This window comes from Hyla sarda, chromosome 9 (assembly GCF_029499605.1).
Source record: "Hyla sarda isolate aHylSar1 chromosome 9, aHylSar1.hap1, whole genome shotgun sequence".
Taxonomy (NCBI): Eukaryota; Metazoa; Chordata; class Amphibia; order Anura; family Hylidae; genus Hyla; species Hyla sarda.
The window spans coordinates 164230606-164373588 of NC_079197.1; the positions used below are offsets into that span (position 1 = coordinate 164230606).

Genomic DNA, 142983 nt, shown 5'->3' on the forward strand with positions numbered 1-142983 from the left:
ACTAATTCACTTGTTTGTGTGACTGTTCCAACTTTAGAACCTTGTGTGAAACTGCTAGAAGAGTCCATTGTGCTTTGAGTAGGTCTCATACTTGGTGCTGCTGTAACAAAGGTTGATTCCAGTTGGGAAGTGTTTGACATCGGTGGGACATTGGTTGATATCAGAGGAACACTGGGTGCCGTAGTCTGGGCACTGGTGGTAGTTTCTGAATTATTTACTTTGTTACTAAGGGCTGATGTAGTTCGGTCACTGCTTGATGATAATTGACTAGTTGATGTTGGTTTTACATTTGTAACACCATTGGAAGAGTTGTTCAGGATACTGCTAGTCAAAGCTGATATGCTTAAATATACACCAGTACTGTTCATAGGAGGGCTCCTGGTAACTGTACTAATATTTGTGTTGGTGTCTGATTCTGCTTGAGTACTGGTTGTTCCTACTTGAGTGGAAGTCTTTATCCCAGTAGATGATGTTGTTGTACTTGGATCTGTGTCAATGCCATTAGTTGATATTGGGGAAGGTGGTAATGTAGCAGAAGACATAGTTGTAGTATTATTTACTAATGGTTGAATTGTTGATGGTGGAAGTACACTAATGCCATTGCGGATCACTGATGTAGTTGAGATTTCATTTGTTACTGACATAAAAGCAGTTGATGTAGACTGGCTATTGGTATTTAGTGTTGGTGGTATACCCGAAGAAATAGTGGTTACCATATCTGATGTTGGTTCATTTTTGGTTACAGTTGTTTGGATACTTGTATGGTAGGATGCATTTATCACGTTACTCTGGGTTGATGACAAGGCATTGTAAGGTGTGCTGTTATATGATGTAGACTTGGTGCTCAAATCACCATTTGTGGACATTGTACTTGTAAGCATCGCAGAGAAGGTTCTGGAAGATGTGCTAGCACTTGTGGTGGGATTTACAGCTGCAGTTTTGGGTTCTTGAGATGATCTGGTGCTGGGTGATAGGTTAAGAGTTGGTGTTATAGAAGGTGCTCCTGTATACAGTGTCCCATCTGGTTGACTATTACTTTCTGTTGATAATGGTGTAGAGCTGTTCTCTTCTGGTCCTATGGTGGGGAGAGTCCTTAAATATGTGGAATCCTCTGCTTGACTACTGGTTTTATTAGTGGAGAGAATACTTATATACGTGGTCTCTTTTGGCTGACCACTGGTTTCATCACTGGGAAGTGTACTTATGAATGGGGTCTCTTCTGGAATATTACTGGTTTCAAAATAGGTAACAAGAGTTGTATACAGGGTATCTTCTGTGTGGGAATAGTCTGTTGTTGCATCTTGTGGTTGACCGCTGGTTGGGAGAAGATCTGGAGATTCTGTTGTACTGGAAAATATGTTTATTATTGGGTTGAGAACAGGATCAAGCAATCCGGCTTCAGTATTCTGTCCTGTGGAAAGGGACATAGTGTAAGAACCCTCCGTGTGAAGATAATACAGGTCTTATCCATTTATACAAACCATGAAACGCATATGAAAAACTGTTGTAAAAGGCAATAAATGAAATAAATAAATAAAGAAAGACAGGTTTTCCTCTATTTCTAGTAACACATTTTGTCTATTGCCTGTGTCTGGTAGTGTAGTCAGTCCCATTTAAGTTACTTTAGGAGGACTGACTTTATCACAGCCATTGGCAAGATTGGCGCCTATTTCTTGGAAATAGAATTGGACAATCCTTTGTTTGTTATAAGAGATCACTAAAAATAAGACAATGAAAGGGCACCTTGCTGATAGGAACCCTAGTGATCAGTGATCTGTGGTGGAACCAGGTAAGTCATCAATCCCCCTACAGCCCCACCACAGGGGAAATGAAGCATTACAAGGCAGCCATTGAATTCATTCAACTGCCCGGTAAAACACTCACATACGATCCATTCCAGGTAAGAGATGTGTCTGTAGATGTTTTCAAGTCTGGTTAATAGCTGAGGATTCTGAACATGGATTGTCTCAATAATGTAGAATTCGAGTTGAAAAAATTGGCTTTCTAGACCTGACAAAAGTTTATTTAGCCCCTATCCACAGGATAGAGGATACGTAACTGATCGTGGAGGGTCCGACCGCTGGACCTCCCGCGATCTCCAGGATGGGACCTTGGCTCTCCCAGTGAGGAGCGCGTGTCCTCTACCGGTAGATGCCACGAGCTCCATTCATTTCTATGGGAGCTCCAATGATGCCTGAGAGCTGTGCTCGGTTCTTTTTGGCGCTCCCATAGAAATGAATGGTGTGTGTGCCGGCTGCAGCACCTACTCCTCACTGAGGTCCCATCCCGGTAATTGCTGGGGGTCCGGGCGCTGGATCCTGTGGATAGGGGATAAGTTAATTTTGGCGAAGTTCTCCTTTAAAGGGTAGCTCCCACCATCACTTTTTTTTTCTGTCTCTGCCTATTACCCATCTATCCCTAACCCCCTCCCTGCCTTTAATTTTTCTTTTTACATATTAAAAATGCTTTTTTGTCTGCCTAGTAGCGTGCTCACTACCAGGCAGACTTCCCCAGCAGGCACCACGTCACTGATGCCTGCTGGGGCCGACACTTCCGCCCGTAGTTCACCTATACAGGGAGTCTCCAGCTGTTTCCCCACTGCAACTCCCAGCTTGCCATGACATCTATTGGCTGTCCGGGCATGCTGGGAGTTGTAGTGGGGAAACAACTGGAGGCACCCTGTATAGGTGAACACCGGAGCACATACCGCTCCCCGCCGCGCAGCCCGCAACAGTTTCCATGCAACACTAATGTGGCACAACAGTTGCGCAGGCTCTTGAACTGTGTCATACACCGACATACAGCTAAAACCATGCGGTAAGAGCTTGAATTTCAATGAACTCTGAACTCTGACCTTGTCAATGAACTCTGACCTTGTCCATGAAGATAAATAAAAAAATAAAAATAGAATAAAAATGGCAGAATAGTTATTTAATGTTCTTCTATCTTCGCAAAGATTGGAAACAAAAAGTTGGCTATTACCTAAGGCAGTGGTCTCAAACTGTGGCCCTCCAGATGTTGCAAAACTTCAACTCCCAGCATGCTGGGAGTTGAAGTTTTGTAACATCTGGAGGGCCACAGTTTGAGACCACTGACCTAAGGTGATACCAGTAAAAACTACAAGCCATCCCATGACACCCTGACCTCATGCAGCTATGTCAGCAGGAAAATCCAAATGTTACAGGTCTAAGACATAATAAAAATAATACTAATAATAATAAAATAATATAAAAATAAAATTAAAAAAAGGTTTTCAAAAAAGAGCAACGCTTCAACACTCATGTACTCTTTCCGCTTAAACCATTGGCTTAGTATCCTAATGCTATACCACAATTATGAATGTTAGGCTGAGCTGAATGTTCATGTTCATCGGGAGAGAGATAGCACCTATAGATGACAACCATACATGATGTATGGGCACCTTTAATTCTGTAAGCAAAAGAATCTCATGTCACACCTATCGCATACGCAGAGTATTTTACTCTGCAATAAATCTGCCTGGCAGCGGGAAATATGCGCCACGTTTAGAATAGGCACACAGGACATCCCTCCAAACCTTACTGCACACACAGGGCAGCAGTGGGATGTCCTGTGTGCCTATTCATAGCAAAATGTGCTGCGTACTTCCCGCTGCCCAGCAGATTTATTGCAGAGTAAAATACTCTGCGTATGCGCTATGTGTGACCCTACCCTGAGTCAACATAGCCACATGAAAAGTCTGTCCAGTCAGCAGGTCAGTGGTACATGCTTCTCCTCACAAACAGGCCTTATTCAAACCCTTATCCAAGATCAATAACACATTCTAGACATTCTAACATGAGGTCAATGCCTTAAGGTATTGTCAATAACTGTTGGCTGTATGTTCATTTGGCAAACAGTTACCTCTCCCGATCTCTACATAAATGTTCGACAGGACTGAACATTGAAATTTTTCTATGGGGAGGGGTGAACCACAGCCCGACTACTCTGTTACTTGCTTGTCCCTCATAGAACATTAGGATTTAGCAGAAAAAACTCCAACATCATCTGTGGGTGGAAAGCTGGGAGTTCGGATGGCTGTGGAATAAGGTGAATGGGCTACTATAGTCTTACCCTCACATAGGTTTAATGTTGGCTTCTCACACTCACAGAAGATCAATACTTCATTCTCAACCTCACATAGGATCAGTGCTCTATTCTGACACTACCATAAGGTCAATGCTGGCTTCTCACCCTCACATAGGGTCAGTGCTGACTTCTCACCCTCTTATAAGGTCAGTGCTGGCTTCTCATCCTCATATAAGGTCAATGCTTGCTTCCCACCCTGACATAGGGTCAATGCTGGCTTCCCACCCTGACATAGGGTCAATGTTGGCTTCCCACCCTGACATAGGGTCAATGTTGGCTTCCCACCCTGACATAGGGTCAATGCTGGCTTCCCACCCTGACATAGGGTCAATGTTGGCTTCCCACCCTGACATAGGGTCAATGCTGGCTTCCCACCCTGACATAGGGTCAATGCTGGCTTTTCACCCTCACATAAAGTCAATCTTGGCTTCTTGTCCACAAATAAGGTTAATGCTGGCTTCCCACCCTGACATAGGGTCAATGTTGGCTTCCCACCCTGACATAGGGTCAATGCTGGCTTCCCACCCTGACATAGGGTCAATGCTGGCTTCCCACCCTGACATAGGGTCAATGCTGGCTTCCCACCCTGACATAGGGTCAATGCTGGCTTTTCACCCTCACATAAAGTCAATCTTGGCTTCTTGTCCACAAATAAGGTTAATGCTGGCTATGAGATAGTGAGAATATCACAGTGGTCTCCAAACTGTGGACCTCCAGATGTCACAAAACTACAACTTGCAGCTGCACGGACACCGACCGTCCATTCATCGGTGTTAATGTTGGATGTCATTGCCGGTAGCTCTGTATTCATCCCAATGATATGCCGGGTGGGGACTTACCAGCTATGAGAATGGTGACCAGCAGTGCCAGGGGGGCAGCGTGTAGTCCCGGGTACTCCATGGCAGATCCTGCACTTATTCTATTCTTAATAAAATGATTCTAGATCCCCAGAATACAGTTTTATATGCCGGGATTTATTCGGTGGGTGGGGAAATGATTACATTTTGATGTCATTAGTGACCTCAGGATGAGACATGTCTAATGTAAACTGTACAGATATCTCCCTCACATACAATAGGTAGAAGAGCGAAAACAGGGAGTGCCACTACTGAAGTGCCATGAATAGTAGAGCTTATCTATTGGGAGGGGTGTAACTGTTTATATACACAAAGAGCTCTACAAAACGTTATACACCGTATACAGAACATGAGAGGCTGTGACACGGAAAGATGGAGAGAAGAAGGCAAGATGAGAGATAAATATTGATATGATAGATAGATAGATATGAGATAGATATGAGATAGATATATATGAGATACATAGATAGATATGAGATAGATAGATAGATAGATAGATATGAGATAGATAGATAGATAGATAGATATGAGATAGATATATAGATATGAGATAAGATAGGTAGATAGATATGAGATAGATAGATATGAGATAGATAGATAGATAGATATGAGATAGATAGATAGATATGAGATAGATAGATAGATAGATAGATATGAGATAGATATGAGATAGATAGATATGAGATAGATAGATATGAGATAGATAGATATGAGATAGATAGATATGAGATAGATAGATAGATATGAGAGAGATAGATATGAGATAGATAGATATGAGATAGATAGATATGAGATAGATAGATATGAGATAGATAGATATGAGATAGATAGATATGAGATAGATAGATAGATAGATATGAGATAGATATGAGATAGATATGAGATAGATAGATATGAGATAGATAGATAGATAGATAGATAGATAGATAGATATGAGATAGATAGATATGAGATAGATAGATAGATATGAGATAGAAAGATATGAGATAGATAGATATGAGATAGATAGATAGATAGATATGAGATTGATAGATATGAGATAGATAGATATGAGATAGATATAGATAGATATGAGATAGATATGAGATAGATAGATAGATAGATATGAGATACATAGATAGATATGAGATAGATAGATAGATAGATATGAGATAGATAGATAGATAGATAGATAGGAGATGGATAGATATGAAATATATATATAGATAGATAGATATGAGATAGATAGATAGATATGAGATAGATAGATATGAGATAGATATAGATAGATAGATATGAGATGGATAGATATGATATAGATAGATAGATATGAGATAGATAGATAGATATGAGATAGATAGATATGAGATAGATAGATAGATAGATAGGAGATAGATATGAGATAGATAGATAGATAGATAGATATGAGATAGATAGATATGAGATAGATAGATAGATAGATATGAGATGGATAGATATGAAATATATAGATAGATAGATAAATAGACATGAGATGTATACATATTAGATAGATAGATGTGAGTTATATAGATAGATATGAGATGGATAGATAGATATTAGACAGATAGATACAGTCATGGCCGTAAATGTTGGCACCCCTGAAAACTTTCAAGAAAATGAAGTATTTCTCACAGAAAAGGATTGCAGTAACACATGTTTTGCTTTACACAGGTTTATTCCCTTTGGGGGAGATTTATCAAAACCTGTCCAGAGGAAAAGCTGCCCAGTTGCCCATAGCAACCAATCAGATTGCTTCTTTCATTTTTAACAAGGCCTCTGCAAAATGAGAGAAGCAATCTGATTGGTTGCTATGGGCAACTGTGCAACTTTTCCTTTCCACAGGTTTTGATAAATTTCCCCCTTTGTGTGTATTGGAATTAAACCAAAAAAGGGAGAAAAAAAGCAAATTGGACATAATGTCAAATAAACTCCAAAAATGGGCTGGACAAAATTATTGGCACCCTTTCAAAATTGTGGATAAATAAGATTGTTTCAAGCATGTGATGCTCCTTTAAACTCATCTGGGGCAAGTAACAGGTGGGGGCAATATAAAAATCACACCTGAAAGCAGATAAAAAGGAGAGACGTTCACTTAGTCTTTGCATTGTGTGTCTGTGTGTGCCACACTAAGCATGGACAACAGAAAGAGGAGAAGAGAACTGTCTGAGGACTTGAGAACCAAAATGGGGAAAAATATCAACAATCTCCAGGTTACAAGTCCATCTCCAGAGATCTAGATTTGCCTTTGTCCACAGTGCGCAACATTATCAAGAAGTTTGCAACCCATGACACTGTAGCTAATCTCCCTGGGCGTAGACGGAAGAGAAAAATTGATGAAAGGTGTCAACACAGGATAGTCCGGATGGTGGATAAGCAGCCCCAAACAAGTTCCAAAGATTTCAAGCTGTCCTGCAGGCTCAGGGAGCATCAATGAACTTGAGTAAGCCAAAATCCTTCTGGGAAAACGTCTTGTGGACAGATGAGACCAAGATAGAGCTTTTTGGTAAAGCCCATCATTCTACTGCTTACCGAAAATGGAATGAGGCCTACAAAGAAAAGAGCGCAGTACCTACAGTGAAATATGGTGGAGGTCAATGATGTTTTGGGGTTGTTTTGCTGCCTCTGGGGGCCTTGAATGTGTACAAGGCATCATGAAATCTGAGGATTACCAATGGATTTTGTGTCGGACTTTACAGCCGAGTGTCAGAAAGCTGGGTTTGCGTCCGAGATCTTGGGTCTTCCAGCAGGACAATGACCCCAAACATACGTCACAAAGCACCAGAAATGGATGGCAACAAAGCGCTGGAGAGTTCTGAAGTGGCAGCAATGAGTCCAGATCTAAATCCCATTGATCACCTGTGGAGAGACCTTAAAATTGCTGTTGGGAAAAGGCGCCTTCCAATAAGGGACCGGGAGCAGTTTGCAAAGGAAGAGTAGTCCAACATTCCGGCTGAGAGGTGTAAGGAGCTTATTGATGGTTATAGGAAGCTACTGATTTCAGTTATTTTTTTCCAAAGGGTGTGCAACCAAATATTAAGTTAAGGGTGCCAATAATTTTGTCCAGCCCATTTTTGGAGTTTGGTCCAATTTGCTTTTTTTCCTCCCTTTTTTGGTTTAGTTCCAATACAAAGGGAATAAACATGTGTATAGCAAAACATGTGTTACTGCAATCCTTTTCTGTGAGAAATACTTCATTTTCTAGAAAAAATTCAGGGGTGCCAACAATTACGGCCATGACTGTATATAGATAGATATGAGATAGATACAGTGGGGGAGATTTATCAAACCTGTCCAGAGGAAAAGTGTCCCAGTTGCCCATAGCAACCAATCAGCTCACTTCTTTCATTTTTAACAAGGCCTCTGAAAGAAGCGATCTGATTGGTTGCTATGGGCAACTGGGAAACTTTTGCTTTGCACAGGTTTTGATAAATCTCCCCCAGTGTGTAGAAGATAAACTGCAGCTCTCCAAAAGGATTAAATGGGGATCAAAATGTGTATTTATTGCATCCAATGTGAAGTAACGTTTCGGTCGCCCAGTGCGGCCATTTTCAAGCATGCAAACAAGTACAAGTGCAGCATATAAATGACAATGATAACAGTGATTACATATCATTATGATAAAGTGCATAAATATAAATACATTATTATCTCAGTGTACATAAAAAAATAGATAGATATGAGATAGATAGATATGAGATAGATATAAGATAGATAGATACAGTAGATAGATATATATGAGATAGATACAGTAGATAGATATGATATAGATATGTGGTAGGCCTCTGGGGTAGTGGTAGTGTAGTCAGGGTTTTGCTTTAGTATATCAGGGGTTAAGGTTAACCCTATAGTTCGTGACGCCAGGCTGAGGGCTAATATGCTGAGGTAATTCTCCGGCCTATCGCCGCCCTTCCCAGTAACGATAGGTGCATGCATAAAATGACTGAAGGTCCACAAGGTAGCTGAACATGAACTTGGTTAAACTTTACTTAAAGGCTTGTGGTACATCCAATGAACAGTAACAGTCTCATCAATACAGTCTCTATACACTTCAGTGACTGACAGTTGTTGCGGACCTTGACTTTTGCTATAAGTCTCTGAATTTAGGGTAATTAGTGAAGATCCGTTTGGATTTAGGGGATAGATAAGGTCCGGTGATCCTGCAGAGTGCTTAGGGATTGATACACTCACGGTTTGGTAACAATCAGCCGTTGCCGCAAGGCTCAGGCCTAAACTCACTGATGACAGCAGCGCAGATCCTTCTCTCACAAGAGCCCACGAGGAAAAGAGAGTGAGCAATGGCTGCCGCTCCCTTATATGGGCAGGGCAGGGCCGTTTTAATTGGTCCGAATATCTGTCACTCACCTTTACAAGGAATGATGGGTGCAATACGTCATAGGGACCTTCAAAGGTCCTTAAGCAAAAAACCATAGAGTTTACCTGATCACGTGAACCGCAGGTCCTGCTACGCTCCGTACAGGTAATTAACCAATTATATACATTTGTACAATTATACTTATATAAATCCTGAATAAACTGTTAGATTTACTAATTTCTAGATGAGAGGTGACAAGGGGTGGACTAGATAAGAAGGACCCCGACGTCCTAGGGACTCTGGCTATGGGGACCTATATATAGGTACCGTATAGGATGCGGTACCGGGACACCACAGATAGATATGGGATATTTAGATATGGGATATATAGATAGATAGATAGATGCAAAGAAGCGGCGGCACACCAATTTCCAAGTGAAAAAAATGGATGGCTTTTATTTCAACCAAACATCTATAGGAGCGACGTTTCGCCTTACTCACACAGGCATTGTCAAGCAGTGACTGATATACAATGTGAGGTTTAAATAGTGTACAAGTGACAGCTAGTGAATCACGTGATTGTTTACAAAATAGAAGGAAAACGGTATAATGTGAGGATGATCATACTATACAGGGCAAAATACACACCATATCTTAACATAAGGCGCCTGGTAGTAAACCTCACATTGTATATCAGTCACTGCTTGACAATGCCTGTGTGAGACAGGCGAAACGTCGCTCCTATAGATGTTTGGTTGAAATAAAAGCCATCCATTTTTTTCACTTGGAAATTGGTGTGCCGCCGCTTCTTTGCATAATTACTTTGGACCTGGGACCGGGTTATCCAGCGTGCACCCCTCTCTTCTACGTGTGCTGCCAAAAATTTCTTCTTAATTCTAGATAGATAGATGGATAGATAGATATGGGATAGATAGATAGATAGATCGATGGATAGATAGATGGATAGATAGATATGGGATAGATAGATATATCGATAGATATGGTATAAATAGATAGATTAGAGATAGATAGATATGAGATAGATAGATTGCTAGATATGAGATAGATAGATATGAGATAGATAGATATGAGATAGATTGATATGAGATAGATAGATATGGGATAGATGGATGGATAGATAGATATGAGATAGATAGATATGCATTGGGTACACATACAGACCTCATTCCGGTATGACATAGATAGAAAAAGAGAAAGTATGAGAGGCAATATATAGATAGATGGATAGATAGAGAAATAGATATAATATAGATAGACAGTCCAGCAAAGAAGGCAGTAGCACTCCAATATAGTGAAGAAAAAGTCTACCAACAGTCTTGAAGGAGTTCCCAGAGATGCTTAGCACTTGTTGGCCCTTTTGCCTTCATTGGGTTCAGGTTCGGTGACTGTGGAGGCCAGGTCATCTGGCACAGCACCCCATCACTCTCCTTCTTGGTCTAATAGCCCTTACACAGCCTGGAGGTGTGTTTGGGGTCATTGTCCTGTTGAAAAATAAATGATGGTCCAACTAAACGCAAACCGGATGGAATAGCATGCCGCTGCTAGATGCTGTGGTAGCCATGCTGGTTCAGTATGCCTTCAATTTTGAATAAATCCCCAACAGTGTCACCAGCAAAGCCCCCCCCCCTCCCCCCCCCCCCACACACCATCACACCTCCTCCTCCACACCATCACACCTCCTCCCCCACACCATCACACCTCCTCCTCCATGCTTCACGGTGGGAACCAGGCATGTAGAGTCCATCTGTTCACCTTTTCTGCGTCGCACAAATACACGGTGGTTGGAACCAAAGATCTCATCAGACCAAAGCACAGATTTCCACTGCTCTAATGTCCATTCCTTGTGTTCTTTAGCCCAAACAAGTCTCTTCTGCTTGTTGCCTGTCCTTAGCAGGGGTTTCCGAGCTTATATTCTACCATGAAGGCCTCACACAGTCTCCTCTCAACAGTGGTTCTAGAGATGTGTCTGCTGCTAGAACTCTATGTGGCATTGACCTGGTCTCTAATCTGAGCTGCTGTTAACCTGCGATTTCTGAGGCTGGTGACTCGGATGAACTTATCCTCCGCAGCAGAGGTGACTCTTGGTCTTCCTTTCCTGGGGCACTCCGCATGTCAGCCAGTTTCTTTTGTAGCTCTTGATGGTTTTTGTGACTGAACTTGGGGACACTTTCCACCTAGAATATGACATATTTTCAGTTGTTTCACACTTTTTTGTTATGTCTATAATTCCCCATGTGTTAATTCATAGTTTTGATGCCTTCAGTGTGATTCTACAATATTCATAGTCATGAAAATAAAGAAAACTCTTTGAATGAGAAGGTGTGTCCAAACTTTTGGTCTGTTCTATATATATATACATGTGCTGGCATTACACTGATAATATAAGGAGTGTGTGATAATATATATCATGTAGTGAGTGTGTGTTAATATAGGTGCAGTCATAGATTTATAGGGGGGGGAGAGATAGAAAGTACCCAGGAGGTCTCTTCCACAGTCTGGGTGTGCTCCTCTTTATACATGGAGAGAACAATGTGATGATCCATTAGTGACATCTATTATGAAACAAGATGGTGGAGAGGAGCCAAGGCTGTGGTAATACAGGCGTCTGCAAAGGATTTACTGTTGTACAGAAAAAATGCTTTTAACTATGTGTCATGTATGAGGAAGAGGTCAAATATGCTTCATACAGTGTAAGGGAGAAAGTATAAAATATAACCACTGAGGATTAGGCTGGGTGAGAAGAGTGATCACCAGATTACACAATGGAAAGTAAGTACACCCGTAGTGTTATGAGTCAGGAAAGATGGAGAGGTGTGGGTGGCACGAACATGGAGATAATGGTGAAACAGAGATATCAAGGAGCTGATAAAATGATCGGAACAAGTAGCAGGTGTCTGAGTCACTATATGAGGAGAAACTCCAGCCATAGTACTATTCAGTGCAATCCAATGACCCTTCAGCCATAGTACAACTCAGTGCAATCCAATGACCCTTCAGCCATAGTACAACTCAGTGCAATCCAATGAGCCTCCAGTCATAGTACTACTCAGTGCAATCCAATGACCCTTCAGCCATAGTACTACTCAGTGCAATCCAATGACCCTTCAGCCATATTACTACTCAGTGCAATCCAATGACCCTCCAGCCATAGTACTACTCAATGCAATCCAATGACCCTTCAGCCATAGTACTACTCAGTGCAATCCAATGACCCTCCAGCCATAGTACTAATCAGTGCAATCCAATGACCCTCCAGCCATAGTACTACTCAGTGTAATCCAATGACCCTTCAGCCATAGTACTGCTCAGTGCAATCCAATTACCCTTCAGCCATAGTACTTCTCAGTGCAATCCAATGACCCTCCAGCCATAGTACTACTCAGTGCAATCCAATTACCCTTCAGCCATAGTACTTCTCAGTGCAATCCAATGACCCTCCAGCCATAGTACTACTCAGTGCAATCCAATGACCCTTCAGCCATAGTACTACTCAGTGCAATCCAATGACCCTCCAGCCATAGTACTACTCAGAGTAATCCAATGACCCTCCAGCCATAGTACTACTAAGTGCAATCCAATGACCCTCCAGCCATAGTACTACTCAGTGTAATCCCATGACCCTTCAGCCATAGTACTACTCAGTGCAATCCAATGACCCTTCAGCCATAGTACTACTCAGTGCAATCCAATGACCCTCCAGCCATAGTACTACTCAGTGCAATCCAATGACCCTCCAGCCATAGTACTACTCAGTGCAATCCAATGACCCTCCAGCCATAGTACTACTCAGTGCAATCCAATGACCCTCCAGCCATTGTACTACTCAGTGCAGTCCCATGACCCTCCAGCCATAGTACTACTCAGTGTAATCCAATGACCCTCAAGCCATAGTACTACTCAGTGCAATCCAATGACCCTCCAGCCATAGTACTACTCAGTGCAATCCAATGACCCTCCAGCCATAGTATTACTCAGTGTAATCCCATGACCCTTCAGCCATAGTACTACTCAGTGCAATCCAATGACCCTTCAGCCATAGTACTACTCAGTGCAATCCAATGACCCTCCAGCCATAGTACTACTCAGTGCAATCCAATGACCCTCCAGCCATAGTACTACTCAGTGCAATCCAATGACCCTCCTGCCATAGTACTACTCAGTGTAATCCCATGACCCTTCAGCCATAGTACTACTCAGTGTAATCCCATGACCCTTCAGCCATAGTACTACTCTGTGCAATCCAATGACCCTCCAGCCATAGTACTACTCAGTGCAATCCAATGACCCTTCAGCCATAGTACTACTCAGTGCAATCCAATGACCCTCCAGCCATAGTACTACTCAGTGTAATCCCATGACCCTTCAGCCATAGTACTACTCAGTGCAATCCAATGACCCTTCAGCCATAGTACTTCTCAGTGCAATCCAATGACCCTCCAGCCATAGTACTACTCAATGCAATCCAATGACCCTTCAGCCATAGTACAACTCAGTGCAATCCAATGAGCCTCCAGTCATAGTACTACTCAGTGCAATCCAATGACCCTTCAGCCATAGTACTACTCAGTGCAATCCAATGACCCTTCAGCCATATTACTACTCAGTGCAATCCAATGACCCTCCAGCCATAGTACTACTCAATGCAATCCAATGACCCTTCAGCCATAGTACTACTCAGTGCAATCCAATGACCCTCCAGCCATAGTACTAATCAGTGCAATCCAATGACCCTCCAGCCATAGTACTACTCAGTGTAATCCAATGACCCTTCAGCCATAGTACTGCTCAGTGCAATCCAATTACCCTTCAGCCATAGTACTTCTCAGTGCAATCCAATGACCCTCCAGCCATAGTACTACTCAGTGCAATCCAATTACCCTTCAGCCATAGTACTTCTCAGTGCAATCCAATGACCCTCCAGCCATAGTACTACTCAGTGCAATCCAATGACCCTTCAGCCATAGTACTACTCAGTGCAATCCAATGACCCTCCAGCCATAGTACTACTCAGAGTAATCCAATGACCCTCCAGCCATAGTACTACTCAGTGCAATCCAATGACCCTCCAGCCATAGTACTACTCAGTGTAATCCCATGACCCTTCAGCCATAGTACTACTCAGTGCAATCCAATGACCCTTCAGCCATAGTACTACTCAGTGCAATCCAATGACCCTCCAGCCATAGTACTACTCAGTGCAATCCAATGACCCTCCAGCCATAGTACTACTCAGTGCAATCCAATGACCCTCCAGCCATAGTACTACTCAGTGCAATCCAAAGACCCTCCAGCCATTGTTCTACTCAGTGCAGTCCCATGACCCTCCAGCCATAGTACTACTCAGTGTAATCCAATGACCCTCCAGCCATAGTACTACTCAGTGCAATCCAATGACCCTTCAGCCATAGTACTACTCAGTGCAATCCAATGACCCTCCAGCCATAGTACTACTCAGTGTAATCCCATGACCCTTCAGCCATAGTACTACTCAGTGCAATCCAATGACCCTTCAGCCATAGTACTTCTCAGTGCAATCCAATGACCCTCCAGCCATAGTACTACTCAATGCAATCCAATGACCCTTCAGCCATAGTACTACTCAGTGCAATCCAATGACCCTCCAGCCATAGTACTACTCAGTGCAATCCAATGACCCTCCAGCCATAGTACTACTCAGTCTAATCCAATGACCCTTCAGCCATAGTACTGCTCAGTGCAATCCAATTACCCTTCAGCCATAGTACTTCTCAGTGCAATCCAATGACCCTCCAGCCATAGTACTACTCAGTGCAATCCAATTACCCTTCAGCCATAGTACTTCTCAGTGCAATCCAATGACCCTCCAGCCATAGTACTACTCAGTGCAATCCAATGACCCTTCAGCCATAGTACTACTCAGTGCAATCCAATGACCCTCCAGCCATAGTACTACTCAGAGTAATCCAATGACCCTCCAGCCATAGTACTACTCAGTGCAATCCAATGACCCTCCAGCCATAGTACTACTCAGTGTAATCCCATGACCCTTCAGCCATAGTACTACTCAGTGCAATCCAATGACCCTTCAGCCATAGTACTACTCAGTGCAATCCAATGACCCTCCAGCCATAGTACTACTCAGTGCAATCCAATGACCCTCCAGCCATAGTACTACTCAGTGCAATCCAATGACCCTCCAGCCATAGTACTACTCAGTGCAATCCAATGACCCTCCAGCCATTGTACTACTCAGTGCAGTCCCATGACCCTCCAGCCATAGTACTACTCAGTGTAATCCAATGACCCTCAAGCCATAGTACTACTCAGTGCAATCCAATGACCCTCCAGCCATAGTACTACTCAGTGCAATCCAATGACCCTCCAGCCATAGTATTACTCAGTGTAATCCCATGACCCTTCAGCCATAGTACTACTCAGTGCAATCCAATGACCCTTCAGCCATAGTACTACTCAGTGCAATCCAATGACCCTCCAGCCATAGTACTACTCAGTGCAATCCAATGACCCTCCAGCCATAGTACTACTCAGTGCAATCCAATGACCCTCCTGCCATAGTACTACTCAGTGTAATCCCATGACCCTTCAGCCATAGTACTACTCAGTGTAATCCCATGACCCTTCAGCCATAGTACTACTCTGTGCAATCCAATGACCCTCCAGCCATAGTACTACTCAGTGCAATCCAATGACCCTTCAGCCATAGTACTACTCAGTGCAATCCAATGACCCTCCAGCCATAGTACTACTCAGTGTAATCCCATGACCCTTCAGCCATAGTACTACTCAGTGCAATCCAATGACCCTTCAGCCATAGTACTTCTCAGTGCAATCCAATGACCCTCCAGCCATAGTACTACTCAATGCAATCCAATGACCCTTCAGCCATAGTACTACTCAGTGCAATCCAATGACCCTCCAGCCATAGTACTACTCTGTGCAATCCAATGACCCTCCAGCCATAGTACTACTCAGTGCAATCCAATGACCCTTCAGCCATAGTACTACTCAGTGCAATCCAATGACCCTCCAGCCATAGTACTACTCAGTGTAATCCCATGACCCTTCAACCATAGTACTACTCAGTGCAATCCAATGACCCTTCAGCCATAGTACTTCTCAGTGCAATCCAATGACCCTCCAGCCATAGTACTACTCAATGCAATCCAATGACCCTTCAGCCATAGTACTACTCAGTGCAATCCAATGACCCTCCAGCCATAGTACTACTCAGTGCAATCCAATGACCCTCCAGCCATAGTACTACTCAGTGTAATCCAATGACCCTTCAGCCATAGTACTGCTCAGTGCAATCCAATTACCCTTCAGCCATAGTACTTCTCAGTGCAATCCAATGACCCTCCAGCCATAGTACTACTCAGTGCAATCCAATTACCCTTCAGCCATAGTACTTCTCAGTGCAATCCAATGACCCTCCAGCCATAGTACTACTCAGTGCAATCCAATGACCCTTCAGCCATAGTACTACTCAGTGCAATCCAATGACCCTCCAGCCATAGTACTACTCAGTGTAATCCAATGACCCTCCAGCCATAGTACTACTCAGTGCAATCCAATGACCCTCCAGCCATAGTACTACTCAGTGTAATCCAATGACCCTCCAGCCATAGTACTACTCAGTGCAATCCAATGACCCTTCAGCCATAGTACTACTCAGTGCAATCCAATTACCCTTCAGCCATAGTACTTCTCAGTGCAATCCAATCACCCTCCAGCCATAGTACTACTCAGTGTAATCCAATGACCCTCCAGCCATAGTACTACTCAGTGCAATCCAATGACCCTTCAGCCATAGTACTACTCAGTGCAATCCAATGACCCTCCAGCCATAGTGCTACTCAGTGCAATCCAATGACCCTCCAGCCATAGTTCTATTCAGTGCACAATTCAATGACCCTTCAGCCATAGTTCTATTCAGTGCAATCTAATGATCCTTCAGCCATAGTACTACTCAGTGCAATCCAATGACCCTTCAGCCATAGTACTACTCAGTGCAATGCAATGACCCTCCAGCCATAGTGCTACTCAGTGCAATCCAATTACCCTCCAGCCATAGTTCTATTCAGTGCAATCCAATGACCCTTCAGCCATAGTACTACTCAGTGCAATCCAATGACCCTTCAGCCATAGTACCATTCAGTGCAATCCAATGACCCTCCAGCCATAGTACTACTCAGTGCAATCCAATGACCCTTCAGCCATAGTACTACTCAGTGCAATGCAATGACCCTTCAGCCATAGTACTACTCAGTGCAATCCAATGACCCTTCAGCCATAGAAATACTCAGTGCAGTCCGATGACCCTTCAGCCATAGTACTATTCAGTGCAGTCTAATGACCCTTCAGCCATAGTACTATTGTCACGATTTGGCTGGCTGGAGGTGGATCCTCTGTGCCAGAGAGGGATTGGCGTGGACCGTGTCGGTGGACCGGTTCTATGTTGCTACTGGTATTCACCAGAGCCCGCCGCAAAGCGGGATGGTCTTGCAGCGGCGGTAGCAACCAGTTCGTATCCACCAGCAATGGCTCAACCTCTCTGACTGCTGAGATAAGCGCGGTACAAGGGAGTAGACAAGAGCAAGGTCGGACGTAGCAGAAGGTCAGGGCAGGCAGCAAGGATCGTAGTCAGGGGCAACGGCAGGAGGTCTGGAACACAGGCTAGGAACACACAAGGAAACGCTTTCACTGGCACAATGGCAACAAGATCCGGCAAGGGAGTGCAGGGGAAGTGAGGTATAAGTAGGGAAGTGCACAGGTGAAGGTACTGATTAAAACCTCATGCGCCAATCAGTGGCGCACCGGCCCTTTAAATCGCAAAGACCCGGCGTGCCGGGACAGCACAGACGGGGAACGGGTCTGTTAAGCGAGTCGGGATGCGCATCGCGAGCGGGCGCGTCCCGCATCGCGAATCGCATCCCGGCTGGGAACATTATCGCAGCGCACCCGGTCGGCAGGTCTGACCGGGGCGCTGCGAATAGGAGAACGCTGTGAGCACTCCGGGGAGGATCGGGGACCCGGAGCGCTCGGCGTAACAGTACCCCCCCCTTTGGGTCTCCCCCTCTTTTTGGAACCTGAGAATTTGAGGATAAGATTCTTGTCCAGGATGTTGTCCTCAGGTTCCCATGACCTCTCCTCTGGGCCGCAATTCTCCCAATCAACCCAAAAATTATTTTTTACCTCTGACCGTCTTGGATGCCAGAATTTCTTTCACCGAAAAAATGTCAGAGGACCCGGAAACTGGAGTGGTAGAAACAACTTTGGGAGAGAAGCGGTTAAGGATGAGTGGTTTAAGGAGAGAGACATGGAAAGCATTGGGAATACGGAGAGAAGGAGGAAGAAGGAGTTTGTAAGAGACAGGGTTGATTTGGCACTTGATTTTGAAAGGACCAAGATAACCTGGTCCCAGTTTATAACTGGGGACACGAAAGCGGACATACTTGGCGGAGAGCCATACTTTGTCTCCGGGAGAAAAAATGGGGGGAATTCTTCTTTTCCTATCGGCATGTTTTTTCATCCGGGATGAGGCCTGTAAGAGAGAATTTTGAGTCTCTTTTCATATGGTGGAGAAGTCCCGAGTCACCTCATCAACAGCGGGCAAACCAGAGGGTATGGGAGTGGGAAGGGGGGGAAGAGGGTGACGGCCGTACACCACGAAGAATGGGGATTTAGCGGAAGGTTCAGAGACTCTGAAATTGTATGAGAATTGGGCCCATGGTATTCTGGCGGGAGGAAACAAAATGTCGCAAATAGTCACCCAGAACCTGATTAATTCTTTCTACTTGCCAATTGGATTGGGGATGATAAGAAGACGAGAAGTTTAATTTGATTTTGAGTTGATTACAGAGGGCCCTCCAGAATTTAGACACAAATTGAACGCCTCTATCCGAGACAATATGCGTAGGCAGCCCGTGAAGGCGAAAAATGTGTATAAAAAATTGTTTCGCCAACTGAGGCGCAGAAGGAAGACCTGCAAGAGGGATAAAATGTGCCATCTTGGAGAATCCATCAACGACCACCCAAATAACTGTGTTGCCATGGGATAAAGGTAAGTCAGTAATAAATCTGAGACCAATCTGAGACCATGGTCGTTCAGGAACAGGCAGAGGATGGAGGAGCCCAGCAGGCTTCTGGCGCGGGGTCTTGTCCCGGGCACAGACTGTACAAGCCCGCACGAAATCAACAACATCAGCTTCCAGGGTAGGCCACCAATAAAATCGAGAGATGAGCTGGATGGATTTTTTGATGCCAGATTGGCCTGCGAGGTGTGAGGAGTGTCCCCACTTGAGAATCCTGAGGCGCTGGCGTGAAGAGACGAAGGTCTTCCCTGGAGGAGTTTGTCTAATGGAAGCTGGAGAAGTGGAGATCAGACAGTCCGGAGGAATAATGTGTTGAGGGGAAGCTTCCACTTCAGAGGCATCCGATGAACGAGAGAGGGCATCAGCCCTAATGTTCTTGTCAGCAGGGCGAAAATGAATTTCAAAGTTAAAACGGGCAAAGAACAACGACCACCTAGCCTGGCGAGGGTTCAGCCGTTGGGCAGACTGAAGATAAGAGAGATTCTTGTGATCATTGTATATAATAACTGGATATTTGGATCCCTCCAGCAGGTGCCTCCATTCCTCAAGTGACAATTTTATGGCCAGTAGTTCTCGATCACCAATGGAGTAGTTTTTCTCCGCCGGAGAGAAGGTCCTAGAAAAGAAACCACAAGTAACAGCATGTCCGGAAGAATTTTTTTGTAGGAGTACTGCTCCAGCTCCCACCGAGGAGGCGTCTACCTCCAGTCAGAAGGGTTTAGATGGATCAGGTCTGGAGAGTACGGGAGCAGAAGAAAAGGCAGTCTTGAGATGATTGATTGCGTCTTCCGCTTAAGGAGGCCGGGACTTAGGGTTGGCATTTTTCTTGGTTAGGGCCACGATAAGAGCCACAATAGTGGAAAAGTGCGGAATAAATTGTCTGTAATAATTGGCAAACCCCAAAAAACGTTGGATAGCACGGAGTCCGGAGGGGCGTGGCCAATCCAATACGGCTGATAGTTTATCTGGGTCCATTTGTAGTCCCTGGCCAGAGACTAAGTATCCTAGGAAGGGAAGAGATTGACATTCAAAGAGACATTTTTCAATTTTGGCATATAATTAATTGTCCCGAAGTCTCTGAAGAACCATGCGGACATGCTGGCGGTGTTCTTATAGGTAGCAGAAAAAATCTAAATATCGTCTAGGTAAACCACAACACAGGTATATAGAAGATCACGAAAAATTTCATTTACAAAGTCTTGGAAGACGGCAGGGGCGTTGCAAAGCCCAAAGGGCATAACCAGATATTCAAAGTGTCCATCTCTGGTGTTAAATGCGGTCTTCCACTCGTCCCCCTCCCTGATGCAGATGAGATTATATGCACCTCTTAAGTCCAGCTTGGTAAAGATGTGGGCGCCTCGTAGGCGATCAAAGAGTTCCGAGATAAGAGGTAGGGGATAGCGTTTTTTTACAGTGATTTTATTAAGTCTGCGGTAATCAATGCAAGGTCGTAAGGAGCCGTCTTTTTTGGAAACAAAAAAAATCCAGCTCCGGCAGGGGAGGAAGACTTGCGGATAAACCCCTTTTTTAAATTCTCTTGGATGTACTCCGACATGGCTTGTGTTTCCGGAGCAGACAGAGGATAGATTCTGCCCCGGGGTGGAGTAGTACCAGGGAGGAGGTCAATAGGACAGTCATAAGGCCTGTGAGGAGGCAAAGTCTCTGCTTGTTTTTTGCAAAAAACATCAGCATAATCCAGATAGGCCTTGGGGAGACCAGATATCGGAGGAACCACAGGGTCTTGACTGACAGTACAGGGAGCAGGCTTAAGACAGTCCTTGTGGCAAGAAGTACCCCAGTTCTTGATTTCCCCGGTGGTCCAATCGAGGGTTGGGGAATGGCGTTGAAGCCACGGTAGTCCAAGAAGAATTTCCGAAGTGCAGTTAGAGAGGACCAAAAATTAATTTTTTTCGTGATGGGGTCCGATGCACATTAAAAGGGGTTCCGTGGGGTAACGCACAGTACAGTCCAATCTTTCATTATTAACAGAGGCGATGTAGAGGGGTCTGGCGAGACTGGTCACCGGGATGTTGAACCTGTTGATGAAAGAGGCCAAAATAAAATTTCCTGCAGATCCGGAATCCAAGAAGGCCATAGCTGAGAAGGAGAAGGTAGAAGAAGAAATCCGCACAGGCACAGTAAGACGTGGAGAAGCAGAGTTCACATCAAGAGCTATCTCACCTTTGTGCGGAGTCAGCGTGCGTCTTTCCTGACGTGGAGGTCGGATAGGACAATCCTTCAAGAAATGTTCGGTACTGGCACAGTACAGGCAAAGGTTCTCCATGCGGCCTCGTGTCCTCTCTTGAGATTTCAAGCGAGACCGGTCAACTTGCATAGCCTCCACGGCGAAAGGCACAGGAACGGATTGCAGTGGACCAGAGATGAGAGGAGCCGTGGAGAGAAACCGCCTCGTGCGAACAAAGTCCATATCCTGGCGGAGCTCCTGACGCCTTTCGGAAAAATGCATGTCAATGCGGGTGGAAAGATGAATAAGTTCATGCAGGTTAGCAGCGATTTCTCGTGCGGCCAGCACATCTTTGATGTTACTGGATTGGCCTTTTTTAAAGGTCGCACAGAGGGCCTCGTTATTCCAGGACAATTCGGAGGCGAGAGTATGGAATTGGATTGCGTACTCGCCAACAGAAGAATTACCCTGGACCAGGTTCAGCAGGGCAGTCTCGGCAGAAGAGGCTCGGGCAGGTTCCTCGAAGACACTTCGAATCTCCGTGAAGAAAGAGTGTACAGAGGCAGTGACAGGATCATTGCGGTCCCAGAGCGGTGTGGCCCATGACAGGGCTTTCCCAGACAGAAGGCTGACTACGAAAGCCACCTTTGACCTTTCAGTGGGAAACTGGTCCGACATCATCTCCAAATGCAGGGAACATTGTGCAAGAAAACCACGGCAAAATTTAGAGTCCCCATCAAATTTGTCCGGCAAAGATAAAGGGAGGCTGGATGCGGCCACTCACTGCGGAGGAGGTGCAGGAGCTGGCGGAGGAGATGATTGTTGAAGCTGTGGTAGTAGCTGCTGTAGCATCACGGTCAGTTGAGACAGCTGGTGGCCTTGTTGCGCTATCTGTTGCGACTGCTGGGCGACCACCATGGTGAGGTCAGCGACAACTGGCAGCGGGACCTCAGCGGGATCATTGGCCGGATCTACTGTCACGATTCGGCTGGCTGGAGGTGGATCCTCTGTGCCAGAGAGGGATTGGCGTGGACCGTGTCGGTGGACCGGTTCTAAGTTGCTACTGATATTCACCAGAGCCCGCTGCAAAGCGGGATGGTCTTGCAGCGGCGGTAGCAATCAGGTCGTATCCACCGGCAACGGCTCAACCTCTCTGTCTGCTGAGATAAGCGCGGTACAAGGGAGAAGACAAGAGCAAGGTCGGACGTAGCAGAAGGTCAGGGCAGGCAGCAAGGATCGTAGTCAGGGGCAATGGCAGGAGGTCTGGAACACAGGCTAGGAACACACAAGGAAACGCTTTCACTGGCACAATGGCAACAAGATCCGGCAAGGGAGTGCAGGGGAAGTGAGGTATAAGTAGGGAAGTGCACAGGTGAAGGTACTGATTAAAACCTCATGCGCCAATCAGTGGCGCACCGGCCCTTTAAATCGCAAAGACCCGGCGCGCGCGCGCCCTAAGGAGCGGGGCCGCGCGCGCCGGGACAGCACAGACGGGGAAAGGTCTTGTAAGCGAGTCGGGATGCGCATCGCGAGCGGGCGCGTCCCGCATCGCGAATCGCATCCCGGCTGGGAACATTATCGCAGCGCACCTGGTCGGCAGGTCTGACCGGGGCGCTGCGAATAGGAGAACGCTGTGAGCGCTCCGAGGAGGAGCGGGGACCCGGAGCGCTCGGCGTAACAACTAATCAGTGCCTCCAGCCATAGTTCTATTCAGTGCAATCCAATGACCCTTCAGCCATAGTTCTATTCAGTGCAATCCAATGACCCTTCAGCCATAGTACTACTCAGTGCAATCCAATGACCCTCCAGCCGTAGTACTACTCATTTCAATCCAATGACCCTCCAGCCATAGTTCTATTCAGTGCAATCCAACGACCCTTCAGCCATAGTACTACTCAGTGCAATCCAATGACCCTCCAGCCATAGTACTACTCAGTGCAATCCAATGACCCTCCAGCCATAGTTCTATTCAGTGGAATCCAATGACCCTTCAGCCATAGTTCTATTCAGTGCAATCCAATGACCCTTCAGCCATAGTACTATTCAGTGCAATCCAATGACCCTTCAGCCATAGTACTACTCAGTGCAATCCAATGACCCTCCAGCCATAGTACTACTCACTGCAATCCAATGACCCTCCAGCCATAGTACTACTCAGTGCAATCCAATGACCCTTCAGCCATAGTACTACTCAGTGCAATCCAACGACCCTTCAGCCATTGTACTACTCAGTGCAGTCTAATGACCCTTCAGCCATAGTACTACTCAGTGCAATCCAATGACCCTTCAGACATAGTTCTATTCAGTGCAATCCAATGACCCTTCAGCCATAGTACTATTCAGTGCAATCCAATGACCCTCCAGCCATAGTACTACTCAGTGCAATCCAATAACCCTTCAGCCATAGTACTACTCAGTGCAATACAATGACCCTTCAGCCATAGTACTACTCAGTGCAATACAACGACCCTTCAGCCATAGTACTACTCAGTGCAATCCAATGACCCTTCAGCCATAGTACTACTCAGTGCAATCCAATGACCCTCCAGCCATAGTACTATTCTGTGCAATCCAATGACCCTCCAGCCATAGTACTACTCAGTGCAATCCAATGACCCTTCAGCCATAGTACTACTCAGTGCAATCCAATGACCCTCCAGCCATAGTACTACTCAGTGCAGTCCAATGACCCTCCAGCCATAGTTCTACTCAGTGCAGTCCAATTACCCTTCAGCCATAGTACTATTCAGTGCAATCCAATGACCCTCCAGCCATAGTTCTATTCTGTGCAATCCAATGACCCTTCAGCCATAGTACTATTCTGTGCAATCCAATGACCCTCCAGCCATAGTACTACTCAGTGCAATCCAATGACCCTCCAGCCATAGTTCCATTCAGTGCAATCCAATGACCCTTCAGCCATAGTACTATTCTGTGCAATCCAATGACCCTCCAGCCATAGTACTACTCAGTGCAATCCAATGACCCTCCAGCCATAGTTCCATTCAGTGCAATCCAATGACCCTTCAGCCATAGTACTATTCAGTGCAGTCCAATGACCCTCCAGCCATAGTACTACTCAGTGCAATCCAATGACCCTCCAGCCATAGTACTACTCAGTGCAATCCAATGACCCTTCAGCCATAGTACTACTCAGTGCAATCCAATGACCCTTCAGCCATAGTACTACTCAGTGCAGTCTAATGACCCTTCAGCCATAGTACTACTCAGGGCAATCCAATGACCCTTCAGCCATAGAACTACTCAGTGCAGTCCAATGACCCTTCAGCCATAGTACTATTCAGTGCAATCCAATGACCCTTCAGCCATAGTACTACTCAGTGCAATCCAATAACCCTTCAGCCATAGTACTACTCAGTGCAATCCAATGACCCTTCAGCCATAGAACTACTCAGTGCAGTCCAATGACCCTTCAGCCATAGTACTACTCAGTGCAATCCAATAACCCTTCAGCCATAGTTCTACTCAGTGCAGTCCAATGACCCTTCAGCCATAGTTCTATTCAGTGCAATCCAATGACCCTTCAGCCATAGTACTACTCAGTGCAATCCAATGACCCTCCAGCCATTGTACTACTCAGTGCAATCCAATGACCCTTCAGCCATAGTACTACTCAGTGCAGTCTAATGACCCTTCAGCCATAGTACTACTCAGGGCAATCCAATGACCCTTCAGCCATAGAACTACTCAGTGCAGTCCAATGACCCTTCAGCCATAGTACTATTCAGTGCAATCCAATGACCCTTCAGCCATAGTACTACTCAGTGCAATCCAATAACCCTTCAGCCATAGTACTACTCAGTGCAATCCAATGACCCTTCAGCCATAGAACTACTCAGTGCAGTCCAATGACCCTTCAGCCATAGTACTACTCAGTGCAATCCAATGACCCTTCAGCCATAGTACTACTCAGTGCAATCTAATAACCCTTCAGCCATAGTTCTACTCAGTGCAGTCATATGACCCTTCAGCCATAGTACTATTCGGTGCAATCCAATGACCCTCCAGCCATAGTACTACTCAGTGCAATCCAATGACCCTCCAGCCATAGTACTACTGAGTGCAATCCAATGACCCTTCTGCCATAGTACTACTCAGGGCAATCCAATGACCCTTCAGCCATAGTACTATTCAGTGCAGTCCAATGACCCTTCAGCCATAGTACTATTCAGTGCAGTCCAATGACCCTTCAGCCATAGTACTATTCAAAGCAGTCCAATGACCCTTCAGCCATAGTACTATTCAGTGCTGTCCAATGACCCTTCAGCCATAGTACTACTCAGTGCAATCCAATGACCCTCCAGCCATAGTACTACTCAGTGCAATCCAATGACCCTTCAGCCATAGTACTACTCAGTGCAATCCAATGACCCTTCAGTCATAGTACTATTCGGTGCAATCCACAGTCCTCCTGGTCTTCACCTATTACTCCTCACAATGGACTTTCTCAAATAGATCTTCAGGATAGAGTCTCAAAGTAGTCCTCAATTTCTCCTATTAGTGATGTCAGGCAAGGACGCAGTTATAATGTAGAGGTGTAGGCTAGGGAAGGTAAGGGTGAATACCTGGAAAGTGGGGAGAAATATGGAAAAAAAAAACCAGGGGATATCTCAAAGTCAGAAGAAGCAGCCTAGCTTAATGTGAGGGAGTCCAGCAAGGAATCTCTCAGGTGTATGAAGACGTGAGGCACAAGTAAGGTTACTCTGGTTTTAGAGGGCAAATTTTTTGTACCATGTGCTCTGTACCATGATAGAGTCCTGATGTGTTCTGTACCATGATAGAGTCCTGATGTGTTCTGTACCATGATAGAGTCCTGATGTGTTCTGTACCATGATAGAGTCCTGATGTGTTCTGTACATGATAGAGTCCTGATGTGTTCTGTACCATGATAGAGTCCTGATGTGTTCTGCACCATGATAGAGTCCTGATGTGTTCTGTACCATGATAGAGTCCTGATGTGTTCTGTACATGATAGAGTCCTGATGTGTTCTGTACCATGATAGAGTCCTGATGTGTTCTGTACCATGATAGAGTCCTGATGTGTTCTGTACCATGATAGAGTCCTGATGTGTTCTGTATATGATAGAGTCCTGATGTACACTGTACCATGATAGAGTCCTGATGTGTTCTGTACATGATAGAGTCCTGATGTGTTCTGTACCATGATAGAGTCCTGATGTACGCTGTACCATGATAGAGTCCTGATGTGTTCTGTATATGATAGAGTCCTGATGTACGCTGTACCATGATAGAGTCCTGATGTGTTCTGTACATGATAGAGTCCTGATGTATGCTGTACCATGATAGAGTCCTGATGTACGCTGTACCATGATAGAGTCCTGATGTGTTCTGTACATGATAGAGTCCTGATGTGTTCTGTACATGATAGAGTCCTGATGTACGCTGTACCATGATATAGTCCTGATGTACACTGTACCATGATAGAGTCCTGATGTACACTGTACCATGATAGAGTCCTGATGTGTTCTGTACATGATAGAGTCCTGATGTATGCTGTACCATGATAGAGTCCTGATGTGTTCTGTACATGATAGAGTCCTGATGTATGCTGTACCATGATAGAGTCCTGATGTGTTCTGTATATGATAGAGTCCTGATGTACGCTGTACCATGATAGAGTCCTGATGTGTTCTGTACATGATAGAGTCCTGATGTATGCTGTACCATGATAGAGTCCTGATGTGTTCTGTACATGATAGAGTCCTGATGTATGCTGTACCATGATAGAGTCCTGATGTGTTCTGTATATGATAGAGTCCTGATGTATGCTGTACCATGATAGAGTCCTGATGTACACTGTACCATGATAGAGTCCTAATGTGTTCTGTACATGATAGAGTCCTGATGTATGCTGTACCATGATAGAGTCCTGATGTGTTCTGTACATGATAGAGTCCTGATGTGTTCTGTACATGATAGAGTCCTGATGTACGCTGTACCATGATATAGTCCTGATGTACGCTGTACCATGATAGAGTCCTGATGTACACTGTACCATGATAGAGTCCTGATGTACGCTGTACCATGATATAGTCCTGATGTACACTGTACCATGATAGAGTCCTGATGTATGCTGTACCATGATAGTGTCCTGATGTATGCTGTACCATGATAGAGTCCTGATGTACGCTGTACCATGATAGAGTCCTGATGTGTTCTGTACATGATAGAGTCCTGATGTACGCTGTACCATGATATAGTCCTGATGTACGCTGTACCATGATATAGTCCTGATGTACGCTGTACCATGATATAGTCCTGATGTACGCTGTACCATGATATAGTCCTGATGTGTTCTGTACATGATATAGTCCTGATGTACACTGTACCATGATATAGTCCTGATGTACGCTGTACCATAATATAGTCCTGATGTACGCTGTACCATGATATAGTCCTGATGTACGCTGTACCATGATATAGTCCTGATGTACGCTGTACCATGATATAGTCCTGATGTACACTGTACCATGATATAGTCCTGATGTACGCTGTACCATGATATAGTCCTGATGTACACTGTACCATGATATAGTCCTGATGTACGCTGTACCATGATAGTGTCCTGATGTGTTCTGTACATGATAGAGTCCTGATGTACACTGTACCATGATATAGTCCTGATGTACGCTGTACCATGATATAGTCCTGATGTACGCTGTACCATGATATAGTCCTGATGTGTTCTGTACATGATAGAGTCCTGATGTGTTCTGTACCATGATAGAGTCCTGATGTACGCTGTACCATGATATAGTCCTGATGTACGCTGTACCATGATATAGTCCTGATGTACGCTGTACCATGATATAGTCCTGATGTGTTCTGTACATGATAGAGTCCTGATGTGTTCTGTACCATGATAGAGTCCTGATGTACGCTGTACCATGATATAGTCCTGATGTACGCTGTACCATAATATAGTCCTGATGTACGCTGTACCATGATATAGTCCTGATGTACGCTGTACCATGATATAGTCCTGATGTACGCTGTACCATGATAGTGTCCTGATGTACGCTGTACCATGATATAGTCCTGATGTACGCTGTACCATGATAGTGTCCTGATGTACGCTGTACCATGATAGTGTCCTGATGTGTTCTGTACCATGATAGTGTCCTGATGTGTTCTGTACCATGATAGAGTCCTGATGGTTTCTCTGATGATTTTATCCATCCAAATGTCTACTATATCCTCTTTTGAAAGCCTGATAAAGGGTCAGTGACCTGAAACGTTGCATTTGCTTTCTACATAGTAGTGTTATTGGTGTTATTGTACATATGGGCCAATAAAGAAATTGCACTGGACCGATGACTCTTCTTCTTGATCATATAGGGTTGGGAGGTTATCACCTGGGTTTGGCACTTAACACAGATGGTTGAATGAAAGCGCTGCCTGAAAATCTATATTACAGTTATCATAGTTCTGTCTTATAATAAGCTGTTTACCTCTATGTCCATCACATGATCAGGGTAGATTTTTTAATAACAGTAAGAAGAGATCTTCATAACTATCTTACAAAAATTGTTTCACTATCTTGCCTAAAATGTCATGCAGCATGGACCTCTATAGGGATTATTGGAATGTGCAGGTAGCTGGGTTGGGTGAACGTTGGGTAATTGTTTTATTACGGTTACAGAGAATTGTGTAATAGTCTATTCATCTGGGAAAAATCTGCAACCGCAGCTCATGTTCTGACGAGAGTGTGAGGATTAGTGTATAGAGAAGTACGTGTCAGTACATTCTGCTGAGCTCCATAGATTACCGCAGTATCACTCAATTGCGCCATTCGGGGCCTTCTCACTGCATGGAGACCACGTTAGCAAGTACCTTAAAGGGGTACTCCGGTGAAAACCTTTTTTTCTTTTAAATCAACTGGTGGCAGAAAGTTAAACATATTTGTAAATTACTTCTATTAAAAAATCTTAATCCTTCCTGTACTTATTAACTGCTGAATACTACAGAGGAAATTCTTTTCTTTTTGGAATGCTCTCTGATGACATCACGAGCACAGTTCTCTCTGCTGACGTTATTATAATAATTATAACGCTTTATTTATTGTTGTCCTTAGTGGGATTTGAACTCAAGTCCCCAGCGCTGCAAGGCAGTAGTGCTAACCACTGAGCCACCATGCTGCCCTTAGCATACATCTGCTATGCATGGCTGCTAAAATGGACAGAGATGTCAGCAGAGAGCACTGTGCTCGTGATGTCATCAGTGTTCCAAAAAGAAAGGAATTTCCTCTGTAGCATTCAGCAGCTAATAAGTACTGGAAGGATTAAGATTTTTTAATAGAAGTAATTTACAAATATGTTTACCTTTCTGTCCCCAGTTGATTTAAAAGAAAAAAGGTTTTCACCGGAGTACCCCTTTAAAATAGGTTTAAAAAAATTGCATCTCTTTCTATGGCGGCCCATTCTATTCTATTGGATTTTTGTTTAGTGTTTTTAATTTTTACTTTTGACGCTGTTGTTTTTTTTTTTTTCTACTGATTCACTATTTTGGCACATTGGTTGGTAATTATGGCTCACCCTTTTTTTTGGCACAGTGAAAAATGAACTTCATGAAAACTAAAAGTTAAAGTTGAAAAGAAAGTAAAACATTTTTTTTTAATACATTTATTTTTTATTTTTATTGTATAGTTAAATTTTGCCCCCCCCAAAAATAAATAAATAAATCTATAAATAAAAAAATAAATAATAAAATAATTTAAACAGTTTATGCTTAAAACTTAAATTTATACATCTTATCCCCTATTACGGGGATCCCCACGATCTCCCTGCTGCACCCGACATTCGTTTAGAGCGTCGGGTGCAGTGCCGGAGTGCTGGAGGCTCGTTACGTCACGGCCGTGCTCCGCCCATGACCTCACAGCCATGCCCCCTCAATGTAAGTCTATGGGAGGGGGTGTGATGGTACTCACGCCCCCTCCCATAGACTTGCATTGAGGGGGAGTGGCCATGAGGCCATGAGCGGGTCGCGGCCGTGACATCACGAGCCTCCAGCACTCCGGCACTGCACCCGATGCTCTAAACGAATGTCGGGTGCAGCAGGGAGATCGTGGGGATCCCCGTAATAGGGGATAGGATGTATAAATTTAAGTTTTAAGCATAAACTTTGGATAGGGGATAAGATGTCTAAGCACTGGAGTACCCCTTTAAGGTCAAAATGGGCTGTGTCCTTAAGGGGTTAAACTGTAAGAACTGTTCTCACAAAGAACGATCGTTCACTATTTACAAGATATAAAAAGTCCTCTTTCTACGTCTATTCTGGTGAACAGTCGGAACAAGTACAGTATAAAGGAAGGGTTTATAATAGAGGAAGTAAAGTTAAGAGGTTTAGAAAGGTTGACGGTAAGAGGAATATGATGAAAAGCAGTTTCGACATTGGAACAATGGGAGAGTTTGTGTCAAGCATCAAGAGCATTACTTCAGAACCGAGGCTCGATACCATGAAAAACACAAGTAAACAGTTCTTTATGTTGGCTAAGCCATGGGGGTCAGGCTGGGTTTCCACTTGGTTTTTTTTCTGGCAGTTTTTGGATATCTACCACTGCTCCGTTTCGTACTCAATTAGTACTTCATCCGGCCATTGGCCGGATGAAGTACTAATTGAGTACGAAACGGAGCTTGTCGCCTGTGGTTCCCCCCCTGTCATTCATCCCCTCCCTATTACCTTACGTGAGTATTCATTCCAATGAAGAAGACGGATTAAGTGAAGTTGGTGAGTTGCCGGTATTTCTTTCTTTTCTTGTATGCACATGAAGATTACACCATTATACTATCCAGAGCACCACCACACGTCCGCACCCAGCAGTTGTCATCCACCCCCACCCAGTGCCTCCTAGTACCCTCGTAGTGCCGGACAACTCTTGTGTACACTATGCTGTCTTTACATGTGCGGCAATGTAGCGGCAATACGAGCAGACACCCTGCAGCGATGTGCGCGGATTACTCGCACATTGCGGCCGCTCTCCCTGCTCTGAGCTAGGCAGAGAGCTCCCGCGATGTGCGAGTATACTGCGACTCGCACATCGCAGTGTGTCTGCTCGTAGCGGCGTATTGCCACTGCCAGCAGGCACATGTAAAAACAGCATAGAGCGGGCCTTCACCAGCGGATCCGCAGCAAAATACGATGCGAAAATCCGCTCGTGTGAACGTACCCTAAAGGAAGGACTTACATTTCTCCTCCCTTATGGATCCACTTCTGACTTTGGCTCAAAAACTGCAGTGGCGGTATTCCAAAAACTGCCAGAAAAGAGGAAACTTAGCCTTAGGGATTTCCATATGAAAATGGATAAAACTGGATGGGTGGAAAAATGTACTATTGTTGGACTCCATTGGTGGGTACATTAGTTACAGAAATATAGACCTTATGCAGGGTACGGGTGAAGGGGAGTCTTTACCTTGGCAGAGGATAATTGAAATACGATAGATGTTAAAGGGGTACTCCCCTGGAAAATATTTTTTATTTATTCAACTGGTGCCAGAAAGTTAAACAGATTTGTAAATTAATTCTATAAAAAAAAATCTTAATCCTTCCAGTACTTCTCAGCTGCTGTATGCTCCACAGGAAGTTCTTTTCTTTTTGAGTTTCCTTTCATTGAGTTTCCTTTCATGGACACCTCTGTCCATGTCAGGAACTGTCCAGAGCAGGAGAGGTTTGCTATGGGGATTTGCTCCTACTCTGGACAGTTCCTAAAATGGACAGAGGTGTCAGCACTGTGGTCAGACAGAAAGGAAATTCAAAAAGAAAAGAATTTCCTCTGGAATTTACAACAGCTGATAAGTACTGGAAGGATTAAGATTTTTTTTTAAATTAAAGTAATTAACAAATCTTTTTAACTTACTGGCATCAGTGGAGTACTACAAACACATTAAAATGAAATATGTAACCCCTGGAGGGGTGCAAAATGTGCACCGAATACTATAGCCGATGCCGAGCTGAGATTGACAATTGCCGGCATCAGTACTGGACTGCAATGCTGACACACGTCCCAGTACCTCTTGGTGCCTCTACCATCTGGAGAAGGAGTTGTAGAGAAAAAGATGGATTAGCTGGACAATAATTTGGGCAGGGGGTTCTGTAGGAAGGGGAAGTTAGAATAATATAACCAGGAGTTAGACACAGAGAAAGGCCTAAAAGCCCACTAGCTCTTACTGAGGAGATGTGATCATCCTGGAGCAACATCACCTTTAGGGTACGTACACAGGGTGCGTATCTTTGCGGCAGATCTTCTGCAGATTTGCTGTAGCAGATTTTGCTACCCATTGAAGTCTGCAGCAAAAATACATACATGTGAACCAACTCTCAGGGTCTATTCACATGGCAGAATTTCCGCTTGGGGAATTCCGTCTCAAATTAAAGCCCATAGACTTCTACAGGATTCCGTACTCCCAATCACACTTCTAAATTTCCACTTGCGGAATTCCGCAAGCGGAATTCCGCAAGCGGAAATTCAGAAGTGTGAATGGGAGTGCAGAATCCTATAGAAGTCTATGGGCTTTAATTTGAGGTGGAATTCCCCTAGCGGAAATTCTGCTGAATGAATAGACCCTAAGGCTGGGTTCACACTGTGGAATTTCTGGGCAGAATTTCTGCCGGAGATCGAGCTGGCGGCACTAGGACCGCGTGGACTACATTGCCGTCCCCATAGATGGCTATGCATTTCTGAGCAGATCTTCCAAAAGATCCACCCAGAAATGCATTGCAGTCTATGGGGGCAGCAATGCAGTCTGCTTGGTCCTAGTGTCGCCGGCTCGATCTCTGGCAGAAATTCTGCCCAGAAATTCTGCAGTGTGAACCCAGCCTTAGGCTAGGTTCACACTACGGAATCTCCGGGCAGAAAGTTTCCGCCTGGAGATTCCAAGTGCGGCCAGCGCCTACTGGATCAGTCGGCGCTAGGACCGTGCGGGCACTGCAGTCTCCAATAGACTGCAATGTATTCCTCGAGTATTTACGCCTGAAGAATGAGCAACGCCATTCTTCAGACCGAAATTTCCAAGTCGATTTTCCGTTCACAAATTCCCAAGTGGGAATTTGTGAACGGAAACCCATTCACTACACTATGCATTTTAGTAAGCGGAATTTCTGCCTGCAATTTCAAAGCGGAATTGGAGGTGGAAATTCCGTAGTGTGAGTCTAGCCTTCAAGTATCCAGAATCCCAAGAGTCACCCACAGAACACTACTTCGAGGAACGTCCCCTACTCCATATATGCCTCATTACACCATAAAGGGGTATTCCGCCCCTAGACATCTTATCCCCTACCCAAAGGATAGGGAATAAGATGTCTGATTGTGAGGGACCCCAGCGATCTCCCTGCTGCACCCTGCGTTTGTTTGAAGCGTTGGGTGCTGCGCCAAGGCTCGTGACTTCACGGCCACACCCCCTCAATGCAAGTCTATGGGAAGGGGCGTGACATCACAAGCCTCCGCCCCGCATTGCCAGTCATCCGGCATGGAACGAAGTTCGCTCTGTGCACCGGATGTCTGGGGTGCCGAAGCAGATATCGCGGGGGGTCCCCATCTGCGGTACCCACGCGATCAGACATCTTATCCCCTATCCTTTGGATAGGGGACAAGATGTCTAGGGGCGGAGTACCATTTAATGAGGCATCTTGAAGAAGAATCTTGGTATTACCTTAAAGTTTTTGCAATAAGGAGGGAATAGACATTGCTGGGACTTGATATTCTTCTGATTAATTGTAAGAGAACTTGATGTTTTTATAAAAGTGCTTCACCTTTCCTAGTAAGTATGTCAAAAACTGGGCCGTAATGATTGGACTGTTGTATCGCTGCAGCCATTTTGAATTGTGTGTTGTAAGGGGTGTGTGTGTTAGTTGTTACTTTCAGTATTGGAGTGTGACCATCAACAACTGTGCGTCACAATTATAGTATTTTAGGTTAACAGGAAGATAAGGGTGAACAATGTAAGAACTCTATTCTAAATGGAAGAGTATACATGTAGAAGTGTCTAGAAAGCCTATGAGGGCATTTTAGATGATAGTTAGTCCGACCCTCATATATCATCCTAAAGAGCATCTGTCTTTGGAGGGCCTGTCTGCCCATGATTATATGCACAGCCTACTGATTTTAGGTAGATATTGTAATTCCTAATTTCACCTGAGGAGGTGCTGCAGAAAAATTAAACACATGTTAAAATATTACCCTGAAGATTATATCTGATCAATATGAGTCCAAGCAGAATCACTTTGTGTGAACAACCTATTTTCTAGGAACCTTTCCAATAAAGAGTTATTGCCAAATCAGACAACCCCCCATAATATCTAACAGTACAGTGATCAGCGATCCCTCAACTTACAATAGCGTCAACATACAAAGGTTTTTTTTCTGGACCATTGCAGCCTAAGTCCAGATCTGTGAAACATGTCAATGGCCGGAAGAACTGACCAATCAGAACGGGCATTCACTGGTAAATCACCTGTATCCCTGAAGTGTATACACTGACTGGTGTCTGATAGCGCCCCCTACAGTACAGGGAGGTATTACATGTTCTGTACTACTCTTTACCTGTATTACTGAAGTGTATGCACTGACTGGTGTCTGGTAGCGCCCCCTACAGTACAGGGAGGTATTACATGTTCTGTACTCTTTACCTGTACCAGTGTTAGCTGCTCCTTTGGACACCAGGTGAGGGCGGCTCCATGTTACTTTTTTAGGACACTGTGTACTGTACCGGACCCTGAAGAAGCTCCTGTCCTCTACATAGACAGTGATTCCAGCTCCCAGCAGATCTTTATCACTTTTATATGGAAGGATTTGCTTTATCTATATTAGTTATCTACTTATTTTTGCTTAATCCTCACTTTTTCCTATTTGTGGATGACATTTTGGGGGATTCAGAACCAATTACCAGGTTCCCATAGAGTTATGGACTCAACATTCAATGGTTTCTTTCAAAACACTGGCCCTCATTTACTATTCTAAACCCGACTTATTTTGTCGGGTTTTTCTGGCGCATCTTTGTCTGCGACATGTCGCAGACATCGTGCGCCAGTCTGCGACATTTTTCCCGATGGACCCGATGTGGATTCTCCCAAACCCGAAAAAGGGGCGTAACCCGACATTTCTGAGCTTTCCCACGTATTTATAAAGGTTTCCAACCCGAATTTGTTGAATTGTTGTGGATTTTTTCACGACAACTCAGAGGAGTTGGAAACGAAAACCTACAAAACCCACGTGCGACAAACAGGATGCGACATAATAATAAATACCAGGGGAAAAAGCAAGATAGACTTACAACCCGATTTTCTAAGTAAATGAGGGCCACAATGGTCGTCCTGGAACCAATTAATATTGTAACTTGAGGGACTACTGTGTGCAACACCATCTATGTTACTTCAACCTATGATGCCTCCTCCAGAAATAACTCTTGAAATATTTTCTGGCCAGTTCTCACGCCTTGTGTAAATAAACAAATCTACCTAGTAACAAAACATCCTTGACCGCTAATTTCTGCCCCCATCCCAAGTAACTGTACAATTCAAGTGCCATTTACCATCCATACATTAGTTGACATTGACTTTGGAGTGGACTCAACAAGACGGAGCGCTCTATCTGCCCATTCATACGCTCAGTCATTGAGAAGTTTTAGTACATATTTGCACATACTCCACTGTGGAGATCATAATCTATACTATTTGTGTTCTGTGGTAATAAACACACAAATATCTTCGTCTTCATGACATCATATCTCGGCGCCAAGCCTTGTGCAAACAACTCTTGGAAGCAATCTCTCTTGTGCAAAGCATGAAATTAGCCGAGGCGTTGACTTTATGGAGATTGAATAAATATATATCTGTACCTGGAGTGACAGGGAATAAGACATGTGCATGAATATATAATGTATATTGTTCACGGCAATCGCTTCTTCATTGAGCAAAAAAATAAAAAATATCTTTGCATGTTTTTCCCCCCCCCCCACTTGCTACAATATTTGTGTGGTGTCCCAGCACAGGATGTCACCCTGTGGGCTAAAGATTGGCAAGGGCACCATCGTCGCTACTGCGTGGGACCCACTACTCCATCTTATATATAGTTATATTGCACTGTGTTGTGTTGTGGTGAATTTTGTTGCTGTCTTTTTAAGGGAATGCTGCAGAGTGAACCAGGTGAACACCACCTTGCTCAGGTGAAAGTCAAAGCCTAGCGTGAGCATAACATTTCTGTAGAAAACATTCTCTTCAGTCAGTCTAGAGTGGGTTGCCATTTAATCTCAAGTCTCAGCAACTACAAATCCCAGCAAGGTAACACGCTATCCCAGTTCACTCTGCACTGCACTCTGAACCAAAGTCTGTACTGTCACGGATTTACTAATTCCTGCAACAGTAAAGATAGTTATCTAACCTTCCATCGGTATCATCCTTGTTCTCACTCTTGGCCCAGGATATGCTATCTAATTTGTGGACCATGTAGGTTAACAGTACCCTGGCATCACGAAAAAAACATCCCACCTTCCTTCCACCCGTGGTGTTGTGACATTTGCATTACCAAGTTTATATGGTACAATTTTGGTGGTACCTAGGACTTTTTGATTACTTTATAACTCTGTTTTTGGAAGGCTATTCTACCTTTCTTTGTACAGGCGTTCTTTTTTTAGCTTTGTTTACTGTACAGGGCAGATAACAAGTTACCGTAATTTTATAGTATGAGTCATCATGATGCATTGATACCAGTTATGCATAGTTTTTTTTATTTAGGTGTAGTGTAGTTGAACATTAAAAGGACTGTACAAACAGTAACCTGTCTCATCACCTACAAATTTTTGGGAAATTATAATCTTTTTTATTTTACAAATGTAAGTAAATCATTTTGTCAAATAAATATGTCATATTTTTTGCACAAATAATTTAATTGAATTTACAAATAATGACTTAAATAAATAGATTGCAGCTCATTGTACATAGCCAGCTATATAAGACGTGCAGAACGAGAGATAACAGATAGATAACATATTTACATCAACATCCTATACCAACCAAGGTAATGTCTGCCACACTCAGCCCAGCTTAGTCTGGCAACAACCTCAGAATATATATATCTTTTTGTACAAAACATTATAATTAAAGTGATAATATAGTGCAGGTGATATATATGAATATTTTTTTTATTGCACCTTCAGGAAAAAATGATTTGTTGACATGGCTGCCATGTTTGGGTTGGTATTGAGTATAAAGAAGAGAGGAAGGCCATCAAAGTCGTATTAAGGTTGGTGGAGGCCTCCAGGCAAAACAATTAATGGGGTCTGCCATATTTCCTCCCCATTTGACCTCCTTTGTACCTCCTTGGAAACTTTTATGCATGTCCCTTTTAAGTTAAGTCTGTTGGTATTATGGAGACACATAGAACCACAGACATATGTGGCCGACGACGAACCATCATGGAAGGTAGAACAGGAGGCCTACTAGGTCGCCAATGATGTAGCGACCCCTAGACTCTTGGCCCATGATGCCCTCTAATTAATGCATGGGACCCCATATAAAATATTGAACTAGGATACCCATTGTGATGTTGGGTTCACATGCCCATCTATTCCTTACAACTTTGTTAACAATGCAGTTACTCTGTTCCTGCACAGTTTCTTACTATGAAGTAGCAAACGGGATGTGATCAAGGACGTACAGTGGTTGTAGTAGCACCAGACCCTAAAACCAGAGCTGCCCCAAAAGGTCCCTGTACCCAATATGAAGGACAAGAGCTATAAACGATACTACACATTTAGGAGGAGTGGGGAAGCTGTGTTATAGGTTTTGAATTGTGACCTAGAAGCCTCAAATGTTACCACTAGATGGGACCACCTTAAGCTTCTCTCTATAGGCCACATGGCTTGCTTATGTTTATCACAGTAACATTGGTGGCATCAAATATTTCTCTTTCTTTTGAGACCTTGTAGCTGATGTCCATGCCCCTAATAATGTGGCATTTGCGGCAAAAAAGTGCACATCTTTAGTACATTTCAAGACTCATTGTGGCCATGTTGTTTTCTCTTGACACCCTAAATACTGTGCAAAATGGGTAGAACATGCACAAGATTGACAGCAGCGGTCCGAAATCCATACAGACAGCAAGAAAGTCTAAAATGCCTTCGATTGAGAAGTCAAATCAAAAAAATCTCTGTAGAGGCACACAAAACAAAAAATATTTTAACATGTCCTTCTGAATTCACTCCCCACCCTTCTACATGCAGAGGGAAAAAGGGTATTTTGAAGCATAAACGATCCTCTACAGGCTCTTCCATCGTATGTGACTGGCGATCGCATTTGTCAGATGTCATCTTCAGATGTTCCTGGACTGGATGAGGTGGAGAACATAGGCCACATGGCTTCTCCTTTTCAGACTAAAGAACATGTTTCCAACATACTCATAAGACTACTAAGATAAGAGATCATGTGGTACGTTGAATTCGGCCGACCCCGACTTTGTGCCCCTGGAGAAGACTTTTTAGATTTGCTGTTTTTTCCTGCACTTTCTCTTTTTTTCCACCACGGTACTATATGACTTTTTATAAAAGGTTAAGTCCTTTAGAATGGATTCTGGAAGTCCTCATTGACCACGTACACTGTGGGTCGCCTTCTCCTTCTACACAATCGCGTAATCTGGAAATAAAGGGGATAATTTATTTCATATTTTCCATTCATATCTTGTAGTTTGCTTGTGATTCCACCGACATTCCCTGTATAAAGCTGGGTTCACATATGTCCGACATATGGGAAACTGATGCTAGAACTGACTCCATTCATTTGAATGGGACAGTTCACATCCATGCAGCATCTCAATTTTGACTGCCAGATGGTTGGACATGCCGGACATCACCGGACAGGGGAACGGAGCTTGCTGCATTCCTCTGTGTGGCATCCAGAAACAATGAACGCTGGATGTCATACAATCATCAGTTATGGCATCAGTTGCGTCAAGATCTAGGCTGTGTTCACCTATGCCGGAATGCGGACATATGTGAACCCAGCCTAAGACTTGTTATAGGGAATTGTTTACTTTTGCTAAGTATCTGTTTTTTTCTTTTACAGCTCTAGTGGACGTAAAATGAAAAAAACTGAAGCAACTTCACAAATAGCCTAAAAAAAAACAATTTTCTACGGTTTTTGGAGATCCGTTGAAGACTTATATGACTTCTTACAAAAAAAGAAACTCTATATTTGTTCCGATCCTGCAGTGATATGTTAAACTGGCCATACATTTTATATAGCTGTCGGCAAACAGTTATCTTTTCCGATCACACGTTGATTGTAACAATTGTATACACAAAAAGGTAGTATTTGTGAAATAAAGACCATTTGCACATTTTCTTCTTATTTTTTTTTTACATACATTGGGAAATCCAAAAATTGGTTGCACAAGTTAAAGGGGTTGCTTAGCTTAGAAAACCAAGGAATCTTTTTATCTGTGCAAAAAATGGCTACAAGGAACGTCTCTTAAATCTGGAGGACCCAACACTGTTGTTGGGACATGTCAAAAGTTTTGATCGGTCGGGGTCAGGGTGCTTACCCCCCCGTCCAATTGCTAGATCGAGTGGGGAAAGACTGCACTAAGCACGTTATCTCCTGGCTGTCTGACCAAGGGGACCTCTTAATGTAACACTATGGGGTTGTCTCATCGCACATGCTCAGGGGAGGAGTCCCACTTTGTTGTGCCCTTCTTCCTGATAGATCTAGTGATCAGTTGGGGTCTGAACACTAAGACTCACTGATCAAAACTTTTCACATGTTCTAGGGAATTGTGAAAACTCAGGTACCTTTTAATGTCTCCAGAAAAATTGTACACTTCCTAATGGGTGATCTATAGTTGCCGATGTGTTGTGTTTGTCTTTATACTTACCGCGTAGATGATGCAGCTTAGACAGGTGAGAGCCAGGACCACAGCCAAGCAAATGAGAATGATGGCCCAAAACGGAAGACCAGAACTCCCCTGTGTAGATTGACTGGTACCTGGTAGAATTGAACAAAATTAAATAAGAGTTCTTTTCCCCCACAGATTTTACTTTAGTTAGGTATCTAGTATTTAAAGGGGTACTCCAGTGGAAAAATGATTTTTTTTTTTAAATCAACTGGTGCCAGAAAATTAAACAGATTTGTAAATGATTTCTATTTAAAATTATTTTTTGTCTTGTCCACAGTGCTCTCTGCTGACACCTGATGCCTGTATCAGAAACTGTCCAGAGCAGGAGAAAATCCCCATTGCCAACTGATGCTGCTCTGGACAGTTCCTGACACTAACAGAGGTGTCAGCAGAGGGCACTGTGGACAAGACAGAAAATAAATTCAAAAGGAAAAGAATTTCCTCTGTAGCATACAGCTGCTAAAAAGCACTGGAAGGGTAAAGATTTTTCAATAGAAGTAATTTAAAAATCTGTTTAACTTTCAGTTCATTTTTTTTTTTTTTTTTATAGTTTTCCACCGAAGTACCCCTTTAAGTGAAGAGGCACTTTACCTAAGGGGGCTGCCAAGTTTAAATTTTTTATTTAAAAAAATCTTGATAAAAATAAAAATACTAAACAAAACAAAAAAATTTCCTCACCTGCTGCCAATCCCCTGCTAGTTCCGGCTGCTGAGCACTTCGTGCTCTTTACTTGACCATGTAGAAAGGACCCCCACAGTCAAAAACTGGCTGAGATGGGTCAATATGGGCTAAGGGCAGCACTCTGTAGCAACCAGCACCATCAGAATGGCCCCTGCTGAGGATCAGTAGCAGGTGACTACTTGTTTAATTCATCCCACCATGAACTCTTTTAAATATAAAAATAATTTTCCAGACAACCCCTTTAATCATAAGTTTGGACACCTGTCCCCATGGTGGACCATAAAGGAAATCTAAAGTTTATGTGGGTGCACTCCATCAGAGCAAATATGGGCAAGAATGACATTGAATAGTACAAGTGTGTCGTATTAGTAGACAGTTTTGATTCGAAGCAGAAGGAAAACATAAAAAGGAAAGATAATGGGGGAGAATAATCAAATCCTGTCTAGAGGAAAAGTTACTGAGGTGCCCATAGCAACCAATCAGATCTCTTCTTTCTTTTTGCAGAGGCCTTTTAAAAAATGAAAGAGGTGATCTGATTGGTTGCTATGGGCAACTCAACAACTTTTCCTCTGGACAGATTTTGATAAATCTCCCCCAATAACTTTATTTACTAATATATGTAAATTTTTTTTGACATTTATTGCTTTACAAGCACTGAAACATATAATGTATGTGAACTTACCTGATGAATTTATAACGGTGGAAGTCTCAGGGGTTGTTGTAGGGGTGGTAGTTGTTGTTGTGCCTTCAGTGGTTGTAGTAACTGTAGTTGTAGTAAGATGAGAAGTTGGCTGAGTAGTGGGTATCTCACTGGTTGTTGTCAGGGTGGTAGTTGTTGTTGTGCCTTCAGTGGTTGTAGTAACTGTAGTTGTAGTGACAGGAGAAGTTGGCTGAGTAGTGGGGATCTCACTGGTTGTTGTCGGGGTGGTAGTTGTTGTTGTGCCTTCAGTGGTTGTAGTAACTGTAGTTGTAGTGACAGGAGAAGTTGGCTGAGTAGTGGGGATCTCACTGGTTGCTGTTGTTGTGCTTGGAGTGGTTGTAGTAACTGTAGCTGTAGTAACAGGAGAAGTTGGCTGAATTGTGGGGATCTCACTGGTTGTTGTCTGGGTGGTAGTTGTTGTGCTTGGAGTGGTTGTAGTAACAGGAGAAGTTGGCTGAGTAGTGGGTATCTCACTGGTTGTTGTCGGGGTGGTAGTTGTTGTTGTGCCTTCGGTGGTTGTAGTAACGGTAGTTGTCGTAACAGGAGAATTTGGCTCAGTAGTGGGAATCTCAATGGTTGTTGTCGGAGTGGTAGTTGTTGTGCCTTCAGTGGTTGTAGTAACTGTAGCTGTAGTAACAGGAGAATTTGGCTCGGTAGTGGGAATCTCACTGGTTGTTGTCTGGGTGATTGTTATTGTGCTTGGAGTGGTTGTAGTAACAGGAGAAATTTGCTGAGTAGTGGGGATCTCACTGGTTGTTGTCGGGGTGGTAGTTGTTGTTGTGCCTTCAGTGGTTGTAGTAACTGTAGTTGTAGTAACAGGAGAAGTTGGCTGAGTAGTGGGGATCTCACTGGTTGTTGTCGGTGTGGTAGTGGTTGTTGTGTCTTCAGTGGTTGTAGTAACTGTAGCTGTAGTAACAGGAGAATTTGGCTCAATAGTGGGGATCTCATTGGTTGTTGTCGGGGTGGTAGTGGTTCTTGTGTCTTCAGTGGTTGTAGTAACTGTAACTGTAGTAACAGGAGAATTTGGCTCAGTAGTGGGGATCCCAATGGTTGTTGTCGGGGTGGTGGTGGTTGTTGTGCTTGGAGTGGTTGTAGTAACTGTAGCTGTAGTAACAGGAGAAGTTGGCTGAATAGTGGGGATCTCACTGGTTGTTATCTGGGTGGTAGTTGTTGTGCTTGGAGTGGTTGTAATAACTGTAGTAGTAGAAACAGGAGAAATTGGCTCAGTAGTGGGGATCTCACTGGTTGCTGTCAGGGTGGTAGTTGTTGTTGTGCCTTCAGTGGTTGTAGTAACTGTAGCTGTAGTAACAGGAGAATTTGGCTCAGTAGTGGGGATCTCACTGGTTGTTGTTGGGGTGGTAGTTGTTGTTGTGCCTTCAGTGGTTGTAGTAACTGTAGTTGTAGTAACAGGAGAAGTCGGCTCAGTAGTGGGGATCTCAATGGTTGTTGTTGGGGTGGTAGTTGTTGTTGTGCCTTCAGTGGTTGTAGTAACTGTAGTTGTAGTAACAGGAGAAGTCGGCTCAGTAGTGGGGATCTCAATGGTTGTTGTCAGGGTGGTAGTTGTTGTTGTGCCTTCAGTGGTTGTAGTAACTATAGCTGTAGTAATGGGATAATTTGGCTCAGTAGTGGGGATCTCACTGGTTGTTGTCTGGGTGATAGTTGTTGTGCTTGGAGTGGTTGTAGTAACAGGAGAAGGTGGCTGAGTAGTGGGGATCTCACTGGTTGTTGTTGGGGTGGTAGTTGTTGTTGTGCCTTCAGTGGTTGTAGTAACTGTAGTTGTAGTAACAGGAGAAGTTGGTTCAGTAGTGGGTATCTCACTGGTTGTTGTCGGGGTGGTAGTTGTTGTTGTGCCTTCAGTGGTTGTAGTAACTGTAGCTGTAGTAACAGGAGAATTTTGCTCAGTAGTGAAGATCTCACTGGTTGTTGTCTGTGTGATAGTTATTGTTGTGCTTGGAGTGGTTGTAGTAACTGTAGTTGTAGTAACAGGAGAAGTTGGCACAGTAGTGGGGATCTCACTGGTTGTTGTCTGGGTGGTAGTTGTTGTGCTTGGAGTGGTTGTAGTAACTGTAGTTGTAGTAACAGGAGAAGTTGGCTCAGTAGTGGGGATCTCACTGGTTGCTGTCTGGGTGGTAGTTGTTGTGCTTGGAGTGGTTGTAGTAACTGTAGTTGTAGTATCAGTAGAAGTTTGCTTAGTAGTGGAGATCTCAGAGGTTGTTATCGGGATGGTAGTTTGAGTGCTTGGAGTAGTTGTAGTTACTTTAGTTGTAGTTTCAGGAGAAGTCGTCTGAGTAATAGGCATCTCATGGTTTGTTGTCTGGGTGGTATTTGTTGTTGTGCTTGGAGTGGTTGTAGTTACTATTGGCTGTGTAGTAGGTATCTCAGGGATTGTTTTTGTATTTGTAGTATCAGCGGACATTTGTTGAGTAGTGGGCATCTCAGGGGTTGTTGTCTGGGTGGTACCTGTTGTGCTTGAAGTGGTTGTAGTAACTCTAGCTGTAATATCAGCAGAAGCTGGTGGTAGCAGAAGAGTTGTTGACTTTGTGACAGCTGTGGTCTTGGATACTGTTATTTCAGGGGTTGTTGTAGCAATCAAACTAGAGGTCAGTAACATACTAGTTGGCTGAGTGGTGGACACCTTATGGATTGTTGTCAGGGTGTTATTTGTTCGGGCCTCTGTAGTAGCAGAGACTATGGATGGCTCAGTTACATTGTTAGCAAGAGAAGTGAAGACTGCGGTTGTTTCCTCTTTGCTAGTTCTTTCAGTGAGAGTAATGGCTTCATTACTAGTTGTGTCAGGGAGGTTTTTTGTAGTATAATAATTTTCTGTTTGGTTTCCAGTCGTATTCCAGTCTGTCATATGCTCTTTGGTGCTACTACTTGGAGTGGTCATTGTAATATTGTTATCTTCTGTTGCAATGCTAGTAAAAGAAAAGTCTGTAGTATGTTCTTGCTCAGGGATATTGGTGCTCTTAATAGGGATTGTAGTGTTGTTTTCTCGTGGTGCGGCACTAGTAACAGGGAAGAAGTCTGTAGTATGTTCTTGCTCCGTGATGTTGCTGGTGGTCTGAATGTGGACTGTTGTATAGTTTTCCTCCTGTGCAGCACTAGTATCAGAAAAGACACCTGTTGTATGTTCTTGGTCAGGGATATTAGTGGTTTTAATAGAATTTGTAGTATTGTTTTCTTCTGGTACGGCACTAGTAACAGGGAATAAGTTTGTAGTATGTTCTTGATTGGTGATGTTACTGGTGGGCAGAATAGTGATTGTAGAATTATTTTCTTCTGGTATGGCACTAGTAACAGGGAAAACATCTGTAGTGTCTTCTTGACCAGTGATGATGATGGTGGTCTCAATGTTGAACGTAGTATTGTTTTCCTGGGTTGTGGCACTAGTATCAGGAAAGAAGTCTGTAGTATGTTCTTGGTCAGGGATATTAGTGGTTTTAATAGAAATTGTAGTATTCTTTTCCTCTGGTACGGCACTAGTAACAGGGAAGAAGTCTGTACTATATTCTTTACCAGTGATGATGCTGGTGGTCTCAATGTTGAATGTCGTAATGTTTTCCTGGGGTGTGGCACTAGTATCAGGAAAGAAGTCGGCAGTATGATCTTGGTCAGGGATAGTAGTCGTTTTAATAGAAGTTGTAGTATTGTTTCCCTCTGGTACTGCACTAGTAACAGGGAATAAGTCTGTAATATGTTCTTGATCGGTGATGTTACTGGTGGGCAGAATAGTGATTTTAGAATTATTTTCTTCTGGTATGGCACTAGTAACAGGGAAAACATCTGTAGTGTGTTCTTGACCAGTGATGATGCTGGTGGTCTCAATGTTGACTGTAGTATTGTTTTCATGGGTTGTGGCACTAGTATCAGGAAAGAAGTCTGTAGTATGATCTTGGTCAGGGATATTAGTGGTTTTAATAGAAATTGTAGTATTGTTTTCCTCTGGTATGGCACTAGTAACAGGGAAGAAGTTTGTAGTTGGTTCTTGATCGGTGATGTTACTGGTGGGCAGAATAGTGATTGTAGAATTATTTTCTTCTGGTATGGCACTAGCAATAGGGAAGAAGTCTGTAGTATATTCTTGACCAGTGACGATGCTGGTGGTCTCAATGTTGAGTGTCATAATGTTTTCCTGGGGTGTGGCACTAGTATCAGGAAAGACGTCAGTAGTATGATCTTGCTCTGGGATGTTGCTGGTGGTATAAATGTTCAATGTTGTATTGTTTTCCTCAGGTAAGGCACTGGTATCAGGAATAAATTCTGTAGTATGTTCTTGCCCCGGGACGTTGCTGGTGATTTGAATGTTGACTGTTGTATAGTTTTCCTCCTGTTTGACACTAGTATCAGGAAAGATGTCTGTAGTGTATTCTCGATCAGGGGTGGTCTCAATGTTAAGTGTAGTATTGTTTTCCTCTGGTACTGCACTAGTAACCGGGAAGAAGTCTGTAGTATGTTCTTGATCGGTGATGTTACTGGTGGGCAGAATAGTGATTGTAGAATTATTTTCTTCTGGTAATGCACTAGTAACAGGGAAAACATCTGTAGTGTCTTCTTGACCAGTGATGATGCTGGTGGTCTCAATGTTGACTGTAGTATTGTTTTCATTGGGCAAGACACTAGTATCAGGAATAAATTCTGTAGTATGTTCTTGCTCCGGGATGTTGCTGGTGATTTGAATGTTGACTGTTGTATAGTTTTCCTCCTGTTTGACACTAGTATCAGGAAAGATGTCTGTAGTATAGTCTCGATCAGGGGTGGTCTGAATGTTGAGTGTAGTATTGTTTTCCTCTGGTACTGCACTAGTAACAGGGAAGAAGTCTGTAGTATGTTCTTGATCAGTGATGTTACTGGTGGGCAGAACAGTGATTGTAGAATTATTTTCTTCTGGTATGGCACTAGTAACAGGGAAAACATCTGTAGTGTCTTCTTGACCAGTGATGATGCTGGTGGTCTCAATGTTGAGTGTCATAATGTTTTCCTGGGGTGTGGCACTAGTATCAGGAAAGACGTCAGTAGTATGATCTTGCTCTGGGATGTTGCTGGTGGTATAAATGTTCAATGTTGTATTGTTTTCCTCAGGTAAGGCACTGGTATCAGGAGTAAATTCTGTAGTATGTTCTTGCCCTGGGACATTGCTGGTGATTTGAATGTTGACTGTTGTATAGTTTTCCTCCTGTTTGACACTAGTATCAGGAAAGATGTCTGTAGTATATTCTTGATCAGGGGTGGTCTCAATGTTAAGTGTAGTATTGTTTTCCTCTGGTACTGCACTAGTAACAGGGAAGAAGTCTGTAGTATGTACTTGATCGGTGATGTTACTGGTGGGCAGAATAGTGATTGTAGAATTATTTTCTTCTGGTAATGCACTAGTAACAGGGAAAACATCTGTAGTGTCTTCTTGACCAGTGATGATGCTGGTGGTCTCAATATTGACTGTAGTATTGTTTTCATTGGGCAAGGCACTAGTATCAGGAATAAATTCTGTAGTATGTTCTTGTTCCGGGATGTTGCTGGTGATTTGAATGTTGACTGTTGTATAGTTTTCCTCCTGTTTGACACTAGTATCAGGAAAGATGTCTGTAGTATAGTCTTGATCAGGGGTGGTCTGAATGTTGAGTGTAGTATTGTTTTCCTCTGGTACTGCACTAGTAACAGGGAAGAAGTCTGTAGTATGTTCTTGATCAGTGATGTTACTGGTGGGCAGAATAGTGATTGTAGAATTATTTTTTTCTGGTATGGCACTAGTAACAGGGAAAACATCTGTAGTGTCTTCTTGACCAGTGATGATGCTGGTGGTCTCAATGTTGAGTGTCGTAATGTTTTCCTGGGGTGTGGCACTAGTATCAGGAAAGACGTCAGTAGTATGATCTTGCTCTGGGATGTTGCTGGTGGTATAAATGTTCAATGTTGTATTGTTTTCCTCAGGTAAGGCACTGGTATCAGGAGTAAATTCTGTAGTATGTTCTTGCCCTGGGACGTTGCTGGTGATTTGAATGTTGACTGTTGTATAGTTTTCCTCCTGTTTGACACTAGTATCAGGAAAGATGTCTGTAGTGTATTCTCGATCAGGGGTGGTCTCAATGTTGAGTGTAGTATTGTTTTCCTCTGGTACTGCACTAGTAACCGGGAAGAAGTCTGTAGTATGTTCTTGATCAGTGATGTTACTGATGGGCAGACTAGTGATCGTAGAATTATTTTCTTCTGGTATGGCACTAGTAACCGGGAAAACATCTGTAGTGTCTTCTTGACCAGTGATGATGCTGGTGGTCTCAATGTTGACTGTAGTATTGTTTTCATTGGGCAAGACACTAGTATCAGGAATAAATTCTGTAGTATGTTCTTGCTCCGGGATGTTGCTGGTGGTTTGAATGTTGACTGTTGTATAGTTTTCCTCCTGTATGGCACTAGTGTCAGGAAAGATGTCTGTAGTGTATTCTCGATCAGGGGTGGTCTGAATGTTGAGTGTAGAAATTTTTTCCTCAGGTATGGCACTAGTAACAGGGGAGAAATCTGTAGTATGTTCTTGTTTATTGATGCTGCTGGTGGTCAGAAAAGTATTTGCCGTATTATTGTCTTCCGGTGAGGCACTAGAAACAGGGAAGACATCTGAAGTATGTTCTTGATCTGTGGTGGTCTGAATGTTGAAGGTAGTATTGTTATCCTCAACTATGTCACTTGTAACAGGGAAAAAGGCGGTAGTATTTTCTTGCTTGTCGATGTTGTTGGTGGTCTGAATGGTGACTGTAGAAGTATTTTCCTCTGATATAGTAAGAGGGTAGATGACTGTAGTATATTTTTCAGGGGTGGTCTGAATGTTAAATGTAGTATTATTTTCTTCAGGTATGGCACTAGTAAGAGGGAAGACGACTGTAGTATGTTTTTGTTCAATGGTGCTAGTATTGGGATTGGTGACAGAAGTATTATTTTCACTCGTAACAGTTAAAGGTGCACCACTTGTTTTCTCCAGGTTGTTGCTAGTCATAGGGTTATATGTAAGTGTAGTACCCTCAGTGGGATTGTTTCTAGTATTAGGGATTACGGTTTTGCTAGTTTCATCAGTAAATATAGTTCTAGATTCAGTCATTATGGAATGAGTTGTTTCCGTAACAGAAGTTGTATGTGGAAGAGACACTGTACTATTTGACTGTTCGTTGATAGTGACAGTAGGCTTTACCGTGGAACTGACTTCATTGGTGCTTTTGCTAATTGTGTTACTAGTTGCTCTTGTAGAGGTGCTTATCGAGGTAGGGGGATTACTAGTAGTAGAAGAGGTGGTCTTCTCCGGAGTGGTTGAAGAGTGGGTAGTGGAAGTAGTGGAATGTTTGCATTTTCTTGTTGTCATTGTCACTGTGTTTGTTGCTGTGTACCAAAAAAAATACAATGGTTGAATAAAGTAGGAACTTATATTAGATTGATTCTTATATTGTTTGTATTCTCACGTGGCTGTATGTACAGTAGCTTTATATATATATATATATATATATATATATATATATATATCTATCGTATGATAAGAAGGAATAATTAACGTAACATCTTTACTTACACAAGGAAAACAGAATCCAAAAGCTTTCAAACACGTCAATCCCCCACCTGAAAAATTACTGTTGATAACGTAAAGAATGGAGAAAGAAATCCCAGAGGATCAGTGAAAAGTAGGATGTGTCAGCGGTGTTCACCAGTGGATATCATTAAAGGGGTACTCCGGAGGAAAACTTTTTTTTTTTAAATCAACTGGTGCCAGAAAGTTAAACAGATTTGTAAATTACTTCTATAAAAAAAATCTTAATCCTTCCAGTACTTATTAGCTGCTTAATACTACAGAGGAAATTATTTTCTTTTTGGAACACAGTGCTCTCTGCTGACATATTGTTTTCCTCAGGTATGGCACTAGTAACAGGGGAAAAAGCTGTAGTATGTTCTTGTTCATTGATGCTGCTGGTGGTCAGAAAAGTATTTGCCGTATTATTGTCTTCCGGTGAGGCACTAGAAACAGGGAAGACATCTGAAGTATGTTCTTGATCTGTGGTGGTCTGAATGTTGAAGGTAGTATTGTTATCCTCAACTATGTCACTTGTAACAGGGAAAAAGGCGGTAGTATTTTCTTGCTTGTCGATGTTGTTGGTGGTCTGAATGGTGACTGTAGAAGTATTTTCCTCTGATATAGTAAGAGGGTAGATGACTGTAGTATATTTTTCAGGGGTGGTCTGAATGTTAAATGTAGTATTATTTTCTTCAGGTATGGCACTAGTAAGAGGGAAGACGACTGTAGTATGTTTTTGTTCAATGGTGCTAGTATTGGGATTGGTGACAGAAGTATTATTTTCACTCGTAAGGTTGCAGTTAAGGTTGCACCACTTGTTTTCTCCAGGTTGTTGCTAGTCATAGGGTTATAAAATCTTAATCCTTCCAGTACTTATTAGCTGCTGAATACTACAGAGGAAATTATTTTCTTTTTGGAACACAGTGCTCTCTGCTGACATCACGAGCACAGTGCTCTCTACTGACATCTCTGTCCATTTTAGAAACTGTCCTGAGCAGCATATGTTTGCTATGAGGATTTTCTCCTACGCTGGACAGTTCTTAAAATGGACAGAGGTGTCAGCAGAGAGCACTGTGCTCGTGATGTCAGCAAAAAGCACTGTGGTCATGATGTCAGCAGAGAGCTCTGGGTTCCAAAAAAAAAACAATTTCCTCTGTAGTATTCAGCAGCTAATAGGTACTGGAAGGATTAAGATTTTTTAATTGAAATCATTTACAAATCTGTTTAACTTTCTGGCACCAGTTGATTTAAAAAAAAAAAAAAAAAAGTTTTCCACCGGAAATCTGACAGTGGGGGTCCCGCTGCTGGGGACCCCCGCAATCTTGCATTCGGCACCCACCTCTTTGGGCTGCCCCTCGCATAGACTTGCATAGTGGGTGGGGGGGTGACATCACACGGGGGCGTAGTCGTGACGGCACGATACCCCAGCCCAGTGGTTGGCACCCGGCAGTTTGTGAGCTGGCAGCTCGGTGTGCAGCTCAAAGCGGTGGGTGCCGAATGCAAGATTGCGGTGGTCCCCAGTGGCGGGACCCCCGCGGTCAGACATCTTATCCCCTATCCTTTGGATAGGGGATAAGATGTCTTAGGGCCGGAGTACCCCTTTAACCCCAGTATAACAATCAGTAAAATAGGATGGCTTCAATGAAGGAATCCGGCTCACACGGTGCTGACCGACCAGGACAAAGTATGGAGGATACAAAAGGACTTTATTGACCAAGACGCAACGCGTTTTGCTGCGCATGCGCAGCAAAATGCATTGCATCTTGGTCAATAAACTCCTTTTGTATCCTCCATACTTTGTCCTGGTCAGTCAGCGCCGTGTGAGCCGGATTCCTTCATTGAAGCCATTCTATTTTACTGCATATACCATTTTACCGGAGGGCAGCAGACTACCTGCCATTCTTGTGCCATTATCATTGTTGTGTATGAAGCTACACAACCACCCACGGTGAGCAGTCAATAGTTTTCTATCACACACTGGGGATTAACAATATTACTCTATGGATACTCTACAGTATAACAATCAAGCAGTTTTTCTTTTTCCTCCACCTTAAAGTGTTCCTCTCATGAAACAAACTTTTTATATATTAAAGATAAAGCCCTACTGAACAACTTTTTAATTGCTTTTATAAAAAATGTTTTCCTCCTTTCATGTTTTTTTTTTTCCTTTAAAAACTTCTCCACTAGGGGTCTCCTAGCAATCCTGTCAGCAAGCATTTCGGACTCAGTGAGTGCGTCTGAAATCAGCTTAGTGCAGCTCCCAGCCTGTCAGACAGGCAGGAGGGAGGGAGGGACAGAGCACTGAGCTGTACACAAGCAGGGAGCAAACAGGATACATTCCCTCTTCTCTTTTTCTCAGTTTCTCTCCCCTCTGTCCACTTTCCACATGGCTAATTATATATGCACTGCTCTTCGGACTTGCTGTTGCTATGACAACCTCCCCTGCTCTCTGCTTACAACTGCACTACCGAAGAGCATAGAAAAAAGGTATTTTTAGGGTTTTTTAAAACAAAATAAATACAGGGATAGACTTTGTCAGGGACAGATGGGGAGGGGGATTAGGGAAAGTTTAGATGGTGATAGGTACTCTTTAATATTATTTCTCTGTTACTTTCTTTGATGATGGTGCCAGTCCTTTGTCCTAGAACACCATAACAATCTCCTCTGTGGCCTACCAACAAGCCTGCTAGCATCTCTCCAATCTATCCTACTGCCATCTCTATCATTATGGGCCAGTCTTATGGAAAATAGTCCAGAGTCCTTGCTCTAAGGTTGCCCTGTTTATAACATGTTGGCCAACTGAATAGACCACCATCTCTCGGGCCCTGACCTCCCAACTGTTTGCTCGGCCAAGTGTATATGCCTATTTACTAATGGAGAACGGAGTGTGCATATCCTACCCGAAATGTTTAAATCCAACATGGCAACCCTCACTCTGTCCTACATCTGATCATACCACATAGCGCAGACTTTAAAGATTCATCTTTTTCTGAAAGGTTTAAATGGGAACTCCGGTGGTAACTTATTTTTTTAAATGAACTGGTACCAGAAAGTTTAACAGATTTGTAAATTACTTGTATTTAAAAATTGTAATCTTTTCAGTACTTATTAGCAGCTGTATGCTACAGAGGAAGTTCTTTTCTCTTTGAATTTCTGTTTTGTCTTGTCCACAGTACTCACTGCTGACACCTCTGTCCATGTCAGGAACTGTCCAGGGCAGCATAGGTTTGCTATGGGGATTTTCTCCTGCTCTGGACAGTTCCTGATACGGGCATCAGGTGTCAGCAGAGAGCACTGTGGACAAGACAAAAAAGAAATTCAAAAAGAAAATAATTTCCTCTGTAGCATACAGCTACTAATAAGTACTGGAAGGGTAAAGATTATTTAATAGAAGTAATTTACAAACCTGTTTAACATTCTGGCACCAGTTGATTTAAAAAAAAAAAATTTCCACCGGAGTACCCCATTAAATTTAGCTATTCAATCCCATATTGGTTTGTAAGGAGACCACATTGGTGGACATGTAGAATGAAGGTGCTAAATGAGTGGCCAAACCCCTACTCTTTCTATCCTTGGGAGTCCAGGGGACAATGACACTCAATGATAGGACTGCCCACTGGACTTCTAAGCATGGAAAGATAAGAGATTTTATTCATTAATGTGAAATATTACTTTTTCCCACAAAGAAAAAAAAAAAATACACACACACACACACACACACACACACACACACATATATATATATATATATATATATATATATATATATACATATCCATCCAAAAAGGAGCAATGCAGCACTACTTATCACAAAACGTTCCTTTCCTACCATAGGACCATTTTCAAGCTTTGCTGTGAGCCAATAAACCCACCTTTTCACTATATGGAGGAGAGCTGCTCTGTTGTGTTGTCTATATATATATATATATATATATATATATATATAATATTAATAAAAAAATAAAAATAAAATATATATATATATACTGTATACACAGTCCAATAGAAGAAAGCAGTGGCACCCCAAAATAAAAAAAAAAAAGGGTAGTCACCCCAATGTGCAGTGATGTTTCGATGGTCTCACACCATCATTTTCAGCTCCTCCTGCTCTATAATATGGTGTTGGCAGAACAGACTGGTTCTCAATGTGACAGGTTCCCCTCATGGGCAATCTATCCTGGAGATTTAAAGAATTCTAATGCCTTCAAAAGTATTTTGGTAGGTTTAGTCTTTCAAATGCTCCAACGATTAACATGTAAACTTGGCTATTAGATCATGTTCTAAATGTGTGGCCCCATGGTAAGCATTGCTTGCTTAAAGGGATACTCCCCTGGAAAACATCTTATCCCCCATACAAAGGATAAGGGATATGATGTCTAATCTCGGAGGTCCCGCTGGTGGTACTAGCCATCACACCCCCTCCCATAGACATGAATGGAGGGGACGCGGCGTGATGTCATCGACACTGAAGCTCCAAGCTTCTGTGTTCTGGATGCCGCTCCTGGCCAGGAGATCGCATGGGTCCCCAGCAGCGGGACCCCTGTAATCAGACGACAAGAAGAGATGCCCAACGCACTATGAAACAGGAACTCTTTATTACGGATCACATGGATATACACAGGAACAATAGCCAACGCGTTTGGGATCAAACTGGACCTTTTAAGGGTCCAGTTTGATCCGAAACGCATTGGGTATTGTTCCTGTGTATATCCATGTGATCCGTAATAAAGAGTTCTAGCTTCATCCTACATACTGCGCTGGACATCTCTTCTTGTTGTGCTACTCTATTGGGCCTGGAAGCGCTGTCCGGTGCGCAGGGGATTGGATTTAGCCGTGGGGAGCTGTCGGCACCTTTCCTTCCCTGTAATCAGACATTTTATCCTTTGGATAGGGGAGAAGATGTTTTCTGGCGAAGTACCCCTTTAAACTACACTTAAGAAGGCATTGTATAAACTGGACTCTAGATGTAAAATACATTATATTAATTGACTTTTCAACAAGGAGTTTAACAAATAGATGCACCACAGATGCTTGGGTCCAGTTAGTGTTTGGAGTTGGTTCTAGATGGCTGCGGGTCAGGAAAGGATTTATAAAGATTGTACATCGCTCATTTCTTTGTCCTGGAATGATCTACAAACAACTGCTAAGTGTCCTGGCTAGGCTGTCCCCGCAGGGTTGTCCAAAAAAAACGTAAAACAAGATGCACAACAAGTTTCTTAGAACCTTAGAATTTAAAGGGGTACTCCGGTGGATAACTTTTATTTTTATTTTTAATGAACTGGTGCCAGAAAGTTAAACAGATTTGTTTATGACTTCTATTAAAAAAAATCTTTACCCATCCTGTACTTTTTAGCAGCTGTATGCTACAGAGGAAATTCTTTTCTTTTTGAATTTCTATTTTGTCTTGTCCACAGTGCTCTCTCCCGACACCTGATGTCCATATCAGGAACTGTCCAAAGCAGGAGAAAATCCCCATAGCAAACCTATGCTGCTCTGGACAGTTCCTGATACGGACAGAGGTGTCAGCAGAGAGCACTGTGCACAAGACAAAAAAGAAATTAAAAAAGAACAGAATTTCCTCTGTAGCATACAGCTGCTAATAAGTACTGGAAGGGTAAAGATTTTTTTTTTTATAGAAGTAATTTACATATCTGTTTAACTTTCTGACACCAGTTGACTTATAAAGACCTAAAAAAAAAATGTTTTCCACCGGAGTACCCCTTTAATCAACTGGCCTACAGGAAGTTCTCATAAATACCTATTGTCAACGAGTATGATCCCATCATCTACAGAGGGTGAGGCTGTCCAGAAAGAATATCAGGACACCATTAAAATTACCCCATGAATACCTCGGTAAATCCTGTGAACACTGTTCTAGACAGATAAGGAAAAGTAGAGGACCAGAAGATATGTTCAACAGCATTTCACCAGAAGAACCTGATGCCAACAGACTAAAGCAACGTGATGGGCCTGGACAATTCCATATCATAGTATCTCCTGGGAATTCATTAATAGTATAAATGGAGGCTTTATGATAATGCAATAAGGATAATTTGATAGAAGACAAAAGTGCTTCCAAAAGTGGACCTTATAGTGACCGTGACATCACAGTAACTCCACCATGGAAAGGCTACACAAAGTGGAGGGGTCTTGATTGGCCAGGGTCTAAATCATATCCCATCAACATTCTGTGAGGGAACGTGAAACAGACTGTACATGTAAGAATCCCCTTAAAGAGGTACTCCGGTGGAAAACTTTTTAAAATCAACTGATACCAGAAAGTTAAACAGATTTGTAAATTACTTCTATAAAAAAATCTTAATCCTTCCAGTACTTATTAGCTGCTGAATACTACAGAGGAAATTATTTTCTTCTTGGAACAGAGCTCTCTGCTGACATCATGACCACAGTGCTCTCTGCTGACATCTCTGTCCATTTTAGGAACTGTCCAGAGCAGCATATGTTTGCTATGGGGATTTTCTCCTACTCTGGACAGATATGTCAGCAGAGAGCTCTGTGTTCTAAAAAGAAAACAATTTCCTCTGTTGTATTCAGCAGCTAATAAGTGCTGGAAGGATTAAGATTTTTTTTTTTTATAGAGGTAATTTACAAATCTGTTTAACTTTCTGGCACCAGTTGATTTAAAAAAAAAAAAAAAAAAAAAAGTTTTCCACCGGAGTACCCCTTTAACCTCTTAAGGACATAGGACGTAAATGTACGTCCTGGTGAGCTGGTACTTAACGCACCAGGATGTACATTTACGTCCTAAGCATAACCGCGAGCAAATTAGCAAAATTGTGGTTTTCTTTTTAATTTCCCCCCACACAAATAGTATTTTTCTGGTTGCATCATATATTTTATGGTAAAGTGAGTGATGGCATTACAATGGACAACTGGTCGTGCAAAAAACAAGCCCCCATACTAGTCTGTGGATGAAAATATAAAAGAGTTATGATTTTTTGAAGGCGAGGAGGAAAAAACAAAAACATAAAAATTAAATTGTCTGAGTCCTTAAGGCCCAAATGGGCTGAGTCCTTAAAGGGTAGCTCCCACCATCCATTTTTTTCCCTCTCTGTCCCTGCCTGTTGTCCATCTATCCCTAACCCCCTCCCGGCCTTTACATTTTTTTTTTTACTATATTAAAATGGCTTTTTGTCTGCCTGGTAGTGTGCTCACTACTAGGCAGACTTCCCCAGCAAGCGTGACGTCACTGATGCCTACTGGGGCCGACACTTCCGCCCTTAGTTCACTATACAGGGTGCCTCCAGCTGTTTCACCACTACAACTCCCAGCTTGCCCTGTCATCTACTGGGTGCACCCTGTGGTGAAAACAATAACTTTGTTAGGGGCCACGCACGAGGCCAGTGGAGCTGGTCAATGCGCGCAGCCCCAGCTACCAGCGTGCTTGCTCTCGCCTGTTTGATTGACAGGCGGGAGCGAGCACCGCAGTGCCTAAATTTCGACTCATTGCGAGGCTTAAATGAGTCGAAATTCAGTGGTGACATCACTGCCGAATGCATTCGGCCACTAGGAGGGCGACCCTTAGTAGCCGAATTAAAAAGTGATTTTAAACTGGTTTAAAAATCACTTTTTTTAATTAAAGTATATTAGAGATATGTTGTAGTACTTAAGTGCCCATTTAAGGGGTTAAACACCCAAAGCGTTTTCTATGGAGGAAGGCAAAAAATTCTCTGTCAATGTCAGAGACTTGTACGCAAGGTTACGTAATAACTTCTAGCTTCCGTCTTTGACAAATGGGCAGAGGAAAATGATGTATCTGTGAATTTATGTTTGCATGGCGCCTCCTTACCTACTGTCTGCAAAGAGAAACAGGGTGCAGATTTATTTAGTGAGCACTGCCAAAAAAATATTGTAAATTCCGTTCAAATTTTGGCACAGAAGACACAGAAAAACATTGGACAGAAGAAGATCAACCCTAGCCTTAGCTTTATCATATGTGGCTTAGTGTTGAGTGCAAATAGTGTTGAGTGCGATTTTTTTACCCCGAATATCGACACTTTTTGCGATTTCACGAATATTTAGAATATAGCGATATATATTCATTATGAAGAATATTCATTTTTTTTTCTCAGTACACATCACAATGACGTGTACTGTGTAAATAAAATGTGATCATCCCTCCCTGCTTCCAGCCTGTGGTCCAAAAGAAGACCCCAATATTATTTACTGTGTGTGGGGAGCGCAAATATTTCGTATATGCGAATATTAATGAATATCCGCACTTCCTGATCCCTCCCTTCTTTTAGCTTGTGGGCCAATGAGAAGGATACAAATGCAGTTGTCAGAGGTTAGCAACATCCCTGACAACCAATAGGAAAGTAGTAAGTTGAAATATAATCGCGCATGTGCACTTTGCGAATTTCATTACAAATTTCGCATGGGAAAAAAAAGTGAACGAATATGTGAAATTTGCAAACATAGAACGAATATTTATAGAGAAAAATGGGGAGTGGTTCTTGTTCAAATCGCGACCAAAATAGACCTGGGCTGCCCAAAAGATACACCTATACCCACGGTGTATCAAGGTATTGTGAAATGAACCCCTTAAGGACCGGGGTTTTTTCCGTTTTTGCATTTTCGTTTTTTGCTCCTTACCTTTAAAAAATCATAACTCTTTCAATTTTGCACCTAAAAATCCATATGATGGCTTATTTTTTGCGCCACCAATTCTACTTTGTAATGACGTCAGTCATTTTTCCCAAAAATCTACGGTGAAACGGAAAAAAAAAATCATTGTGCGACAAAATTGAAAAAAAAACCCCGCTGTTTTGTATATTTTGGGGGCTTCCGTTTCTGCGTAGTACATTTTTCGGTAAAAATGACACCTTATCTTTATTCTGTAGGTCCATACGATTAAAATGATCCCCTACTTATATAGGTTTGATTTTGTCGGACTTCTGGAAAAAATCATAACTACATGCAGGAAAATGTATACGTTTAAAATTGTCATCTTCTGACCCCTATAACTTTTTTATTTTTCCGTGTATGGGGCGGTATGAGGGCTCATTTTTTGCGCTGTGATCTGAAGTTTTTAACGGTACCATTTTTGCATTGATAGGACTTATTGATCGCTTTTTATTTATATTTAAATTTTAAAAAGTGACCAAAAATGCACTATTTTGGACTTTGGAATTTTTTTGCGCGCACGCCATTGACCGTGCGGTTTAATTAATGATATATTTTTATATTTTAATACCATATATGTTTATTTTTATTTTTATTTACACTGTGTTTTTTTTTATTGGAAAAGGGGGGTGATTCAAACTTTTAATAGGGGAGGAGTTAAATGATCTTTATTCACTTTTTTTCCACTTTTTTTTGCAGTGTTATAGGTCCCATAGGGACCTATAACACTGCACACACTGATCTTTGTTATCCCATAGGGACCTATAACACTGCACACACTGATCTTTGTTATCCCATAGGGACCTATAACACTGCACACACTGATCATTGTTATCCCATAGGGACCTATAACACTGCACACACTGATCTTTTATACTGATCATTATTATCCCATAGGGACCTATAACACTGCACACACTGATCTTCATCATTGATCACTGGTTTCTCATAAGAAACCAGTGATCAACGATTCTGCCGCATGACTGCTCATGCCTGGATCTCAGGCACGGAGCAGTCATTCGGCGATCGGACAGCGAGGAGGCAGGCAGGGGCCCTCCCGCTGTCCTGTCAGCTGTTCGGGATGCCGCGGTTAGCCGCGGCTACCCCGAACAGCCCGACTGAGCTAGCCGGCAACTTTCACTTTAGCTTTTAGCCGCGCGGCTCAGCTCTGAGCGCGCGGCTAAAGGGTTAATAGCGCGCGCGCCGCGATCGGCGCTGCGCGCTATTAGAGGCGGGTCCCGGCTTCACTATGACGCCGGGCCCGCCGTGATATGACGCGGGGTTACTGTGTATCCCCGCGTTATATCAGGAGAGCAGGACCAAGGACGTACCGGTATGTCCTTGGTCCTTAAGGGGTTAACAAGCATAACAAGCAGAACAAGAATAACAAGCATAACAAGCATTAAATATTTTCATCACTGCACTTTATCCTATAGACTGTTGCCAGCAAATTCATCCTATTGTTGCCACAGGATACAACAGTCTGACTCTATATTGTATATTCTTTCTTTTAAATTTCATAGAACGAATATTTGTCCATATATTCGCAAAATATCATGAATATGGTCCCTGCCACTCATCACTAATGTGGCTAAGGCCATCACTGTCCGAAGAAGGTCTTCATGTGACATCTGACATCAACATTTACATTATGATGACTCTTTAAGCTAATTTCCATATTGAAACATAGAAACATAGAATGTGTCGGCAGATAAGAACCATGTGGTCCATCTAGTATGCCCAATAATCTGAATACTATGACTAGTCCTTGTTCCTATCTTATACAGTATAAAGGATAGTGTTATGCCTTTCCTTATCTTATATAAAGGATAGCCTTATGCCTATCACTATCTTATATGAAGGATGGTCTTCTGCCTATCCTTATCTTATATGAAGAATAGCCTTATACCTATCTCTATCTTATATGAAGGATAGCCTTATGACTATCCCTATCTTATATGAAGAATAGCCTTATGACTATCTCTATCTTATATAAAGGATAGCCTTATGCCTATCCCTATCTTATATAAAGGATAGCCTTATGCCTATTGCTATGCTATGTGAAGGATAGCCTTATGACTATCCCTATCTTATATAAAGGATAGCCTTATACCTATTGCTATGTTATATGGAGGATAGCCTTATGTCTATCCCTATCTTATATGAAGGATAGCCTTATACCTATCTCATGCATGCATAAACTCACTGTATTTGCAGCGACCACTTCTGCAGGAAGGCTATTCCATGCATCCACTACTCTCTCAGTAAAGTAATACTTCCTGATATTACTGCAGAAACCTTTCCCCTCTAATATACAACTATGTCCTCTTGTGCTAGTTTTTCTTCTCCTCCTTTATTATTATTATTTTTTTTTTATTAAAAAAATGTTCTTACCAACAACCAGAAGACTCAGTCCAAGGAGAATTGTGATCACCACTGTATATAGTCTCATGTTGCCCAATGAAGAATATAAACATAGTCCACAGAGAAGGTTCAATCCAGACAGGTATCAAGAAAAGGGCTCGGAGCCTTCTCGGTGGCTATTTATGTAGCTCGTTGGAGGGCGGTTGTTGATATGACAAGGTCAGTAACCCTGGATGATGGAATGGTAGTGCAAATTTCTAGTGTTTTGATACAAGTCCATGGTGCTGTGTGCAAGGGGCAGCTAAATATAGTGACGTGAGTAATTTGTTGGGGAAAGGTGTGCTGATCTGCTTACACAGCAGGAGGACTCAGCCTATATTTATTTAATAGAAGATATCAAGTGAGTGAATCGGAAAATGGTACAAGATGATGGTCACCATGACATGACGATGACTACATGACTTTTATCGAGCCATTGGGGTAAATATGCCCAAGATCTCCATCGATATTTAAGTTTTAGATATTTAACTTTCTATATAGATGAATGAGGGTTCGTTTTGTGCAGGATAAGTTGCATTTTTGGGGATACTTGTGGGATTCTTGCAGTTCATTGATTCGCGTGTAAAGGGGTACTCTGGTGGAAAACAAATGTTTTCAAATCAACTGGTGCCAAAAAGTAAAACAGATTTGTTAATTACTTTTATTTAAACAGCTTAATCCTTCCAGTACTTATCATCTGCTGTATGCTCCACAGGAAGTTGTATAGTTCTTTCCAGTCTGAGCACAGTGCTCTCTGCTGACACTTCTGTTCATGTCAGGAACTGGCAAGAGTAGGAACAAATCCCCATAGCGAACCTCTCCTGCTCTGGACAGTTCCTGACATGGACAAAGGTGTCAGCAGAGAGCACTGTGGTCAGACTGAAAAGAACAACTCAACTTCCTCTGGAGCATACAGCAGCTAATAAGTACTGGAAGGATTAAGATTTTTATATAGAAGTAATTTACAAATCAGTATAACTTTCTGGCACCAGTTGATTTGAAAACATTTTTAATGCAAAAGTTCAAATTGGGAATGTCAAGTGTATGGTAAGTTGAGGAAGATAGTTTTTGGGTCATTATCATAAAAAAAAACTCCATTCATCTATTTATGTGAATAACACTTTGCCTAAAATTCTTTCTGCAGAGTGGACGCATACCGCTACTGATAGCTTAAAGGGGTACTCCACTGGAAAACATTTTCTTTTAAATCAACTGGTTTAGAAAGATAAACAGATTTGTAAATTACTTCTATTAAAAAAAATCTTAATCCTTCCAGTACTTATCAGCAGCTGTATAATACTGAGGAAGTACTTTTCTTTTTCAATTTTTTTCTGTCTGACCACAGTGCTCTCTGCTGACACCTCTGTCCATTTCAGTAACTGTCTGGACCGGGAGAGGTTTGCCATGGGGATTTTCTCCTACTCTGAACAGTTCCTAAAATAGACAGAGGTGTCAGCAGAGAGCACTGTGGTCAGACAGAAAGGAAATTCAAAAGGAAAAGAACTTCCTCTGTAGTATGCAACAGCTGATAAGTACTGGAAGGGTTAAGATTTTTTTAATAGAAGTAATTTACAGATCTGTTTAACTTTCTGATATCAGTTGATTTAAAAGAAAATGTTTTCCAGTGGAGTACCCCTTTAAGCCTGTATTTCCCAAGAATTGTGCCTCTAGCCTTTGCAAACCTCCCTGCATTCCTGGACTGCCTATGGCTGGGAAAACACTGGTCTAGAGAATGGTTTTTGTTTATTCACCTAAGTAAAATGTACTCTATATATACTGAAGGATCTGAATGCCCCCTGATGAAGCTGGGATACTGCGAAACATGCAATGCGCATATGAAGAACACTTAACTTAAAAATTCTTTTTGCAGTTCAGTTAAGATGGGTTGAACTTTGGAACGGCTCCTACATTAATTGGCTACGAGACGTTGTCTGACCAAACCAACCATTCAGTTGCACAGTGATATGCTAGACATGTGAAAACATTAACCCTCTGGTTACCTCAATGTATGTATAAAATGACAATGGAATGCAGGAAATAAAGTTGACTGATCTCCAGCACCGTAAAGGGTACTCTGCCCCCATACATCGTATCCCCTATCTAAAGGATAGAGGATAAGATGTCTGATCGCCTGCCCCCTCTATTCATATCTATGGAAGAAAGCGTGATGGCCATGTTCGCCCCCTCCCTAAGACATGAATGAAGGGGGCGTGGCGTGACATCACAAACACGGAAGCTCCAAGCCCACATCACGTTATCTCCCGAACGCGGGATCACCCGTGCTGTGCGCCGGCTAATGCGAGTAGCGTTGACCTCAGTGAGGTCGTCGGCACGCCCCCCCCATACAGCTCTATGTGCCTCTCCCATAGAGATACATGAAGAGGACGTGTCGGCCGCAACGTTATGTTGCGGCCGACACGCCTCCTGCATGGAGAGCCCCGGCAGAGCCGTGGCCCCATGCAGGAGATCACGGGGGTCCCATCGTTCGGACCCTTATCCCCTGTGAATAGGGGATAAGTTGTTTTCTCTGCATATTTTCTTTAAAAGGGGCACTCTGGTGGAAAACATCTTTTTTTTTAATCAGCTGGTGCCAGAAAGTTAAACAGATTTGTAAATTACTTCTGTTAAAAATCTTTACCCTTCCAGTACTTTTTAGCAGCTGTATGCTACAGAGGAAATTCTTTTTCTTTCTGAATTTCTTTTTTGTCTTGTCCACAGTGCTCTCTGCTGACACCTCTGTCCATATCAGGAACTGTCCAGAGCAGGGGAAAATCCCCATAGCAAACCTATGCTGCTCTGGACGGTTCCTGACACGGACAGAGGTGTCATCAGAGAGCACTGTGGACAAGACAAAAAAGAAATTTAAAAAGCAAAGAATTTCCTCTGTAGCATACCGCTGCTAATAAGTACTGGAAGGATAAAGATTTTTTTAGCAGAAGTCATTTACAAATCTGTTTAACTTTCTGGCACCAGTTCATTTAAAAAAAAGGAAAAACGTTTTCCACTGGAGTACCCCTTTAAATAACATCTAGCAAACCATAATACTCAGCCACCTGACAGTTCTCTGGTGTGTAGCAGCTGGAACAGCTGTGCTGGGACACCACACTTCCTCTATAACAGTGTCAGCCACAATGTTTCCTTACACAGCCAGGTACCTCCGTAAGAATGCCAGCCACAGTGCCTCCATAACAGAGACAGCTAGACTGCACACAGAACCTTCTTTTAACCCCATAAGGACCAGGCATGTATGAGTACGTCCCTGCACCCTGGATCTTAAGGACCAGGCACGTACTCATACGTCCGTGGGAATTTCGGTTCCATCCGCGCGCCGGCGGACCGGACCGGGGTGACTGCTAATATCTATCAGCAGTCAGCCCGCACAAATGCCCAGGGGGGTCATCAGACCCCCCCATGTCGGCGATCGGCGCAAATCACAAGTGAGTTCACACTTGCAATTTGCGCAATTCCGGGTCATTACGGGTCTATGGTGACCCGGTGACCCAGAATATAAGGGGGATAGCGAATGTCTAATACACCCACAATCCCTCTGAAGAGATAGGAGTGAGGTGGCAGGGGTGCCACCCCTCCTATCCCTGCTATTGGTGGTCTAGACGCGACCACCAATAGCAGATCGGGGGCGGGGGGGTTAACTTTCGTTTTCCCCATCCTGCACACCCACAATAGGCGGGGCAGAATGGGGAAACGACGGGGACCTGCGCCGAAGATCCACTTACCGATCTGTGGAGGCTGCGGGCAACGATCGGCGTCGGAACCGGCGGAAGCCGGTAAGTTGCCTAGCAACATCTGGAGGGCTGCAGTCCGAGACCACTATATAGTGGTCTCTATACTGTAGCACTCCAGATGTTGCAAAACTATAACTCCTAACATGCCCAGACAGCTGTTTGGGCATGCTGGGAGTTGTAGTTTTGCAACAGCTGGAGGGCTACAATTTGAGACCACTATATGGTAGTCTCTGAACTGTGGCCCTCCAGATCTTGCAACTGTTTGCTGTCTGGGCATGCTGGGATTTGTAGTTTTGCAGCATCTGGAGAGCCACAGTTTGCAGTGGTCTCTATACTGTAGATCTCCAGTTGTTGCAAAACTGCAAATCCCATCCTAACTGAAGGTTTTCCAACCAGTGTGCCTCAAGCTGTTGCAAAAGTACAACTCCCAGAATGCACGGTCTGTCAGTAAATGCTGGGAGTTGTAGTTTTGAAACAGCTGGAGGTTTGCCCCCCATGTGAACGTACAGGGTACATTCACACGGGCAGGTTTACAGTAAGTTTTCTGCTTCAAGTATGAGCTGCGGCAAACTCCTAGCAGGGAACTCACTGTAAACCTCCGCCAGTGTGAATGTACCCTAAAAACACTACACTAAAACATAATAAAGGGTAGAACACTACATATACACCCCCTTACACTGCCCCCCCCCCAATAAAAATTAAAAACGTATTGTACGGCAGTGTTTCCAAGACGGAGCCTCCAGCTGTTGCAAAACAACAACTCCCAGCATTTCTGGACAGCCACTGACTGTCCAGGCATGCTGACAGTTTAGCAACAGCTGGAGGCACCCTGTTTGGGAATCACTGACGTAGAATACCCCTATGTCCACCCCTATGCAATCCCTAATTTAGTCCTCAAATGCGCATGGCGCTCTCTCACTTCGGAGCCCTGTCGTATTTCAAGGAAACAGTTTAGGGCCACATATGGGGTATCTCCGTACTCGGGAGAAATTACACTACAAATTTTGGGGGGCTTTTTCTCCTTTTACCCCTTATGAAAAGGAAAAGTTGGGGTCTACACCAGCCTGTTAGTGTAGTGTAATTTTTTTACACTAACATGCTGGTGTTGCCCTTTACTTTTTATTTTCACAAGAGGTAAAAGAAAAAAAAAAAAAAAAAATTTGTAACGCAATTTCTCATGAGTACGGAAATACCCCATATGTGGGCGTAAAATGCTCTGCAGGCGCATAACAAGGCTCAGGAGTGAGAGCGCACTATGTACATTTGAAGCCTAAATTGGTGATTTGCACAGGGGTGGCTAATTTTACAGCGGTTCTGACATAAACGCAAAAAAATAAATACCGACATATGACCCCATTTTGGAATCTACACCACTCACGGAATGTAGCAAGGGGTATAGTGAACTTTAACACCCCACAGGTGTTTGACAAATTTTCGTTAAAGTTGGATGGGAAAATGAAAAAAATTATTTTTTTTCACTAAAATGCTGGTGTTACCTTAAATTTTTCATTTTCACAAGGGAAAATAGGAAAAAAGCCCCCCAAAATTTGTTACCCCATTTCTTCTGAGTAAGAAAATACCCAAATGTGGATGTAAAGTGCTCTGCGGGCAAACTACAATGCTCAGAGGAGAGCGCCATTGGGATTTTGAAGAGAAAATGTGTCCGGTATTGAAGGCCACGTGTGTTTACAAAGCCCCCATAGTGCCAGAACAATGGACCCCCCCACATGTGACCCCATTTTGGAAACTACACCCCTCATGTAGTGTGTTAAGGGGTACAGTGAGCATTTACGCCCCACAGGTGTCTGACAGATTTTTGGAACAGTAGTCCGTGAAAATGAAAAATTTAATTTTTCATTTGCTCAGCCCACTGTTCCAAAGATCTATCAAATACTCACTGCACCCCTTATTAAATTCTGTGAGGGGTGTAGTTTCCAAAATGGGGGTCACATGTGGGGGGGGGTCCACTGTTCTGGCACCACGGGGGGCTTTGTAAACGCACATGGCCCCTGACTAACATTCCAAACAAATTCACTCTTCAAAAGCTCAATGGCGCTCCCACTCTTCTGAGCATTGTAGTTCAACCGCAGGGCACTTGACGTCCACACATGGGGTATTTCCATACTCAGAAGAAACGGGGTTACAAATTTGGGGGTATTTTCTGCTATTATCCCTTGCAAAAATGTGAAATTTGGGGGGAAACACACATTTTAGTGGAAAAAACATTTTTTTTTTATATATGCAAAAGTCGTGAAACCCGTGTGGGGTATTAAGGCTCACTTTATTCCTTGTTACGTTCCTCAAGGGGTCCAGTTTCCAAAATGGTATGCCATGTGTTTTTTTTTTTTGCTGTTCTGGCACCATAGGGGCTTCTTAAATGCGACATGCCCCCCGACCAAAATTTGCTCTCAAAAAGCCAAATATGACTCCTTCTCTTCTGAGCATTGTAGTTCGCTCGTAGTGCACTTCATGTCAACTTATGGGGTACCTCCATACTCATAAGAGATGGGGTTACAAATTTCTGGGGGTATTTTCTGCTATTAACCCTTGCAAAAATGTGAAATTTGGGGGGAAACTCACATTTTAGTGAAACATTATTTTTTTATTTTTTTACATATGCAAAAGTCGTGAAACACCTGTTGGGTATTAAGGCTCACTTAATTCCTTGTTACATTACTAAAGGGGTCTAGTTTCCAAAATGGTATGGCATGTGTTTTTTTTTATTGCTGTGCTGGCACCATAGGGGCTTCCTAAATGCAACATGCCCCCCAAAAACCATTTCAGAAAAACGTATTCTCCAAAATCCCCTTGTCGCTCCTTCGCTTCTGAGCCCTCTACTGCGCCCGCCGAACACTTTACATAGACATATGAGGTATGTGCTTACTCGAGAGAAATTGGGCTACAAATATAAGTATACATTTTCTCCTTTTACCCCTTGTAAAAATTCAAAAATTGGGTCTACAAGAACATGCAAGTGTAAAAAATGAAGATTGTGAATTTTCTCCTTCAGTTTGCTGCTATTCCTGTGAACACCTAAAGGGTTAAAACGCTGACTGAATGTCATTTTGAATACTTTGGGGGGTGCAGTTTTATAATGGGGTCATTCATGGGGTACTTCTAATATGAAGACCCTTCAAATCCACTTCAAACCTGAACTGGTCCCTGAAAAATAGTGAGTTTGAAAATTTTGTGAAAAATTGGAAAATTGCTGCTGAACTTTGAAGCCCTCTGGTGTCTTCCAAAAAAAAAAACACGTAAATTTTATGATGCAAACATAAAGTAGACATATTGGAAATGTGAAATTTTTTTTTTCTATTTTGAATATCCATTTTCCTTACAAGCAGAGAGCTTCAAAGTTAGAAAAATGCAACATTTTCATTTTTTTCATCAAATTTGATGATTTTTCACCAAGAAAGGATGCAAGTTACCATAAAATTTTACCACTAAGTTAAAGTAGAATATGTCACGAAAAAACAGTCTCGGAATCAGAATGATAACTAAAAGCATTCCAGAGTTATTAATGTTTAAAGTGACAGTGGTCAGAATTGCAAAAAACACTCTGGTCCTAAGGTGTAAAATGGCCTGGTCCTTAAGGGGTTAAATGCTGGCCACCATGCTAAGACGGTCTCACTCAAGTGGGGGCAATGGTGTACTACAACTCCCAGCATGCCCGGACAGCCAACGGCTGTCCTGGCATGCTGGGAGTTGTAGTTCACCATTGCAGGGCTATGTGGGGGCTACTGTTTAGGTAAGTGCTTCAGAATCTCCATGCGAAATTCTGCATGAAAATTGTGCTTTGTGAACATAGCCTAACTCATCTACCTAAACTAGTGTTTCCCAACAAGTGTGCCTCCAGCTGTTGGCTGTCCGGTCATGAGAGTTGTAGTTTTGCAACAGCTGGAGGAACACTGGTTTGGAAACTCTAGTTTAGGCCGAAGAGTTAGTCTATGTTCACACGGCAGAATTCCTGTGCGGAATTTCCGCACGGAGATTCCACAGCGGCAGAGCCCCATTGATTTCAATGAGATTCTGCTGCGCTGTTCACATAGCAGAATTTTTGCATCGGAAACATCGGGCACGGAAATTCAATTTCCGGTGACAGGTCTATTCCTTCTGCGGACTCTGCACGGAATGCATTGCTGTCTATGAGATGGCACATTCCCGAGCGGTCCTAGCGCCGACGTGTTATGCCGGCGCCCGGCATTTAGGGGCAGTGAGGGACATTTACAAAGAGTGGTGTGAAGTCTTACCACAAAAGTTGCGGTGATAGTTGCTTTGATAAATTTTGCTGATGCAACTTCTAAAAAAAGTCTCAGATTTTGTGTTGACCTGCTACGAAAAGTCGCATATACCCTGACTGAAAACACGCACAGAAATATATAGGGCAGGGCTAACTTCACCTGGCAAACTGTCTATTTCTGGGATTGTGCGACAATTTTGTAAATTTGCAAAAAAGTCACACTTAGTAAATCAGTGACCACTGCACAAAGTACTCTATATGGGTAAAAAAAATTAGAAACCTTTCTAAAGCGATTGTTGCACAAAAAGTCGCACAGACCCATTGTGCGATTAAAATAGAGAAGAAAAAAACATTAACAAAGCTTTCTAAACAGCTTGATAAATCCCCCTCAATGTCCACATTCAGAGGCAACGTCCTCATATCCTGTCCTCATATCTCATCCTCATATCCTTTCCTCATATCTTATCCTCATATCTCATCCTCATATCTTATCCTCATATCTCATCCTTATATCCCAACCTCATATCCCGTCCTCATATCCCATTCTTATATCTCATCCTCATATCCCGTCCACTTATCCCAACTTATATCCTGTCCTCATATCTCATCCTCATATCTCAACCTCATATCTCATCCTCACATCTCATCCTCATGTCTTATCCTCTTATCCCAACCTCTTATCCCGTCCTCATATCTCATCCTCATATCCCGTCCACATATCCCAACCTAATATCCTGTCCTCATATCCCGTCCTCATATCTCGTCCTCATATCTCCTTATATCCCATCCACATATCTCAACCTAATATCCTGTCCTCATATCCCGTCCTCATATCCCGTCCTCATATCTCGTCCTCATATCTCATCCTCATATACCCTCCTCATATCTCGTCCTCATATCCCAACCTCATATCCCATCCTCATATCCTGTCCTCATATCTCATCCTCATATCTCATCCTCATATTCTGTCCTCATATCCCAACCTAATATCCTGTCCTCATATCTCGTCCTCACATCCCATCCTCATATCCCAACCTCATATCCTGACCTTATATCCCATCCTCATATCCTGTCCTCAGGTGGGGCCTTACTTTGTGATGGGATGGCTTGTGGGGGGGGGGGGGTTGTGGTTTTTAAGCCGAACCGACACGTTCACTTGGAGATGTGGAGCTTGTGGGGTAAGGTGAAGCCGGGCTGTGATGAACAGATTGTGGTTGAAGGGCCTGTGATGTGGGTGTATGGGGCGGAAATGGTGTCCATTTGAACCCCCCTGATCCCCCTGTGCCATTTGAATTGATTAAACCCCACAACACCGTCCTCACCGGTCCCCACCCCTCGATACCATTTAATACATTAACCCCCTCCTTCATTTCCCTACTGGCACCACGGTCTAAAGAGCTGCCTGTACCTCACTGCAGACAGCTTCTCTACTACAGCAGTCTGTTGGCGGCTTGGTGAGGGCAGCACCTTCAGTGACGAGGGACGTTGCTCCTCAGGGCAAGAGGACGTCACTCGTCACTGCCGCAGTCCACAGCGCTGCCTGTAGAGAGCATCTCGGGCCGTGGCCACTTAGTACAGTGAATGGCGGCAGCTGCTGCAGCGGGGGCCAGCCGGGGAGGACACTCCTTAATGAAAAATTCCATCCATTGCATGGCCAGTATTTTTTATATGAAATTACCTGCAACAAGGTAGAAATACTGGCTGTGTCAGTAAATTACAGCCTGGGTGGCCACCCTAGGAGTAAGGTACCGTACTTGCATGGAACTTTCCGCAAAACCCAGACCCTCACAAATGGGTGGGGGTTAGGGTAAATGTATCTCTACTTTATTTTTAGTTTACATATAAGTAACATGTGACCAAGTTTCATAAAAATATCTCCAGCCATTTGGAAGTGATGCTGGAACATACACACATAAATACACCTATACACACTCTAGCATAAAGAAGCAGGGAGTGAGAATCGAAGATCCTCGGAAAAACGTGGTGCTCCAAAAGCGCTCCTTTACAAGGTAATGATAACCATGGGTCTGGTGTTCGATAAAGCAATAGGTTCTTTATTCAGGCACAAAGATGCAGGGATAACGCGTTTCGAGGGGTGGAGACCCCCTCTTTGTCAGATCCAATACTGGGCTGGGATTGGCTCCCTCGCTTATTTATACATAGAAAAACCCGCGAAACATTTACGGCGGGTGACGTACCGAACAAACTGTGCTGAGCTGCTACTTCACTAGTCACTGTCTACTTCACTAGTCACGACAGTGACTAGTGAAGTAGCAGCTCAGCACAGTTTGTCCGGTACGTCACCCGCCGTAAATGTTTCGCGGGTTTTTCTATGTATAAATAAGCGAGGGAGCCAATCCCAGCCCAGTATTGGATCTGACGAAGAGGGGGTCGCCACCCCTCGAAACGCGTTATCCCTGCATCTTTGTGCCTGAATAAAGAACCTATTGCTTTATCGAACACCAGACCCATGGTTATCATTACCTTGTAAAGGAGCGCTTTTGGAGCACCACGTTTTTCCGAGGATCTTCGATTCTCACTCCCTGCTTCTACTGACCAGACGCCCAGGACCGGTTACCGGGACGGTGAGGTGCCAGCAGCCCTTTCGAGATCACATGTCCCCAGAGACCTGGGACCAAAGCTGATTACGGAGTTGTGCCTCGGACACAACATGCTCAGGTGAGCGGAACACCTTTCTTTTCCACCGTTTCACCACTGCTCAAGCAGAATCATGGCACATTAGTGCGCTTTTTGTCTGTTTCTTTTTTCACATATTCGAGTATTCACTCTAGCATAAACACACTGTTACGCCGAGCGCTCCGGGTCCCCGCTCCTCCCCGGAGCGCTCGCTACACTCTCGCTACTGCAGCGCTCCGGTCAGATCCACTGACCCGGTGCGCTGCGATACCGCCTCCAGCCGGGATGCGATTCGCGATGCGGGTGGCGCCCGCTCGCGATGCGCACCCCGGCTCCCGTACCTGACTCGCTCTCCGTCGGTCCTGTCCCAGCGCGCGCGGCCCCGCTCCCTAGGGCGCGCGCGCGCCGGGTCTCTGCGATTTAAAGGGCCACTGCGCCGCTGATTGGCGCAGTGGTTCTAATTAGTGTGTTCACCTGTGCACTCCCTATTTATACCTCACTTCCCCTGCACTCCCTCGCCGGATCTTGTTGCCATTGTGCCAGTGAAAGCGTTTCCTTGTGTGTTCCTAGCCTGTGTTCCAGACCTCCTGCCGTTGCCCCTGACTACGATCCTTGCTGCCTGCCCCGACCTTCTGCTACGTCCGACCTTGCTTCTGTCTACTCCCTTGTACCGCGCCTATCTTCAGCAGTCAGAGAGGTTGAGCCGTTGCTAGTGGATACGACCTGGTCACTACCGCCGCAGCAAGACCATCCCGCTTTGCGGCGGGCTCTGGTGAAAACCAGTAGTGACTTAGAACCGGTCCACTAGCACGGTCCACGCCAATCCCTCTCTGGCACAGAGGATCCACCTCCTGCCAGCCGGCATCGTGACAGTAGATCCGGCCATGGATCCCGCTGAAGTTCCTCTGCCAGTTGTCGCCGACCTCACCACGGTGGTCGCCCAGCAGTCACAACAGATAGCGCAACAAGGCCACCAGCTGTCTCAACTGACCGTGATGCTACAGCAGCTACTACCACAGCTTCAGCAATCATCTCCTCCGCCAGCTCCTGCACCTCCTCCGCAGCGAGTAGCCGCTCCAGGCCTACGACTATCCTTGCCGGATAAATTTGATGGGGACTCTAAATTTTGCCGTGGCTTTCTTTCCCAATGTTCCCTGCACTTGGAGATGATGTCGGACCAGTTTCCTACTGAAAGGTCTAAGGTGGCTTTCGTAGTCAGCCTTCTGTCTGGAAAAGCTCTGTCATGGGCCACACCGCTCTGGGACCGCAATGACCCCGTCACTGCCTCTGTACACTCCTTCTTCTCAGAAATTCGAAGTGTCTTTGAGGAACCTGCCCGAGCCTCTTCTGCTGAGACTGCCCTGTTGAACCTGGTCCAGGGTAATTCTTCCGTTGGCGAGTACGCCGTACAATTCCGTACTCTTGCTTCAGAACTATCCTGGAATAATGAGGCCCTCTGCGCGACCTTTAAAAAAGGCCTATCCAGCAACATTAAAGATGTTCTGGCCGCACGAGAAATCCCTGCTAACCTACATGAACTCATTCATCTAGCCACTCGCATTGACATGCGTTTTTCCGAAAGGCGTCAGGAGCTCCGCCAGGATATGGACTTTGTTCGCACGAGGCGTTTTCTCTCCCCGGCTCCTCTCTCCTCTGGTCCCCTGCAATCCGTTCCTGTGCCTCCCGCCGTGGAGGCTATGCAGGTCGATCGGTCTCGCCTGACACCTCAAGAGAGGACACGACGCCGCATGGAGAATCTCTGCCTGTACTGTGCCGGTACCGAACACTTCCTGAAGGATTGTCCTATCCGTCCTCCCCGCCTGGAAAGACGTACGCTGACTCCGCACAAAGGTGAGACAGTCCTTGATGTCAACTCTGCTTCTCCACGTCTTACTGTGCCGGTGCGGATATCTGCCTCTACCTTCTCCTTCTCTACTATGGCCTTCTTGGATTCCGGATCTGCAGGAAATTTTATTCTGGCCTCTCTCATCAACAGGTTCAACATCCCGGTGACCAGTCTCGCCAGACCTCTCTACATCAATTGTGTTAACAATGAAAGATTGGACTGTACCATACGTCTCCGCACGGAGCCCCTCCTAATGTGCATCGGACCTCATCACGAGAAAATTGAGTTTTTGGTCCTCCCCAATTGCACTTCCGAAATTCTCCTTGGACTACCCTGGCTTCAACACCATTCCCCAATCCTGGATTGGTCCACTGGAGAGATCAAGAGTTGGGGCCCCTCTTGTTTCAAGGACTGCCTTAAACCGGTTCCCAGTACTTCTTGCCGTGACTCTGTGGTTCCACCTGTAACCGGTCACCCTAAGGCCTATATGGACTTTGCGGATGTTTTTTGCAAAAAACAAGCTGAGACTCTACCTCCTCACAGGCCTTATGACTGTCCTATTGACCTCCTCCCGGGCACTACTCCACCCCGGGGCAGAATTTATCCTCTCTCTGCCCCAGAGACTCTTGCTATGTCTGAGTACATCCAGGAAAATTTAAAAAAGGGCTTTATCCGCAAATCCTCCTCTCCTGCCGGAGCCGGATTTTTCTTTGTGTCCAAAAAGATGGCTCCCTACGTCCTTGCATTGACTACCGCGGTCTTAATAAAATCACGGTAAAGAACCGCTACCCCCTACCTCTCATCTCTGAACTCTTTGATCGCCTCCAAGGTGCCCACATCTTTACCAAACTGGACTTAAGAGGTGCTTATAATCTCATCCGCATCAGAGAGGGGGATGAATGGAAAACGGCATTTAACACTAGAGATGGACACTTTGAGTATCTGGTCATGCCCTTTGGCCTGTGCAACGCCCCTGCCGTCTTCCAAGACTTTGTTAATGAAATTTTTCGTGACCTCTTATACTCCTGTGTTGTTGTATATCTGGAAGATATCCTGATTTTTTCTGCCAATCTAGAAGAACACCGCCAGCATGTCCGTATGGTTCTTCAGAGACTTCGTGACAATCAACTTTATGCCAAGATGGAGAAATGTCTGTTTGAATGCCAATCTCTTCCTTTCCTAGGATACTTGGTCTCTGGCCAGGGACTACAAATGGATCCAGACAAACTCTCTGCCGTCTTAGATTGGCCACGCCCCTCCGGACTCCGTGCTATCCAACGTTTTTTGGGGTTCGCCAATTATTACAGACAATTTATTCCACATTTTTCTACCATTGTGGCTCCTATCGTGGCTTTAACCAAAAAGAATGCCAATCCTAAGTCATGGCCTCCTCAAGCGGAAGACGCCTTTAAACAGCTCAAGTCTGCCTTTTCTTCGGCTCCCGTGCTCTCCAGACCTGACCCATCTAAACCCTTCCTATTGGAGGTTGATGCCTCCTCAGTAGGAGCTGGAGCGGTCCTTCTACAAAAAAATTCTTCCGGGCATGCTGTTACTTGTGTTTTTTTTTCTAGGACCTTCTCTCCGGCGGAGAGGAACTACTCCATCGGGGATCGAGAGCTTCTAGCCATTAAATTAGCACTTGAGGAATGGAGGCATCTGCTGGAGGGATCAAGATTTCCAGTTATTATTTACACCGATCACAAGAATCTCTCCTATCTCCAGTCTGCCCAACGGCTGAATCCTCGCCAGGCCAGGTGGTCTCTGTTCTTTGCCCGATTTAATTTTGAAATTCACTTTCGGCCTGCCGATAAGAACATTAGGGCCGATGCTCTCTCTCGTTCCTCGGATGCCTCGGAAGTAGAGCTCTCTCCGCAACACATCATTCCTCCTGACTGCCTGATCTCCACTTCTCCAGCCTCTATCAGGCAAACTCCTCCAGGGAAGACCTTCGTCTCTCCACGCCAACGCCTCGGAATCCTCAAATGGGGTCACTCCTCCCATCTCGCAGGTCATGCGGGCATCAAGAAATCCGTGCAACTCATCTCTCGTTTCTATTGGTGGCCGACTCTGGAGACGGATGTCGTGGATTTTGTGCGAGCCTGCACTGTCTGTGCCCGGGATAAGACTCCTCGCCAGAAGCCCGCTGGTCTTCTTCATCCTCTGCCTGTCCTCGAACAGCCTTGGTCTCTGATTGGTATGGACTTTATTACAGACTTACCCCCATCCCGTGGCAACACTGTTGTTTGGGTGGTCGTTGATCGATTCTCCAAAATGGCACATTTCATCCCTCTTCCTGGTCTTCCTTCAGCGCCTCAGTTGGCAAAACAATTTTTTGTACACATTTTTCGTCTTCACGGGTTGCCCACGCAGATCGTCTCGGATAGAGGCGTCCAATTCGTGTCAAAATTCTGGAGGGCTCTCTGTAAACAACTCAAGATTAAATTAAACTTTTCTTCTGCATATCATCCTCAATCCAATGGGCAAGTAGAAAGAATTAACCAGGTCTTGGGTGATTATTTATGGCATTTTGTTTCCTCCCGCCAGGATGACTGGGCAGATCTTCTACCCTGGGCCGAATTCTCGTATAACTTCAGAATCTCTGAATCTTCCTCCAAATCCCCATTTTTCGTGGTGTACGGCCGTCACCCTCTTCCCCCCCTCCCTACTCCCTTGCCCTCTGGTTTGCCCGCTGTGGATGAAATATCTCGTGATCTTTCCACCATATGGAAAGAGACCCAAAATTCTCTCTTACAGGCTTCATCACGCATGAAGAAGTTTGCTGATAAAAAAAGAAGAGCTCCCCCCATTTTTTCTCCTGGAGACAAGGTATGGCTCTCCGCTAGATATGTCCGCTTCCGTGTCCCTAGCTACAAATTGGGACCACGCTATCTTGGTCCTTTCAAAATTTTGTGCCAGATTAATCCTGTATCTTACAAACTTCTTCTTCCTCCTTCTCTTCGTATTCCTAATGCCTTTCACGTTTCTCTTCTTAAACCACTCATCATCAACCGTTTCTCTCCCAAACTTGTTTCTCCCACTCCTGTTTCCGGCTCCTCGGACATCTTCTCCGTAAAGGAGATACTGGCCTCCAAGAAGGTCAGAGGGAAAACTTTTTTTTTAGTCGATTGGGAGGGTTGTGGTCCTGAAGAGAGATCCTGGGAACCTGAGGACAATATCCTAGACAAAAGTCTGCTCCTCAGGTTCTCAGGCTCTAAGAAGAGGGGGAGACCCAAGGGGGGGGGTACTGTTACGCCGAGCGCTCCTGGTCCCCGCTCCTCCCCGGAGCGCTCGCTACACTCTCGCTACTGCAGCGCTCCGGTCAGATCCACTGACCCGGTGCGCTGCGATACCGCCTCCAGCCGGGATGCGATTCGCGATGCGGGTGGCGCCCGCTCGCGATGCGCACCCCGGCTCCCGTACCTGACTCGCTCTCCGTCGGTCCTGTCCCGGCGCGCGCGGCCCCGCTCCCTAGGGCGCGCGCGCGCCGGGTCTCTGCGATTTAAAGGGCCACTGCGCCGCTGATTGGCGCAGTGGTTCTAATTAGTGTGTTCACCTGTGCACTCCCTATTTATACCTCACTTCCCCTGCACTCCCTCACCGGATCTTGTTGCCATTGTGCCAGTGAAAGCGTTTCCTTGTGTGTTCCTAGCCTGTGTTCCAGACCTCCTGCCGTTGCCCCTGACTACGATCCTTGCTGCCTGCCCCGACCTTCTGCTACGTCCGACCTTGCTTCTGTCTACTCCCTTGTACCGCGCCTATCTTCAGCAGTCAGAGAGGTTGAGCCGTTGCTAGTGGATACGACCTGGTCACTACCGCCGCAGCAAGACCATCCCGCTTTGCGGCGGGCTCTGGTGAAAACCAGTAGTGACTTAGAACCGGTCCACTAGCACGGTCCACGCCAATCCCTCTCTGGCACAGAGGATCCACCTCCTGCCAGCCGGCATCGTGACACACACACATACACCCATATACCCATGCACACACATAAATACATATAAACACACATAAATTCATATATATACACACATACACACACACACACATACAAATACACACACACATAAATACATACACACACACACAAATACAAACACACACACACATAAATACATACACACATGCACACACAAAAAATACATACACACATAAATACATATAAACACACATAAATACATATATATACACACATACACACACAAATACACACACACACATAAATACATATACACACACATAAATACATATATATACACACACACACACATAAATACATATACACACACACAAATACAAACACACACACACATAAATACATACACACATGCACACACAAAAAATACATACACACATAAATACATATAAACACACATAAATACATATATATACACACATACACACAAATACACACACACACATAAATACATATACACACACATAAATACATATATATACACACACACACACACACACACACACACATAAATACATATACACACACTCTAGCATAAACACACACATAAACCCATACACCCATACACACACAAAAAATACATACACACATAAATAAATACATATAAACACACATAAATACATATATACACACATACACACACAAAAACACACACACACATAAATACATATACACACACATGAATACATATTTACACTCACACACACACACACACACATAAATACATATACACACACACATAAATACATACACACACATAAATACATATACACACACACACACACACATACACACACATAAATACATATACACACACATAAATACATATACACACACATAAGTACATATATACACACACACATACACACACATGTGGTGGCCCAGTACAGGATGGTGTTTCCCCGTACACTTCTCCTGCCCTGTCAGGCAGAGTCCCTTTATGTCCCCAGGGCTCCCTGCAGTGTTATCCCCTATGTACATGTTATATGTTAGTGTAATGTTTCTTTAATTACTGTGACCATGTGCTTGTTACCCAGGAGGCACTAGTGACCAGGTGACCCCCTCAAGTGACCTATGGGCTCCTTGCTAGACATCCCTATAAAACCAGGGGTGTAGCTACAATCTCCCTCTTCCAGCATTCTTGCTCCTGCTGAGGTCCAGTGCAGTTGTCTTAGTGGGTGTCCAGAGTATTGGAGGCCTCAAGCCTAAAGTCTGCAGCCACAAAGTCAGCTCAAGTAAGATAAAGTAATTTTCATGTCAATTGTCAAGTCAGTCAAGTCAAGTCTTCTATATTGTCACCGTGGCCTGCACTAAAGTGTCTCTATATACTGCAAGTCCCAGCAAGCTTGCGAGGTCCCCCTGAGTAACTTCTTGGGATATTGGCTGTACTGTATAGACTGTACCACCTGTCTACCCTCAGTAAAGCTACTGTTGTCCGTAACTTGGCGTCGGTTTCTTTATTGCCCACGTGCCTAGCCCAGGATCCAGTGGTATTACCTTCGGGTGGTTAAGGCTAAACCACGCCCTGGCATCACGACAATAAGGGGTTAATAACATCTGCCCCCCAGGTTACAACATGTGCCCTGCATTGCACCCCCGCACGGCACAACTTTTGGCGTCACGAACAGGATACGGGTGTGCTCCATATGCCACAAGTTCTCCCCCTTAGTCTGAACTGTGTCCAATACTGTTTGCAAAAATCGCATGCCGATGCAACAGAAGTTTCCGCCAGAGAAGTGTAAGGGACTGTTATCATTGAAAAGTGTTTTACTCGTGGTGCTTGTGAAATAGAGGGGGAGGTGAAGGAAAGACTGGTGTTTGCCGCTGTGGAGTGTAAAGAGCCGGTACCTGAAAGGGTTAAAGTGGTCCGGAGTTTCCCACATGCACGAGCGGTCGCAGCTCCTCCCCATCAGTCCCCAGTGCTGACGCCTCTTCAATGTTGCGAGGATGAACTAAAGATCCACCCTGTGTTGCACAGGGGAAGACTGAAACAGGAAGTTCATTGAGTGCAGCCATATTGGAGGTTCCAGCGGCTGCGGCTGGCTCTGCTGTCTATTACCCGGCCCCCGCTGCAGCGCAGACTCTGCAACTCTGTTAACCCCCTAGTGCCCAGCAGTATTACCAGGTACCTGCAAAATAGAGGGGGAGCACCCCCAGAGTGTTTCCGCCAGCAAAGACTAAGCCGCTGCAGCACCTCAACCAGCATCTTAAAGGGACAGCACACTAAATTCTTCTTAAAGCGACAGCGCACTCAATTCATCTTAAAGTGACAGCGCACTCAAAAAGTCTACAAGATGTCAGCACCCAGCTCTCCAGATGAACCAGGCAGCAGTGCCCCTTCATCTCCAGCAGTGGGATCATCTGCTGCCCCAGTGGCTGGAATGCTACCAGTCGTGCCTGCAGTCCACATCAACAACCTGGGTGTTCCAGCTTCAGCACCGGTATTCGTGGGGAACCCTGTCCTCCCTACCTACAATGGATATCCCTTCACTCTGAGGGATTTCAAGGAAAGGATCCAGAGTTTGTTTGTCTTTTACTCTTTCCCTCCTAATCAACAGGTGCAATTGCTCACAGGACAACTACAGGGACCAGCACTAGAGGAAGTCCGCACTTGGCCAGCCTCCGAGAAGGCGACTGTAGAGCAGATCTTTGAAGGACTGTACCAGGTATTTGAGTCACATTCTCCATCAAAGGTACGTCTCCGGCTGTATGAAAGGTGACAGAAGCCAGGTGAGACTTTAAGAGCTAATGCCTTAGCCCTATAGAATGCCCTAGAGACTGTCCAAAAACTAGATGATATAACTGTCGAGCAGAGCAACAAGGTGTTAATGGACAGATTTACCGACGGGGCTCAAAATAAGTGGAACAAAGCCAAATTGAGAATGTTAGCTGTCCAAAACCCCAGTCTGTCCTTCCCATCTTTTAAGAGACTGGCTATTCAAGTGACTGAGTCCGGGACTGAGTTAGAGGAAATTTGTACCCCTGTCCCAGAGCCACTAGGGGCGGTAGCTACACCCGTACCACCACCATCACTGGCCCCTGCCCCAGTATCACCTGCTATGCCAGTCACCACAGCCTCTGACCTACAAAGTGTTAAGCAGGACACGGCTTTTTCACTAAAATGCTCATTTTCCTCAAATTTTACATTTTTACAAGGGGTAATAGGAGAAAATGTCCCCCAAAATTTGTAACCCCATCTCTTCTGAGTATGGAAATACCCCTTGTGATGAGGTCAAGTGCACTGGGGGTGCACTACAATGCTCAGAAGAGAAGGAGTCACATTTGGCTTTCGGAAAGCAAAAATTTTGCTGAAATGGTTTTTGGGGGGCATATCACATTCAGAAAGCCCCTATGGTGCCAGAACAGCAATAAACCCTCACATGGCATACTATTTTAGAAACTTAACTCCTCAAGGAATGTAACAAGGGGTACAGTGAGCCTTAACACCCCAAAGGTGTTTGACGGCTTTTCGTTAAAGTCGGATGTGTAAATGAAAAAAAAAAAAGTTTTCACAAAAATGCTGTTTTTTCCCCAAAATTTTACAAGGGATAATAGGAGACATGCCCCCCCCCCCAAAATTTGTACCCCCATTTATTCTGAGTATGGAAATACCCCATGTGTGGACGTCAAGTGCACTGGGGGCGCACTACAATGCTCAGAAGAGGAGGAGCGCCATTGAGGTTTTGGAGAGAGAATTTGGTTGGAATAGAAGTTGGGGGCCTTGTGCATTTACAAAGCCCCCCGTGGTGCCAGAATAGTGGACCCCCCCACATGTGGGTGGGGGGGTCCATTATTCTGGCACTATGGGGGCTTTGTAAACACACGTGGCCTTCAATTCCGGACAAAAGCCCAATGGCGCCCTGTAGTTCGCCCGCAGAGCACTTTACATCCACATGTGGGGTATGTTCTTAGTCAGAAGAAATGGGGTTCCAAATTTTGGTGGGCTTTTTTCCTATTTTTCCTTGTGAAAATGAAAAATTTAGGTAACGCCAGAATTTAAGTATTTTCCCATCCAACTTTAAAGAAAATTCATCAAACACCTGTGGGGTGTCAAGGCTCACTATACCCCTTGTCAAGTTCCGTGAGGGGTGTAGTTTCCAAAATGGGGTCATATGTGGGTGTAAAATGCTGTAAAATCAGCCACCCCTGTGCAAACCACCAATTTAGGCCTCAAATGTACAGAGTGCGCTCTCACTCCTGAGCCTTGTTGTGCGCCTGCATAGCATTTTACGCCCACATATGGGGTATTTTTTTACTTTTACCTCTTGTGAAAATAAAAAGTATGGAGCGTGTATTTTTTTTTACATTAACAGGCTGGTGTAGACTCCAACTGTTCCTTTCCATAAGGGGTAAAAGGAGAAAAAAAAATTGTAACGCAATTGCTCCCAAGTACGGAAATACCCCATATGTGGCCCTAAACTGTTTCCTTGAAATACGACAGTGCTCCGAACTGAGATGGCGCCATGCGCATTTGAGGACTGAATTAGGGATTGCATAGGGGTGGACATAGGGGTAGTCTATGCCAGTGATTCCCAAACAGGGTGCCTCCAGCTGTTGCTAAACTCCCAGTATGCCTGGACAGTCAGTGGTTGTCCAGAAATGCTTGGAGTTGTTATTTTGCAACAGCTGGAGGCTCCGTTTTGGAAACACTGCCCTACGATAGGTTTTTCATTTTTATTGGGGGGGGGGGGGACACAGTGTAAGGGGGTGTATATGTATTGTTTTCCCCTTTATAATGTGTTAGTATAGTGTTTTTAGGGTACATTCGCACTGGCGGGGGTTTACGGTGAGTTTCCCACTAGGAGTTTGTGCGGTGGCAGAAAATTTGCCGCAGCTCAAACTTGAAGCAGGAAGCTTACTGTAAACCCGCCCGTGTGAAAGTACCCTGTACATTCACATGGGGGGGGGCAAACCTCCAGCTGTTGCAAAACTACAACTCCTAGCTTGCACAGACAGACCGTGCATGCTGGGAGTTGTACTTTTGCAACAGCTGAAGGCACACTTGTTGGAAAACCGTCAGTTAGGTTCTGTTACCTGACTCAGTATGTTCCAACCAGTGTGCCTCCAGCTGTTGCAAAACTACAACTCTCAGCATGTACTGATCGCCGAAGGGCATGCTGGGAGATATAGTTATACAACAGCTGAAGGTACTCTACTACAACTCCCAGCATGCCGAGAAAGCCTTTTACTGTTTGTGCATGCTGGGAGTTGTAGTTTTGCAAGATTTAGAGGGCCACAGTTTAGAAACCACCGCACAGTGATCTCCAAACTGTGGCTTTCCAGATGTTGCAAAAGTACAAATCCCAGCATGCCGAGACAGCAACCTGCTGTGTGGGCATGCTGGGAGTTGTAGTATTGCAAGATCTAGAGGGCCACAGTTTAGAGACCACTGCACAGTGATCTCCAAACTGTACCCCTCTAAATCTTGCAAAACTACAAATCCCAGCATGCCCAAACGGCTGTGTGGGCATGCTGGGAGTTGTAGTTTTGCAACATCTGGAGGGCTACAGTTTAGAGACCACTGTATAGTGGTCTCCAAACTGTAGCCCTCCAGATGTTGCTAGGCAACTACTCACCGTCTTCCGTAGTCTGTACCAGGGAGCCGCACGTCATTGCCACCGCCGATTGCAGGTAAGGGACCTTCACCGGCGCCACTGGTGACGCTACAGTTCCCCCGTTCTGCCCGGATTACCATCGGTGGGAACAACTGGGGAACCGAACTTTAACCCCTCTGCCCCCAATCTGCTATTAGTCGGTCGCTTCTGAATTGATTGGCGATTTCTGGCGATCGTTGACATGGGGGGTCTCAGGACCCCCCTTGGCGATGTGCCAGGATGCCTGCTGAATGATTTCAGCAGGCATCCCGGTCCCCAACCTGCTAGCGGCGGGGTCCGGAATTCCCACGGTCGTACCCATACGCCCTACGTCCTTAAAGGGTAGCTCCCACCATCATGATTTTTTTTCTTTCTGTCCCTGCCTATTGCCATTCTATCCCTAACACCCTCCCTGCCTTTATTTATTTTTTTTACTATTTTTAAAATGGCATTTAGTCTGCCTGGTAGTGTGCTCACTACCAGGCAGACTTCCCCAGCAGGCACCACGTCACTGATGCCTGCTGGGGGGGACTTCCGCCCTTAGTTCTCCCAACAGGGTGCCTCCAGCTGTTTCACCACTACAACTCCCAGCATGCCCTGACATCTATTGGCTGTCAGGGCATGCTGGGAGTTGTAGTGGTAAAACAACTGGAGGCACCCAGGACAGGAGTTTCATGGGGGAAGGAGTGAGCCAGGAGCCGATGCGGGAGGGACGGGTGCGGGGGAGACTCTTCCTGCCGCTCGGTAAGTAAACCCAAACAACCCCCATCCCCCCCCCCCACCCGTACCTTGCAGCAGCGCCCCCCATCCTCCCCCGTACCTTATAGCAGCACCCCCCATCCCGCTCGTACCTTGCAGCAGCGCCCCCCATCCCCCCGCACCTTGCAGCAGCTCCCCCCATCCCCCTCGTACCTTGGAGCAGCACTTCCCGCACCTTGCTGTAGCAGCCAACCCCCCGCGCCGCCCGCACCTTGCAGCAGGGCCGTCGGCGAGTGCGGGAAGCCGATGCGGAGCCCTGGCTGTTACTGCGCCTGCGCAAAATTTCGACTGATGCCCTGCCGGAATCAGTCGGAATTTTGCAGTGACGTCACTCCGCACTGCATTCGGCCACTAGGAGGGCGCCCCCTAGTGGCCGAATTTCAAATTGCTTTTAAAATGTTTTAAAAGCATTTTTTTTTTATAAAAGTATATTAGAGATATGTTGTAGTACTTGAGTACTACAACATATCAAAAATTATTTTTCACGACAGTACCCATTTAACCTCTTAAGGACGCAGGGCGTATGGATACGCCCTGCATCCCGAGTCCTTAAGGACGCAGGGCGTATCCATACGCCCGTGGGAATTCCGGCCCCCACCGCTAGCCGGTTGGGGACCGGAGCCGGATGCCTGCTGAAATCGTTCAGCAGGCATCCTGGCATATCGCCCAGGGGGGTCATTATGCCCCCCCATGTCGGCGATCGCCGCAGATCGCTGGACAATTCAGTCCAGCGATCTGCGGCGATTCCGGGTCAATCGGGTCTCCGGTGACCCGGTGACCCGGAATTACTGGCTGTTCGGGGCCGTCTCTGACAGCCCCGAACAGCCAGAGCCTGCAGGGGTGAGGTGGCACTGATGCCACCTCACGATCGCCCTGATTCGTCGGCCGGATTACCGGCCGACCAATCAGGGCGCCTGCTGCGGGCGTCACTCCCGCACCCGCTCCGCCCCTCTTCCGGAGGACGTGAGCGGGTGCGGGACGTGCACCCCGGGTGCTGGGGACCCCGATCCCCGGCGTCCATGTTGGGATCGGGGCCCCAGGAGCGACGGCGGCGGCGAGGGACAGTCCAGCGATGAAGCAACAGCAGGAGGTGAGTTACAGCCTCCTGCTGTTGCTTAGCAACAGCTCCCAGCATGCAAAAAGGGCATGCTGGGAGCTGTAGTTATGCAACAGCAGGAGGCAGACCACCACAACTCCCAGCATTCCCTTATGGGCATGCTGGGACTTATGGTTTTGCAACAGCTGGAGGCACATTATTTCTATGGAAAAGTGTACCTTCAACTGTTGTATAACTACAACTCCCAGCTTGCACAAACAGCTAAAGTGCATGCTGGGAGTTGTAGTGGTGCATCTGCTGGTTGCATAACTACAACTCCCAGCATGCCCGTTTGCTGTCGGTGACTGCTGAGAGTTGTAGTTTTGCAACAGCTGAAGGCACACTGGTTGTGAAACTTAGAGTTTTTTTTTTTTACCTAACTCAGTGTTTCACGACCGGTGTGCCTCCAGCAGTTGCAAACTACAACTCCCAGCAGTCACCTTACACCATGCACCGTACATGCTGGGAGTTGTAGTTTTGCAACAGCTGGAGGCACACTGGTTTTGAAACACTGAGTAAGGTCACAAACTCCGTGATACATAACCAGTGTGCCTACAGCTGTTGCAAAACTAAAACTCTCAGCATGTACAGTCTGTCAGCGCATGCTGGGAGTTTTAGTTTTGCAACAGCTGGAGGTCCCCCCCAATGTGAACGTACAGGGTACACTCACATGGGCGGAGGATTACAGTAGGTATCGGGCTGCAAGTTTGAGCTGCAGCAAATTTTCTGCAACAGCTCAAACTGCCAGCGAGAAACTACTGTGAACCCCCGCCCGTGTGACTGTACCCTAAAAACACTACACTACACTACCACAAAAAATAAAATAAAAAGTAAAAAATACTACATACACACATACCCCTACACAGCCCCCCTCCCCTCCCCAATAAAAATGAAAAACATCTGGTACGCCATGGTTTCCAAAACGGAGCCTCCAGCTGTTGCAAAAACAACAACTCCCAGTATTGTCGGACAGCCGTTGATTGTCCAGGCATGCTGGGAGTTTTGCAACAGCTGGATGCCCCCTGTTTGGGAATCACTGGCGTAGAATACCCCTATGTCCACCCCTATGCAATCCCTAATTTAGGCCTCAAATGCGCATGGCGCTCTCACTTTGGAGCCCTGTCGTATTTCAAGGCAACAGTTAAGGGTCACATATGGGGTATCGCCGTACTCGGGAGAAATTGGGCTTCAAATTTTGGGGGGTATTTTCTGCTTTTACCCTTTTTAAAAATGTAAAGTTTTTTGGAAAAGAAGCATTTTAGGTAAAATTATTTTTATTTTTTTTACATATGCAATAGTCGTGAAACGCCTGTGGGGTATTAAGGTTCACTTAACCCCTTGTTACGTTCCCCGAGGGGTCTAGTTTCCAAAATAGTATGCCATGTGGGTATTTTTTGCGGTCCTGGCACCATAGGGGCTTCCTAAATGCGGCATGCCCCCAGAGCAAAATTTGCTTTCAAAAAGCCAAATGTGACTCCTTCTCTTCTGAGACCTGTAGTGCGCCAGCAGAGCACTTTTCACCCCCATATGGGGTGTTTTCTGAATCGGGAGAAATTGGGCTTCAAATTTTGGGGGGTATTTTCTGCTTTAACCCTTTGTATAAATGTAAATTTTTTGGGAAACCAAGCATTTTAGGTACATTTTTTTTATTTTTTTTTACATATGCAAAAGTCGTGAAACACCTGTAGGGTATTAAGGTTCACTTTACCCCTTGTTACGTTCCCCGAGGGGTCTAGTTTCCAAAATGGTATGCCATGTGTTTATATTTTGCTGTCCTGGCACCATAGGGGCTTCCTAAATGCGGCATGCCCCCAGAGCAAAATTTCCTTCAAAAAAGCCAAATGTGACTCCTTCTCTTCTGAGACCTGTAGTGCGCCAGCAGAGCACTTTTCACCCCCATATGGGGTGTTTTCTGAATCTGGAGAAATTGGGCTTCAAATTTTGGGGTGTATTTTCTGCTATTACCCTTTTTAAAAATGTAAAACTTTAGGGAAACCAAGCATTTTAGGTAAAAAAATTTATTTTTTTTTTTACATATGCAAAAGTCGTGAATCACCTGTGGGGTATTAAGGTTCACATTACCCCTTGTTACGTTCCCTGAGGGGTCTAGTTTCCAAAATGGTATTCCATGTGGGGTTTTTTGCAGTTCTGGCACCATAGGGGCTTCCTAAAGGTGACATGCCCCCCAAAAACCATTTGACGCTCCTTCCCTTCTGAGCCCTCTACTGCGCCCGCCGAACAATTAACATAGAAATATGAGGTATGTCCTTACTCGAGAGAAATTGGGTTTCAAATACAAGTAAACATTTTCTCCTTTTTACCCCTTGCAAAAATGCAAAAAATGGGTCTACAAGAACAAGCGAGTGTAAAAAATGAAGATTGTGTATTTTCTCCTTCACTTTGCTGCTATTCCTGTGAAACACCTAAAGGGTTAAAACGCTTACTGAATGTCATTTTGAATACTTTCGGGGGTGCAGTTTTTATAATGGGGTCATTTATGGGGTATTTCTAATATGAAGACCCTTCAAATCCACTTCAAACCTGAACTGGTCCCTGAAAAAAAGCGAGTTTCAAAATTTTGTGAAAAATTGGAAAATTGCTGCGGAACTTTGAAGCCCTCTGGTGTCTTCCAAAAGTAAAAACTCATCAATTTTATGATGCAAATATAAAGTAGACATATTGTATATGTGAATAAAAAAAAAATAATTTTGAATATCCATTTTCCTTACAAGCAGAGAGCTTCAAAGTTAGAAAAATGCAAAATTTTCAAATTTTTCATCAAATTTTGGGATTTTTCACCAAGAAAGGATGCAAGTTACCATAAAATTTTACCACTAAGTTAAAGTAGAATATGTCACGAAAAAACAATCTCGGAATCAGAATGATAACTAAAAGCATTCCAGAGTTATTAATGTTTAAAGTGACAGTGGTCAGAATTGCAAAAAATGGCCGAGTCCTTAAGGTGAAAAAGGGCTCAGTCCTTAAGGGGTTAAGGACTCAGGATGCAGGGCGTATGCATGCACCCTGCGTCCTGAAGAGGTTAAACGGATTTCCCCTGAGGTCGAGGACCGGCCCTCAGGAAAACAATCATCAGGTCCAATCCCCGAACGATTTAGGTCAGGACTCTCACTTTATGTTGCCTCCTGCCCCTATGTAAAAATGGTTGTAGAAGGTGTACAGTTGGAGGCGCTGATAGATACAGGGTCACAAGTGTCTACTATACCTAAAAGTGTTTTCTATCAGTATTGGGATGCTAGTTTATTGTGTAAGCCTGATGATGTTGACTTTATAGTAGTTGCGGGTAATGGGCAACCAATCCCAAGACATGGATACTGGGAGCCAACCATTCAGTTGGGAAAGCATGTACTTACCGGGCAGGGAGTGATTGTAACTAATGTGACAGATAAGGGGTCTGCTGAGTTTATATTGGGGATGAACATTATGAAAAACTGTTTTGCTGAAATAGTAGATTCCTTGCATGCCTCTCTTCCCCATATGTCCCCTTCAGGTCAGGGGGCTGCGCAGCACCACTTGAAAGTTCTACAGGCGGAGCAGAAGTTTGCCAACAAGCAAGGTGAATTCTGCAGAGTGTGAGTACAAGACATCAGGTCGGTGACCTTGAAACCTAACCCAGAGACCATCATCTGGTGTCACGCACGTCCTGGAGTAAGGAACATGGATTTTCAAGCCCTGCTGGAGCCTATGCAACTGGAAGATCATCCCCTTGTCCGAGCTGCGAGAAGCCTTGTCACCATTACCAACGGGAGAGTCCCGATGCGGTACAGTCCGGTTAGTCAATTTGTCTGATGCTGTTAATGTGTTACCTAAATACACCCAGTCGCTGAGGGAGTCCATCCCAATCCTGAAAAGGTGGAGGTTGTCAAGAACTGGCCTACCCTGCGCACGTAAAGGATGTCAGAAGCTTCCTGGGATTTGCCGGCTACTACCGCCGCTTCATTCCCCACTTCACGTCACGTCCCCGTCTCGGAGGCAGCGCTCAGCAGAGAATGCCGGGGGCTGCACCGAGATCGTAGGGGTCCCCAGCGACGGGACCTCTGCGATCATACATCTTATCCCCTATCCTTTGGATAGGGGATAACATGTGAAAAGCCAGAATACCCCTTTAAATGGCTGGGATCACAGGTTTGTACCATCAGCCTCCCGGTGTGAATGACATATTCACTGATTCCTTGCGTATGACTTGTTATCTCTATTATTTGGAGTCATTATCTTTTATTTATAAATAACATATCGCCAACGGAACAGCCTGATATCTGTACAGAAGTGTTATATTCCTGGAAGCTCAAGGGCGAGGCCCGTATATTGCAAAATGTCAATAATACATGGGGGGGGGGGGGAGAGTTATCATTGGTTTTACCCTGTTTTTGGGGGTGTTGATTTGTCACACAATTTGTCGCAGTTGCTGTTTAGAGACTTTTTATTGCAACTTTAGATGCTCTTTCTAAAATTGTATAGCGATGCCAGAGTCTGGTTAACTTTCTTCAGTGGTCATAAATTTATCATATGTGACTAGTCGCACAGTTTGTTGCAGAGCCCTCAATTTGTCGCAAGTCTACAATCTGGCTTACAAAACTGGCTGTGGACAGCATCTGGAAAAAGTCACACATTTTGGTGCAACGGGTTAAAAATAAAAGGAACCATGCAAAATGGCGTACTTAAAGGGGTACTCTGCTGGAAAACATGTGCCTTTAAATCAACTGGTGCAAGAAAGTTAAAGGGGTATTCCAGGATCTTTTGTTATTTGACTATGCCACAAGGGCTGTAAAGTAAGTGTAGTTCATAATATAGTGTCTGTACCTGTGTGTGACGGTTTTCTCGCAATTCTTATGTGATTTTTGCTCAAATATTTATTTTAAACAGCGTACAAAATTACTCATGTCTCGGGATTTCCCAGGTTGTGGTGCGTTGAGACCTGACATCACTAGTCAGTTGTGCAAAGGGAGCCTGTCCTGCTTTAATGGGTGGAGCGATAATTTAGCAACAGCTGTAGGCCCCCTGATTAGAAAACACTGATCTTATGAGCTTATTTGTGCTGCAATGGGTGGGAGGGAGGAATGTAACTTCACACTTACAAGCATGGAACTATGGGATGTGTAGTTTAGGAGACCAAACCAAACAGGAAATACCCAGATAGCCTGGCAGGTATGTACTAAAATCAACTTATGGTGGATAACCCCTTAGGGACTCAGGCTATTTTCATCTTAAAGGGGTATTCCAGGCAAAACCTTTTTTTATATATATCAACTGGCTCCAGAAAGTTAAACAGATTTGGAAATGACTTCTATTAAAAAATCTTAATCCTTCCAATAGTTATTAGCTTCTGAAATTTTCTGTCTAACTGCTCAATGATGATGTCACGTCCCGGGAGCTGTGCATGATGGGAGAATATCCCCATAGGAACTGCACAGCTCCCAGGATGTGAGTCATCAGAGAGCAGTTAGACAGAAAACAACAACTCAACTTCAGAAGCTAATAACTATTGGAAGGATTAAGATTTTTTAATAGAAGTAATTTACAAATCTGTTTAACTTTCCGGAGCCAGTTGATATATAAAAAAAAGTTTTGGCCTGGAATACCCCTTTAAGGACTCGTTTTTGCATTTTTCGTTTTTTCCTCCTTCCCTTCTAAAAAATCATAACTCTTTCAATTTTGCACCTACAGACCCATATAAGGGCTTGTTTTTTTTGCGTCACCAATAGTACTTTGTAATGATATCACTTTTTTTTAAATAATATAACCTGCGGCAAAACAAACAAACAAAAAATTATCTGCGGGGTGAAATAAAAAAAGAAACGCCATTTTGTAACTTTTGGGGGATCCCGTTTCCACACAGTGCACTTTTCGGTAACATTGACACCTTATCTTTATTTTGTAGGTCCATACAGTTACAAGGATACCCAATTTTATTTTAATACTTAAAAAAATTATAAACTACATGCACCAAAATTTGTATGTTTAAAATTGGCATATTCTGACCCCTATAACATTTTCCATGTATGGGGCTATATAAGGGCTCATTTTTTGCGCCATCGTCTGTAGTTTTTATCAGTATTTTTGTTTTTATGGGACTTTTTCATCGCTTTTTATTAATATTTTTATGGTATATGAAGTGACCAAAAATGCACAATTTTGGACTTTGGTATTTTTTTACGTGTACTCCATTGACGATGTGGTTTAGCTAACCTTAAATTTTAATAGTTCGCACATTTACGCACACGGCGGTACCACATATGATTCTTTTTATTCTTTATTACATTATTTTATTTTAAAAATGGGAAAAGGGGGGTGATTTAAAAAATGTAATAGGGAAGGGGTTAATTAACTTTTATTACATTATTATTTTACATTTTCTTTTTTGCAGCCAATAATGGGCTAAAACAAGCTATCCTCTGATTGCATACATTCTTCAATGCTTTGTCATAGCATAGCATTGATCAGTGTAACCGGTGCTCTTCTGCTCTAGCCTGCTGTGCAGGCATGTAGTAGTAGATCGCCGATCAGATGACAGAGAGGCAGGTGAGGACCCTCCCTTTGTCCTGTAAGCTGACGGGACATTGCGATTTTGTCGTAATAGTCCCGATCAGCTCTGCTGAGCTGCCATTATTCTTTTACTTTCACTTTAGACGCCGCAATCAACTTTGATCCCGGCGTCGAAACGGTTAATGCCGGACATTGGCCCGATCGGCCGTGCCCGGCATTCGCCGTGGGTCTTGGCTGCCCGTAGCAACCGGGACCCACCGGGTTTAACCTGTTCTCCACCGGTGAGAACGGTTTAAATGGGTACTCCCCTGGAAAACATTTTTTTTTTAAATCAACTGGTGCCACTGTCTTACCACAGTGCTCTCTGCTGACACCTCTGTCTATGTTAGGAACTGTCCAGTGCAGGAGCAAATCCCAATAGCAAACCTCTCCTGCTCTGGACAGTTCCTGACATGGACAGAGGTGTCAGCAGAGAGTACTGTAATTAGACAGAAAAGAAATTCAAAAAGAAAATAACTTCTTGTGGAGCAAATAGCAGCTGATAAGTACTGAAAGGATTACGATTTTTAAGTAGAAGTAATATACAAATCTGTTTAAAAATCTGGCAACAGTAGATAAAAAAAATGTTTTTCAGCAGAGTATCCCTTTAAGTGGTATTTCTAAGAAGCATGCTGTTACGCCTAGCGCTCCGGGTCCCCGCTCCTCCCCGGAGCGCGTACGGCGTCTCTCTCTCCGCAGCGCCCCGGTCGGTCCCGCTGACCGGGAGCGCTGCACTGTCATGGCCGTCGGGGATGCGATTCGCACAGTGGGACGCGCCCGCTCGCGAATCGCATCCCAGGTCACTTACCCGTTCCCGTCCCCTGCTGTCATGTGCTGGCGCGCGCGGCTCCGCTCTCTAGGGCGCGCGCGCGCCAGCTCCCTGAGACTTAAAGGGCCAGTGCACCAATGATTGGTGCCTGGCCCAATTAGCTTAATTGGCTTCCATCTGCTCCCTGCCTTTATCTGACCTCCTCCCATGCACTCCCTTGCCGGATCTTGTTGCCTTGTGCCAGTGAAAGCGTTTTGTGTGTCCAAAAGCCTGTGTACCAGTACTTCTGCTATCCACCCTGACTACGAACCTTGCCGCCTGCCCCCGACCTTCTGCTACGTCCGACCTTGCTTCTGTCTACTCCCTTGTACCGCGCCTATCTTCAGCAGCCAGAGAGGTTGAGCCGTTGCTAGTGGATACGACCTGGTCACTACCGCCGCAGCAAGTCCATCCCGCTTTGCGGCGGGCTCTGGTGAAAACCAGTAGTGACTTAGAACCGGTCCACTAGCACGGTCCACGCCAATCCCTCTCTGGCACAGAGGATCCACCTCCTGCCAGCCGGCATCGTGACAGTAGATCCGGCCATGGATCCCGCTGAAGTTCCTCTGCCTGTTGTCGCCGACCTCCCCACACTGGTCGCCCAGCAAGCCCGACAGATTGCCCATCAAGATCACCAGCTGTCGTACTTGACCACAATGACTCAGCAACTCCAGTCGCAGCTACAGCAGATTCAGTCTCAGCTACAGCAGCAGCAACCATCTCCTCCGCCAGCTCCTGCACCTCTTCCGCAGCGAGTGGCCACTCCTAGCCTCCGCCTGTCCTTGCCGGACAAATTTAATGGGGACTCTAAGTTTTGCCGTGGCTTTCTTTCGCAATGTTCCCTGCATTTGGAGATGATGTCGGATCAGTTTCCTACTGAAAGGTCTAAGGTGGCTTTCGTAGTCAGCCTTCTGTCTGGAAAAGCCCTGTCATGGGCCACACCGCTCTGGGACCGCAATGACCCCGTCACTGCCTCTGTACACTCCTTCTTCTCGGAAATTCGAAGTGTCTTTGAGGAACCTGCCCGAGCCTCTTCTGCTGAGACTGCCCTGTTGAACCTGGTCCAGGGTAATTCTTCCGTTGGCGAGTACGCCATACAATTCCGTACTCTTGCTTCTGAACTTTCCTGGAATAATGAGGCCCTCTGCGCGACCTTTAAAAAAGGCCTATCCAGCAACATTAAAGATGTTCTGGCCGCACGAGATACTCCTACCAACCTGCATGAACTCATTCATCTAGCCACTCGCATTGACATGCGTTTTTCTGAGAGGCATCAAGAGCTCCGCCAGGAAAAAGACTTAGATCTCTGGACACCTCTCCCACAGTCTCCATTGCAATCTGCGCCTAGGCCTCCCGCCGAGGAGGCCATGCAAGTGGATCGGTCTCGCCTGACCCTGGAAGAGAGGAATCGCCGTAAGGAAGAGAATCTTTGTCTGTACTGTGCCAGTACCGAACATTTTTTGGTGGATTGCCCCCTCCGTCCTCCACGTCTGGGAAACGCACGCTCGCACCCAGCTCTCGTGGGTGTGGCGTCTCTTGATGCTAAGTCGGCTTCTCCACGTCTCACGGTGCCCGTACGGATTTCTTCTTCTGCCAGCTCTTCCCTCTCAGCCGTGGCCTGCCTGGACTCTGTTGCCTCTGGGAATTTTATTCGGGAGTCCTTGGTGAATAAATTCTGCATCCCGGTGACCCGTCTTGTCAAGCCACTCCACATTTCCGCGGTCAACGGAGCCAGGTTGGATTGCACCGTGCGTTTCCGCACGAAGCCCCTCCTAATGTGCATCGGACCTCATCATGAGAAAATTGAGTTTTTGGTCCTCCCCAATTGCACTTCTGAAGTTCTCCTTGGACTACCCTGGCTTCTACACCATTCCCCAACCCTGGATTGGTCCACAGGGGAGATCAAGAGCTGGGGTACCTCTTGCTTCAAGGACTGCCTTAAACTGGTTACCAGTACTCCCTGCCGTGACCCTGTGGTTCCTCCTGTATCCGGTCTCCCTAAGGTCGTTATGGACTCTGCCCGCCTTAAGAAGTGCCTCTCCCCCCCTCCCAGTCCAGTCAGGCAAGCCTCGGTGCCTCCTCATGGCCCTCGTCCTGGTGTCACACTGCCCCGTGCCAGGCCTCGCCCTCTGCCCTCCCTCCCCATTCCCACTCCTGCTGTACTGCCTGCCGTTGAGGAATCCCTCCATCCTTTCCCGGTGTCCTCATCCCAGGGGAGGCAGTTACCGGACAAAGAGAAGGGGAGACCTAAGGGGGGGGGTACTGTTACGCCTAGCGCTCCGGGTCCCCGCTCCTCCCCGGAGCGCGTACGGCGTCTCTCTCTCCGCAGCGCCCCGGTCGGTCCCGCTGACCGGGAGCGCTGCACTGTCATGGCCGTCGGGGATGCGATTCGCACAGCGGGACGCGCCCGCTCGCGAATCGCATCCCAGGTCACTTACCCATTCCCGTCCCCTGCTGTCATGTGCTGGCGCGCGCGGCTCCGCTCTCTAGGGCGCGCGCGCGCCAGCTCCCTGAGACTTAAAGGGCCAGTGCACCAATGATTGGTGCCTGGCCCAATTAGCTTAATTGGCTTCCATCTGCTCCCTGCCTTTATCTGACCTCCTCCCATGCACTCCCTTGCCGGATCTTGTTGCCTTGTGCCAGTGAAAGCGTTTTGTGTGTCCAAAAGCCTGTGTACCAGTACTTCTGCTATCCACCCTGACTACGAACCTTGCCGCCTGCCCCCGACCTTCTGCTACGTCCGACCTTGCTTCTGTCTACTCCCTTGTACCGCGCCTATCTTCAGCAGCCAGAGAGGTTGAGCCGTTGCTAGTGGATACGACCTGGTCACTACCGCCGCAGCAAGTCCATCCCGCTTTGCGGCGGGCTCTGGTGAAAACCAGTAGTGACTTAGAACCGGTCCACTAGCACGGTCCACGCCAATCCCTCTCTGGCACAGAGGATCCACCTCCTGCCAGCCGGCATCGTGACACATGCCATACAACGATTTAAAAAAAATGGCGCATACCACTAGATATGAGCATATTTTTAAAAATTTTATTGGGCCGATTCGCTGAATTCTCCCCAAAAAATTTGGTTTGGTCCGAATTTATTTATTTACTCACAGCCTGGAAGTGGCAACAGCCTGATGAGACCATAGGGCCCCACAATTGAAAAGACTAAAGATATTTTTAAACATTTAAATTAAAGATTTCAAATAGATGAACCTAAAAAGTTGTACTGTGCCAGCAGCATAAGGAGACCACATGGCGGAACAGTGACACAGCCTGGAGGTGGCAGTAGAATGAGGAGACCATAATCTGGCAGAATGACACAACATGGAGTTGGTGGCAGCATTAGGAGACCATATAGTGGCTGAATGGCACAGCCTGAAGGTGGCAGCAGCATGTGGAGACCATATAGTGGCTGAATTACACAGCCTGGAGGTGGCAGAAGCATGAGGAGACCATATAGTGGCTGAAGACACAGCCTGGAGTTGGCGGCAGCAAGAGAAGACCATATAGTGGCTGAATGACACAGCCTGGAGGTGGCGACAGCAAGAGGAGACCATATAGTGGCTAAATGGCATAGCCTGGAGGTGGCAGCAGCATGAGGAGACCATATAGTGGCTGAAGGACACAGCCTGAAGGTGGTGGAAGCATGAGGAGACCATATAGTGGCTGAATGACGCAGCCTGGAGGTAGCAGAAGCATGAAGAGACCATATAGTGGTTTAATGGCACAGCCTGGAGTTGGCGGCAGCAAGAGAAGACCATATAGTGGCTGAATGACACAGCCTGGAGGTGGCAACAGCAAGAGGAGACCATATAGTGGCTGAATGGCACAGCCTGGAGGTGGCAGCAGCATGAGGAGACCATATAGTGGCTGAAGGACACAGCCTGGAGTTGGCGGCAGCAAGAGAAGACCATATAGTGGCTGAATGACACAGCCTGGAGGTGGCGGCAGCATGAGGAGACTATATAGTAGCTGAATGACACAGCCTGGAGTTTGCGGCAGCAAGAGGAGACCATAAAGTGGCTGAATGACACAGCCTGGAGGTGGCGGAAGCAAAAGGAGACCATATAGTGGCTGAAGGATACAGCCTAGAGGTGGCGGAAGCATGAGGAGAACATATGGTGGCAAAATGAGACAGCCTGGAGTTGGCGGCAGCAAAAGGAGACCATATAGTGGCTGAATGACACAGCCTGTAGCAGGCCTCAGCATGTGGTCCACATATGATGGCATAATGAGACAGCCAGGCACTGCCATTGGCATGAGGAGAACATATGGTGGCAGAATGAGACAGCCTGGAGGTGGCATCAGCAGCATCAGGAGTCCTGAAAGTGACCCGGTGACATAGTGGGGTGGTGGGTGGCAATACCAGTATCTGGTGACGAAGGTGGGTAAGAAAAGGAGAACTTGGCATCAGGCGGGTGGCAGGATCAGAATAGCAGCTGAGGCAGGTAGGCAGAAGAAAACAGGCTCTTTTGTAAAAGTGTTAGTGTGCACAAGTAAGTATTGAGGATATGCATTATGTAAAACTTAACTTTTAATAATATCCTTAAGATAAAATATATGCACCCCAAATTGTTTTTTTTTTATTTACCTGTGGTGGCTGGGTGGTGCAGGTAATAGTGTAGGGTATGTTGGTATTAACCCTATGTTGTTGTGACGCCAGGATGCAGTTTCCTTAGGGTAATGGTCCTACCGCCAAACATCCCAGAAATGGTAGGGAGAAATAATTGAATGTCCACAGCAGATATTGATGAAAACCGGAATAAACTTTACTGCATATTTTATGCACCTGCAGGTAACAAAACAGTCTTTGTATAGAGGACCATAGTTCAGGTGCCTCACAGGTTTGCTGGGACTTCTAAGTATAATGAGCTTTGGTTTGCTAGCCACTGTGCTACTGGTTTGAAGATGACTGAATTGCAGTAGTCACACAGGATTTTAGTAGTTTTGAGCTGGATAACTCACGGTTTAGTGGCTGCTGAAGATAAGGCTTCAGGCCTAGCTTGAATTGATGATTTGTGCTGAGATGTGCTTTCTTTAAGTGCCAGGAACAAGAGAGAGAATTTAGTGTCAGCAGCCCCTTATATATTAAGGGGGTGGGACAAAGCTCATTGTATAGCCAAACCTGTCAGTCCTGACCTCTGGAACTCTGGGTATATCACATGACCCAAAGGTCCTTAAAACATATGTATACAGAGAGATTGGAATTATAACACCACCTTAAGTATAAACATATAAATCTTTATTGAAATGTTTTTACATGAAAAACATATAAATGCAAAAAAGTGAAGCATTGCAATAGAAATCCAACACAAGAATATCTGGCGCAGAGTAAGAAAAATACATGCAAATGAGTAAATAAAAATGTCCACACACTATATATAGCAATATATGGAATAAACAATTTAGCCACTGTGGGCTATCCATACAAGTGCTGCATAATGAAACATAGAAATTTTAAAATAATATAACCTAGGGCTAATATATAGCCAGGTCTAGGAATGCATAGTGAAGTACAATAATAGTGGGGACAACATATCTAAGTACTCAATGAAAGTCAACGTGTAACCTACCCATGTGGGATAACAAACTCTGCGACCGACCCCTACGATCGTTTCGGTTTCCCTTTTTCAAGAGGTACTGACTATGTGAGTGGTGTGACAGTTTATATGTGTTGCCGTAATGATGTAAATTACCTACAGCGGTGTGGAGATTCCGTCGGCGCCTGCGCCATGCCCGCCGGAACAAAAGCTGGCCCCACTTCCGGCGTCTACGTCCATCTGCGCAGGACCGAGAAACAGTGTTCCCGGGCATGCGCACCGGACTCCAGTCGCGTCGGAGGGCCGCGTCACTAGTGAAGAACACGGCGTAGGCGCACTGGACATCGCACCGCTGAAAAGAATGTCCTAAGTAATCACTGCATTCACTATGCACTCGCTTACATACCTGGAAGATAATAGAATATACAAGTGAGAAAGGCACGTGACCTCTAAGGTCCTATACAGAGGTATCCTATATTAATTACATCTTTAAATATATACATTAAATATTACAATATTAAGAGGCGACTAAGGGTTAGCCCTTCAGGAGAGCCCATTGGCATGGAGGGACTCTGGCTGAGGGGACTCCAGACAAAAGGGACAGGACATGTCCTGTACCGGGACACCACTTACCAAAAGGAAAGGTGTGCAAAAAACACCATTTGCCCCTTCACCACTAAGTATTGATGTGATGCAAAGACCTCTAAAATGTGGAAGGGAACAAAGTATTGTCCATTGTAGCAGGTGGGGGTAAAACCTTCCCCTGTAAGGCCCTACTCTCGCCTCTTGGCAAGTGTAACTTGCCTTAAAAATGGTGGCCCTACAAAGGCAACTCTCCCTATTACCACCTAAAAACCCTGGGAAATGGCAGTGTTTGTAGGTAGAAACAGGGAAAGGTTCCTGACTGGGGCTGCCCTTTTTAGGGCGAGTAACACTTGCCAAGAAGAGAATTGATAATGCGAGAGTAGGGCCTTACAGGGAAAGTTTTTACCCCCGGTTACAATGGACCATACGTTGTTTCCTTCCACCTTTTAGAGATCTTTGCATCACATCAATACTTGGTGGTGTAGGTGGCACATGGTGTTTTTTTGCACACCTTTCCTTTTCTTACATACAAAAAAAATAATTAGGGTCCATATAGTTTATCCTAAGATAAGTTACGTTTCCGCTGATGCATATCCTCAATACTTACTTGTGGTCTGATCTGGAGGAATGTCTATAATTGGGGAGCAGCACCTTAAAAATGTTTTGCACAATCCATATTTGTGAAGTGTTGGTGTATCACCATGGTCAATCTACTCTGAGGCATCTGGCATTGGTGGGTGGAAATCCTGGCTGATCCATGCCTGATTCATCTTCACAAAGGACAGACAATTTCTCCTTTGGGTTACTATGGCTCCCACTGCACTAAACACCCGCTCTGATGGCACACTACTGGCCGGGCAGGACAGCTTTTCCAGGACAAACTCTGCTAGTTGTGGCCACAAATCAAGTTTGACTGCCCAGAAGTCCAGCGGATCTTCAAGGTGTGTTGGCATGGTCATGTCAACATGTGCCACCACCTGCTGGTTCAGGTCCTGCTCCATGTCTACCTGCTTCTGATGAGTTGCTTCACTATGAGGGTGAAGAAAGCTACTCATCAGCGACTGCAGACTCAGGCGGCTGCTGATGGAGCTGGTACTGCTCCTGCCACCCTACCCCTCCCCAGCAGCCATGGCAGTGGAAGGTGAGCGCAGAGGGCCCCCCGAGTCAGACCTGTAAGAGGATGGACGATGGCGCAGATAGGCATCGGCCAACTGACAACGTAGGATGTCTCTGTAGTAGGTCAGTTTGTTCTCTCTCTTAGTGGGTGTAAAAAAGGCCCCCATTTTGTGGTGGAAGTGAGGGTCCAATAAGGTGGAGAGCCAGAAGTCATCCCGCTGCCGAATGGTGACAATTCGACGGTCACCACGCAAACAAGTGAGCATGCATCGTGCCATTTGTGCAAGTGACTCGGAGGGACTTCCTGCCTCCTTCTCCACTGCATATTGCCACGGTGTGTCTGGGTCTTCTGTCTTGTCTTCCTATAACCCTCTAGCTCCTCTGGCTGCTCCTGCTCCTCCTCTCCTGTCAGATGATTATAAAAACCGCCCATCTCGTGAAACTTAAACTGTCCTCCACTGTGCCCCTCCTCCTCCCCCTCCAGTTCAGCCCCCACAGGGCTCATGTGGCCATGAGATGTAGGCGCCATGTCTCCAGTGCCCTGATCAGCCATCGTTTCCAACACTTGTTGTAGTGAATGAAGCAGTGGAATGACGTTGTTCATCCCGTAATTCTGGCGACTGACTAATAATGTGGCTTCCTTAAAGGGCCTGAGCAAACAGCAGGTGTCACGTATGAGCTGCCACTGGTTGACATTGAAGTTACACAGGGGAGTCCCACTATCCGCTTTGATCATCAAGAAATTGGTGATGGCTTTTCTCTGTTCGTACAGTCGGTCCAACATATGGAGTGTGGAATTCCAACATATGGAAACGTTGCAAATCAGACTATGTTGTGGGATACCGTTTTGACGCTGCAGCTCAAGGAGGGTGTGCTTTGCAGTGTACGAGTGGCGGAAGTGCATGCAAAGTTTCCTTACCATTGTTAGGATGTCTTGCAGATGGGGGAACACTTCAGGAACTGCTTGACAACCAGATTGAACACGTGTGACATGCAGGGTGCATGGCTCAGCGCAGACTTCCCGTTGTCGGTCACCATGGTTCCCATTTCAAGTTTTCATAGATTAAGCCATGATTCGATTTCTTGATGAATGACTTTTAGCAGTTCCTCCCCTGTGTGACTCCGTTCGCCAAGGCAAACCATGTGAAGAACAGCATGACAAGGCCGGGAGGGGCATGATATGCTGGAGAGACTTGTCCGTGCAGTGGAGGCTGAGGACACGTGGAGGATGAGGAGGTGGAGTCGCACACTGCCACAGGACCAATGGCCTGAGAGCGTGGAGGCAGAAGCGGCGTGACCTGTCCAAGTTGCTGTTGTGGCTGTGTAGGAACCACATTTACCCAGTGGGCCATAAAGGGCATGCATTGTCCCTTACCGAAATTACAGCTCCACAGGTAGACGCTGCCGTTCACTTTGGTACACACCGACAGGCTCAAGGACTGGCCCATCTTCTTTTCCACAAAATTGTGCAGGGCTGGTACTGCTTTTTTCGCAAAGAAATGACGGCTTGGGACTCTCCACCTCGGCTCGGCACAAGCCATCAAATCTCTGAAAGGTGTAGAGTCCACCCCTTGAAAAGGGAGGGACTGCAGCACCAGGAACTTGAACATGAGCACATTCGGCTTCTGCGCCATTAGATGAGTGGGGGCATTCTGTTGTCTCTTGCACATGGCTTCGCCGATGGATTGCTGGCGGAATGACTGACTAGAAGTAGGAGGAGCAGGAGCATCTGGAGCGACAGAAGACGGGTGTGACAGACAGTTCCCTTTGGCTGAGGTGGTGGAGCCTTGGCTGGCTGAAACAGGTAGCGGTGTGCCACTGGGTGATGCAGCAGGCTGGACCACCGCATCGGAGCCACGGTTCTCCCAGGCCGCTTTATGGTGACGCTGCATATGTTGACACAGGGCCACGGTGCCAACATGCTACAGGGACCCTGGCCATGCTTCACCTTCTGCTGACACATCTTGCATGTGGCCATGTTAACCTCCACCGGATGCTTGATGAAATTCTACCATACCGCCAAGTAGCTGATTTTCCCACAACAATCCACATTGATTGACTGCTACTGCCGGCGTCTCCAGGAACCCCTGTTCCACTACCTCCCGGGAAGGTATGCTGACGCAAAGCAGGTGGTCTACCCCTGGCACGTTTGGCTCGAGACTTGCCACTTCTGCCACCATGCTGACTGCCAACCATGCTACCACCTTGCTGGCTCATTATAATTATATAGGGCTGTGACATCACAGGGGTGACTGGCTGCTGATAGGTTGCATCCTGCATGTGATTATAATTCGCTCACATGGAGCTTCTTCAGAGTTCCGGGCTGATGGCTGTCTAAAAATGGTCGGCAGGCTTTATAAACCCTCTGTCTATGATGTCACAGAGAAGGTCAAGTGTCTTTTATACAGGTAACAAGTTGAGAGTAGGAGTGTTCCCTTTAAGAGAGTGCTCCTAATCTCAGCTCCTTACCTGTATAAAAGACCCCTGGAAGCCAGAAATCTTCCTAATAGGGGATCAAATGCATTAACGTATCTGAAATGCATTTTTCTGGATTTTTTGTTATTCTGTCTCTTACTGTTCAAATAAACCGACCATTACAATTATAGACTGATCATTTCTTTTTCAGTGGGCAAATGTATAAAATCAGTAAGGGATCAAATACTTTTTTCCTTCACTGTATGAAGAGGTGTCCACCAGTTGGACTTGGGCCGATGGCCCTCCAGGCAGATTACATATGATAATAATTATTATTATTAATATAATACAACTAAATTATCCAGGGAATCATAAACCGAAGAGTAAACAGGTTCATGTTTGCTTTGAGCATCTGGCACCATTCATCCACTGCTCCACGCTTTATAGGTTTTCTAAAGATCCCGTGTGCTCATAGCTGGCATGTTTGGTTTGACTTGGCGCAGGAATAGTAGCATTCTCTCGACATGGTACACATGGTCTATATTGTGTGACTGGTCATATACTGACACTATTTAAGCTGAATCTATCTGAAGGGGATTTAGAGATCTGGGAGCCCCGAGATCTCCGTTCAGCACCCGACATTACAAACAGTATGTACAGAACGCTAGGTTTCCGCTGCAGGAGACGTGACCTCACACCAAGCCCGCCATGTGATGTCACACCACGCCCCCTCCATTCATGTCTATGGGAGGGGACATGATGGCTGTCATGCCCCCTCCCATAGACATGAATGGAGGGGGCGTGGTGCGACGTCTTGCCGTGGAAACACAGTATTCTAAACATACTGTTTAGAATGCCGGTTGCTGCAAAGAGATTGCACGCATGCAGGGGGGTGGGTTGTTAGTGTCCCAGCGGCAGGACCCCCACGATCAGACATCTTATCCCCTATCCTTTGGATAGGGGATAAGATGTCTATGGGCGGAGTACCCCTTTTAGTGATAAATCTATAGCTGCCTAGTGAGGCTATACATTTTAGAATCCTCCCAGTTCACTAACCCATCATGATAAACCACCCCCTGGCTTTAATTTTATTATTTTTTAGTTTTTTACCTTGATATTGCTCTGTATTTTCTGCTCAGTTTCAGTCAGATTCACAGACTGGGAAGGGGCATCCCCCAGCAGGTGTGACATCATCTGAAGCCATACAGGAGAGAACTTCCTCCCTCACTCTGCTACACACAGCCCAGAGCAGTTCAGTGTGAGATGAGCTATGATTGGCTAAGGCTGCACATCCCCCCTCAGCACTCCAGAATGCATTTCCTGATTTGGGACTTCTGCCAGGCCAACAGGAGTCCACAGTCTGTACAAGCGATGGGGGGGGGGGGGGGGATGTGCTCTGGTCAAGTAGAGAGACACCTAGTGGCAGCTTTTTTAAACACAAATAAAACATAGAAAACTTCATTTTTTTTAAAACAAAGTACATTAGAAAGATTTTTTATTTACCATAAGGAGTGCAATAGCAAAAATGAGCTTTAATGAGAGTGCCCATTTAAAACTCTGTGTTTTTGCCTGAACTGCTCAAAGGGGTACATGGACCCTCTTCACCCCCTGTTTGTTATAACACATATACAATACATGGTGCTTAGTGCTTGAAAAAATTGTCAGTGGGTCAGAGAAAAACATGTTAAGTAATGGTTTATACAATCTCTGAAGGTGAAATGTCACACGTTCCTTAAAGAAAAGGAAAAGTTGCCGACACCCAACTGGGGCCCACCCTTGGAAATCCTTATACTTCTATATAACTGTTGTGTTCCTTATACAGTAAATATATTCTGTTTTACCTGATGACTTGAATGGGGATAGTTGGGTTATGATCTGCTCTGGAGGACCACCAAAGTCCATTGATATCAATTGATATCCATTAGTTTCCATAGAAGGTCTGTAGTACTTTACTGTAGTAGTAGTAGTAGTAGTAATAATAATCATAATAGTAATAATAATAATTCTCTATTTATAAAGCGTGGTCAGATTCCGCAGCGCTGTACACTCAAATTGGTCCCTGTCTCCATTGGGGCTCACAATCTAAACCTATCAGTATGTTTTGACGTGCGGGAGGAAACTGGTACATCGTAAATAGGCATTAGCCGTTACAGCTATGGGTGGAATGATCAACAATCGGTATGACTTCGTAAGAACTACAATCTGTTTGTCCACCCCAGAACACCTCTTGGGACTTTCCAACTATTCTTAGTTACAGGAATTTACTTAGATACTATATCACTTACTGGATGGGTATACAACTTCTGGGTATCCAGCCAACTCTGCAAAGCCCAAGGTCGGGACTGAGGAGTGCTGGTCTACAGAAGAAACATCCAAAGGAGCCAATGTGCGTTATGACGTACTGAAGCCATTTTTGTTCTACTCATTAGTTGGGGTCCTTGTCCCATTTGAGCATCCATGATCCCTAAGTGATCCTATCAACATGCCATATAATACACACTATACTACAATATACTATAGTAAATATATTTTGTTGCTTTATGTATACTATGTATGCTAACCTCTAAAGCTTGTATAAACAAAATTAGGATACAACATCAGAAACAATTGAGATACATTGAGGCTGATGTCAGATGTTGCAGTTGGGACTGTAGACCCTGCACACTTGTAGGTTGCTGAAGCTGGCGCCATAAATGCTCCATAGGTGATAAATCTGGTGACTGCACAGCCAAGAAAGTGTTACAACCTGTAGTAGACATTCCTGGGAAACCCTTGCTGTGTGTGGATGGGCATTATCCTGATGAAATGTATCAGCTGGAAGACATGAACGGCAACACACGTGGCTGCAGGATGTCCTGAATGGGGTGTCCCGGTACCGCATCCTATGCGGTCCCTTTATGTGTATGGGTCCCCATAGCCAGAGTCCCTAGGACGTAGGGGTCCATGTTGTATAGTCTACCCCTTGTCACCTCTATTCCATCTAGTAAACCAGTAACTTATGCAAGGTTTATGTAAATATAGTTATATAAATGTGAATGAATAGTTAATTACCTGCGCGTAGCGTACCAGGACCTGCGGGTCACGTGACTAGGTGAACTCTATGTTATTTCTGCTTGAGGACCTGTGGAGGTCCCTATGACGTATGCAATCCCTTCATTCTGTGTACGAGTGAATGACAGGTATTCGGACCAATCAGATTCACCCCGCCCCTGCCCATATAAGGGAGCGGCGGCCATTATTCTCTCTCTTGTTCCTGGGCTGTCAACCAAGAAGGACCTGCGCAGCTATTCTTGCAGTGAGTTAGGCCTGAGCCTTGCGGCGACAGCTGATCAATGCTAAATCGAGAGTGTATCAATCCCCAGACACTCTGCAGCATCACCGGACCTAATCTAACCCCCAAATCCAGACAGATCTGCAATATCTATCCTAAATTCAGAGACTTTCTAAATACCTCAAGGTCCGCAACAACTGTCAGTCACTGAGCAATATAAGGACTGCTATATTAGACTGTTACTGTGCCTTGGATGTACCGTAAGCACTTAAGTAAAGTTTTTCAAGTTCAAGTTCAATCTCCTTGTGGACCTTCAGTCATTTCATGCACCTATCGTTACTGGGAAGGGCGGCGATAGGCCGGAGAATTACCTCAGCATACTAGCCCTCAGCCTGGCGTCACAAACTATAGGGTTAACATTAACCCCTCATATACCGATACAACATCCCCACTACTATACACCCCCAAGGGCTACCACATGAACATATCACTTTGCTGTAAGTGTCCTTCATATGACAGCTGGGGGTGACCGACTGTCATATGCTATGCAATGGTGCCCCAGATCATCATACCATCAGTTGGGGCAGTGAGTTGCTCCACAGCAAAGGCAGGATTAAAGCCCTCACCACAAGGCCTCCATACTTAAAGGGGTACTCCACTTGCCAGCATTCAGAACATTTAGTTCCAAACGCTGTGTGTGTGCTGCAGGGGTAGGCCACACCCCTCGTGTCCTGTCAGGTCACGCCCCCTCAATGCAAGTCTATGGGAGGGGGTGTGGCCAACCCACGCAGCGTGGTATTGTTGGAGCCCAGACATACCTCCATTCAGTTCCAGTCTGTAGTAGTCACAGTTTCTTGTTCACAATATCACTGGAACAAAGGCGACGATACCTGTCTGTCAATGGCAGCACAAGGGGTGCCGACACCAAATATTGTTCTGCTAAGCCACTGGAAATGGTCCAGGCAGGGGTGTGTAATGAGTGTAAATGAAGTGTGTATTGAAGAGATGGGTTGTGTAATGAGGGATCCAGCTGTGTCTAGATGATGGGCAAGAATACTGTGGGAGCTGCTTGTTGGTGGATCATACGATCCTCTCATGGCGGCCAGTCTGGGCTGTCTAGAGCCTGTTCGCCATGTGTGCCATTACGGAACCACTGCTTCCAACACCTCCTAATGACTTAGACAGAATGGCCTAGATAGAGGGCAATTTGTCAAAAATGATCATCCTGCCCTCTCAGTCCAGTGATGCGTCCCCTCTCAAAGTCTCTCATCTGGGCAAAATGTCTTTGAGTGCATCATAGAGGCTTGTTTAGTAGTCAACAATCTCCTTCCACTTAGTACACTACCCAAAAGTAGCATGTGAGAGCCTTTTTATAGGGAGCAGAGGACGCACTTTTACACCTTCTTGTGGCAAGAGCCAGTGTCTAATCTGATTCACCTGTATTCATTTACAAAGCTGCCTAAAAAATAACTGCACGCAATTTGACATTTCTATCTGGGTGCATTATTTTTATATATTTTTTTTTAATCAATGAGTGTATCATTGGCCATTCTAAATAGACAATCTTTAAAATACCAAGTGATGGTGTCAAAAATAGGAAAAATAGTAAAGCAACAGCAACCATGTCCCCAGTTCCCCAGAGTGGAAAGTATTCTACATGTTTCGCAGATTCAACTGCTTCCTCAGGGGTGAAAGCTTTACATTTGTTATCTGATGTAAACCAATGCTTTCAAACTGCGCTAATAAACTTGTTAAACTTCAACAAAGTGCAGGTTCAGGAACCTACATGTATAATGGCATTAAAGACTAAATTCATTACACTGGACTACCAGAATTACCAGATACTATGCAGTACCTCTACCTCATCTTACACATTCAGATTATTTACACACCAAAAAACTTAAGCACAAGCTTCAATATGGTATAAAAATAGAATACTTTTATTAAACACATATCAAAACAAAAAGATGCAGAAAAAAAAAAAATTTTGGTGACACCACACTCATAAGAATATGTATGGGTATCTTAATTATGATATATAGTAACAGATGATAATATAGCAATGCACAGTGAAATCTGTACCAGATGTAAGATATAAATAAGAATTAAAATTACTGGTAACCCTGTCACATGCACATAAGCCAGAGAATACATCAAGCAATGAACATAGTTACCAGTCAATGGCCACACTCACCCCAACACGTTTTGCTGCTCCACAGCTTCATCAGGGGACATTCAACTTATATATATATATATATATGAGAGAGAGAGTATATTTTACATACATCATTCTCTAGATCAGTGTTTCCCAACAGAGTGCCTCCAGCTGTTGCAAAACTACCACTCCCAGCATGCCCGGACAGCCGTTGGAGGGACTCTGTATGTTTTACATTTCCGTGTTTTCTTTTTAAATATTATTACAATTTATAATTCTAAGAAACGCCATAAGCACCGATGATCTCATATGACATCCCTCTTAGGCAAACATAGATACCGATTCCGGAAAACTATTTTTATTCAGGAGATAAACCTTTGTGAAGAACTTTGGACTTGAACCTAAAGGCCTTTTTTGTTTAAAGGGGTACTCTGCTGGAAAACATTTTATTTTTAAATCAACTGGTGCCAAAAAGTTAAACAGATTTGTAAATTACTTCAATTTAAAAATCTTAATCCTTTCAGTACTTATCAGCTGCTGTATGATAGAGAGGAATTTATTTTCTTTTTTGAATTTCTCTCTGCTGACACCTCTGTCCATGTCAAGAACTGTCCAGAGTAGGAGCAAATCCTCATAGCAAATCTATCCTGCTCTGGACAGTTCCTGGCATGGACACAGTTGTCAGCAGAGAGCACTGTGGTCAGACTGAAAGGAAATTTTAAAAGAAAAGAATTTACCCTGTAGTATACTGCAGCTGATAAGTACTGGAAGGATAAAGATTTTTAAATAGAAGTAATTTACAAATCTGTTTAACTTTCTGACATCAGCTGATTAAATCCCCCCCCCCCCCTCCCAGTGGAGTAGCCATTTAAGATTTGTGCGCTTAGTCACCAGCCAAAAAGTAAAAATAGACTACTGTCTCAGAAATCCAGTCCTCCAACCCTACCACATTTCTGAGATCAGGTAGGGGGCAGTACAGTAGTCCCTCAAGTCACAATATGATTTGGTTCCAGGGCGTCCATTGTATGTTTAGACCATTACTCTATGGAAACCTAGTAATTGGTTCTATAGCCCCCAAAATGTCATCCAAAAAAAGGAATAAGTGAGGATTAAAGGGTTACTCCAGAAAGTTAAATTACTTATATTAAAAACAAATCTTAATCCTTCCATTACTTTTTAGGAGCTGTATACTACAGAGGAAATGCTTTTCTTTTTAGATTTCTCTTCTGTCACGACCACAGTGCTCTCTGCTGACCTCTACTGTCCATTTTTGGCACTGTCCAGAGCAGAATCCCCATAGAAAATCCCCATAGCAAACATATGCTGCTCTAGACAGTTCCTGACAGAGAAATCCAAAAACAAAAGCATTTCCTCTGTAGTATACAGCGCCTAAAAAAGTACTGGAAGGATTGAGATTTTTTAAAAGAAGCAATTTACCAATCTGTTTAACTTTCTTGCACCAGTTGATTTAAAAAAAAAAAAAAAAAGTTTTCCACGGGAGTACCCCTTTAAACAAAAATAAGTAGATAACTAATATAAATAAAGCAAATCCTTACATATAAAAGTAATAAAGATCTGCTGGGAGCGGTAATCACTGTCTATGTAGAGGACAGGAGCTTCTTCAGGGTCTTATACAGTACACAGTGTCCTAAAAAAGTAACATGGAGCCGCCCTCACCTGGTGTCCAAAGGAGCAGCTAACCTTGGTACAGGTAAAGAGTACAGAACATGTAATACCTCCTTGTACTGTAGGGGGCGCTACCAGACACCAGTCAGTGCATACACTTCAGGAATACAGGTAAAGAGTACAGAACATGTAATACCTCCCTGTACTCTAGGGGGCGCTACAAGACACCAGTCAGTGCATACACTTCAGTAATACAGGTAAAGAGTACAGAACATGTAATATCTCCCTGTTCTGTAGGGGGCGCTACCAGACATCAGTCAGTGCATACACTTCACTAATACAGATAAAGAATACAGAACAAGTAATACCTCCCTGTACTGTAGGGGGCGCTACCAGACACCAGTCAGTGCATACACTTCAGTAATACAGGTAAAGAGTACAGAACATGCAATACCTCCCTGCACTGTAGGGGGCGCTACCAGAGAGCCAGCCAGTGCATACACTTCACTAATACAGGTAAAGAGTACAGAACATGTAATACCTCCCTGTACTGTAGGGGGCGCTACCAGACACCAGTCAGTGCATACGCTTCAGTAATACAGGAGTTTTACCAGTGAATGCTCATTGTGATTGGTCGGTTCTTCCAGCCATTGACAGGTATCACAGATCTGGACTGTCTGTAGCATTGTATGTTGAGTCTGTGTTTAAGTTACAATGGTCCAGAAAAGACCGTAAATATTGTAACCTGAGGCCATTGTTAGCATTTTGGAAGCAACAATGTATTTCATATTGAGGCTTCATTACCCCAAACATGTCATAAGACACATACATTTAGATTTTTGTGTAATGAAAGGTAAGTGCACTTGTCTGTAGAGCTGGATATTTTGTAATTGGTTTATTTTTCAGATGTTCTTTCTGTGGCACGTCTGCTTGTGGAGCTGCAGGTTCGGAGCTCAGTGGGTGTGTCCAGTGATGCTGTTCTCTAGCCTGTATATATTTGTCTTCATTGTCTTCTTAAAGGGGTACTCCACTGCTCAGCGTTTTGAACAAACTGTTCCGAACGCTGGAGCCGGCGTCGGGAGCTCGTGACATCATAGTCCCGCCCCCTCAATGCAAGTCTATGGGAGGGGGCGTGACAGCCGTCACGCCCCCTCCCATACACTTGCATTGAGGGGGGCGTGACATCATTAGGGGGTGGGGCTATGACGTCACAAGCTCCCGACGCCGGCTTCTTCGTTCGGAACAGTTTGTTCTAAACGCTGAGCAGTGGAGTACCCCTTTAAGAAGACGATGACGCTCACCAATGTCAAATGTATGAGGTTCCAAAGCTGACAATACCTGTAGTATAGCAGGAGGTTTATAAAAAACCATTACAGTTTGTTTTAAGCTCTTTTTATTTAGTTTTTTAATGTTTTATTTAGCTTTGCTTAGAAGAATTTTCTAATAATAAGAGAAAGGGCCTGTTCTGTACTAGAGACTTCAATTGTCTTTCAGGAAATGGAGTGTCTAATAGTTAACTCTTTGCAACCTGTGGAATCCCGAGAATTGGTGGAGGTAATCACACAGTGACCCCATGCAGTTTTGTCATGGTGTTTTTTGGATACAGAACTTTGATCAGGTGGGGGACCACTGTGGTGACTACAAACCAGTAGATCCTGTCAATTTTGGACCTAAGGAAAGTAAATGAAGGTTTGTAAGAGAGGTAGTGACAAAGTGGGGGGTCCATAAAAAAAAAATGTTCTCACGACTTCACACATATTGCCACCATCCAGAATTGATTAGACGTCTGTGTCTTATTGGAGTGTAGCAAAGATGTCCTTTCTTTTGATCTTGCATATGACTTCAGTGATTGGATGAAGAGACCCCCAGCACAGCAGACTCAGGGAGGAAGGGAATGCATGGTGAGTGAGGGCGGGCTCGGTGCTTACCTTAGACATGCCACTTCATGAGCAGTGGATGTCAGAATAAGTGAGCAGCAAAACGGAGGGATTTGTCAGCCAAATACAGAAGCTAGACACATAAAAAAGACATGTAAAGCATCTGCATGACCTAGTGAGTAACATATAATAGCATTATTTTGTTCTAAGGATAGGCGATAATTTTCAGATTTCTGGGGGGTCTCCCTACGGGCCACGCCACGGCGCGTCGACCACCGCAAGACTGACAAATGAAGTGCTGTAGAGATGTATTAAGGGGGCGTGTCGACTGCTGCATCATGCGGTGGTCGGACACGCCCCCTTGCCACTGACTGCCAGGGCCCCGTACGGGAGATCTCGGGGGTCCCCAGCAGTCCTACCCCCCCGCAATCTGGAATCCTCTATCCTTAGGATTGGGGATACGTTTTCATATCCCGGAGTTCTCCTTTAAATTGAATTCTTTCTGTGAAAATCAATAGTTTTAATCTTTTTGACTATAGTATTTTTGTTTTGATTTTACACTGTGTGAACTTAGCCTTAGAAAGAGAAGAAACAGAGATGAGAAGAAAAAGAAAGGAACTATTTTGTTTAGTTCTTTCTCGTTCTTTCTTCCTTCTCTCTCTCCCTGTCATTCTCATTTGTTCTTTTTCTTCCTTTTCCTATTGTCTTTCTTCCTCTCTTCTCTATCTGTGACATCTTTCTCTTCAGTAGAGTCCCCATTCTTCAGCAGTCTGTTCTTTGGTGCTACATCTCCCCCTGCTGGACACTGTCCATTATTATTCACTATAACACAATGCAGCAATAATATCCGGCACTATAAGAAGACTGTTATACCAGTGGTTCCTCATAGGCTTCCGATAACTTATAAAATTCATCTTTTTCTAAACTTTGCTGTCCTTGTGTTTATAATTTCCTCACAAAGAGACAGAAGAAATACAGTACGTGTCGTATGAGACCAGTGTTTTTCCACCAAGGTGCCTCTACCTGCGGCAAAACTACAATTCCCAGCAAGTCCAGACAGCCATTGGAGACCACTGTTCTATAGGAAACAGGGATTATGAGACACTGGCCCTAGCCTTTGGATAGGGAATAAGTTATATTTCACTGCACTACTCCTTTAGGGTGCGTTCACACGCTATTTGTTCTTGCGGGTTTTCCGCTGCGTATGTGAAAGTGGGCGGGTTCTTCTCGGCTGTCCGTAGCAGATTTTCCGCTGCGGAATTTATGCTGCGGGAAATCCGCCGCAGTCCCTACTGACTTCAATGGGGCTTGCAGCGGATTTTCCGCAGTGTAAATTCCTCCGTGGAAAATCTGCTGCGGACAGCCGAGAAGATCCCGCCCACTTTCGCATACGCAGCGGAAAACCCGCAAAAACAAATAGGGTGTGAGCGCACCCTTCAGGGCTTTTTCAAGAGTTTGTGACAGTAATCTATTCTTAGGAAAGGCTGATATTGATATCTGATCATCTAGTGTTAAAGGAGTCCTCTAAGCTAAAACTTTTAACCCCCGCTGTGCCCGGGCTGTAAAACTATACATAATAAACTTTCACTTACCTGCCTACGATCCCCCGTTGTTCCGATACCGCCTTCCCGTTCTCCGGTCCCGGTCTCTTCCACTTCCTGCGGGTCGGTGACTTCACTCTGCGCTCAGCCTATCAGCGGCCGCAGCAATGTCCCGTCGTGACCGCTGAAGAGGAAGCTGACAGGGACCGGAGCACGAGACGGCGATATCGGAACAACGGGGGATCGTAGGCAGGTAAGTGAAAGTTTATTATGTATAGTTTTACAGCCCGGGCACAGCGGGGGATAAAAGATTTCAGTTGGAGGACTCCTTTAATGATACTACTACTACTACTGCTACCATTAAAGGGGTATTCCAGGCAAAACCTTTTTTTTGTATATCAACTGGCTCCGGAAAGTTAAACAGATTTGTAAATGACTTCTATTAAAAAATCTTAATCCTTCCAATAGTTATTAGCTTCTGAAGTTTTCTGTCTAACTGCTCAATGATGATGTCACGTCCCGGGAGCTGTGCATGATGGGAGAATATCCCCATAGGAGCTGGACAGCTCCCGGGACGTGAGTCATCAGAGAGCAGTTAGACAGAAAATAACAACTCAACTTCAGAAGCTAATAACTATTGGAAGGATTAAGATTTTTTTTAATAGAAGTAATTTACAAATCTGTTTAACTTTCCGGAGTCAGATGATATATAAAAAAAAGGTTTGGCCTGGAATACCCCTTTAAGGCCTCACATTAAGGCATCCTTGACACTACTACTGCTACTACTATTAATACTATCACTACAACAACTACTACTATTATTGATACTACTATTATTACTAATACTATTACTAAAGCAATTACTACTATTATTACTACCACTATAATTACTATCACTATTATTAATACAGTGGTCCCTCAACATACGATGGTAATCCGTTCCAAATGGACCATCGTTTGTTGAAACCATCGTATGTTGAGGGATCCGTGCAATGGAAAGTATAGGAAAGTGGTCTACAACCTGCGGACCTCCAGATGTTGCAAAACTACAACACCCAGCATGCCCGGACAGCCAACGGCTGTCCGGGCATGCTGGGAGTTGTAGTTTTGCAACATCTGGAGGTCCGCAGGTTGTAGACCACTGTTAGAGGAAGTTGTACTCACCTGTCCCCGCCGCTCCGGACCGTCACCGCTCATCACCGCTGCCCTGGATGTCGCCGTCCATTGCTGTCGCCTCGTCCCCGGGGTGTCCCCGACGCTCCGGCAAGGCCTCTGCTTCCCCGGCATCCTCGCTCTCACGTCGCTGCCATCACATCGCTACGTACGTCGCTCCTATTAGATGACGGGACGGCGCGCACAGCGACATGATGACGACGATGGAGAGCGCCGACGATGCAGGGGATCCCGAAGAAGACGCGCCGGAGCCCCGAGGACAGGTAAGTGATCGTCAGCGGACCACATGGGGCATCGTAAACGGCTATCCGGTGGCAGCTGAAGCAGTCTGCGCTGCCAGATAGCCGTTTATGCGATGGCCCCGACCAGGGGCGGACACAGACAACATAGGGCCCCTGTGCAAATAATGTGCCTTGCCCCCCCCCCCCCCCCCCCCCTACATCAATTGTTCAGGTAGGAGATAAATATGAGATATGACATAGATAGATAGATATGAGATAGATAGATATGAGATAGATAGATATGAGATAGATAGATATGAGATAGATAGATATGAGATATGAGATAGATAGATAGATAGACAGATATGAGATAGATAGATAGATATGAGATAGATAGATAGATATGAGATAGACAGATAGATATGAGATAGATAGATATGAGATAGATAGATATGAGATAGATAGATATGAGATAGATAGATAGATAGATATGAGATAGATATAAGATAGACAGATAGATATGAGATAGATAGATAGATAGATAGATATGAGATAGATAGATATGAGATAGATAGATATGAGATAGATAGATAGATAGATAGATATGAGATATATATAAGATAGATAGATAGATATGAGATAGATATATAGATATGAGATAGATATGAGATAGATAGATAGATATGAGATAGATAGATAGATATGAGATAGATAGATAGATATGAGATAGATAGATAGATAGATATGAGATAGATAGATACTACTGTACTACTATTAACACTACTACTAATACAACTACTGTTATTAATAATACAACTATTATTACTACTACTTCTAATAAAACTGCTACTATTGTTACCAATACTACTATTATAAATACCACTATTACTTCTACTACTATTACTACTACTATTTTTTCTACTACTATTAATGCTACTACATCTGCTACTATTACTAATACTACAACTACTATAAACAACTTTAAATCACATCATAAAAGAACAAAAGTTATAACAGGCGTCAGGTGACAAAGTCCTGATATCTCTGCCAGTAATGGATCGCTGCCATATTATCAGGTGGAGCCTCCTGCCCGGTAAGTCAATAGGTTTCTTATTAGGACAGTTATCTTGCACTGATCCCTATGGTACAGATTCATCGTATCCTCCAATCTGATTGAAATTATAATTTATTGAAGGTGTCTCTTGGTGTGTCGCTAAGGTTGTCCGGGCATGCTGGGAGTTGTAGTTTTGCAACAACCGGAGGCATCCTGGTTGGGAAACACTGCCTTAGGTTGACTGTATTATACAGTACATGCCCTCATTGTATTATTATATCATAATGTATATATTATAATAGTGTATGTATGATATATATGTATATATACTATTATACACTGCTCAAAAAAAATAAAGGTAACTCTTAAACAACACAATGTAAGTCCAAGTCAATGACACTTCTGTGAAATCCCACTGTCCACTCAGGAAGAACACTGATTGACAATCAATTTCACATGGAACAGACAACAGGTGGAAATTATAGCAATTTGCAAGACACCCCCAATAAAGAAGTGTTTCTGCAGATGGTGATCACAGACCATTTCTCAGTTCCTATGCTTCCTGGCTGATGTTTTGGTCACTTTTGAATGCTGGCGGTGCTTTCACTCTAGTGGTAGCATGAGACGGAGTCTACAACCCACACAAGTGACTCAGGTAGTGCAGCTCATCCAGGATGGCACATCAATGCGAGTGTCACGATTCGGCTCACAGGTTGTGGATCCTCTGTGTCAGCGAGGGATTGGCGTGGACCGTGCTGGTGGACCGGTTCTAAGAGGCTACTGATGTTCACCAGAGCCCGCCGCAAAGCGGGATGGTCTTGCTGCGGCAGTAGCAACCAGGTCGTATCCACTAGCAACGGCTCAACCTCGCTGACTGCTGAGAAGGCGTGGAACAGAAGGACTAGGCAGAGGCAAGGTCAGACGTAGCAGAAGGTCGGGGCAGGCGGCAAGGTTCGTAGTCAAGATGGATAGCAGAAGATCTGGAAACACAGGCTTTGGACACACTAAACGCTTTCACTGGCACAAGGCAACAAGATCCGGCAAGGGAGTGCAGGGGCAGTGAGCAGATATAGTCTGGGAGCAGGTGGAAGCCAATTAAGCTAATTGGGCCAGGCACCAATCATTGGTGCACTGGCCCTTTAAGTCTCAGAGAGCTGGCGCGCGCGCGCGCCCTAGAGAGCGGAGCCGCGCGCGCCAGCACATGACAGCAGGGGACCGGGACGGGTAAGTGACCTGGGATGCGATTCGCGAGCGGGCGCGTCCCGCTGTGCGAATCGCATCCCCGACGGCCATGACAGTGCAGCGCTCTCGGTCAGCGGGACTGACCGGGGCGCTGCAGGGAGAGAGACGCCGTGAGCGCTCCGGGGAGGAGCGGGGACCCGGAGCGCTAGGCGTAACAGCGAGCTGTGGCAAAAAGGTTTGCTGTGTCTGTCAGTGTAGTGTCCAGAGCATGGAGGCGCTACCAGGAGACAGGCCAGTACATCAAGAGAAGTGAAGGAGGTCATAGGAGGGCAACAACCCAGAAGCAGGACCGCTACCTCCGCCTTTGTGCAAGGAGGAGCAGGAGGAGCACTGCCAGAGCCCTGCAAAATGACCTCCAGCAGGCCACAAATGTGTCCACTCAAACGGTCAGAAACAGACTCCATGGGGGTGGTATGAGGGCCCGACATCCAGAGGTGGGGGTTGTGCTTACAGCCACACACCGTGCAGGACATTTGGCATTTGCCAGAGAACACCAAGATTGGCAAATTCGCCACTGGCGCCCTGTGCTCTTCACAGATGAAAGCAGGTTCACACTGAGCACATATGAGAGACGTGACAGGGTCTGGAGACGCCATGGAAAATGTTCTGCTGCCTGCAACATCCTCCAGCATGACCGGTTTGGCGGTGGGTCAGTGTTGTGTGGGGTGGCATTTCTTTGGGGGGCCGCACAGCCCTCCATGTGCTTGCCAGAGGTAGCCTGACTGCCATTAGGTGCTGAGATGAGATCCTCCCCTTGTGAGACCATTTGCTGGTGTGGTTGGCCCTGGGTTCCTCCTAATGCAATACAAAGCTAGACCTCATGTGGCTGGAATGTGTCAGCAGTTCCTACAAGAGGAAAGCATTGATGCTATGGACTGGCCCGCCCGTTCCCCAGACCTGAATCCGATTGAGCACATCTGGGACATCATGTCTCGCTCCTTCGACCAACGCCACATTGCACCACAGACTGTCCAGGAGTTAGCGGATGCTTTAGTCCAGGTCTGGGAGGACATCCCTCAAGAGACCATCTGCCCCCTCATCAGGAGCATGCCCAGGCATTGTAGGGAGGTCATACGGGCACGTGGAGGCCACACACACTACTGAGCCTCATTGGGACTTGTATTAAGGACATTACATAAAGTTGGATCAGCCTGTAGTGGGGTTTTCCACTGTGATTTTGAGTGTGACCCCATATCCAGACCTCCATGGGTTCATACATTTGATTTCCATTGATAATTTTTGTGCGATTTTGATGTAAAGATGAAAGTATTTCATACGATTAGTTCATTCATTCAGATCTAGGATGTGTTATCTTAGTGTTCCCTTTATTTTTTTGAGCTGTGTATATACATTTGGACTGATGCTATTATATATGCTACCAAGCTCCATATTCCCTATAGTTGATACAATAATATGTATATTCCATGGTGTATATTCTGTATATACCACAACTGATTCTATTACATACAGTGCACTGATACAGCACATTACCGCTGCTGTGTTATGTTAGGTAAGTGTTACCTTTAACTTGAACCCTGGTAATACTGATGGTAAATACCATGTAAATAACTTTAGTTAATACAATATATAATGCAAATTCAGCACAGTTGTGTGTGTTTGTATACAGAGCGCTAACGATTCAGGATTTGCATCTGTATTTTGCATTTCACTTGAGTCAAATCCAACACCAAGAAAACATTTCACATGCAGATAAGACTGATATTTGCCTGGTCTATAGGAAGCTGCTTTACATAGATGATAACTTTTCCTTTATCACATACCTGATGTTCTGATGGAAACTTCCAGATAATAAGAGACCTGACACCTCGAAGGGAAAATAGACGATGTATAAATGATCTTCTCCTGAATTTCTCTAATACATTTGAACAGATGCAGAATTATAGGGTTGTCCGGCTACTCAAATTATGTCTTTAAAGGCTGGCAAAAAATAAATAAATTAAAGATTACGGTAATATACTCACCTATTCCGATCCCCCATCGCTTCAGTCCTGACCGTGCCCAACCCGGGCTAAGTAGTGTATCCTTTGCCAATTACTGGTCGAGATGGGTCACCTTTATAATTACTGAGTAAATGACTGGCCCAGATGGGTCACCACTATAATTACTAAGCCAATCACTAGCTGAGATAAGTCACCACTATAATCACTGAGCCGAGATAAGTCACCACTATAATCACTGAGCCGAGATGGGTCACCCCATAGCACTGAGCCAGTCACTGGCTGAGATGGTTCATTGCTATAATCAATGATCCACTTACTGAATCGCCACTTTAATCAATGAGCCAATCACTGGCCAAGGTGGGTTACCTCTATAATTACTGAACCAATCACTGGCCGGGATGGGTCATTGCTATAATTACTGAGCCAATCACTGACCAAGATGGGCCACCTCTATAATCATTGAGTCAATCACTGGCCAGGATGGGTCACGTCTATAATCACTGAGCCAATCACTGGTCAAGATGGGTCACCTCTATAATCATTGAGCCAATCACTGGCTGAGATGCGTCACTACTATAATCACTGAGCCAATCACTGGTCAAGATGGGCCACCTCTATAATCATTGAGTCAATCACTGGCCGGGATGGGTCACGTCTATAATTACTGAGTCAATCACTGGCCAAGATGGGTCACCACTATAATTACTGAAGCAATCACTGGCCAAGATGGGTCACCACTATAATTACTGAAGCAATCACTGGCAAAGAGAGGTCACCACTATAATCATTGAGCCAATCACTGGCTGAGATCCGTCACTACTATAATCACTGAGCCAATCACTGGCCGGGATGGGTCACGTCTATAATCATTGAGCCAATCACTGGCTGAGATGCGTCACTACTATAATCACTGAGCCAATCACTGGCCGGGATGGGTCACGTCTATAATCATTGAGCCAAACACTGGCTGGGATGGGTCACGTCTATAATTACTGAGTCAATCATTGGCTGAGATGGGTCAATACTGTAATCACTGAGCCAATCACTGGCCGGGATGGGTCACCTCTATAATTATTGAGCCAATCACTGGCTGGGATGGGCCATGATGGGAGTTGTAGTTTGGAGGCCCAGTGGTTGCAAAAAAAAAAAATAAATAAATAAAAAATCTGTTCTAGAGGATAGTGGGAAGATTTATCAAACCCTGTGTAGAGGAGGAGTTGCCCATAGCAACCAATCAGATCGCTTCTTTCATGTTTCAAAGGACTTTTTAAAAATGAAAGAAGGGATCTGATTGGTAGCTATGGGCAACTGCACAACTCTTCCTCCACACAGTTGTTGATAAATCTCCTAAATATGTCTATCTATATATATAAAACTCAACGTGTGTGTGTGTGTGTGTATATATGTATATATATATATATATATATATATATATGTGTGTGTATGTTCCAGCATCACGTCCAAACGGCTAAAGATATTAACATGAAACTTGGCCACATGTTACTTATATGTCAGCAACAAACATAGAATAGGTGATTTAACCCTTACTCACCCCCATTTGCCAGGGGCAGGGTTTATGTTTAAAGTCCCATACAAGTCAATGGGAAATATATGTTACTGCATAACTTCCAAACGGCTGGAGATATTTCGGTAATACTTGGTCACATGTTACTGATATGTCCACTTAAAAAATAGGATAGTTCATTTAACCCTTAACTACCCCCATTTGTGAGGGTCGGGGGTTTTGTTTAAAGTCCCATGCAAATCAATGGGAAATGTATGTTCCCATATAACTTCCGTACGGCTGGAGATATTTCAATACCTGGTGCACATATTACGGGTCGGGATAGGAGGTCGGGATAGGAGGACGGGATAGGAGGTCGGGATAGGAGGTCTGGATAGGACGATGGGATAGGACGACGGGATAGGAGGTCGGGATAGGAGGTCGGGATAGGAGGACGGGATAGGAGGACGGGATAGGAGGTCGAGATATGAGGACGGGATAGGAGGTCGTGATAGGAGGACGGGACAGGAGGTCGAGATAGGAGGACGGGATAGGAGGTCGTGATAGGAGGACGGGATAGGAGGATGGGATAGGAGGATGGGATAGGAGGACTGGATAGGAGGACGGAAAAGGAGGACGGGAAAGGAGGACGGAAAAGGAGGGCGAGATATGAGGACGGGAAAGGAGGACGGGAAAGGAGGACAGGATAGGAGGACGGGAAAGGAGGACGGGATATGAGGACGGGAAAGGAGGTCAAGATAGGAGGACAGGAAAGGAGGACGGGAAAGGAGGACGGGAAAGGAGGTCGAGATAGGAGGACGGGAAAGGAGGACGGGAAAGGAGGACGGGAAAGGAGGTCAAGATAGGAGGACGGGAAAGGAGGACGGGAAAGGAGGACGGGAAAGGAGGTCAAGATAGGAGGACAGGAAAGGAGGACGGGAAAGGAGGTCGAGATAGGAGGACGGGAAAGGAGGACGAGATAGGAGGTCGGGATAAGATGACGGGATAGGAGGTCGGGATATGACAACAATATATGAGGACGGGATATGAAGTCAAAAGCTTCCTCCTTTGTTTATTTTCCTCCCCAACAAGGATTAGGAAGGAAAAACCGGGCAACGCCGGGTACTCAGCTAGTATAATATATAAAGACCTCTCAATGACATTTTATCAACCTGATTATATTTAAAGGAAACTGATGCTTTTTTTATTTTTTTACCTTTTATAATACTGCCATTTTTTGTTTTTGTTTGGATTTTACAGGGTGTGAACATAGTCTCAGTGTCTTATCATGTATTGTTTAACCCTTAAATGTGCATCATCTTTGAAACCCTAATAAAAAACAAGCCCTTAAAGGGGAACTCCGGTGGAAATGTTTTTTTCAAATCAACTGGTGCAAGAAAGTTAAACAGATTTGTAAATGACTTCTATTTCAAAATCTTAACCCTTCTAGAACATTTGTTTTCTACTTGTTTCCACCGGAGTTCCCCTTTAAATGGGCATTGCCAGAATCAAAAACTTTTTATATGTTGTACATCTTGGCAAAACATAAATCTTTCTAATATACTTCATAAAAAATGTATTTCCTTTTTATAGGAATCATGACTGATAAACCACTAGGGGTCCCCATACCATCCAGAACATAATCCTGTCCGGCTGCAGCATTATTTTTGTCCCAGCTGAACCACAGGCTGGGATGAAGTCCAGGAAGTGAAGGCGGGTCTAGGACTCCTCTGTGCTCACTCCTGTCCTATCAGACTGCAGCATGAGGGGGTTTACAGAGAGGAGGGGGTTACAGCGCAGCCTGCAGTGATTGGATGAACAGACAAAGCAAAGCAGACTCAGGGAGGAAGTGAATGCACGGCGAGTGAGGGCGGGCTCAGTGCTTGCCTTGGACACTCCCCTTCCTAGAGTAGAGGATGTCAGAATGAGTGAGCAGCAGAATAAAGTGATTTGTGAGCCAAATACAGTAGCTAGAAACAAAAAAAGACATGTAAAGCATCTGCATGACCTGGTGAGTAACATACAGAAGCATTCTTTTTTCCTGTGATATGACAAGTTCGCATAAAAAACAAAAAACTAAACAAAAAAGAAAAATATCAAAACATGAAGATAAGTAATGGAGCACTCACCCGGTCAATCGTCCCAGGGCTGGCAGACTGTCACCGACGTGTAATCTTATCTTGGCAGGGAGGAGGTAGATGGTACGGGGGGAGCTCAAACGCCGGCCACGCCGTGGCCGGCGTCTGAGCTCCCCCCATACCATCTACCACCTCCCTGCCAAGATAGGACTACACATGGGTGACAGTCTGCCAGCCCTGGGACGATTGACCGGGTGAGTGCTCCATTACTTATCTTCATGTTTTGATATTCATTGGAGTTACTTTGTTCCACATCAGCACCTCCCGAGACCCCGGTTCATAATTCAGCACGTCCTACTAGTCCCTACCCGACAAGCAAGGGCAGTCATTGCCGATTCGCAATCTGTTTTTTCTGTCTTGGAATGGTGTAAAAAAAAGGAAAATAAATTACATGGGAATAATATAAAAATAAGCCTCTGAAAAATTCATCATTTATTGTATAAACTTTGAGTATTGCTCATCGTAGAGAGATTCAGACACTTTTATTCTGTAATAAGATGATCGGGAAAAGTGCAGGATCACAGTGGAACAATGACATCTGGCGAATATGTAAATGAGATTTACGGCTAAATACAATTCCCTCTGCGAGTAACATTCAAGTTATTGCTATAGAGAAATGATCAAATACAGAAAACAAGCATAATAAAATAGAATATACCTTGTCATGCATACACTGACCAGCAGGGACTATGCATACACAGGGCAAAGCTATGGTAGATCTGTGCAAACGCAAATATCCGGGGAAACTGCACAGTCTGGGGCATTCACACTATGTTCTCTCTGTAAACACGGGTTGAGGGTACGTTCCCACTTGGCGAATACGCAGCGTATTTCACCCTGTGCAAAATCTGCAGCAGCAAGCGGGAAATACGCTGCGTATCCCTCGCTCACACGAGGCTTTCCAGCAGCAGCCCTGTGTGTGCAGTGAGTTTAAGAGGTGGAACCGTGTGCCAGAGTGACTGTGACGCGCGGCTCCGCCTCCAAAACTCACTGCACACATGGGGCTGCCGCCGGAAAGCCTTGTCTGTATGGTGAGCTAGGGATACGCAGCGTTTTTTCCCGCTGCCGCTGCAGATTTTGTGCAGCGTGAAATACGCTGCGTATACGCCAAGTGGGAACGTGCCCTGGAATTCCATAAAAAAATACTACAGTGGGCCCACTGCATCTTCATAGGCTTTAAAGAAGAACTCCAAGTAGTTTTCCCGTATGATGCACACTCACCATCACTAGTCATACAGCACAGCTTTATCTATCCATTTTATTGCTGTAACTTGGTCATGTGATCACCAGTTTGACTCAAAGAAAGTTACATGGCTTACATGTACTTTGTTTAAAAAAAAATTTAAGTTTTCTATGCTTTATTTGTGTTTAAAAAAGCTGCCACCAGGTGTCTCCCTACTTTTCCACAGTAGAGATCCCCCATCTCTTGCACAGACTTTGGACTCCTGCTAATCCAAAATCAGGAAATGCAGTCTGGACTGCTGAGGGGTGTGTGTGCAGCCTTAGCCAATCATAGTTCATCTCACACCGAACTGCTCTGGCCTGTGTGTAGCAGAGTGAGGGAGGAAGTTCTCCCCTGTATGGCTTCAGATGATGTCACGCCTGCTGGGGTACGCCCCTTCCCAGTCTGTAAATCTGACTGAGACTGAGCAGAAAAAACAGAGCAATTTAAAGGTAGAAAACTAAATAAAACAAAAATTATAAAAAAAAATAAAGGCAGGGGGTGGTTTATCATGATGGGGGCAGAGAACTGGGAGGATTATATAAAATTTAACAAGATCATGACAGGTACTCTTTAAGCACCTCCCATCCAGCTCTATCTGTATACTTCTGCTGCTATCTCTATGGAATCACGATATAAAGTAGTTATACACTTTCCCTTTAGCTCTATCTATATACTGCTGCTATCTCTATAGGATTATTATATATAGTAGTTATACACCTTTGGGGTTGTGGTCACATTTTTGCATTTCTTGCTGCATTTTTTTGTTTTTGCCATGTTTTTGACCACAACCCACTTACAGTCCAATGAGATCATGTGGTTAATCTACAGTACTAGCAGCCTGATTACTTTAACAGGTGCAGTGATCAAATGCCACACCCTCAGTCAGAGAATTCATGGGAAATGTAGGCACCATTATACAATCATTTCAGTAGTGAATGAAAGGAAAACTGTCAGCTTTCTCCCCCCGCACTAACCAGCGGTACTGGCTGGTAGTGCGGGGGACGCTGATCAGTTTGGTCCTTACCGTGCCTGGATCCGCCACACCGTTCCGTTAACTGGCACTCTGACATCAGTGCCGCTGGCTGCAGCGCCGCCCAGCTCGTCATATTCCTCCGCCTCTCCCTCTTCTCCTCGCTCTGTGATGAAGAGAAAGGGGAGGAATATTTATGAGCCGGGCGGCGCTGCGGCCAGCGGCATTGACGTCAGAGCGCCAGTTAGCCCGGCCGGTGCAAGTTAGCACCTCATTTGCATATTCCAAAAATTGAAGATTACAGCGGAACGGCGCAGCGGATCCGGGCGCGGTGAGGGCCAAACTGATCAACGTCCCCCGCACTACCAGCCAGTACTGCTGGTTAGTGTGGGAGGAGAAAGCTGACAGTTTTCCTTTAACATGCCTGCCACATCAGCTAAAGCAGGTAAGCACATGACATACACAAGAACCTCTACAGTGTTATCTAATATGAGCATATACAGCATTATATAAGCAAAAAATAAATGAAATAAAAAAAAGGTCCTGGAGTAATTGTTTTTTAATATTTAGTCTGTTTTATACCAGTATACATTTTATTTCTTGGACACAAATGTGTAATCTACCATGCATTTGTGTCCTGCAAATAAACCGGTGTAAAGTGTACAGTTTGTCTTCTAGGTCTACACCAGTGTTTCCCAACCAGTGTGCCTCCAGCTGTTGCAAAACTACATCTCCCAGCATGCCCGGACAGCCTTCGGCTGTCCGGGCATGCTGGGAGATGTAGTTTTGCAACAGCTGGGGGCACACTAGTTGGGAAACACTGGCCTACACCTTGGACTCACCCCAGTATATGTCAGTATACAGCACCATTTTGATGGGATTCTTATAAATATTTGGAGTTTACGGACAAAACATGATGTGAATTGCGATTCTATGATCAGGCATAAGACAAGTATTAGGAGGTTTTTCACCCTTTTCTACACATAATAAAGTTTAAAAGCTTTAATGATATCTGATCGTTCAGATCATTTGATAATCTAGAGGCATTGTAGATTAAAGGGGTACTCTGGTGGAAAAGATTTTTTTTTTTTTTTTTTTAAATCAACCAGTGTCAAAAAGTTAAACAGATTTGTAAATGACTTCTATTAAAAAATCTTTACCCTTCCAGTACTTTTTAGCAGCTGTATGCTACAGAGGAAATTCTGTTCTTTTTCAATTTCTTTTTTGTCTTGACCACACTGCTCTCTGCTGACACCTGATGCCCGTATCAGGAACTGAGAAAATCCCCATTGCAAACCTATGCTGCAATGGACAGTTCCTGACACGGACAGAGGTGTCAGCACAGAGAGAGCACTGTGGACAAGACAAAAAAGAAATTCAAAAAGAAAAGAATTTCCTCTGTAGCATACAGCTGCTAAAAGGTACTGGAAGGGTAAAGATTTTTTAATAGAAGTAATTTACAAATTTGTTTAACTTTCTGGCACCAGTTCATTAAAAAAATAAAAAATAATAAAAGTTTTCCACTGGAGTACCCCTTTAAGGGACATCTGCAGCAAAAGACAATTTATCCCCGATCCGCAGGGCCACGGCTCGCCCGTGCAGGAGGTGTGCCGGCCGCAGCGTGACGTAGCGGCCGACAGGCCTCCTCCATGTATCTCTATGGGGGAGTCGGGGAGGCAGCGTTTGTGCCTCTCCCAATGAACTGTATGGGGAGGGGGTGTTTAGGGGCCGGACCATCGACCTCAGAGAGGTCAACGCTACGCGCATTAGCTGCTCACATAGAGCGTCAATGCGGGGGCCACGTTTGGGAGATGCTGGGACCCCCCACGCGATCAGACACTTATCCCTTATCCTGTGGATAGGGGATAAGTTGTCTTTTGCTGCAGATATCCTTTAAAGGAATCTAGTTGTGTATAACATTCACGTATAATACTGATTTTAATCAAATAACTTATATACAGATTACATATATATTTACACCGTGATTCATTGTTTTTGTAAACTGTTTTTCGTTCATTAAACGGATTGTCCAGATTATTGTAAATAAAGTTTATTGAAACAAGCACATACAGTAGGCCTTGTGTATGAATCTACATGGAACTCACAGAAGTGATCTCCTCTTAGGACTGTGGGTGAATATTCATGGACCTCACAGAAGTGATCTCCTCTTAGGACTGTAGGTGAATATATGTGGACCTCACAGAAGTGATCTCCTCTTAGGACTGTGGGGGAATATTCATGGACCTTACAGAAGTGATCTCCTCTTAGGACTGTAGGTGAATGTACATGGACCTCACAGAAGTGATCTCCTCTTAGGACTGTGGGGGAATATATGTGGACCTCACAGAAGTGATCTCCTCTTAGGACTGTAGGTGAATATATGTGGACCTCACAGAAGTGATATCCTCTTAGGACTGTAGGTGAATATACATGGACCTCACAGAAGTGATCTCCTCTTAGGACTGTAGGTGAATATACATGGACCTCACAGAAGTTATCTCCTCTTAGGACTGTAGGTGAATGTACATGGAACTCACAGAAGTGATCTCCTCTTAGGACTGTGGGGGAATATTCATGGACCTCACAGAAGTGATCTCCTCTTAGGACTGTAGGTGAATATACATGGACCTCACAGAAGTGATCTCCTCTTAGGACTGTGGGGGAATATTCATGGACCTCACAGAAGTGATCTCCTCTTAGGACTGTAGGTGAATGTACATGGACCTCACAGAAGTGATCTCCTCTTAGGACTGTGGGGGGATATTCATGGACCTCACAGAAGTGATCTCCTCTTAGGACTGTAGGTGAATATACATGGACCTCACAGAAGTGATCTCCTCTTAGGACTGTAGGTGAATATACATGGACCTCACAGAAGTGATCTCCTCTTAGGACTGTGGGGGAATATTCATGGACCTCACAGAAGTGATCTCCTCTTAGGACTGTGGGTGAATATACATGGACCTCACAGAAGTGATCTCCTCTTAGGACTGTAAGTAAATATACATGGACCTCACAGAAGTGATCTCCTCTTAGGACTGTGGGGGAATATTCATGGACCTCACAGAAGTGATCTCCTCTTAGGACTGTGGGTGAATATACATGGACCTCACAGAAGTGATCTCCTCTTAGGACTGTAGGTGAATATATGTGGACCTCACAGAAGTGATCTCCTCTTAGGACTGTAGGTGAATATTCATGGACCTCACAGAAGTGATCTCCTCTTAGGACTGTAGGTGAATGTACATGGACCTTACAGAAGTGATCTCCTCTTAGGACTGTAGGTGAATATACATGGACCTTACAGAAGTGATCTCCTCTTAGGACTGTAAGTAAATATACATGGACCTCACATAAGTGATCTCCTCTTAGGACTGTGGGTGAATATACATGGACCTCACAGAAGTGATCTCCTCTTAGGACTGTAGGAGAATATACATGGACCTCACAGAAGTGATCTCCTCTTAGGACTGTAGGTGAATGTACATGGACCTCACAGAACTGATCTCCTTTTAGGACTGTGGGGGAATATACATGGACCTCACAGAAGTGATATCCTCTTAGGACTGTAGGTGAATATTCATGGACCTCACAGAAGTGATCTCCTCTTAGGACTGTAGGTGAATGTACATGGACCTCACAGAAGTGATCTCCTCTTAGGAGTGTAAGTAAATATACATGGACCTCACAGAAGTGATCTCCTCTTAGGACTGTAGGTGAATATACATGGACCTCACAGAAGTGATCTCCTCTTAGGACTGTGGGTGAATATACATGGACCTCACAGAAGTGATCTCCTCTTAGGACTGTAGGTGAATGTACATGGACCTCACAGAAGTGATCTCCTTTTAGGACTGTGGGGGAATATACATGGACCTCACAGAAGTGATATCCTCTTAGGACTGTAGGTGAATATTCATGGACCTCACAGAAGTGATCTCCTCTTAGGACTGTAGGTGAATGTACATGGACCTCACAGAACTGATCTCCTCTTAGGAGTGTAAGTAAATATACATGGACCTCACAGAAGTTATCTCCTCTTAGGACTGTAGGTGAATATACATGGACCTCACAGAAGTGATCTCCTCTTAGGACTGTGGGTGAATATACATGGACCTCACAGAAGTGATCTCCTCTTAGGACTGTAGGTGAATATACATGGACCTCACAGTAGTGATCTCCTCTTAGGACTGTGGGTGAATATACATGGACCTCACAGAAGTTATCTCCTCTTAGGACTGTGGGTGAATATATGTGGACCTCACAGAAGTGATCTCCTCTTAGGACTGTAGGTGAATATACATGGACCTCACAGAAGTGATCTCCTCTTAGGACTGTCGGTGAATATACATGGACCTCACAGAAGTGATCTCCTCTTAGGACTGTGGGTGAATATACATGGACCTCACAGAAGTGATCTCCTCTTAGGACTGTAGGTGAATATACATGGACCTCGCAGAAGTGATCTCCTCTTAGGACTGTAGATGAATATACATGGACCTCACAGAAGTGATCTCCTCTCAGGACTGTGGATGAATGTACATGGAACTCACAGAAGTGATCTCCTCTTAGGACTGTAGATGAATATACATGGACCTCACAGAAGTGATCTTCTCTTAGGACTGTAGATGAATATACATGGACCTCACAGAAGTGATCTCCTTTTAGGACTGTAGATGAATATACATGGACCTCACAGAAGTGATCTCCTCTTAGGACTGTAGATGAATATACATGGACCTCACAGAAGTGATCTCCTTTTAGGACTGTAAGTGAATATACATGGAGCTCACAGAAGTGATCTCCTCTTAGGACTGTGGGTGAATATATGTGGACCTCACAGAAGTGATCTCCTCTTAGGACTGTGAGTAAATATACATGGACCTCACAGAAGTGATCTCTTAGGACTGTGGGTGAATATACATGGACTTCACAGAAGTGATCTCCTCTTAGGACTGTGGGTGAATAAACATGGACCTCACAGAAGTGATCTCCTCTTAGGACTGTGGCTGAAAATACATGAACCTCACAGAAGTGATCTCCTCTTAGGACTATGGCTGAAAATACACGAACCTCACAGAAGTGATCTCCTCTTAGGACTGTAGGTAAATATACATGGACCTCACAGAAGTGATATCCTCTTAGGACTGTGGGTGAATATACATGGACCTCACAGAAGTGATCTCATCTTAGGACTGTGGGTAAATATACATGGACCTCACAGAAGTGATCTCCTCTTAGGACTGTGGGTAAATATACATGGACCTTTACAGAAGTGATCTCCTCTTAGGACTGTGGGTAAATATACATGGACCTTTACAGAAGTGCTATCCTCTTAGCCATTGAATCATTATAAAGAGTAAGCTATAAAGCTGAGATCTAATGCTTGCTTCAAAAAACTATATTTACAAGAATGTGGACAATTCCTTTAAATCTGCCGTATAATTTCAGGTTCATATATTTTCTTCTAAGTGCATTTTGATGTACAAATAGTTCCAATGACAATTTTTTTTTTTGTAGAAAAGGAACTATCACCCTTCAGTTGAAAGTAACCTCAACTATGTCATGATCCATATTCTATAGACCAGTGGTCCTCGACCCAGTCCTCGAGGCCCATCAACGATCTGTTTTTTCCCCCAGTTACTTCTTTGGAATAGAACAGGGAAACATTTCAAATCCCGGACTGATGATGGGCCTTGAGGACTGGGTTAGAGAACTGGGATTTAGAGAATTTACTCAGTATTAGGAAAGTGTGACTACTTTTAATTTTTTTAAACAGCGCCACACTTGTCCATGGATTGTGTTTGGAATTGCAGCTAAACTCCATTGAAGTATATGGGTCTGAACTACAATATCACATGCAACCTTTGGACAGGTGCTGTCGTTCTAGGAAGGCAGACATTTTTTTTTGTTTATCTAGGACAATCCCTTTAAGAAATTATTGGTGTGAGCTTTTTTTTTAAATCAACCAATCAGATTCTAGATGTCACATTGTAGTCAGGATAAGACAATCAATCTATGCTCTGATGATTGATCCAGTGAGTGAAGCTGAGTGCAAGTTCGTCCAGATGATGTCCTCCGTCACATTGGGAGTCATAGGTTATAAGAGGGTCATATTTTCTTTAAGTCGTTCCAAACCTGATAGGGGAAAGAAATAAGTCTTAATAACATGTAGTGACAGGGACCTATGGTATAAATCAAGTTCTTAAATTAAACATATTTTAAAAAAAAATTGTACATTTTTTCCCTAATTTTTCCATATTAGTATCTATAATAATCCTGAAATCCTGCAATTTCCATTATGGCCACTAGGACTAAAACTAAACTGAGACTTCCTGTTCATATCACTTCCCAGCAGGCTTCTCCTTATCATCACAGATCGATTACAGTGACTGGTGACCCCAGTAGATACTCAGGATAACAATAGCTGACGCTCAGAGCTTCCAGCTGAAGAATGACCTCTGCACCGGTCACAGGGCCTGCCTAGAAGACTATTGTGTCTATGCCCATGGGGCTAACATTAAAGCATATCTCAAATTAATCTGAATGGGACAGCTCTTGTCCATTGTTGTCTATGGCCCATGGGTCCTGCCGTAAAGCATATCTCTAAATGCTGTTAAAAACAGCTCAGGCAAGATTGTTGCCCCCATAACAATTAACTAGAAATTAAATAAAAATTTACCTGGTTGCCGTCTAAGGACGAGCCGGCTCGTCCTGAGACGGCAACCAGTGTATGGCGCGGGCTCCCCACTCGAGCCCGTGCCATTCCAGCCTGCCCCCAGGCTTTATCAATCGAGCACAGATCACACAGATCAATGGAGTTCTATGGAACTCTATTGATCTGTATGAGGAATCTAATGATTCCTCCTAAAAGTCCCCAAAGGGACTAATAAAGTGTAAAAAAAAAAGGAAAATAAAAGTTTAAAAAACACACATTAACCCCTTCCATATTTAAAGTTTGAATCACCCCTCTTTTCCCAAATTCCATATAAAAAATATGTAAACAAAATAAATGTTTGTGGTACTGCCACGTGCGCAAATGTCCGAACTATAAAACCATAATGTTAAATAAACCGCAAGGTCAATGGCAATTACTTAAAAAAAATACCAAAGACCAAAATTGCATATTTTTTATCACTTTTTATACATACATTTTTTTTTTATAAAAAGCGATCAAAAAGTCCCTTCAAAACAAAAATAGTACAAATAAAAAATTCAGATCACAGAGCAAAAAATGACCCTCATTCATCCCCGTATACGGCAAAATAAAAAGTTATAGGGGTCAGAAGATGGCAATTTTAAACGTACTAATTTTGGTGCATGCATTTATAATTTTTTTAAGGTTGTAAATAAAATAAAACTCATATAAATTAGGCATCTTTGTAATCATATGGACTTACAGAATAAATGTAAGGTGTCATTTTTACTCAAAATTGCACTGCATAGAATCGGAAGCCCCCAAAAATTACAAAACGGCATTTAAAAAAAAAAAAAAAAAAATGATTGATGTCATTACAAAGTAAAATTGGTGGCGCAAAAAACAAGCCCTCATATGGGTCTGTAGGTGGAAAATTGAAAGCGCTATGATTTTTAGAGGGTGAGGAGGACAAAAACAAAAGTGCAAAAAGGTAAAATGGCCCGGTCCTTAAAGGCGTATTCCAGGCAAAAACTTTTTTATATTTATCAACTGGCTCCAGAAAGTTAAACAGATTTGTATATTACTTTTATTAAAAAATCTTAATCCTTTCAGTACTTATGAGCTTCTGAAGTTAAGGTTGTTCTTTTCTGTCTGAGTGATCTCTGATGTCACGTGTCTTGGGAAACGCCCAGTTTAGAAGAGGTTTGCTGTGGGGATTTGCTTCTAAACTGGACGTTTCCTGAGACAGGTGTCATCAGAGAGCACTTAGACAGAAAAGAACAACCTTAACTTCAGAAGCTTATAAGTACTGAAAGGATTAAGATTTTTTAATAGAAGTAATTTACAAATCTGTTTAAATTTCTGGAGCCAGTTGATATATATAAAAAAGTTTTTGCCTGGAATACCCCTTTAAGGGGTTAAAATAAAAAAATAAGTAAAAAAAAAAAAGAAATTCAGTAAGAATTTTTAGGATTTTTTTAAATTGATGACATGTCCTCAATATTTGCTTGGTGACGCGCCAACTCCCATCACTACCCCAATCTGATGTTTTCCAATGTTGTAACAGCTGTGTATACCACTGTTTTCAAATCAGGGTTCCTCCAGCTGTTGCAAAACTACAACTCCCAGCATGCCAGGAGTAGAAGAACTATTTCAAAAATGTGTTTTACTAATGGATATGGCAGTCACTATCATTAAAGGGGTACTCCGGTGGAAAACATTTTTTTTTTTGTCAACTAGTGCCAGAAAGTTAAACAGATTTTTCGATTACTTCTTTTAAAAATTTTGTAATCCTTCCAGTACTTATTAGCTGCTGAATACTACAGAGGAAATTATTTTCTTTTTGGAACACAGAGCTCTCTGCTGACATCATGACCACAGTGCTCTCTGCTGACATCACAAGCACAGTGCTCTCTGCTGACATATCTGTCCATTTTAGGAACTGTCCAGAGTAGGAGAAAATCCCCATAGCAGACATGTGCTGCTTTGGACAGTTCCTAAAATGGACAGAGATGTCAGCAGAGAGCACTGTGGTCATGATGTCAGAGAGCTCTGTGGTCATGATGTCAGCAGAGAGCTCTGTGTTCCAAAAAGAAAAGAATTTCCTCTGTAGTATTCAGCAGCTAATAAGTACTGGAAGGATTAAGATTTTTTAATAGAAGTAATTTACAAATCTGTTTAACTTTCTGGCACCAGTTGATTTAAAAAAAAAAAAGTTTTCCACTGGAGTACCCCTTTTAATGGTAATACTATATATATAGAGAGTATGGGTAAGATATGCACTACTCATATCTGGGACCCCCACTTCTCAAAAAAATTGGGATCCCTTAGAAGTCCTCACCAGCCAAGAAGAGGTTCCTGGTCATGCAGCTAGTTCCCTCTGTTGAAAGATGTATGAACTCTCTCGCTACAGTAAATCTCTTAAATTTAAAGGGGTGCTTCACTGCCCCAGCATTTGGAACATTTTGTTCCAAACGCTGGGTGAGGGCTGCGGGGGATGTGACGTCACGGACACGCCACTCATTGCGTCACGCCATGCCCCCTCAAAGCAAGTCTATGGGAGGGGGCGTGGCGGCTGCCACGCCCCCTCCCATAGACTTGCATTGAGGGGGCATGGCGCTGGGACAGTGGAGTACCCCTTTAGGGTGTTATTAGGTAAATATTTTTGAACCTATACTCCTCTTCCAATCCACCCCTCTGACTGTGCTGGTCCTGTTGCACAGAGCTTCCTGTTCTCCATCCAAGTACACAATAAATGCCTATTCAGCCAGTCACCGGTGAAGTGGGTCCCTTCTCTGGCCATTGATTGGCTAAGAAGGAACTTCCTATGTGTCAAAATGGAGAGCAGGAAGCTTTCTGCAGAGGAACCGGCACCGTTGAATAGATACCAGTGGGGTATCGGCAGCAGGTGAGTATAGGGTTTCTTTCCTGCCACCCTCAGGATTGCTACTCTTTAAAGGAGATTTGCAGCGCACAACAATTGCTTTCCCCATACAACAGAAACAAGTTATATAAGTTTCCAATATACTTGCGTTTTCTGTCTTTCATCTGTAATTCCTTCCTGTGCTGTGTACAGGAAGCTCAGTAGTTTTCCCAGCCAGTGTGACTTTCGAGCCCATAGAGTTGCATTAGGCAGCCATATTAGGCTCGGAACGTCACTACTCCCACAATGCACCAGGAGGGTTTTCTCCCTCCTGTCCCCCTCCTGCTCTCCAGCCTGACGAGCCGCCCCTTATGAATATTCATTAGGGTGTCTTCACACCACGTTTTCAGCCTACGGCTGCTGGATCTGGCTGGGGGAGGGGAAGACAGTGCGCTCCTGTACCCCAGCCGGATCGGCGCTGAAATCCATTGACTTTAATGAGCCGACCGGAGTCACCGTTTGACTCCCGTCGGCTCATTTCTGCCCTGTATCCGGTTTTGTGACCGGACCTAAAACCGTAGTATACTACGGTCTTAGGTCCGGTCAGAATACCGGGTCGAAAATGAGCCGACCGGAGTCAAAAGCAGCCGTACGCTGAAAACGTGGTGTGAAATAGTGTTGCTCGCAAATATTCGCAATGCGAATTTTATTCGCGAATATCGCATATTCGCGAATATTCGCGAATATAGCACTATATATTCGTAATTACGAATATTCGCTTTTTTTTTAATTATTATTATTATTTTTTTTCACAGTACACATCACAGTGATCATCCCTCTCTGCTTCCAGCTTGTTTGGTGTAAAGAAGGCTCTAATACTACTGTGTGAGACTGGTGTGCGAATTTTCGCATATGCAAATTTTTGCATATGCGAATTTTCGCTTATGCTAATTTTTGTATATGCAAATTTTCACATATGTTAATTTTCGCATACGCGAATTTTCACATATGCGAAAATAAAACGAGAATATTACGAATATGCGAATATTCGCGAATATATGATGAATATTCGTCCATATATTCGCGAATATTCGCAAATTCGAATATGGCCTATGCCGCTCAACACTAGTGTAAAAGCACCCATAGCCCATTCCTGATAGGCTGAGCTGTGCACCCTCCTGTATGCCCACTGTGACCACCAACCTGATCCCCGCCGGCATTCTTCATGATATTATAGCAAGTACAGTGGGCTGCTATCCATGTGTCTCCAGCGGTGGCCAAACTACTAATCCCAGCATGCCTGGACAGCATTTGGCTACTGTACTGCACTATAATATCATAAAGAATGCCAGCGGGGATCGGGTTATGAATACCAAATCTTTATCCCCCCCACCGGCATTCTTTATTAGTGACTAGCGTCAGGGGCCATGTTTGAATTCGCAATATTTTGCGAATATGTTGACGATTATTCATTTTATGTTTGCGAAATTCGCATATTTGCCAAATTGCATGGAAAATTTGCATAAAAATGTGCCTAAAAATTTGCATGTGAAAAAAAAATTTCATAATTTTGAATATATAACACTATATTTAAAATATTCTCGAAATCGCAAAGTGCCGATATTCGCGATAAAAATTTGCATTACGAATATTCACGCTCAACACTATTTTTATAGCAATAGAACAAGTCATTGGCGCCAGTGTGATCTGCGTCGGATCCCCCGCCCCTGCCGGCATTTATTATAATTTCCTCAGTGTGGAGAGCAGAGGGAAGGTCAGCAGCTTACAGGAAGTAGGAGAGGAGGATTGTGGGAAATGAAGTCTTTCATCACTCTGCTTCTGCCTCTGCTGCAAACAGAGGGATCTTTGGAAGGTCATATCAGGAGATCTGCTGAGCCAATTTTGACAAAACATGTCTTGCTGGATAGGTCTTTACAAGATCTATAAGATGAGGTAAAGTTTTTTTTTTTTTTATATCAGTAATGCATATCTCCTTTAACATCTGGCAGGCATCCACTATGTTCTTTTTGACGCCCTTTTGTACCAAGCACTTCTAGAAGACCATTGGAGAGGTTTGGGCATCACAATGGACTTATTTCAGTGCCATGGACTCTTCTCATATAATAAGCAGCGCATTGTGTGTCTGGCAGCCACTTATCTCCAAAATGAGTTAATTAAATAATATTATCCGAAAATGAGAAGTTGATTGATAACCAAGGAGAAAGGCGATAATAGAATAATAAAATAATACATTTCCTTCAGACTTAAACATTTGAACTATATTCTGGCCAATTCAATTCCTGCATCAACCCAAGTAAAAAGGTCCTTTGCTTGGAGGTTCTGCCATATTAGTCTTGGTTATTGAGAGTTATGGAAGGAATCTCCTACTTATGATGACATTGAGAGCTCTATCAATAAAGAAGAACAAACAACAGAGGCGCTCCATTGGTGGACTTCTCAGGCAACACAGATGGGTTGTGAGATCAGTGGCTTACCAGAGCCAGTTGTGTACCCGCACACACAACAATGGAGTGCGTGAATAGAGGGAATCCAGTAGGGTTCAAGTCTTGCAGGAACATGTGTGTAATGGTCTTACCGTAACGGCTGAGTAGTGGATCCGCTGTCCTGTGTGAACAATGACTGAACCGCACCAGGAGTCTAAGGTGCCGCTGGTTTTCACCAGAGCCCACCACAAAGTGGGATGGACTTGCAGCGGCAAGCAGCACCCAAGTCGCTACTCCTGGCACTATCCGTCCACACAGGTTGCCCAGATGTAACTTGGCACAGATGGTATAGTGTAATCAGGACGAAGCACAGGTCAGAAGGCAGGCAGCAAAGAAGCGTAGTTGGGTCACCGGCACAAGGTCAGGTCACAGGCTGGAGGTCACAAACACAATGTAACGCTTTCTCTAAGGCACAAAGCACGAAGATCCGGCACCATGATAGGGAGGTGCCCGACTTATATAGACTCCGCCCGGCAAACAACCAATTATGGGCATACTGGCCCTTTAAATGTAGCAAAGCCGGCGTGCGTGCGCCATAAGGAAAGGGGACGCACAGAAGGAGAAGGGCCGGGGAGAGGTGAGGAGATGCCCGGGCCTCGCATGCGGGCACGTCTCGCATAGCGAGTCCCAGAGCCACCGCAGATACTAGATGGGGTGTGCTCACGGCCAGACAGAACGGCCGGAATACGCTTTCGTGTGCGTCCTGCACCGCGAGTACTGGGACCACCAATGAAAGGGGAGCGCTCACGGCCAGAATGAATGGCCGGAGCGCTACCCAAAACAGCGTGGGAACTGAGTTCCTGCACTTTTTCCACAGCAGGAACATTGTTCCCATTAGCAGGAGTTCTGCAGGACCAGCCATTGATTGGAAATCTTGGGTGAGTTCCCACACTTTTTTTCCCAGAACTTGACTCCTGGAATCCAGCCTGTCTGCCGCCTTCCTGGGTTTGGATATAGGGTAAAGAGAGCGACTTCGGAAGTAGTCAGGAATTCAGAAGCACTATACAGGACTCAGTTCACGGGAGCCGGCGGGGAGTGTTAAAAATCTCTACTGAACTAGCATGCAACACGTTTCGCTGCGCATGCGCTGCGAAATGCGTTGCATGCTAGTTCATTAAAAAATGTTAGCACTCACCGTTGGCTCCCGTCAATGAGTCCTGTATAGTGCCACTGAATTCCTGACTACTTCCGAAGTTGCTCTCTTTACCCCAGACCTTCATCAATAAGACATTTCTAGCCTTACCCTATGAGTATGATAAATGCTACAATACAGAAAGGCATTGGACATTGACAATTTTGGAAAGTCACCAGTAAACAGCAAATGATCCACAAGAACTGGACACCACTCACCATGAAGTCCAAGGACCAGACACAGGACCATTATAAACCAGCTTGGGTGGACAGTGGTTGAGGAAGACGCTGTAAAGAAACAGAAAAGTTGATAAATCAGCAATATAGATGCCATAATTTTACATTTATTTGTAAATGTATTTTTAAATCCCATTTTGCAGTTTGTTTATAGTTGTATTGCACATAACAAGCTGCCCCTGCTTGTTCAGTGTTACTTTATATGGTGTATTTTTCATCATGGATTTGTAACCGCTACATCGATCCTCCTTAAATGGGTACTGGTCTCAGGAGTGACTGCACTTTCTGTCAATCATTAGCTGAGGTGGGACATCACTGTGGCTGGTGATTGGCTGAGCGGGCCGTCACTCCCAAGACCAGTTTGTCTCAGAAGGAGGGGGGGGGGGGGGGGAAGCGTGTTGAGGTAGGAGATAGGCCCTGTTCTGGAGTTCGTGGGGGGTCCGACCTCTAGGAGACAGACACGTTTTGAGAAATCTCCCCCTATGTCTATACGTAATACTCAATAGTGACCCTACTGATAAACATTCAGTATACTCACTGGTGAATTTTGTTACTTTTGTCGTTGCTGACTGTGCTCCAGTACTGAAGGACGTGCTACTGTTGGAGTTATTGGCAGATGATGTCTGACTGGTGGAAGATGTGCTTGTCGATGTTGTTGTTGGCGTAATGGTCTGTGTACTTGAAGATGGTGCTGGGTTATTAGGCTGTGTACTATATGTACTACTAGTTGTTTTTTGGCTAGTGGTTATGGTACTTGAAGGACCCAATGTAGTGGTTGTTTGTTGCCGACCAGTAGTTGAAGAGCTTGATGGGACAGCGGTGGATGTCGTTTGGTTATTTATTCCAGAATTAGAAGACGACGCAATGGTGGTCGATGGCACTTGACTTCTGATACTAGTAGTTGAAGGTAATGTTGAGGTATTGGAAGATGATTGTCCATTAGTTCCAACATTGGTAGAAGCTCCTGTGGTTACTGGAGGTTGCCGACTGCTGGAAGATGTTGAAACTGGGTATGGTGTCTGGACGGTGTTGGTTGTTGACTGTTGAGAACTGATAACAGTGGAAGTTGGTGTTGTGGATCGTGTAGTATTCTGAATAGTTGACATGCTGGTTAATGATGGCTGACTGGTACCAATAATACTAGAAGATAAAGTTACTTTATAGGTAGTCATTGGTTGAATACTTGAGCCAGTACTTGGAAAACCTGTGGAGTTGGCCAGTGGCGGATGACTACTGAAGCCAATTATAGTACTTAACAATAGGCTACTTGAATTTGTTGATGGGATTATTGTTCTGGTACTGAGAAAGTTGGTAGTGTTGGTCAATGGCGGTTTACTACTTATACTGACAATGGAAGATGTTGTGGTAGAGACAATTGTAGATTGGTTGTTTGGTCCAGTATTTGGAAACAATGGTGCACTTGTTGAATTGGGACTGCTGTTTCCAACACTGGAAGTAGATGATGGACTTACGACTGATGTGTTGGTAGATGACTGCTGACTACTGATACCAGAACTATATGATGGTGTCATAGTAAGGATGGTCGAGGATTGTATGTTTGTCCCTGTAAACGCTCTTGTGATTGTTGAGTTGTCAATGCTGGTACCGACGCTGGAAGTTGTGGTTGATCTTATACTGCTGACACCAGAAGAGGAAACTGAAGTCGAGTTATCAGCAAATGTTGATTGTCTGTTTGGTGCAGTATTTGGAAAAGCTGTAGAGGTATATGGCAACTGGCTGGTAACTCCAACAGAGGAAGTAGATGTTGTAGTAGACACTGAGGAGTTATTTGGCACAGTATTGGAAAATGCTGTTGCGTTGCTTGGGGATGTTGCAACAAAACTGGTGGTCCTGGAAGCAAGAGATGTTACTCCATGTGAAATATCTGGTTTACTTGTTCCATATGTTGTAGATGAATTGGCTGATACTGATTGGGTATTTGTCCCAGCACTAGAAGGCCCAACTGAGGGGGAAAATGTCTCATTGTTAGCAACGTAACCAGTTTGGTGATTACGTGTAGACACAGTTCCAGCACTGAGTGATATAGGAAGTGTTCCAACTATAGTGGTGGTGCTTTCAGGTAAGTTTGTTTTGTTACTTGTGGAAACTGGATTGCTACTTGGTACCACAGTGGAAAAAGTCATTGTTTGGGGTGTTGTGGTACTTTTTGATTGGTCTGTTGTAGTGCTTTCTGAAAGAGGTATTTTAGTCCCAGTATTAATTGTTGGGGCAGAAGCATTTGTTGGTGGCTGAGAATCAAAAGAAGACATGGAAGAAGCAGTTGTTGGGGCAGAAGCATTTGTTGGTGGGTGAGAACCAAAAGAAGACATGGAAGAAGCAATTGTTGGGGCAGAAGCATTTGTTGGTGGGTGAGAACCAAAAGAAGAAATGGAAGAAGCAGTTGTTGGGGCAGAAGCATTTGTTGGTGGGTGAGAACCAAAAGAAGACATGGAAGAAGCAGTTGTTGGGGCAGAAGAATTTGTTGGTGGGTGAGAACCAAAAGAAGACATGGTAGAAGCAGTTGTTGATGTAGAATAAGTGGAGGATGATGCTTTAGCGGTAGTTGTTGTAGTAGTCGTTGAAATAGTAGAAGCACTGGTCGGTGTAGTGCTGGGAGGAGCTGTAGTAGGTTTCAAAGTATTAACTATTTGTTTTATTAATGTTGATAACTGATTTAATAAGTTATTGATAAGGTTGGTAAAGGATGAGAATGGTGAGGTGGCACTCTGACCTTCCACTTCAGGAACTGTAAGGAAAGAAAAATCGTATTATGGTTTAGTATGCGAAGAGTGGTCACCAACAACTATATTAAAGGGGTACTCCACTGAAAAACATTATTCTTTTAAGTCAAGTGGTGTCAGAAAGTTATATAGAGTTGTAAATTACTTCTATTTCAAAATCTGAATCCTTCCAGTACTTATCAGCTGCTGTATACTACAGAGGAAGTTATTTTCTTTTTGAATTTCCTTTCTGCCTGACCACAGTGCTCTCTGCTGATACCTCTGTCCATTTTAGGAACTGTCCAGAGTAGGAACAAATCCCCATAGCAAATCTCTCCAGCTCTGGACAGTTCCTGACATGGACAGTGGTGTCAGCAGAGAGAACTTGTGGTCAGGCGGAAATGAAATTAAAAAAGAAAAGAACTTCCTCTATAATATACAGGAGCTGATAAGTACTGGAAGGATTGGGATTTTTTAGTAGAAGCAATTTACAAATCTGTTTAATTTTCTGGCACCGGTTGATTTAAAAGAAAATATTTTCCAGCGGAGTACCCCTTTAGAGGTTAAGATATCTTTATAAAGGTCAGAGTTTCGGAGCAGCACTCCTAATTGTATGCTTTCCTTCACATAAAGTTGAATAGTAAACTTAAAGCATAACTAAAGGTTTGAAAAACTTCTGACAAGTTTTGATCAGTGGGGGTCCAGGTGCTGAGATCCTCCACTATTTGCCAACACAAAGGGGAAGAAGTACTTGGCTGAGCACTGTGCCGTTACGCCCCCTCCCATAGACATGAATAGAGGGTGACCCCTGCGATCAGACATCTTGTCCCCTATCCTTTGGATAGGGGATGAGATGTCTAAGGGCAGAGTACCCCTTAAAGAAACAGCACACTCCTATAAATCAGTATCCACTGCAAAGTGAAAAAACCCAGAGTGTACCCAAGTCATTTTAGTCAAAATCACTTTAACAAAAAAGTTGCACAAATTTTGCGCTACTGAGTCATTTCTACACCAAAAAAGCCCAAAGCATTTTTCCACTTACAACATAGCCTATTCTCAGGATAGCTATACAATACAGTATCAGATCCGAGGGGCGCTGCACCAGACACTCACTGATCAGCTGTTTGACCAAACAAAATAAAGTCATTGTCCAAAAACAACCAATCAGCTGTTTACCAAGCCACAGCTCCGCCATATACACAGAGAAACTGAGCTGGAAGTACAGGGTGGGCCATTTATATGGATACACCTTAATGAAAGGGGAATGGTTGGTGATATTAACTTCCTGTTTGTGGCACATTAGTATTTGTGAGGGGGGAAACTTTTCAAGATGGGTGGTGACCATCGCGGCCATTTTGAAGTCGGCCATTTTGAATCCAACTTTTGTTTTTTCAATAGGAAGAGGGTCATGTGACACATCAAACTTATTAGGAATTTCACAAGAAAAACAATGATGTGCTTGGTTTTAACATAACTTTATTATTCCATGAGTTATTTACAAGTTTCTGACCACTTATAAAATGTGTTCAATGTGCTGCCCATTGTGTTGGATTGTCAATGCAACCCTCTTCTCTATATACTGCTATATACTACTATATACACCGCAGGAGAAATGCTAGCACAGGCTTCCAGTATCCGTGTACACTGCTATATATACTACTATATACACCGCAGGAGAAATGCTAGCACAGGCTTCCAGTATCCGTATACACTGTTATATACTACTATATACACCGCAGGAGAAATGCTAGCACAGGCTTCCAGTATCCATATACACTGCTATATACTACTATATACACCGCAGGAGAAATGCTAGCACAGGCTTCCAGTATCCGTATACACTGCTATATACTACTATATACACCGCAGGAGAAATGCTAGCACAGGCTTCCAGTATCCGTATACACTGATATATACTACTATATACACCGCAGGAGAAATGCTAGCACAGGCTTCCAGTATCCGTATACACTGATACATACTACTATATACACCGCAGGAGAAATGCTAGCACAGGCCTCCAGTATCCGTATACACTGTTATATACTACTATATACACCGCAGGAGAAATGCTAGCACAGGCTTCCAGTATCCGTATACACTGCTATATACTACTATATACACCGCAGGAGAAATGCTAGCACAGGCTTCCAGTATTCGTATACACTGCTATATACTGCTATATACACCGCAGGAGAAATGCTAGCACAGGCTTCCAGTATCCGTATACACTGCTATATACTACTATATACACCGCAGGAGAAATGCTAGCACAGGCTTCCAGTATCTGTATACACTGCTATATACTACTATATACACTGCAGGAGAAATGCTAGCACAGGCTTCCAGTATCCGTATACACTGCTATATACTACTATATACACCACAGGAGAAATGCTAGCACAGGCTTCCAGTATCCGTATACACTGCTATATACTACTATATACACCGCAGGGGAAATGCTAGCACAGGCTTCCCGTATCCGTAGTTTCAGGTGCTGCACATCTCATATCTTCACAGCATAGACAATTGCCTTCAGATGACCCCAAAGATAAAAGATCGGGAGACGTTGGGGGCCATTCAACTGGCCCACGACGACCAATCCACTTTCCAGGAAACTATTCATCTAGGAATATTCGGACCTGACACCCACAATGTGGTGGCCACCATCTTGCTGGAAAAACTCAGGGAACGTGTCAGGTCCGGGCATTCCTAGATGAATAGTTTCCTGGAAAGTGGATTGGTCGTCGTGGGCCAGTTGAATGGCCCCCAACGTCTCCCCATCTTTTATCTTTGGGGTCATCTGAAGGCAATTGTCTATGCTGTGAAGATATGAGATGTGCAGCACCTGAAACTACGGATACTGGAAGCCTGTGCTAGCATTTCCCCTGCGGTGTATATAGTAGTATATAGCAGTGTATACGGATACTGGAAGCCTGTGCTAGCATTTCTCCTGTGGTGTATATAGTAGTATATAGCAGTGTATACGGATACTGGAAGCCTGTGCTAGCATTTCTCCTGCAGTGTATATAGTAGTATATAGCAGTGTATACAGATACTGGAAGCCTGTGCTAGCATTTCTCCTGCGGTGTATATAGTAGTATATAGCAGTGTATACGGATACTGGAAGCCTGTGCTAGCATTTCCCCTGCGGTGTATATAGTAGTATATAGCAGTGTATACGGATACTGGAAGCCTGTGCTAGCATTTCTCCTGTGGTGTATATAGTAGTATATAGCAGTGTATACAGATACTGGAAGCCTGTGCTAGCATTTCTCCTGCGGTGTATATAGTAGTATATAGCAGTGTATACGAATACTGGAAGCCTGTGCTAGCATTTCTCCTGCGGTGTATATAGTAGTATATAGCAGTGTATACGAATACTGGAAGCCTGTGCTAGCATTTCTCCTGCGGTGTATATAGTGGTATATAGCAGTGTATACGGATACTGGAAGCCTGTGCTAGCATTTCTCCTGCAGTGTATATAGTAGTATATAGCAGTGTATACGGATACTGGAAGCCTGTGCTAGCATTTCTCCTGCGGTGTATATAGTAGTATATAGCAGTGTATACAGATACT

At 44.4% G+C, this 142983-nt stretch overlaps 3 protein-coding genes across 4 annotated transcripts in view; all 3 read right to left on the reverse strand.

Moving 5' to 3' along the window:
* Positions 1-5084, reverse strand: part of LOC130291626 (mucin-2-like) — a 12408-nt gene extending 7324 nt beyond the window's left edge. The window contains exons 1-2 of the mRNA XM_056540605.1: positions 4947-5084; positions 1-1411 (exon numbers count right to left, since the gene is read on the reverse strand). The exon at positions 1-1411 is cut by the window's left edge and continues 3491 nt beyond it. Coding sequence (XP_056396580.1) covers positions 1-1411; positions 4947-5007 — 1472 coding nt within the window. The 5' untranslated portion in view covers positions 5008-5084. The remainder of the gene's footprint in view (positions 1412-4946) is intronic.
* A 32260-nt stretch (positions 5085-37344) lies between these two features.
* On the reverse strand, positions 37345-100608 carry LOC130291983 (mucin-2-like). Its single transcript, XM_056541415.1, has 6 exons — positions 100534-100608; positions 97398-97643; positions 49771-50257; positions 41859-49238; positions 40475-40584; positions 37345-39237 (listed from the first exon to the last, which is right to left on the reverse strand). The coding sequence occupies exons 1-6, from the start codon at positions 100606-100608 to the stop codon at positions 39163-39165; spliced, it is 8373 nt and encodes a 2790-aa protein (XP_056397390.1). The 3' UTR covers positions 37345-39162.
* Positions 100609-128734: 28126 nt separating this feature from the next.
* LOC130291158 (mucin-2-like) lies at positions 128735-139361 on the reverse strand. Of its 2 annotated transcripts, none has more exons than XM_056539628.1 (3): positions 137222-139361; positions 136666-136734; positions 128735-129449 (listed from the first exon to the last, which is right to left on the reverse strand). In XM_056539628.1, the coding sequence occupies exons 1-3, from the start codon at positions 139191-139193 to the stop codon at positions 129412-129414; spliced, it is 2079 nt and encodes a 692-aa protein (XP_056395603.1). In that variant the 5' UTR covers positions 139194-139361; the 3' UTR covers positions 128735-129411. The 2 variants fall into 2 exon arrangements, with proteins under 2 accessions (XP_056395603.1, XP_056395602.1); XM_056539627.1 differs by lacking the exon at positions 128735-129449 and adding an exon at positions 134639-134752.
* Positions 139362-142983: the final 3622 nt, after the last annotated feature.

What these genes read in the sequence shown, in the direction of transcription:
- LOC130291158 (XM_056539627.1), bottom strand. Translation starts at nt 139,193, where the DNA reads ATGTCTTCTTTTGGTTCTCACCCACCAACAAATTCTTCTGCCCCAACA. An exon ending in AAAAGTAACAAAATTCACCA is followed by an intron (nt 136,735 to 137,221) that starts GTGAGTATACTG and finishes GTTTCTTTACAG; the next exon opens with CGTCTTCCTCAACCACTGTC. An exon ending in TCTGGTCCTTGGACTTCATG is followed by an intron (nt 134,753 to 136,665) that starts GTGAGTGGTGTC and finishes CTCATCTTATAG; the next exon opens with ATCTTGTAAAGACCTATCCA.
- LOC130291983 (XM_056541415.1), bottom strand. Translation starts at nt 100,608, where the DNA reads ATGTGCAAGAGACAACAGAATGCCCCCACTCATCTAATGGCGCAGAAG. An exon ending in TGCTCATGTTCAAGTTCCTG is followed by an intron (nt 97,644 to 100,533) that starts GTGCTGCAGTCC and finishes ATTATCTTCCAG; the next exon opens with GTATGTAAGCGAGTGCATAG. An exon ending in GACGGAATCTCCACACCGCT is followed by an intron (nt 50,258 to 97,397) that starts GTAGGTAATTTA and finishes CCCTATGACTAG; the next exon opens with CAACAACCTGGAGAAAACAA.